Raw genomic sequence first — 118,292 nt, 5'->3', positions numbered from 1 at the left:
TGCTCTATTCCCCTGGTTGGCACAAGTGCTAATCCTGAAGGATTTATGTGATGGAGGTGGGCAAAGGGTACAATGTTAGGATAAGAGCAAGGTGGCTTTATAAACTAGTATGTTTAGCAAGTGTATTAGTATGTTGTGTTTTGTTTGCTGTTTTATTTAAAGACATTGGGACAAATTACATTCTTAACTGAATAGGATTTTGGTACCGGACTGTTGGAGTTCTGACAAAATCTCCAATTGAGCCGTCCCCGCGTCTGGTTAATTGTATGACTTTGGGCAGGTTGCATAACTGCTCTGAGCCTTCATTGTTCCACTGTAAAAAAAAAATTCTCTCGTCTTGAAATTAAATGAATGAATGGCTAAAAACCAACATATATACTTTAATATTGTTAACACAAAATTCCCCAATGACAGCCCCCCCCCCCAATCTTGTTAACTGTGATTTGGGGCAGGTTGCATAATTACCCTGAGCTGTAGTTGTTCCACTATTAAAAAAAAAAATGAATGAATGGATAAAAACGAACATATGCTTTAATATTCTAAGGTATATAAAACACCTGGCACATAGGAGGTGCTCAGTAAATGGATGCCACATGTGCCTACGTGTGTGGGTATCTGTATTCCAACAGAAGAAATTGGGATATTCTCTCTATGTATGTGAATATATCTATGCATAAACACATGTTCACACATATATTTTGTTTTTTACATGATTTGCTCTTATCACAAAGGATGTGAGACCCTTGAGAAACCCTTTGAAGGACATACTGATGCTTCTCTAAGGAAGGAATTGTGAGTAGAGCTGGCACTCAGTGGTTTGACAACTAAATCTTCCTCTTTGAGTATTTAAGTCTTAGACATCTGCACTAGTTCCTGAGATGTCTCTTGTCTGGGATCTAAATCACCTGTTGAGAGAGCTATGCTGCTTTCTTTGTGAATACTATTTGGTAAATTTAGATAACGGGCATTTGAATCAAGTGCCTCTTTGGTTATTAAGTGCCTCTTGGACTATCAGTCAAGGTCTAACTACTAATAGACAACAAACTAAGGTTTGTTTTTCTTTTAATTCTTCCAAATAGAAAATGACATAAACCACTAAAATACCATGAAAGATGAAAACAGTCCCTGAAGAAGAGTTATGGGTCCACTAACATTCAACATATTGTTTGAGTAAAATAAGCAAATACTGAAAAACAACACACAAATCTAGCCGCCTTGAGTTAGTTGCATTTATTTGACTGTCAGTTGTCAAATTTGAAGAGTGGCATTTAGTGAAAAGATAGACAAGTGGGGCCTGGGAAACCTAGGAGAGCAAACAGGACTGGCTGTATGTATGTGTGACCTAGGCAGTCACAGCAGGCTCCAGACTTGGTTTAACATCCTGCTGCTGTCTGGAAATTCTTTATTGCTATGTTTACCTTCTTCCTGTACCCCAAAAATTATTCAGTCAGTGCTGGGAACACAAAGAGAAGCAACATAGAAAATGACACTTAGAAAACACCAGGATGTCAGGCACAGGGCTCAGAGCTTGAAACAGTTCATTTTGTTCGATATAAAAGCCCTAGAGCAGTGTTTTTCAACCTTTTTAATCTCAGCACACTTGAATCTGTAGTTAAACTTTTGCAGCATACTGAAATTATGTTGATCAAAAAAAAAGAATAAAGAAAAGAATATGCTTACTGTACTTTGAACTTCTTTTGAAAATAATTTAATTAATGATTTTTAAGAATTTTCATGGCACACCTAAGATCTTCTCACAGCACACAAGTGCGCTGTGGCACCCCAGTTGAAAATCACTGCTCTAGAGTTTAAGTATCATTATCCTCATTTTACCATAACTGAAGCAGACTAGGAGTGACTGAAGTGCTTACTCCTGGTTGTGAATCTAGTAATGACAGATACACTTTTCAGAGGTTTCCACAGGGAAGACTACGTTAATGACGTTTCCAGAGGAAATAAACTCTCCTCTGGCCATTTTCCTTCGTGCCTCAAACATCAATGACTTAAGTGGGGAGAACAAACATCCCTCAAATATATTAAGAGGTATAAAAATAAAAAAACTAATTTATATGAGCTAACGTGTGACTTTTTTGTGGGGTGTTTAATGAAAAGGTTTTTTTTTTTAAAGTTTATAAATCTGTTCCTCCAGTTTTAATTAATAGGCTCTAATTTAGCGTAATTTCAGGAAATAAAGATCTTGAACTTGGATCATAATCATATATTTAACTGCCAAATGAGAAAAACAATTGCAAGGCAGAACAAGCATCATAAATAAAACTACGGTTGAAACAAAAGTTGTGGAAGAGCATGGGTTTGCAGAGTGTGGCCAGTGGATAAAGAAAACTGAAGGTATTTCTGAGTGTCAGGAGTCAAGACATTATAAACTTAAGTGTGAACTAAGAACTTAAGTGTGCCTCTGAATGGTGGGAACACACACCAGTGGCTATGTCTCTCCTCCTAGGCAAATCGGCCACATATGATTCAGAGGAAGATTCTAGGTAGTGTTCAAGAGTTTTCCCATGAAGAATGTGAGAATGTTTGTGTCTATATTTTTTGGTGGTTGGTAAGGTGGCTACCTGGGTAGAAATTTACCAGGGAGTCAAAGGAGCAATTCGATTGGGAAATAGGACAAAGGCTTCATTTTGTGTGATCCTTTCCCTAGTTCAGTGGTTCTCAACCAAGGATGCTTTTGCTCCCAAGGGGATACTTGGTGATCACCTCTGGGGGATTGGAGCTCTGCTCTACTGGCATCTAGTAGGTAAAGGCCAGGGTTGTTGCAGAACATCCTACAATAAACAGGACACACCTCACAACAAAGGGATTATCCAGCTTAAACTGGCAAGTGGGTCACAGTTGGGACAACCACAGCGTCTACACCTTGTTGCTCCCAACTACTCTCTTCAGATGTTGGTCTCCAGTTGATAAGGAAGAATTGGTCTTCAAACATGTGCTTTTAAATATACATAAAATATTTTTACAGACAGGAGCATGTTAAAGAGGGAAACAAGTATTGTTCAGTTGCTTTTTTACTGGGAGAATTTATTTTCTGGGGCAGGAAAGCAAATGGAATGCATTTCCTAGAAAAGAGGTTTAAAGAAAATATCCATGCTTTAATGGAGCTTGCAAATCGCCCCTAGGATAAAAAGTTAATGAGTCAGAAATAATTCAAAAGGCAAAGAGGCTAAAACCAGAAAACACAAGCTTCAGGTAGTTGAAAGCAAACTATAATTATGTTATGTTGGCTGTTGGAAAGTGTGCATGTCCTGTGGTATTTACTTAATAACTCTCATTCAAGGGTCACAAACACTTTGCATAAAATCTTTAATTGTCATGAGGGACCTTTTTTTATTTCCACTGTTGGATTTTACACCATAGCCCTAGTTTGCAGTATCAAGATTTCTCTGTATCACCTAATAGTGTTTGCTGCACACCATGTAAGAGGCTGGAGTTTTTCTGGCAGTCAGCTTCTGCTCGCTGTGACCTTTCTTTGTAGTTCTGTAGAAGTCTGGTGAAAAGCCTGCCTAGTCATTTCAGTAATAATATTTTAAATGTCACTTGCCAGGGTGTGTTCAATGATCCTCACTTGGTCATTTTCTATAGAGAAAGATAGAGACCAATGTGATCACAATACTTGTTTTGGTCCTAGTTTGCAAATTAAGTCTGCACATTTCAGTCATTGAGAGAAAAATAACTACTTGATGGCATATATTAAGTACAAGCAGATTGACATGGATCAATTTATAAACATTTAATTTTAACATTTTTTAAAAGTACGTCTTTTTCTGATTGTGAAAGTAGTGATTGTTACAGAGAATTTGAAAAATATAGACAGGAGGTAAGAAAAAATAGAAATAATCTGTAATAATCTATAATCTTGTTGATCAGAGATAATCATGCTTTAATAATTTTCTTATAAAGCATGACATAAAAAGAAAGTTTTTATTTTATTTCACAAATAAATTTGTGTATCTAGTTCTTCACCAAGCTGCAAACCCACTGTGGGATGCATTGCCCAAATTATACCAACAGGCTTCTCTCCACTTACTTGTTTTCAATGTCAATTTGAAGAAATTGAACAAAGATGATCTCTGCATCATCTTGGAAATATTAATAATTTCAGCCTGATTAATAATCTCCATTTTTCTAGCTTGAGATTCATATAAACTCTATTAAAAAAAAAACATTTATGGCGGCGCCTGTGGCTCAGTCGGTAGGGCGCCAGCCCCATATGCCGAGGGTGGCAAGTTCAAATCCAGCCCTGGCCAAACTGCAACCAAAAAATAGCCGGGCATTGTGGTGGGCGCCTGTAGTCCCAGCTACTCAGGAGGCGGAGGCAAGAGAATCGCTTAAGCCCAGGAGTTGGAGGTTGCTGTGAGCTGTGTGAGGCCACGGCACTCTACTGAGGACCATAAAGTGAGACTCTGTCTCTACAAAAAAAAGAAAAAAAAAAAAACATTTATATTTATGGGACATTTTCTAAAAGTTGATTCAAAGGCTTCATTTAAAGATCCTTTAATCCTAAAAGTACTGCTTGTGCCTCTGGTTAAACTACTTTTCCTTCTTATCCATTGTTCCAGAAATTCTAGTAAGACAAAAATACAAAGTGAACATCCTCCCTAATCTCCACTCTACCCCGAGGTGACTGCTGTTAACAGAATTTGGTAAATTTTGTCAGACTATTACTTATAATACTTAATATAGGGTAGACACCATGGTACTCATTACTAATTCACAAGAATGGGGTAACACTGTCCATATTATTGTGCATGAGGCTTTTTTACTTCGTATGTCTTGAACATAATGTCTTTTTAGTGTACAAAAGACTACTGCATTCCTCTTAATAACTGCATTGTTTTACCAACTGCATATGGATGGGCACTCATTTCAGCTTTTTGCTATTACCAATAACTTCCAGTGAACATCCTTACTCATCTGTCTTTTTGCCCTTCCTCAGGAGTTTGGTCCCACCATTCCCTACCACAAATCTAACCTAAAATTCTACCACATACAATAACATTATCCTTTTCTTTTTAAATTAATAAAGACCACACGTATGGATAGGATGATACCTGAGGCTTGTCAGTTCTACCTCTGTGTGTTCTCCCAAATCATTCCACTTCTCTGTCCCTGAGCTGACACCTTCCCTGCCCAGACCACAGGTACAGAGTCATGTCTGGCCTGGCCTATTCTGCTGAGCTCCTATTGCCTGTCCCCTAAAATCTGTGGGGCCCAGAGAAACCAGAATGGTCTTTTAATAACATAATATATAAGTTCATTTTCTTGCTAAGAATCCTTCAAAGGGTTCCCACTACCTCTAGAGTAAAATTAAAACCCCCTTCCTCACCATGGTTCTCAAGGTCCTGCTGGGGCAGGCTATCTCTCCCTTCTCTACTTCTCATATAAATTGATCATCTTTTCCTACACTTGGGCTACACCAGCCGCCTTTCTATTCTAGGGACATGTATTAGTCTGCATTTGGCAAGCTGAAGACCCAGGAAAGTTGATGGTCTAGTACTAGTCTGAATTGGAAGATGCAAGAACCAGGAGAGCTGAAGATGTATGTTCCAGACCAAGTCCCAAAAAGGCAGGAGATGACTGACATCCCAGCTGACAGACACAGGAAATGCAGATTCTCCCTTTCTCAGATTCAGGTCTTGGAAGCATTTGGTCATGCGCATCCATGTTGGGAAGGGCAATCTATTCTGCTCATTCTGCTAGCTCCAAGGTTAATCTCATCTATAAGCACCCTCAAAGATATGCCTGGAATCTTTAACCAAATACTTGGGTACCTCATGTCCCAGGCAAGTTGACACATGAATTAACTATCACAGGAAAATTTCCTGCCTCCAGATTATTCTATAGTTCAGTAAGTTTTTCACAGAACTGTCTTGTTCTCTTTTTCAAGTTCTTTGTTCAAAAGTTAAGATCTCTTACTGACCTTTCCAAACCATGCTGTCTCAGGAAGCCTCCCAAAGACTTACCACAGTCTCTCCTATATGAATTTCATTTATAACATTTATCCCAATGTGTAGTGATCTTGTTTATTTACAGTTTACTTGCTTTTATTTTTATTTTTTAAGACAGAGTCTCACTCTGTCACCTTGGGTAGAATATCGTGTTGTCAGCCTAGCTCACAGCAGCCTCAAACTCTTGAGCTCAAGCAATCTTCTTGTCTCAGCATCCTGAATAGCTGGGACTACAGGAGCCACCACAATGCCTGGCTAGTTTTCCTATTTTTAGTAGAGACAGGGTCTTGGTTTGCTCAGGCTGTTCAAACTCCTGAGCTCAAGCAATCTATCCTCCTCAGCCTCCCAGAGTGCTAGGATTATAGGTGTGAGCCACTGTGCTAGCCAGTTTACTTATTTTTAATGTCTCTCTTCTATTATAATGTATACACTTTGTATGTGGGTGGGGAATGTCTATGCCTGTACTTATTGGAACCCACAATAATATGTGCATAATAAATAAATATTATTATTTCAGGATCAGTAGAAGAGTTGAATACCTGGACGAAGTCATATTTTAAAAGTCTGTTAAAAACAAACTTCCTTACAAAAAAATTCTAATAATATATGTAGATAAGTCCTCCCTCCACTATTAGTTGGAGTTTAACAACTCCTCTTTTACTGGTGGGTTCTAGACATAGTGACTTGCTGACAAATAGAGCAGTGGTTCTCAACCTTCCTAATGCTGCATCCCTTTAATACAGTTCCTGTGGGTCGCAACCCACAGGTTGAGAACTGCTGGAAGAGCATAGAAAGGAGACATAGTAAAAATCCAGTGGAGCAACCTGCTGTCACCATCTTAACCACATCAGTGGATACCATGAACCCCTGATAGGGTGTGCTTGTAAGGGCACAGTATCACTTATGCAGAATTCTGGCCCAATTGCATAATCTCAATCAAACCATAAGAAAACATCAACTGAGAGGCATAGTGCAAAGCCAATTATTAACTAATGTTCATCAAAAGCAACAAGGTGGTGAAAGATGAGATGAGATTGAAGAACCAGTTCACACTGAAGAGACTACGGAGACACGATGCCGAGTGCAGACATTTACAGAATTCCTTTCAAAAAATTACAGAAACACATTAATGTTGGTTTCTTAGTTTTGACCAAGGTAGTATGTTAATGTAAGATGCTAACAACGGGGAAAACTGGTAAAGGGACTGTGAGAACTCACTTTATTAAATTTGCAACTTCTCTGTAAACTTAAATTTATTCCCCCAAAAAAGTTTATTCCAGAAAAAGGTAATCACAAACTAGAATCCAAATAAACCATTACATTTCTTTAAATCTTTTACAAATAAAAGACAAAAAGCTAAAATCAAAAAGTTCTCTAGAGAAGTGCTCATATGTTGCTACAAATATTCAGAAGTGGATTAAAAACTCTGACTTTTGATTTTAGTTAACATACATATATTGAAAACGACTATACTTTGAAATATGCTTAAAATTTTTTTAACCTCCTAGGTCTCAGCTATCCTTTTTCATTTCTGTCATCATACTTTCAAATATTTAAGAGATGCTATCATTACAGTTAATGTTAATTTAATGTTTGTAGTTGAAGGATAGTTTTGAACATGCTGGCACCAAATGGATAATTATTGCATTGAAATCATCACTCCTTAAAAGATAGTTTCTGCCAGGCATAGTGGTATGCACCTGCAGTCTCGGCTACTCAGGAGCTTGAGGTGGGATGATCACTTGAGCCCAGCCGGGAGTTTAAGTGTAGCCTGGACAATATAGAAAGATACCATTTCTTAAAGGGGGAGGGGAGCCTCAGCACCCATAGCTCAGTGGTTAGGGGCTGGCGGGTTGGAACCTAGCCCCAGGCCTGCTAAACAACAACTAATAGCTGGGCATTGTGGTGGGCACCTGTAGTCCCAGCTATTGGGAGGCTGAAGCAAGAGAATCACTTGAGCCCAAGAGTTTGAGGTTGCTGTGAGCTGTGATGCCATAGCACTCTACTGAGGGTGATAATAGTAAGACTCTGTCTCAAAAAAAAGGTGGGGGACGAGTTTCTAAGATGATTTTTTTTTTTTTTTTGAGACAGAGTTTCGTTATATCACTCAGGAGGCTGAGGCAGGAGGATCACTTGAATTAGGAGTTTGAGGTTGCTGTGAGCTATGACACTATGGCACTCTAGCCTGGGCAACAGAGTGAGACTCTGTTTTGAAAAAAATAATTAAAAAAGCTATCCGTGTACACAAAATGTTTGTACCCCCTTAACCTTTTCAGATAGGTAAGAGTTAATGGTAACAAATACTTGTAGTCAGAATTGCTGAATCACCTATCCATCTGAGGTGTTAGAAATGGAATGTTACAAATAGATTCTTCTGTCAGTGTCTGAAGTGGGTCCTTCAAAATATAAGGTAGTAGGGCGGCGCCTGTGGCTCAGTGAGTAGGGCGCCAGCACCATATGCAGAGGGTGGCGGGTTCAAACCCAGCCCCGGCCAAACCGCAACAAAGAAATAGCCGGGCGTTGTGGCGGGCGCCTGTAGTCCCAGCTGCTCGGGAGGCTGAGGCAAGAGAATCGCGTAAACCCAAGAGTTAGAGGTTGCTGTGAGCCGTGTGATGTCATGGCACTCTACCCGAGGGTGGTACAGTGAGACTCTATCTCTACAAAAAATAATATATAAGGTAGTAACTATCGAAGAATAAGAGTAGTTCATTCTTTTGATTATTTGGACAGTCACATTCAATTGGATAATGTCATATGCACATCCACTTGTGTCATGACAAATTGACAGATAATCTACCATAAAAATTATCCTGGCTTTATATGTATAAAGAATTACCTGAGATATCAATACTTCAGGCACCTTTTAAAATGCTGACTTACTTTCCTTTACCTTCATGGAACCACAGATCAAAGTCGTGAAAGACAAAGACTGATTTGAGGAGCCGTCACAGATTAGAGAAAACTAAGAAAGAAATAACAAATAAATAAAAGGTGAGATCCTGGAAAAGGTCCTGGGAACATAAAAGGACATTAGTGGAAAAAACCCATGAAACTTGCATAAGGTCTATATTTAGTTAACAGTTTTGTTCCAATGTTTATCTGCTGGTTTGGGTAATTACACATGGTTATGTAAGTTGTTAACATTAGGATAAACTTGGTAAAGAGTAGATGACAACTTTCTGGATGATTTCAGGAATTTGTTTGCAAGTTCTGGAAGTCTGAAATTGTTTAAAAATAAAAAGATTTGTTTTTAATTGCATTGGAAAATTCCTCAGGAAGTTGTTACTTCAGAGAGAGAGAGACATAGTATTTCTCAACTGTTTCAATAGAGCTGGTTTTCCCAGCCAGCTTTGAGACAACATAGTTTCTTTAGTTGAACATCAGATAAAATGCAGCTGTTGGCTTGTCTGTTAGGACTATTTTATACAAACATACATGTTCCATAATGCTGCAATTATGGTCTATACACTAAGATGTTTGTACTTTCAGAGGCCCTTTGAAAGAAAGATTCACATTTCTCATATTTATGCCAGAGTATTTGTTCATTGATTGGAATATTGAGCCAAATTGCCCAGATAGTTTAAAATTCGGCAGGTAATTTAAAATTCTCTTCTTTCTTTTTTTGTCTTGTCAAGCCATACATAGTTGAATTTAAATAGGTTAAATGTAGATTTCATGTGACTTCAGTATAATTCAATAGAGGAGGTAATACTTAGCTTTGCTGAATGGGTCATGGGGGATTCTTCTTTGAGAGTGCCTTACAAGTGACAATTATTATTAGGAAATCCGTTTGGCAGTTGGGTAATTATACCCTGCTTTATACTACTGACTATTCATTAATGAATTCAGTAATTCATTCATTTACTGCCCCATTTCCTTACAGATGAGGACCTGGAAGCTCAGAAAAGATAAGTAACTGGTCTGATCTAGGCTTCAAACACAGATGGGACTGTCTCTAAATGTCTATTGATGTTGTGTGACCTATCCTGCAACAAATTCTACTGTTAGTGATTTGTGTCATAGTAAGAGTTCAGTATATAAGTCTTTTAGCATACTTGAAATATCTTTTTAGTTTTGAAAGGAAATGCAATATTTCATTTGAAGTTATGTACAACCGTATTTTCTTTAAAATATTGAAATAGATATCTAAGAGAATCTAAAATCTCCCAGTTATTAAAGTATTAAGTTCTGCTAGTAACAGAATATATTTAAAATGAATAAATTATGTCAGTAGTTCATGACATCAAAATCCTAGAATTCCTTTTAATAGTGTACACTATTGCAGTAAACTAACCGTGTTTTTATGAAGCCAATAAAAAAATCAGTGATCTAAAAGTAGTAATTCAATGTTTACTTTAAAAAGTCTACTGTGGAGTACGGGCTGTGAGGTGGCAAAGCCCCCACAACCTGGGGAGACTTTCAAGGAACGACCCCCAGCAGCTTCTCCTCCTTGAACAACAACATTCTCTTTTCCTCTGCCAGAAGTCAGGCAGCCCCTACTTACTTTCCCTTTTATCTTTTGCTGGAAAGAACAGATAGCTTTTCCTCTCTAAAGTTAATATTTGCTCCCTGTGCTAGATTCATGCCAATTTCCCTCTAGTAAGCAACTTTGTTAAAATAAGTGACCTCGTTTAGCTAGTATATAATAAAGCTGTTTCCCCTGTTCAGCACTGGCTGCAGTCTTAGCTGCTCCGGTCCTCCGGATCCCATCTTTGTCTCTATGTGTTTTATTTCCTCATTCCCCACCATTCCCACTCTGGCTCATTCCCTCTCACGCTGGTTCGCGAAAGTCTACTTCCTTGGCCCTTTATTTACCACTCAGAACCACCACGAAACATTAATGGGTAATGGCCAAAAGTTACCTGTTCAAAGCTGAGATAAATAATTATTCTTACTCTGATCTCATTCAGAATTCTTAACAAAAAAAATTAGCTATGGACTTTGAATATGAAAGATATTTTCCAGTTGGGCTTTTATTCTATGATAAGAGATGCTCTGTAATTGGATTGGGTGACAAAGATCATTTGCCTGATAAAAAGGGAAAGAAAACTTTGCAGTTATTGTTGCTTTCACCTTATAATTAAGAGACATAATTAGATACTATACTTTAGTACCCTGTTATAAGATACAGGTTTAAACCTATCCCTTACATCGTGAAACCAACAAGTTTCATTCCCTGTCCCTCAGTAGCCTTTCTCAGTGAAGTTCATGTGCGTTAAAGGGGTTCTGAGATCTTCTTTGCCTGAGTTGACAATATTTTTTTCTAAAAGCTTTCTAAAGAAACATAGAAAACCAACATTCTGCACTTGATTTTCCAAAACTCCAGCATGACCCAATAATCATTGCTTCCTCCATGTTCCCGATCACAAGAATCACCTAGGTATCTGTTCTCCTAGGCACCTCTTTTAAAAATTATAGATGGTAGTAAGGTCTGAGGATCTAAATTTGATATAAATGTCACGGGCGATCAGGCATATTTGGGACACCCTGGTCATTTAAAACAAATAAAATAAAATAGAACATCTGTTTTATTAGGGCACTAAAGAGTATGAACTTTGTTATTAGACAAACTTCATTTTTTTCCACGTCAGAATTCTTTAACTTCTCCTTCCATGTCTGTTTCAAAAGACAATGATAATAGTTCTCTCTCAAATTTACTGTAGGTATTAAACATGAAAGACCTGGGTTTTTTGCTACACAGAATGCAATCTGTGGGAACCAGCAGCCATCACTCTCTGAAAACTTGCTAAAAATGCAGACTCTCAGGTCTTTCCGCAGACCTGCTGAATCAGAATATGCCTGCTGAAATGATCCCCTGGATGATTCATAGGCACGCTAACGTTGGAGAAGCATTGCCCTAGTCACTACGTGTTCAGAAAACACTAGTTTCTTTCCTTTCCGATAGGTTTCTTGTATCAGTATTTCAGTTCGTTTGGGGCTCAGTGTCTGTCATCACCACATCCTATTGTTGATTTGAGTCCATCAAGTGTACTGTGAGCTCTTGCACACAAGAAACACATTCAAAAAATAAGCAAATGCATGGCTGGAAATGAGGCTACTGCAAAAAGGAAACTAGGGATTTCACTCTCACACCTTTGCTCCTGCACACCACTGCAGCATGATACTGACAACACACATTTCTCCTTCTTTTCTAAGGATAATTTTGGAGCTTGTTATATTTGCTGCACTGACAGTTTCCTACACAACTTTTACTACCACAGGATTGTTGCTAGCAGGGGAGACTTAACAGCTAATAACGAAACTATTCACAGCTTGAATAAAAATTTGGGGAAGGCTTCGATGGAAGGTTTTGGGCTGTTTTTATTTTCATTTTCAGAGTCTATCATTGAACCCTGTAGAGTCAGAAGAGGAGAATTAGGCAGAACCTGTCCTACTGCATTAAAGACATTTTCAGTAATTGCCCGTAAGATGTATAGTACATGTTAGTACATGACATGAAAATGAGGGTGGTATTTTAGATTTTGGGGCTGCGCTCAGGGAACAATGGGAAAAGGCTAACTGCTACAATTAATATTTTAGTGAGAATTGCCTTTATGAAAACAGCAAATAAGTTGGATATTATGTTTTAAAATAATAATCTAATTCTAGATTAAAAATATTTTAGCTATAGGAAAGGTTTCTTCAATGACTTGTTTTTCTTTTTTATTTTCTTTCTTTCTTTCTTTCTTTTTTTTTTGTCACCCTTGGTAGAGTGCTGTTTTTTATAGCTCATGGCAACCTCCAACTCTTGGGCTCAAGTGATTCTCTTGCCTCAGCCTCCCAAGTAGCTGGGACTACAGGCACCCCCCATAACATCTGGCTATTTTTTTTTAGAGACAGGGTCTCACTCCTGCTCAGGCTGGTATCAAACTCCTGAGTTCAGGCAATCCACCTGCCTCGGCCCTCCAGAGTCCTAGGATTACAGGCGTGAGCCACTGCACTGACCCAATGCCTCGTTTTTCTTAGAGGGTGTGCCACTCCACCAAATTTCTTAAGATCTGGCATTTTAAGTGTGGTATATTCCTTTGCTTTCTTCTTTTGGGGGGAGGAAGAGGTTCAGTTTATGCAACCAAATCACTGATATATTCTTTATAAGAATATTATTTTTTGTTTTCCCATTAATACTAGCAAATATCCTCAGAGGTTTCTGATTACACTATATTCTTTTTTTTTTTTTTTTTTTTTTTTTTGAGACAGAGCCTCAACCTGTCTACCTTGGCAGAGTGCTGTGGCATCACAGCTCATAGCAACCTCCAACTCCCAGGCTTAAGTGATTCTCTTGCCTCAGCCTCCCAAGTTGCTGGGACTACAGGCACCTGCCACAATGCCCAGCTATTTTTTGGCTGTAGTTGTCATTGTTTAGCAGGCCTGGGCTGGATTCGAACCCGCCAGCACCAGCGAATGTGGCTGGCGCCCTAGCCGCTGAGCTACAGGCGCTGAGCCTGATTACACTATATTCTGGCTTCAACCACATCTGTCCCAATTATTACCAGTCTTGAAGAAACTGGTAAAGTATGTTCTCACCTTTGGCTCTTGGGGAAAGGATTGTGGGGAAAGATGCTTATGTTGAAAGACACCAAGTTGGGTATGCCTAGAATTCAACTTGCTGGTCTTTGAATTCGCTGCCCACGTTTTACAATATTGTGAAGGAAGAGCTCATCTTCCTCTTCCCAATTTTAATTATCTAGATTGAGCAGGAGAGATGAGGCATGCCTAGAAATTGAAAAAATAAAGAAGATTCCTTCACTAATATGGATGGATCACTGAAGAAACAGGTCTTCAGTAAAAGGGCTTTGTACCTAAGTTCACAAAATAAATGATTCTTCCTATTATAGGTTGATTGTGCATTATGCGCTCCCAAAAAATATTCATAGGTTAAAGTCCTAATCCTTAGTACCTCAGTTGTGATCTTATTTGAAGGTAGGATTTTTATAGAAGTAATCAAATTAAAATGATGTCTCAATGTGATAGGGTGTATATATATATATTTTTTTTTGAGAGAGAGTCTATATGGAAATGGGGTCTTGCTATGTTGCCCAGGCTGGTCTCTAACTCTTGGCCTTAAGCAATCTTCTCCTCTTGGCTCCCCAAAGTGCTGAGATTATGGGCCTGCACAGAAGTCATTGGGTGTCCTAAAATTTATAATTCATGATGGTTATTGGTTTTAATGGTTATTGTTTATAATATACAGATTGACAAACTTTTAATTTTCTGGCCAGACAGTAAATCTGTAGGCCTTTTAGGGATAAGCTCTCTGCTTTCTGTCACAATTACTCTCTGCTGCTATAAGAAAAAGCAGCCATGGCTTGACGCCTCTGGCTCAAGCGGCTAAGGAGCCAGCCACATCCACCTGAGCTTGTGGGTTCGAATCCAGCCCTGGCCAGCCAAACAACAATGATGGCTGCAACAACAACAAAAAAAAAATAGCCAGGTGTTGTGGCAGGCGTCTGTAGTCTGGAGTTGGAGGCCGGAGGATCGCTTGAGCCCAGGAGTTGGAGGTTGTTGTGAGTTGTGACGCCACGACACTCCACCCAGGGCAACAGCTTGAGGCTCTGTCTTAAAAAAAAAAAGAAAAAGCAGCCATACACACATAACATGGGTGTGGCTCCGTTAAAATCAAACATGGACACTGAAATTTTAATTTCAAATAATTTTTATGAGTCACAAAATATTCTTCATTTCTCCCCTCGTTTAAAATTTTAAAATTTGGGGGAGGGTCCTGCAAATGCTGTTGGCAAGCCAGATTTGAGTATTGCTAAAACACAGTTTCTCTCTAAACAACTGAATCCCATAAATTCATATTTGAAAATCATCCTTAAACAGGGATCTAGTCCAGTGGCTTGGGGAGAAAAAATTTGTTTTGGAGCAATAGGAGCCTTTCTTCGAATAAAAATAAGGTAAGCCCTAAAAAAACAAAACAAAAAAATAGTTGTCCCCCAGCAGCTACCTGGGGACAAAGAGAAAAGGCCGGCCTAGAGCCCTCCTGCTTTGCTATTTGAGATCTAAAACACTTTTCCAGAAGGCTCAGACCAGTTTTAAAATAACTGATCCAGGCCAAAACCACAATTTTTCTATAACTAGTTCAAGATTGCACAGCTGTGTAGAGACAGATGTGAACTAGAATTCAGGTCCACCAATCTGTGTATGAAATCCTTCTCAGCTCTATTAAGAGTCTCATTACATAGTCTCATGGCTCAAGAACTATGATCCTAACAATCCTATTTCCTTTGACATTTAATTTTGGAATAACTGAGACCTGCAGAAAAGGTGCAGTAATTATAGAACTATCATATATCCTTCCCCAGATTCATCACTTTTTAATATTTTGACATTATTTATTTTCTCTGGACTATTTGTGGATAGGTTTAATTCATGTGCCCTTTACTCTTAGTCTCTCTCTCTCTCTCGCTCTCTTTATTTCTTTCTTTCTTTTCAGACACAGTCTTACCCTTAGTATTTCAGTGTGTTTTTCCTATATCCTGTCACACCTTCTGGCATATAATTCTATAGTCACAAACTTATTTTTTATTACCGTCTGGTCATCCAGTTTATATCCTTTCCTAGTCTTAATTTTTTCCAAGTGGCACATCATAAATGCTCTTGCTTGCCTCTTAGTTTTCCCATTAATTTTTACCCAGCAATGAGGGTTCCCTAACTCTTTCTCTTTTATCATAGCTTTGTTCCTCTGCCCCACCCCAACCTCAGCAACATTTCTGATAAGGAAGGACCATACCTGAGTCATAACTTTTCTCAGCATAGTAGTCTCCAATCTACCTAGGCCAGCGGTTCTCAACCTGTGGGTCGCAACCCCTTTGTAACAATGAAAATGCATCCTGTATGTCAGATATTTACAACACAATTCATAACAGTAGCAAAATTACAGTTAAAAAGTAGCAACAAAAATAATTTTATGGTTGGGGGTCACCACAACATAAGGAACTGTTATTAGGAAGGGACACGGCATTAGGAAGGTTGAGAAGCACTCAGTCCTATGCATAGCTCATCTATTACTTGTCAATCTCTTGTAATTATCCTCACACTTACATATAAAGCACTGGTCATTCTGCTACTTCTATTTCTATTTTTGTTTTAGCTTAGTGTGGTCTGAGTAGCTAAAGGAAGTATCACTAGTAGAAGTAATTCATGCATATAATTAATGATTCTAAACAATTTACTTCCTCTTTGTGTTCGGTCTACATAGGAATTCTGCTGGGGTTGGAAAATCTAAGTTCGTTTTCTGTGTCTGCTGTTTATTAGACAGGTAATCTTTGCTAATCATCTAGTTTCCCCTAACATTAATTTACCACATCGAAAATGAGACCCTTTCTATCTACACAAGCTCTAAAGTTCTGCCCTGTCTAGTTTAGGGATTCCTGTAAGGATAAAGTTATAAAGTGTATGTGAAATTTAGAAAGCATTTCTAAAGTATTTAGAAACAATAGATATCCAAGTATTCAGCGAGCAAAAGGGATCATAGAGATGATTCAGTCCATCTGGGTTACTTTTCAGATGAAGAAACTAAAACCCAGAAGGATTAAATAACTTGCTCACCATCACTGCACTATTTGGTAGAAGCAGGTTTTCTGGTCCTAGACCAGTGTTTTTTTAAACTCAGCAAACTATCTTCCTAGACAGAGTCCACTGCTCAAATTGCTCAAGTTTACCCTCACCACATCATGGTTTGATGTTGTGAAGAACACAGCCACGAGTCAAGTATTTTTAAGCATCTACTATACAGAGTTTAAATAATTATACAAGATTAGAAAGAGCTAAAGAGTTTAAAAGAAATGCACAAGCACTGTAGGTGGCTTAGAATTATACTTGACATTATTTGAAATATATCAAAAAATCATTCTTGTCCACTAAGATGCAGGTTTTGTAAAAGTATCAACAACTGGGCTCTATATCAAGATTGCACAGAGTAGCCCTTAGTTCAAAGTCAAGAAATGGCTAATAAAAACTACCAATATGCTATGTACAGTGGCTCATACCTATCATCCCAGCACTTTGGGAGGCTGAGACAAGAGGATTGCTTGAACCCAGGAGTTCAAGACCAACCTGGGAAACATAGTAAGACCCTATCTTTACAAAAGATGTGTGATATGTGCTTTTAGTCCCAGCTACTTAGGAGTCTGAGGTGGGAGGATCACTTGAGCTCAGGAGTTTAAGGTTGTAGTTAGCTACGATCACACCACTGAACTCCAGCCTCAGCAACAGAGTGAGACCCTGTCATTTAAATAGAAAAGAAAGAGGCTTGGCACCTGTAGCACAGTGGTTACGGCGCCAGCCACACACACTGAGGTTGGTGGGTTCCAACCAAGCCTGGGCCTGCTAAAATAACAATGACAACTGCAACAAAAAATAGCCAGGCATTGTGGCGGGTGCTTATAGTCCCAGCTACTTGGGAGGCTGAGGCAACAGAATCGCTGAAACCCAAGAGTTTGATGTTGCTGTGAGCTGTGATGCTATAGCACTCTACTATGAGGGCGACATAGGGAAACTCTCTATCAAAAAAAAAAAAAAAAAAGAAAGGAAGAAAAAGAAAGAAAGGAAGAGAGAAAGAAAACCTAAAATGACCAAACTATTACCAAAAATCTATCATTTTTCAACAGACTTAATTATAAGATGTTAAAACAGTACAACAGGTTAGTGGTAGAATAGTCTCATCTAAAGCCTAATTCAATATTAATCTGAAATTTTAGACTTGCGATTATTGAAGAGGATACTGGCATAACTTATAGATGAAATAGGCAACCAAGTAATTTGACTATAGTGTTGGTGTTGGGAAAATGCAAATCTTCGTTGCGTATCCCTCTGGTCCCCAACCCTTAGCAACCACCACTAGCAACTCCCAGTCTGTGGATTGTTAGGAACCAGGCTGCACAGTGGGAGGTAAGCAGCAGGTGAGCCAGCAAAGCTTCATCTACATTTATGGCCAATTCCCATCACTCGCGTCACTGTCTGAGCTCACCTTGTCTGACATCAGTGGCAGCATTAGATTCTCATAGGAGCGTGAACTCTACTATAAACTGTGCATGCGAGGGATTGAGGTTGTGTGTGCTCCTTATGAGAATCAGCCCTCACCCCTACATCCACGGAAACATTGTCTTCCATGAAACCAGTCCCTGGTGCCAAAAAGGTTGGGGGCTGCTAGTATGGTATACCCTATTTATTCAAACATTTTATTCAAAAGAATTATATGAGGAAGTATTACTGGGTGTGAATTAGAGAAAAGACTGCAATCTACAAAGTTCAGGGCAATTGTCTTAGGATGACAATTAAAAAGGCCTCTAAAATTTTTCAATCCTGAAGCCTTCATAATCTCATACACCAGCGTTATTTTACTGTCCTCAGTGAAGGTTTGAATAGCCAAATCCAAGATTTTATAGATATTTTATAGCCAATACATGTATAATATAATAAAATTACTGAGTTCCCAGATGGTCTAATCAGACTTTGTGCCTATAGCTGGCTATCTAATTATGGAAGTTTAAATATGAGAAGGATAAAGCTAGTTTGGGGTTGTTTGTTTTTTAGATACCTGGGGCTAATCTCAGGACTCATCAATATCATTTGAAAGCTCATGAATTTCAATCATAATATTTAAATGTTTTTATTTAATTATTTTTCTCCCCAATATAAAAGCAGTACGATAATCCTTCACCAATGATGGAGACCATATTCCTGAACAGTACTGTGGGCGGTAAAATTACTATTGTTAAGATCACGATCACAAAGAATATATGAGGTTAGTAGAAATATGCATGCCATAAAAATATTAGATATTTTTTTAACTCAGTAAAATAAAAAAAAGGAAAAGGCATTTGCTTTTCAAACAAACCAGATATGTTGGCATTAAACACCTGTCCTACTAGGTCACCCTTTCCTTAGTCACCTTTACTCCAAGTAATTGGCTCAGGGAAAACTTCCGAGGTAGTTTCTCATGTTACCACACTATAACTTTATTTAATGCTTTGAATCAACCCTTTCGGCCTTGAAATTTAGTGGGTTTCTTTCTTTCTTTCTTTCTTTTTTTGCTTATGCTGTCTTGTTTTTTGCAAGTCTCAACAAATGCCTGTGCCACACCCAGCCTTTTTACAGGTGTCTGGGAGGAGAAAGGAGGGAGTCTGGTTTTGAAGCCATATACAAAGAGGGTGGGGCAAAACCCAGAGCTCTCCATGAACCATGTTTCCTCTGAGCTGAGCAATTCTTCCATGAAGGGAACAGAATGGAACCACAAGTTCACATAAGTCGATCACCACTTTTTTTTAGTCTGACATCGCATAGTTAAAAATCTCCCTCGGATTCTATTAACTCAGAAATAGATCTAAGGAGGTAGAAAATGTTTTGATTCTCAACTTTATAAGTGGTAAATGTAGTTTGGGGGGGAAGAAGATTTATCTGGGTGCCTCTTCCCTAACACTCCCATACCTCTACCCGCTGTGAACTGAAAATGAATAGCCCGATGTGACAAGGAAATCTGAGTTTCCTACCCAGGAGCAGGGTAAGTGGCTGGTTCTGAGAGAACAGAGGCCTGTTGGGGCCTGCAGGAGGCCAAACACACCTGCCAGTTTTCTGATGAGAGCCTGGAAGTGCAGTGAGCCCATGAGGGTTAGAGAGGTGGTGGGAAGGATGGGAAAGGTTGGGCCACAGCACCATTAACCCACACAGCCTTATGATTACCAGGCTGTCCTCCTCTCCCTAATTAAGGAAATATCTGTCTGGCCTTGGGGAAGAACAAAAAGAAGATGGCGGGGAAGAGGAGAGAGAGAGAGAAAGTAAATGCAATGCTTCAGAAAGTAGAGCAAATTTCTCTTCATTATTAAAATATTTAAGAACAAGAGTTTAGTGTGCCACCTGTGGCTCAGTGAGTAGTGTGCCAGCCCCATATACTGAGGGTGGCAGGTTCAAACCCGGCCCCGGCCAAACTGCGACAAAAAAATAGCCGGGCGTTGTGGCGGGCGCCTGTGGTCCCAGCTGCTCGGGAGGCTGAGGCAAGAGAATTGCCTAAGCCCAGGAACTGGAGGTTGCTGTGAGCTGTGTGAGGCCACGGCACTCTACCAAGGGAGATAAAGTGAGACTCTGTCTCTAAAAAAAAAAAAAGAAAAGAAAAGAACAAGAGTTTAAAAATCCCTGGTCTCTCATACCCATAACAGCTGGAAAAAGAGGTAACTACATAGTATTTTGGATGAGAAATCATCTTTTAATCTGTATTTTATTTTATCAAACAGCATTGATTTTTCAAAGTTCAATTGTACTGACAACTCAGCTTGAATATGGCTATTCAAGGATTAGAGTAAGGATTACATGTAAGTCACTGCGTATAGAATACAGTGTCACCCTGACCAGGTGGCTCATGCCTGTAATTCCAGTACTCTGGGAGAGAGTGGTGGGAAGATCCCTTGAGTTCAGGAGTTCGAGACCAGCCTGAAGAAGAGTGAAACCCCTGTCTCTACTAAAAATAGAAAAATTAGCTGGGTAATGTGGTGGGCACCTGTAGTCCCAGTTACTTGGGAGGCTGAGGCAGGAGGATCACTTGAACTCAGGACTGTGAAGTTGTTGTGAGCTAGGCTAACCCATGGCACTCTAGCCTGGGGCAACAGAGTGAGTCTCAGAAAATAACCCCCCCAAAACAAAAAACCAAAGTGTCTATCCTGAAGATGTTGGTGAGCAAGCATTTACTTGTTTTTAAATTAACTTCTCTTGTTTTCAATGTATAATACTGAGTCTAAAGGTGAAGTCCTCACTGTCATAGTTATGTTCTTGGAAACTGCAGCTTTAAGTGAAATGACATAGAATGAAACCAATTTTTACCACGGCTAATTGGTATACACAGGAGTTCAGCGCCTATAGCATATTTCTGATTACAAAAACATTGCCAAACTTACAAAGACCCAAAACATTTATGATATTAAATATTGAGATAAATGTGAGTTATACACATATTTAAGAAAGATTAATAAAAACAAATATGATCACTTATTCCAGTTCAGGGCACAAGACAGGGCCCCACCTGGGCTAGACGCTTTGCCTTGCAGGGCTCACTCACACACATCCCCACACCTACCCACGCTGGGATCTTGTGGACATCCCAAAAAACATACCGTGCACATCTCTGTGATGAGGAGTACTGCCAAAACCTACATAGCCATGGGGAGAAAGCACCATCTCCACATAGAAAATGGTCCCTGCAGGGAATTTATTTTTTTTCTCATCAACATCATAACAAAATGATGTTGAATGAAATGACATTATTTGAGGATCTGCTATTTAAAGTTTTGTTTACTCATATCTTATTTATTGATATGTTAAAGTGTTCCGTTTCAGTTAACATTTTCTCCCTAGAAGGATAACGCATAGAAACAAGGTAAATCACACAAAAAACTTCCATTTTTCGATTCCAATGAGCCTTCCAGTAGCCCCTGCACCAAATCTGTTGCTCATGTGTTTAATAATAATATCTACTACAGGTATTGAATGTAGTAACATCCAACAATAAAGAGGGCACCATAGTGTAACTGAACACATTAACAGGAAGTACCTTCCCTCTCAGAAAAGACACTTAACATGTTAGGTGATAGGAACACGCAGCACAGAACAGATTCTTGTTATACTGAGAGGAAAGGAGCAATCACTCTGATTTGGTAGAGACCAAAGTGATTGGCTATTTAATGAGCCAAAACATGAGGAAGGGGTTTTGGTTTAACATGAAGAAATGGATTTTTTTGAATAACAAATCTTTTCCAGACATATTCATTAAAAAACACATGGGACATGGGCGGTGCCTATGACTCAAAGGAGTAGGGCACTGGTCCCATAAGCCGGAGGTGGCAAGTTCAAACCCAGCCCCGGCCAAAAACAGCAAAAAACAAAAAAACAAATAACACCTGGGACAACCCACCAAAAAAAAAGTGGGGACGGGAGGAGGCCAAAATGTTTGAACAAAAGCAGATCTGCAAATGGCCAATAAGCAGCACTGGGAAAGAAGCTTGACCTTACTAGTCATCAGGGAAATGTAACTTAAAACCACAGAAGATACCACTGCACACCCATTACAAAGTTTAGCCTTTCTGAAAACCTGACTATCCCAAGTGACGATGAGGATGGAGAGGGACTGGAACACCTGCACGCTCTTGGTGGAAATGCAAAATAGTGCGGTGACTTTGGAAAGCAGAAGGCAGAAAATTAGAAAGTTCAACATGCACTCACTCTATGTCACCCTCTCCTGGGTGAGAGATGAAAGCATATGCCCGCATAAAGACTTGCACATAATATTCATGGTAGGCTTATTTGTAACAGTCAAAAACCAATCCTAATGTTCATCTGTAATCTGAACAGGTAAACAAATGTGGCATATTCATATAGTGGAATGCTACTCAGCATAAAAAGGAACAGAGCACTGATGTTTACCATTCACCACAACAGCACCGATCTTAAAATAAGTAAAGTACACCATAACTTGTTGACTATAGTCACTTTGTTCTGCTATCAAATATTGACATATCTAGCTATATTTTTGCACCCATTAATCATCTCTACTTCATCCCCCCTCTCTCTGCTACCCTTCCCATCCTCTGCTAGCCATCATTCTGTTCTCTGTCTCCATGAGATAAATTGTTTTGAATATTTAGCTCCTTCATAGGAGTGAGAACATATGAGATTTGTCTTTCTGTGCTTGGTTTATTTGACTTAACATAATGGTCTTCAGTTCTGTCCACGTTGTTGTAAATGACAGGATTTCATTTTTTTATGGCTCCCTAATATTTCATTGTGTATATGTAATGCTTTTTCTTTATCCATTCTTCTACTGATGGACACAAAGTTGATTCCAAATCTTGGCTATTATGAACAGTGCAGCAACAAACATTGAGTGCAGATATCTTTTCAATACACTGATTGCCCTTCTTTTGGACATATCCCTAACTGGGGTATTGTTGGGCTATATGGTAGTTCTATTTTTAGTATTTCAAGGAGCCTACAGTTCTTTATAGTGGTTGCAGTAATTTACATTTCCATCAACAGTAAATGAGGGCTCCTCTTTCTGCACATCCCTGCCAGCATTTGTTATTTTCTGTCTTTTGGACCAAATCTATTTCAACTGGGGTGATGTGATATCTTATTGTAGTTTTAATTTGCATTTCTTTGACAACTAATGATGCTAAGCATATATTATATACCTGTTGGTCATTTGTATGTCTTCTTTTAAGAAATATCTATTCAGATCTTTTAGTTGGATTATTTGCATTTTTCCTATCAAGTTCTTTAAGTTCCTTACATCTTCTAAATATTAATTCCTTGTCAAATGGATAGTTTACAAATATTTTCGCCCATTCTGTGGGTTGTTTCTTTACGTTGTTGATTGTCTTCCTTGCTGTATAGAAGCTTTTTAGCTTGATGTTATATACTTATTTTACAAGTTTGCTTTTTAATTCTTATAATAGATAAGAAGAATGTAACAAGAGAATAATGACAATGAGATTTACCAAATAATGTTTGTGAATGATAGTTGCTGATATATTAGCTTTAGCATTTGTTTCTGTATCATATTTTACAGAGTTACCAGAAATTTCATATTCACGCAGATAAGTGGTCTCGAATTTTTAGTTTTTAATCAGCTTGCATTGAAAACTGAGTATACTTTTTAATTAAACTATTCCAGAAGCTTGATAGTAACAAGTATTTGCCTCTAAATTGAATCACTCAGAATGTTCAACAATTGATTTCATCTTTTACTAAAAAATCAGGAAAGAAGAACAAAAATTTATAATAAATGTTAAAATGATCTAATGTGAAAGCATGAAAATTCAATATGCTGTACATTTGTTATTGCACAACTTTTACTCCATAATATGCACACATAAATTAGACATACACGTGTTTTGTCTGACATTTCACAATGGTGCACACATGTTGTAACAGCATTTCTACTTGTACAGTTTTATGAGTTCAGACATGCAAAAACCTTAAGTAAAATTGAGAGGGGAAAAAAGAAGGGCTGAGTCAGAACAGTCAATAACCAGTGAAGTAATATAAGAAGTTCAAATATACTAATCCAGATGGCAGAAAAGTTGTGGCAGTCGGGTCTTAAACCTTGAAAAATCCCTCCACTTTGAGTGTGGATAGAACCTTTACATAACTTGTAACCAATAGAACATGGCAAAGGTGATGAGCTACCACTCCTGTGATTATGTTATGTCTGTGGGCAAAGGTAAAGGAATTCTGCGGATATTATTACGGCCTCCCATTGGCTTTATGTCAACCAAAGGGAGATTATCTTCAGTGGCCTGATTCAACCAAGTGCACTCTTTAAAAAAAGGATCTAGAGATAGAAGTCAGAGACTCTCCTGCTGATCTTTTTTTTTTTTTTGTAGAGACAGAGTCTCACTTTATGGCCCTCGGTAGAGTGTCGTGGCCTCACACAGCTCACAGCAACCTCCAACTCCTGGGCTTAAGCGATTCTCTTGGCTCAGCCTCCCGAGTAGCTGGGACTACAGGCGCCCGCCACAATGCCCAGCTATTTTTTGGTTGCAGTTTGGCCGGGGCCGGGTTTGAACCCACCACCCTTGGTATATGGGGCCCGCGCCCTACCGACCCAGCCACAGGCGCCGCCCTCTCCTGCTGATCTTGACGGAACAAGCCACCAGCATTCTACAGCTGCAAGGAATGAACTCTGTTGACAACCACATAAGTTAGAAGAGGACTCAGGGCCTCACATGTGACCCTCATATCAACACATTAAATTTGCCCAAGAGCAGAGGATCCAGAAGTGAGGCTATTAGTAGAAGACCCAGTTAGGCCATACCCATACTCCTGACCCACAGAAACTGGTGTCATAATAAATGTGTGTTGCTTTAAGCTGCTATATTTGTGGTAATTTGTTATCTAGCAATAGAAAACGAACACAGAAGCTTTATTCTGGACAAATTAATATCGTGAACAGTTCAGGGATATTATTCAGTGTTAAAATTTCTTTAAGCTCAGAATTTTAGTCAGGAGCAATCTCTGATACTCCAATCAGCTGGAGAAAAAGAAAACCAATATGAAGAGTCTTCAAAATTATCTACTAAGATCCTAAGGAAAATAGTCATTCAAAGTAGTGCTGCTTATTACCACCTAGATCAGCTCGGGCAGTGTTAAGGTGGCATGACTGAGATTCCTAATGGTTATGAAGACAGTTAATTATATGCTTTTTTTAGAGCTTAAAAAAAAAACATTATTACTGAAGTGAAAAATCCACAATTCACGTTAAAATTGTGTGGTAGAGAACAAGCAAACTAAGTACATCCGTGGATCTTGGTTGTGGAAACACTGATCCAAGTTCTCCTTCCCCATACCTGCGACTCCGCTCAGAGAAGAGGACAGTTGCTATGAAATGATGAAAGTTAAAGAAAATTTATTGAACCATATTCTCTAGAGCTAGAGCTTTTTTTGTACCAAGCAAGGAAATTAGAGCCCAAGAGAGGTGGCTTATTGGAATGCTTTTTTCCTTCCATCATGATGTGAAAAGGAAGACCCGTCCTGTGACTACGATAGCAAAAGCCTTCTAATCACGCTCCTTGTTCTCTCTCTTTCCACTTCTCTCTGGCCTCCTCCTTTACTCGTTGCCGTCTCCTCCACAGGGGTTTCAATGTTGAAAGCTGCCTGCATTCCAGGAAGATTTATAAAAAAATTCATTGAGAGCAGAAATTGCATTTCAGCAAAGAATGTATTCTCTTGCAGTTATCCAAACCCCCAACAGTGGCTTAATCAGAAAATGGTCTAGTTTCTTCTAGAACGAAAAGTTTGAAGATAAATACAGGGCAGTGGCAAGACTTGGTTAAGCAGCTCAATAATGTCATTCAGGCTGGCTGTCTTCTGGCTCTGCTATTCTGCCATTTGCCTCTGGTTCTTTGCTTCAGAATTGCAACATGGCTGTCACAGCTTCCAAAATCATGTCTGTGTTCCAGTAGGAACAAAGGGAATAGAGGAGTGGCAATCGTGTCTTTTTTGATTTTTTTAAATAAAGAAGTAAACCCTTTCCCATAGTGCTCTCACCTCTCTCCTGTTGTCATCTAAACTAGACAGAGAGAGTGAGTATTTATATTTTGTATTCTCTATAGTGTATTTGGGCAAGGGAGACTCACATTAGTAATGGCCGTTGGGTTATGCCAACCAATATGTCTTCCACAAATGGTGACAGAGAACATCTCTGGGTCACTGTTGTTCCCTTCTCCTACCATGCAGAAGAATATGTTACAATAATAACAGATGTCTGCAGATAAACAATTGCCTGCAATTGTGTTCAAATGTACAATTGTGATTAACTTATTGGGAGGTCTTGAAGTAGTTGAAGGGTTGAAATATAAAGTCTGAAAGTGTTTCAGAACGGGATCATGAAGCCACTTCACCAGCTCTCTATTATTTTTTTAAACTACACTAAAAAGTAGCATAGTTTAGGGATAAACGTGAAATTAGCAAAGGCAAAAGGAAAACACTCTAAGAACTTTGTAGGTGACTCCAAAATAAAAAAGAAAACAACTTTGAAATATGTTTACATGTAATTTTAGAGAATATTAGGAGGGATTCACTTATTTGAAGTCAAATGAGCAGAAACATAAATGTAGATAAATGTTTAGATTCAGGAATAGTTGTTTAGAATTAGAGTCTTATTTTATGATTGTCTTTTAAGATATATACCTACAACATATTTAAAGAACTGGTGACAGTTTCAAGTTCAAGTTGATGTATGAAAGACCAAAGACCAACATTCTAACTATCTCATAATCATACATGTTTGTAAAATGAATTTAAGCTTTATTTTTAATTAAGAGTGTGTCAAATTTAATGTTAAATGTCTCTTGGGACATGAAAATATTTTCAAATTTTTTTTTTTTGGTTTGTTTTCAAATTTTCTAAAACTAGAAGTGTTGTTAATATTCCTATGTGATTGTGAACTTAAGAGGAAATTGTGCTGCTCACTATTTTGAGAGTACACACTTTTTACAAAATATATTAATTCAATGTATTTATCAAGTATCTAATGAACCCTTCCCACATGCCAGGCAGATCTGGTAATAGGTAAGGGGTATGCAAAGAAAGCCTTGAGGGTTCATGGGGGACAAAAGACAAATAACTAATTCAATAAAGTCCCATGAAGGGATACACAGGGAAAGTACCTAATGGCAGTGGGCACAGAGCAGACAGCCTTGGGGCCTGGGTTCAGGAGTAAGGGGACTGTGCAGGTTGGAAAAGGCTCCCAAGATGCACAGATGTCTAATATGAAACTTAAGAGGTAAGTAGAATTAGCCAAAGGAAAGATGTTGGGGTGAGAGTGTGGCTGGAAGCAGATGAACTTTTTCTAATCTGAGGTAGCAGCAAGTGTGAAGGTAAAGAAAACACAGAAGATGGGGCAGTCTAGAGCAGGCAAGCAGGCAAAATTCTACACTTGGATTGAGGCGACTTGGGTTCTAATCTTAGCTGTGCCACTTGTGACATATGTGCAAAATCTCTCTTGTTGAGATGTATATTCTGATGTACTTACTCATTTACCACAGACTTTCCACATTTAAACAGCAGTCAAGGTCAGTCCTCTCTTCTGATGGATCACGTGTCCTAACATTCTGTTGTTTTATAGCCAGAATTAAGGTGACGAATCACTGGTTGGCATATTAAGTGTGTTTTAGGCTCCTGAAAACTAAAGATTATTTTCTTTTCATTAGCAGTACTATTTTTTTTTTTTTTACTTTTTAGAGAGTTAAATCAAATAAGCATTCTCCATTCTTTAATTCTAAATACTTTCTTATGACTAATGTAATAACTAACAGAAAATTTTAAAATACCCTACGCTTCTTATATTAATTTCCCTTGTTTCAAAACTTATCTCATCTTGTTTTCAGGTAATTAATTCTTCTCTTTTTAGTTTGAACCATGCAGTACAAGATTCCTCTGTAGTCATTCCAAGTGGAAGGTTATAAAAGAACATCTTTACATTGCATGTACTTGAAAGTGTCATTTGGCCTCCTGACGGATGCGCTGTGCCAGCAGCGTTTCAGTTTAGTTGGGAATTAGGTGAACAGTAGTAGGGCCAACTCAGTGAATCATAAAACCTGCTAATTAGAGCTGGAAAATGATTTTTGGCTGTGCCCTCACTCCTATTTAATGACTTGATAAATTTTGACCTTGCTGTTTTGACTATAAGAGCGGGAAACTAAAGCCGCTATTATTGCTTGACACAAATGCTCCCTGAAAAAAGTAAGGGTTTCCACTTTTCCTTAGGATTTTCCACTAAATCCTTCTTTTTATGAGTATTTTATCATACTGGAAGATTTAAATGCAGTTTATGTACTTGTCAATAAACTATGCACATTTCACAGTCATGTGATCACAAACTATCTTGGGTTTGTGATCTAATAGTTCTTTTGTTTCATTACCTGAATTTTTTCTATTTTTCATAATAAATCCAAATTAACACTATTTTTCTCATAAACTGCTTTTTATTTAATGGTTGACCTTCAGCTTTACCTAGTAAACAATAAAGGGAAACATATTTGAAAGAATGGACAGTCTTCCAGGGTGACAGTTGGTGTTTTGGCACCTGTCTTTACACCTGGGAGACAGAAATCAGGGGTGATTAAATCTGTATTGTTCCTTTGGTGGATCAGATTTCATACATAATCCTCTCTTGTTTTCGTCTTTCACTTTTTCCATAAGAAAGGCTAATAAGACCTTTTCCACTGTAAGTAAGATAAAATTGAAAAAATTTGGTTACAACTTTACTGCTAAAGGGGGGAAAGTGTTGCTATGTGTCTTTAAGGAGTAATATAAAAGGCATTTGCTTAGAATTACAATTTTTTCCACCTGTATTTTAATGGAAACAAAAAGGCCTGTCTCTTAGGCCTCTATTTTGCATCTCAATAATTAGGGTCTCAGTCTAGTCCCTGTGGGAATTTATTGTTTCCTTAATTGGAATATTTTCTTCTTTTAGTGGGAGAATAAATAAGTGCTTTTTTTTTTTTTGTATTTCGTTCTACAGTATCACAGAAGAAACAAACCACACATAACTAGAAAATTTAGAAGTTCCTAAATGAGATTTTTCTTAACAGAGGGAACATTAAACAATACTGGGATTTAGTAAATAGAATCTGGTAGTAAAAGTCAAAACAATGACCTTAAAATTGTGTAATCTATTCTGTTAAACATGCTTTTAAATCCATTATGTCTTTTGGCCTATGGTTTTGTTAGACACAACATGCAAAGGTAAAATTTTCCAAATCTACATCTTCTCCCATCTGTTGTCTCAACTACAGTTTCTGCTGAGATTTTTGCTCATGTTGACCCTTTAAGTGTGACAGTCAGGAGGTGCACTCCCTCCTATAGAGTGTTTGTTATTGAAACTTTGTGATCTCATTTTTCTCTTAGTTTCATTCTTCCACGGGAGCCTTAAGTGTTGGTGTTCCTTAAGATTCAGTTCTTGATCCTCGTGGTTATTATTAACCACTCCTCGTGGGAAGAGTTATACCCATGCATACTCTTCCTTGGAGGTCTCCTTCAGTCCTCCCTTTCACAAATGACTGGTAAGTGCAAATCTCCAATACTGACCCCTCTCCTGAGAACTCATTTCTAGATAGATGCATTTTTCTAGATAGATTCTCTGTAGGAAGCCATAACTTAGTGTATTTCAAATCAAGGACATTAAAAGAAGACCAAAGTCAGGCTCATGTGTAGTTAATATGTCTGCATATACTGTAAAGGCAAATTGAATAAAATCTTAATCTTTCGTTACTTTATATTCATCAATTTTTTTCTATACATTAAACTTGGTCCTCAACTTTTAGGTCCTATGAGTATAAAAACCCAAGATAGCTTGTGATCAATCTGATAAAAAGTGCTTTACATTTTTCAGTCTTCCAAACATTTCATAATACACAATAGTATCTTGAATTTCAATAATACAGTTCTATAAATGTTAAACAACTTTTAGATAATATGCTTCTGTAAAATTCAGACCCTTTCTTTAACCAATTTGCTATTATTCTTTAAAATCACTTTTGAATGAGTTGGCAGACCCAAATGAATTGCCCACAGATTCCTAAAAGGCTTCCCAACAGTGAGTTAAGTTGGTCTTGCAACATAATGGAATATTTACCAAATCAAAGGCCATTGATCTTTGTATTATAAAAGGAAGTCCAAATTAAGATATCAAGTAATTTGGATTTTTGGTCATTCTAAGGAGAATCTGGAGGTAAATCCCATATAACTGGAGGGACTATTTCAAGTTATTTCCTTTCCTGAGCTCCCTGTCGGGCCTTGGTGTATAAAGGCAGGAGGCAGTTATCTATTATAGCCAAGTTAGTGAATATAATATTTGAGATCTATTCTGTTGTTTATTAGTTGGGAAGCACATATGAGTGAAATCGTATAATTAGTGAGCTTAACCCTATTTGGAACAAAGCCACCGCACGCGCTCCGTCGTTCACTTGTGGCAGGAGCCCGACTACCCTTCCGGCCTCTGCGCGCCCCGTGGGGGGCAGGGGCCGGAAGGGCGCGGCAGGGGGCGTGTCCCCCGAGGAGGCGGAGCAAGATGGCCGCCCAGAGCGCTTGGAGGACCTAAGAGGCGGTGGCCGGGGCCACGCCCCGGGCAGAAGGGCCGCTCTGTGCGCGCCCGCTCTATGATGCTTGCGCGCGTCCCCCGCGCGCCGCGCTGCGGGCGGGGCGGGTCTCCGGGATTCCAAGGGCTCGGTTACGGAAGAAGCGCAGCGCCGGCTGGGGAGGGGGCTGGATGCGCGCGCACCCGGGGGGAGGCCGCTGCTGCCCGGAGCAGGAGGAGGGGGAGAGCGCGGCGGGCGGCAGCGGCGCTGGCGGCGACTCCGCCATAGAGCAGGGGGGCCAGGGCAGCGCGCTCGCCCCGTCCCCGGTGAGCGGCGTGCGCGGGGAAGGCGCTCGGGGCGGCGGCCGTGGCCGGGGGCGGTGGAAGCAGGCGGGCCGGGGCGGCGGCGTCTGTGGCCGTGGCCGGGGCCGGGGCCGTGGCCGGGGACGGGGACGGGGCCGGGGCCGGGGCCGCGGCCGTCCCCCGAGTGGCGGCGGCGGCCTTGGCGGCGACGGCGGCGGCTGCGGCGGCGGCAGCGGTGGCGGCGGCGCCCCCCGGCGGGAGCCGGTCCCTTTCCCGTCGGGGAGCGCGGGGCCGGGGCCCAGGGGACCCCGGGCCACGGAGAGCGGGAAGAGGATGGACTGCCCTGCCCTCCCCCCCGGATGGAAGAAGGAGGAAGTGATCCGAAAATCTGGGCTCAGTGCCGGCAAGAGCGATGTCTACTACTTCAGGTACCTCCCTGGGGGCGGGGTGGGGGTGGCACTGTCAGGTCGGGGTCAAGGGTCAAGAGCTGGCCCGGGCTAGGGATGCCGAGATGAAGCAGGGGCCTGGAGAGTACGTGGGGAGACCTGACTGGCCTGGGAGTGCAAGGTGTAAGGACTCTTGGGGGAGAGTTAATCCCAGTGCAGTGAGAGTCAGTGTCTGAAAACTGAAGGCCCCCAGCAGGGCATCTTATGTCAAAGGGAAAATGATTTGCCAGCAAAGGATTACTGTGGCAGAGATGATTAGTCCACTGAAGGGTTAAAAGAAGGTGTAATTCATCGAAACTGTAAAACCCCAGTCACTGTTGGCTCCTGTCCCAGCCTGTCCCAAATTCATCATCACAAGAGTGTGTAATTGTGCACATGTAGGAGAATTAGCTATCTACAGTAACAAGGCTTCGGTTACTTTGTGGGATCCATGAAAGTTTCTTATAAAGTAGCCATTCAGAATGCCTGAAGTTTCTTGGAACTCCCTTGGTGTTGCAGAAGATATTCTCTTTTAGAGCAGAAACACAGTACTAAGTTTTTAGACTCCTAGACCAAAATTTGCTCCCCAGGGAACGTTTGCCACGTCTGGAGACATTTTTGGTTCTCACACCTGCAGAGGGGTGGCTGCTGGCATCTAGTGAGCAAAGGCCGAGATGCTGCTGAATATCCAGTAACACATAGGGCAGCCCTCACAACGGAGAATTACCTGGCCCAAAATGCCACCTGTGCTGAGGTTGGGACATCCCGGTTTAAGCGATTAAAAGCTTTTAACCTTAATGTGAACTTGAAATCCTGTAGTCATCTTTTTCATATTTTTAGTTTGTATGTCCAAATAAACTCAGGAAAGTGTCAGTGGCTGTTGATTATCAGTAGAATTTTATGAATAAACAAATATACTAAATTTTCTTACAAACTATCCCATTTATAGAAGAGAATATAATCATGTTTATATTCAGTGGTTTGGAGGGCTGTGTTTGTAGTCTGATTGAAGATTTTTCAGATATAGGTGTTGGAACCAATTATTTTGGAACCAATTATTAGCCATTTAGCCATTAGAATAAAGTTCTGAAGGGTTTCCTTCCTTCAGTCATCAAGTAGATTAATACATTACCCCAGAGAAAACGTGTCTACACATAGACAAGACAATGTTTATAAATTAAGAGCACTCTATCAGGGGTCCTCAAACTTTTTAAACAGGGGGCCAGTTCACTGTCCCTCAGACTGTTGGAGGGCCAGACTATAGTTTAAAAAAAAAAACAAAAAAAACTATGAACAAATTCCTATGCACACTGCACATATCTTATTTTGAAGTAAAAGAACAAAATGGGAACAAATACAATCACACCGCCTCATGGGGCCTGCGGGCTGCAGTTTGAGGACCCCTGGCTAAGTAGACTTGAAAGGTTAAATATATACACTTATGTATATGCATATAAAAATATGATCACGACTGACATAGTATGTAGATATGAGCATATTCCTGATGGTTGTTCACATATATGGATGAGTAGCTTCGGTAAATGAACTTTACTTCTTCAAGTAAAAATAAATGAAAGTGGTGGTGCATTAGAACTGATTTTTTTCGCTTGATCTGAGATCACTCACCTTGAAATCTCAAATGATAAAATGGAAAACTTATTTTAAACATATGAAGGGAGGATCTCATTTTCTGTTTCCCTGTTATTAAATATTTGATGTAATGCCAAGAGAGTTGTGGGAAAAAATGGTTATTCCTCTCAATTTCATTAGTTTTACTTAGTGCCATTCATGATTGTTTATTTTCAACTATTCTTTCATCAACATCTGATTCTGTTTTTGTAAGCAGGCAGTCTGCATGACCTGGACTCTGTGCTGATGTCTTATAGACAATTATATTTGACAAGAATATTGTGTGTCTGGGATTGAAGTCCTTGAGGAATAGAGAATTATCTATTCTCACTAGAGCATCTTACAGTTTGAATTTCATTCTGTGACTGTTCTCCTGGGAGATGGTTTGTTTGGTTTGGGATGACATGTTTGTTCAAAATAACTGGGTTTTCGCAAAGCTTTTTATTTTCTTTGTAGTAGCTGGAAAAGTTGTTTCAAAAGTCAGATTGCTAGAGTGTTCATTTCAGTTTGTGGCCACTTATCTCGAATGTGTTGTACATTTTTTTCTTTTGAGACAGAGTCTCACTGTGTCACCTTGGGTAGAGTACTGTGATGTCACAGCTCACAGCAACCTCCAACTCTTGGGCTTAAGCAGTTCTCTTGCCTCAGCCTCCCAAGTAGCTCAGACTACAGGCACCTGCCATAGTGCCTGGGTATTGTTTGTTGGAGTTGTCGTTGTTTAGCTGGCCCGGGCTGGGTTTGAACCCGCCACCCTCAGCGTATGTGGCTGGCTCCATAACCACCGTGCTACAGGCACTGAGCCTTGTTGTACATTTTTTGATGTTAAAATTTTTATACAACCTCAAATATTTTATGGTGAAAAATGATATTATCAATTTAAAACAAACTTTGTAAACAAGTAAATCCTAAGGCAGGACACAAACTAACATGGTGATAATTACTCTCTAAAATGAAAGTCTTTTTCTTCGACACTGCAGCATGATTGCCATTTACTTTTTATGTAAAATGGAAAGGACACATTGCCCAGATTTGTGCCACACATGTTTAGTTCAGGGCTGGAAGGAGTGTTGTCTGTTGTTTTTTGGCTACATACATGTGTTAGTTACCCAGTCTCGATTTCCTTCAGAGAGGTTGTTATATTTCGAGGCAATTGAATTCATGTCGCATGCACATCAAAGCATATATTTGTCATACTGCAGTTACTTTGACTTGTGACCTTAGCTTTCTGTGGTGAGTGACAGTGGTCACCTACTTACTGTAAAGAAGGACAAATTACTTTCCGACGTACATTGTCACTGCTTTACATATTCACCCACACTTAAAAAAAGCCAGTAGTTCACAAAACACCTGTGTATCTGCTAATAGGTGGGTTAAGAGTTAATCCTTCTGTTGGCAATGTGAACACCTGCACCCAGTTGTTCACACAGATTCTAATAATGCTAACTCCTGAATTAGCTTGCCCCTGGGGAGATTAATTTAAATAAATCCGTGACTGTTAACGTAGGGTGTGGCTAACACTTATTAATTGAACTAAAATTAAGCTCATCAAGAAAGCCTTGAATTTTGGTAAAATGTTTTTTGGCTGCTTCTTGGATCTGCCAAGTTTTAATAGGAAGGCGTGCCTCTGGTTTCCAGTTAAGCAATGTAATTATGCCTTCTGTCAGGATTACTGATAGTATGGTGGCAGTTCACATATTATCATCCAAAGTGTGTTTTTAAAAAGGGTGAGGTGTGACAAAGTATTGGATCTCCTGGTATAGTTTCTGAAAAAGTTCATTACCACCATTTGAACAATAATTTTCTAACTGGTCTACTTTGTCATTTCTAGTTTTGGGTTCCCTGCATAATACTTGCCATTTGTTATTTTTGAGATCTTATTTTCTTCATAGGATCCTTTAGTAGCTTTCTCTTGCCTTTTTTAAAAAATGTCAAGTCTAAACTTGTTAGGATCTAGACTCTTGGTTAACAACTTGGGTTAAAGACGTCGGAGTCATGTAAACTGTTATAGCTGCTGCCATGAAATATCATCTGGCTGAATATTGGAAACAGTGAACATTTTTTACTCTTTATCAAAATTATGATGTATGTGGTATTTGTACTTGATCACTTCTCTAGGAAGAAAAAGCACAGTGGACCAACCAGGGCATTAAAATAATCACAGGGAGGGATGTATGAAGAGAGTATAAAAAGATTTCACCTTCTTGATCTGAAAAGGGCAGGACTTGGCTTAATTGGGGTCTATAAAATCATGAGTGATATTGATGCAAGTGGAAGTTTCTGGGGAAGGCAGTAGAGAATAGGTGTGAAATGGTATCCTAACTCCGCTCTTACCAGTGGTGCAGCTTTGAGCATGTCGCTTAACTTCCCTGTGCTGTTTTCCCCATTTGTAAAATTTTTTTTTTTTTTTTTTAGAGACAGAGTCTCACTTTATGGCCCTCGGTAGAGTGCCGTGGCCTCACACAGCTCACAGCAACCTCCAACTCCTGGGCTTAAGTGATTCTCTTGCCTCAGCCTCCCGAGTAGCTGGGACCACAGGTGCCCGCCACAACACCCGGCTATTTTTTGGTTGCAATTTGGCCGGGCCGGGTTTGAACCCGCCACCCTCAGTATATGGGGCCGGCGCCTTACCGACTGAGCCACAGGCGCCGCCCTGTAAAATGGTTTTGACTGTACCTGTACCTCATAGTGTTGTAAGGATTCAGTTCCAGAAATATGTACGTCTTTTGAAGCTTTAGGTATGTTTAAGGACTAATTAAGGGAAACAGTTCATTAAGTAATTGCATTTGTATTGGCTGAACTTAAAATAGGTTTAAAAAACATTTAGGTGTGGGTGGTGCCTGTTGCTCAGTGGGTAGGGTACTGGCCCCATATTCTGAGGGTGGCAGGTTCAAACCCGAACTGCTACAAAAAAATAGCCGGGCGTTGTGGTGGGCGCCTGTAGTCCCAGCTACTCGGGAGGCTGAGGCAAGAGAATAACCTAAGCCCAGGAGTTGGAGGTTGCTGTGAGCTGTGACGGCACAGCACTCTACCGAGGGTGATAGAGTGAGACTCTGTCTCTACAAAAAAAACCCCAAAAAACATTTAGGTGCATATCATTTGTTACTAAACACTGATCTGTGCTTTGAGGGCATGAATTCTGACTCACTGAGGATGTCAAAGTGAGTCTACCCCCCATGATGCCTTTAAAAAAGAAAGACTTTTCCAAATAGTCTTTGGTGAAAAGTGGTTGAGTGGACCAGGGGAGGGAATGTGATCATTGTCAATTCTTATATATTCATGTTAAAGTCTTCTTGGCTTTCAGTAGGAAGTTCTTCCCTATCTTCTCTTCTTTATCCTATGCAGTTAAACCTGGTGTCCTTTATACTCTCATATTTGTTTCCTTAGAGCCCGTGGCTTTCTTACATTAGCTGTCTTCCTTCCTCCTAGACACAATGCTAAATACACAGATGTTCATTAAGTTATTTACCAATGGACGTTACACTTAAAATTTTGTAAAATAGCTTTGAATGAGTTCTTAGCTATTTGCTTTATTTATATTGCGTAGTACCTGTGGTATTGTGTTGGGCTGAAATTGGTTGGGGTATTTTATTATTAAGGCTAAACATTTTTAAGTTTCTCATTTTTATCATTAATGTAAAGGTAGAAAGTCTTTTTTGGGAATTTTGAATCTTAGAGATTAAATGAAAATAGTAAATAAGATGCTCACCGTGCACAGGCACAAGTAAGAAATCAATATTTGAATTTCATCGACTGTAGAATAGCTTAGAGTGCCTTAGTTCTACATGTATTTCATGACGTAGCTCTTAGAATTTTGGCAGCTATTAGCATTATTTTGCTAAATGCTTCACATAGATTATCATGTTGGATCCTTATAACCCTGTGAGGCATAAGTACAGTTATCTTCATTTTACAGATGGGGAGTTAGCACAGGGAAAAGTTAATATGCTAGAGGTTGTGCTGCTGGTAAGGGAAGAGTTAGAATCCTGCAGCAAACAGATGGTTTAACTGTTTTTTTTTTGAGACAGAGTCTCACTTTGTTGCCTGGGCTAATGTGCAGTAACATCAGCCTAGCTCACAGCACCCTTAAACTCCTGGGTTGAAGCAATCCTCCTCACTCAGCCTCCTAAGTAGCTGGCTGGGACTGCAGGTACCCACCACAACACCTGGCTAGTTTTTCTATTTTTAGCAGAGACGGCGTCTTGATCTTGCTCAGGCTGACCTTGAACTCTTAGCCTCCCAGAGTGCTAGGATTACAGGCGTGAGCCACTGTGTCTGGCTCAGAAATCCAGTATTAAGAGCCTTTTCTTATTCTCTCTTGCCATTGCCTAATTGAAGCCTGGATCCAGAAATGAAGGACAGAAAGGTGTGGTGGAAATTGTGCCCTGATACATCTTCAGCCATATCATCACATCTTTCAGTGACGTGGAATTTTTTTATTAGGATGCAACATTGCCGTCTGTTCTATATCTGATTTTTAGAATCATGCGAAGTCTTACCTGCCACAACACCCACAATACCTGTACTAGAGGAAATATGCACCGACCTAAAGGAACTGATGCGTACATCTACATTCTAAAAATAATCTGTAACAGAAATTGACATGATTTTTTCAAATTGCTTTTAAAAATGTCTTTGGTGAACTATATAGTCATAAACTTTTCATATTTAGATTTAATGGGTCAGAAGCAGATGATATATGGAGGCAGTGATGCTTTTTTTTTAAATTTTGTAGTGGGACTAATAAAAATTCATAACCTTTTGTCTCATATTGAGATCTTCTCAAGACTTGCATGATGAATTAGAAATAAATCATCAGCTCATATTTTGTGGATTTAGTGTTTGATTTGGTATATTAAAATAGGAAAATTATTAATTTCATCAGAACTTCTAAAAGCTAAAAATTCCCAAGGAAGGGTAATAAAAGTATGTAATGAAATGAAATTTGAGTATCTTGTAGATGCTATGATTTTGCCCTGTCTGCTTTCTCATTATATTATAAATTCCGACTCATTTGTTTGGGAGCTCAATGTACATTAGCGCTATATGAATATAAAATTGTTTTTTTTAATATTAAGTCATAGTTGTGTACATTAATGTGATCATGGGGCACCATATACTGGTTTTATAAACAGTTTGACACATTTTCATCACACTGGTTAACAGCCATCCTGGCATTTTCTTAGTTATTGTATTAAGACAATTATGTTCTACATTTACTAAGTTTCACATGTACCCTTGTAAGATGCACCACAGGTGTAATCCCACCAATCACCCTCCCTCTGCCCATCCTCCCCACTCCCTCCTGACTCCCTCTTCCTCTTCTCCCTATTCTTAGGTGATAACTGGATTATAGCTTTCATATGAAAGCCATAAATTAGTTTCATAGTAGGGCTGAGTACATTGGATACTTTTTCATGAGAGAGGTAAAGTCTCCATCTTTCTTTAAGGCTGCATAATATTCCATGGTGTACATATACCACAATTTATTAATCCATTCGTGGATCGATGGGCACTTGGGCTTTTTCCATGACTTAGCAATTGTGAATTGGGCTGCATAAAATTGTTAATAAAATTGAAAACTGGATTTTAAAATTGAACGCTTAGCATTTGCTTTTGACAAGAATATCATTTAAAAGATTTTCTTTGAATACTTTATCTTAGTATTTTTTTCCTTTGTTCTTTTTACACTAGAAGAATCCATAGGTAAAGCAAGGAATAATGTCCTTAAAATTCTTATTTTTTTTTGACACAGAGTCTCAAGCTGTCACCCTGGGTAGAGTACTGTGGTGTCACAGCTCACGGCAAGCTCCAACTCTTGGGCTCAAGAGATTCTCTTGCTTCAGCCTCCCAAGTAGCTGGGACTACAAGCTCCCGCCACAATGCCCTGCTATTTTTTGGCTATAGTAGTCATTGTTGTTTGGCAGGCCCAGTCTGGATTCGAACCTGCCAGCTCTGATGTATGTGGCTGGTGCCCTAGCCGCTTGAGCTACAGGCGCCAAGCCTTAAAATCCTTTTTAACAGGTGTTCATCTCTTTCACAAAGCCTTTTCCAGAGGCCCATAGCAGAAATAGGGAACTCTTTTGGCATTTTGAGTATAATTTTGTTTATGCTTACCACATTTACCTTAATAAATAAATAGTTGGCAAGTCTTTGTTGCCCACTGGATTCTGGACCTCCTCAAAGTCAGAGTCTGAGTCTGTTTCAGTTTTGAATCTTAATAAACTCTTGCTGAATGAAGCAAATAGTTAGTATATTTCTCTATTAAAAAAAAAAACAACTTGAGGGTGGCGCCTCTGGCTCAGTGAGCAGGGCGCCGGCCCCATATGCCGAGGGTGGCGGGTTCAAACCCTGCCCTGGCCAACCTGCAACAAAAAAATAGCCGGGCGTTGTGGCGGATGCCTGTAGTCCCAGCTACTCGGGTGGCTGAGGCAGGAGAATCACCTAGGCCCAGGAGTTGGAGGTTGCTGTGAGCTGTGTGATGCCACGGCACTCTACCGAGGGCCATAAAGTGAAACTCTGTCTCTACAAAAAAGAAAAAACAAAACAACTTGTGATTAATGCTTGCTGTAGATAGTCCTTATAGAGGCTGTCTTGTGTCCCCTGTGTACCCAGCATCTTGCATTATTATGTTATAAATCAGGTGTGCAAATACTGAATGGCGATGTAAATGTTCTTATTTCTTCTTGAACTTACTTGTGTGTATACATCACATGTTGACTTTTAGTCCTGGAAGGATTTTAATTTAAAAAAAAAAAAAAAAAGAACTTTATCTTTTGCTTAAAGAAATCCACCACCAAAAATTGCTTTTGTTTGATCTTGGGAGGATAATATTTCTACCTGATTTTACTAACTTAGTCTTTCTTTTGCTATAACTGTGAAGCTTTTGTTCTACTACCTTGGAAGTAGAGTGGTCTGCAATTAAAAAATAATAGAAAAATGAAGTAAAAGTGAACATACAAAAATGCACATTGTGAATTTTTATTACTATTTTTCACGGTCATAAACTTAACCCTGTCAAGTTACCACAGCAGTTTCTAAGTGCGTCCTCTGTGCTTGTGTACTTATTTGAGGACCAGTAACCTTGTCCACAGACCACACTTGGGATCCCCGGTTTAAAATAAAGAATGGAGACATTTGATCAGAAGATTAAGGCTTGAATCTTGCTTTACTGTCTTTTAACTAGAACAGATAACATTTCAGTAAGCCTCTCATTCCTTAACTGTAAAATGAGGGTAAGCATTCTGCCTCATGGAGTTTTTTTTTTTTTTTTTTTGAGATTAAATCCATCTAGTATGTAGAAGATGGTCAGGAGATCACTAAAACGTCCATTTCTCATCACTTTATTAGCCAATATAAATAGAAGCATGTGCTTGGTAATTATGAGAAGATTTATAGTATTTTGAAATGAGACTAGGGCAAATCTTAGTTTATGAAGGTTCATTTATCAGGATTTTTAAAAGGTATCTATTTTCTTCTTGATTATAAAAGCAACCCATGTTGGGCGGCTTCTGTGGCTCAAAGGACTAGGGTGCTGGCCCTATATGCTGGAGGTGGTGGGTTCAAACCCAGCCCCGGCCAAAAACTGCAAAAAAAAAAAAAAAAAAAAAAGCAACCCATGTTAAAAATTAGGAATATAATGTCAATCATTATTATAGTCCCAAAGAAAAACACTATTAATATTTTGACATAATATCTTCCAGTCTGTTTTTTGGGTATATTTTTCTGTGCATGTGTGCGTACACACACACACCTCTCCATACACATATACTTTTTATTATGGAAAATCTCAAACATATTCATAAGTAGATAGAAAGTGGATCTTTGTGTACTCATCATTCAGTTCTAACAGTTACCAGCCCCTGCCCGGTCTTATCTCACTGTATCCACCCCTTTCCCCTCAATTACGTTTTTCAGTAATTCTTAGACATATTTAATTTCTGATAGTGTCCAGTCCCTAATTCAGCTAAGTATTTTTCTTTTCTACTTTCTCAGAAAGCAAATGCTTTAAGGCAGTGAGATGAAATTATAGGGAGGATTTTGCTTTCCTTCATTTTTCATATCCTAGTCTAGTTGATCACGTTGGCTTTTTATTTTTTAATAAACCATGATCTGAAGCCATCATTAGCTTCAGTTATGTACTGTTTGCATGCAATTTTTATTACATATATGCTAGTTTTAGGAATGAAAATGATTGGCACAGAATTTGGTTTATACCTGTGAGTCCTATTTATCATACAAAATATTGTGGTGATTCCTTAAACATATGAGGGAAAAGGAGAAATGCCATCATATTTTATCAGTAATCTAATTGTAAGTAAATTTTTCTTTATTCATATTTTAAAATAATTCACTACCTCCTATCCTTATTACCAAGAAAATTCTTTAATGCTCAAATTTACTTGTCCAGAGTTTTGATAATTTTTACAAATGGCTTTCCTACTTTCAGGGGAAATATTAATCTTGTGTGTTTTAATGTTTACATTTAAACATTTTATTATAGAAATTTTCAAAGTAAGAATTGTGTGAAAAACTACCCAGCTTAAACAATTGTCAACATGTGGTCTGCCCTTGACCCAACCGTTGTTGCTTGTAGCAGATCTGACATCATGTAATTTCATTCATAAATAAGTACTTCAGTATGCTATTTCCTAAGATAAGCTTGAAACTTGTGGGAATTTTGTAACCATATAGAACTCAATATTTCAAAATTAGACGAGAGGCCAATAGGCAGTTCATGATTATTTTCCTAATACAGGCAGTAATTGCTGTACTGGTTCAGAGGAAGGAAACGTTGCTATTACTGGGTTCTGTGAAGGCTTTGCAGAAGATGTAGGATATAAGATATTGGTATTCTGGGTTCTTGTAGAGTGGGGGTAGAGTCCGATATTACGGACCTGGTATGGTGTTTGTTTGCAAAGGACTGTGGTAGAAATCACTTAGCCTATTCAGAATATAGTGAATAAACCAGTATGGTTAGAGCAAAGGTTACTAGGTAAGAGGAATAGAAAGTAGAGATAAAAGGTTACCAGGAGACCAGACTAAAAAGGGTCTAAAATGCAGGGCTGAGATGTTCGGCTCCATTTTGCTAATGGGATAAAGTACATTGAAGGCTTTTAAATAGGATCTGTGGCTAAGGTGGTGTTTTAGGAAGAGTACTGTGGCTAGTTAAGAATGCAAAGAGACTACTAGCAGGTATCAGTTAGCCTGTAATGGTGAGTAAGACTCAAGCGATAGATAGAAACTTGATTTGGACAGTGGCAATGGAAAGGAAGAATGGTTTCAAAAGTTTATGTAGTAACTGATCAGGGATTAAAATACGAGAAGATAAAATCTGAGACAAGCTATATATAAAAGGAGGCTTAGGATGGTCCCTTGTAGGAAAAGCCTGCATTTGAAGATTGATGGGGAAGAAGTAAAGAATGATGTGTGGCAGAACTTTTGTACACGTTTTTCTGTGTGTGTGTGTTGAAGCAGTGGTACACATGCTTTAATTGGTTTGGCAGGTTTCTGATTACATTTTGTACCTATGTACAAGATAATTCTGATTTCAGATTTTTAGTCTTAGCCACAATTTGATTTCTAGAAACCATTGTTATTTAAAGTTAGGAAAATATTTTTTTTCTTTGAATACTTTTGTTAAGCAGCAGGTAAGCTTTAACATTTTTAAAGGGATTAAAAAAATAGAAAGTTGATGTTTCTTTAGTCTTAAATTATCTAATGCTGTACCTTATTGAATTTTTAGTGTGGAGATTTCTCTTTTTCCCATAGAGTATTTCCTGATACTGATGGAGAATGATGTACCTCTGAACAATGCTGTTTAGCTGTGTAGCCGGCCATCTGTGATACTTCTTGTCACTCACAGGCTGTTTCATCTTATTTCACTCTTGTGACTGCCACCCTCCACAGTTCATCATGTTAGAAATTGGTTAAAGATATTCTTGTGGTTGTTCAGACCTCTGGTCTCATAATGGATTTGACTAAATATCGTGATTGTCCATGCTACCAAAATAACTTGAAAAAATATGTTCTGCTGTATTAGAGAGTTGGTTTCAGAGTATAGTTTCACATGCAAGCCAGCAGGTATTCATAAACTGGTGGGACACATTGTAGTTGTCTAGCTCAGGTAATGGTGATTATAGGTGAGTTGGCAGTGTGACGAAATGTGAATACCACTAAATTAAGGTAAGCATAATCTGAGTTTTTCTGGTATCTCAATTATATATATTCCTTAAGATTTGAGAGTCAAATAGCAGACAGTTTCTTTCTGATAATCTGTACTTAAAAACGTCTAAGGTAGAATAAGGTTTAAGAATGTCTTTAAACAGTTTAATCAAAATGAAAAGAGGAAAAGATAGCCTAAGTGATGAAAGGTTCTTATGTGAACTGGAAAAATAACAATTCATGGTTTTGATTTCCATTTAATTACTACTTCAGGGTATTTAAATAGTGAGTAGAAAAAGTTAAAGGTGTGATCACAAGTTAGTTGAGGAATGGCATGTCTAGGGGACATTTGGTAGGGATTTTTTTTTGTGTGTGTGTGTGTGGTTGAAAGCGAAATAGTATTTCATTACTAGGATTAGAAATCACTTTGGGTAGAGAAAACTGAAAATGACTAATATCCTTCTCCAGTCTACTAGAGTTAAAAGTAATTTCCCTAAGTTATGAATTGATTCTTTTAAAAGATAAATAAAAATAAAAAATAAAAGCTTAGTTACGTTATGTCCTGGTGTTTCTGAGACAGCCAACATAGAGGGTGGATAGTTGAGAACTTAATCACTGTGGGTAAAATCAGAATTTAAGTGATAGTCTTTTTGTTCATCTGACATTTGCTTCCTCAAGTTTGCCTCTTCTAGGATCAGTTCCTCCCTCTGCAGATGGGCAGAATTCCTTCCTGACCATTCCCTTGGGCCTTGCCTTCCTCTGCGTTCATCTTAATGTGCAGAGAAAGATCTCTGGTCTTAAAATTCCCTCCGACAGCTGGCTTAATTTACCCTGGAGCACCATGCATAAGATGTTGCAGTGACAGGGAAGAGAATGGATTGTCGTGTTTTTGCAAGTGCGCAGTATATATGACGAGTACTTTTAGCCTTCCAGTACAGGCATTTCACAGAATTCCATCTTTATGACAGGAAGTAGTAGTGATTCACTGTGAATAAGGATTTCCTGGTTACTAGTTATTCCAACTTTTAGGTGTGCAAATTGTTAAAACTTGACTTCTACATTTTTCCCTTTATTGCTAATTTAGTTTATTATTAGAGTATGTCAGGCCTTTTTATAGTATGTAAGGTATTTCCTAATAAATACCTTCCATTTGATTTTTAAAATCAGGAAACATGGGAACAGTTTTAAGCCATGTTTAACTGCTAATCCAAATTACAAACATATGCAGTCACATTGGAGTATAACCTATTTAATTGAGTGCTTAGGTATTTAAATTTTCTTCATTTGGGGGAAGAAGTGTCAGAATGAATTGATCTCTAAACAGTTTTGTTCTATAGAGCAGGCGTCCTCAAACTTTTTAAACAGGGGGCCAATTTACTATCCCTCAGACCGTTGGAGGGCTGGACTATAGTTTAAAAAAAAAACTAGGAATGAACAAATTCCTATGCACACTGCACATATCTTATTTTGAAGTAAAAAAACAAAACAGGAACAAATACAATCACACCGCCTCATGTGGCCCGCGGGCCGCAGTTTGAGGACCCCTGCTATAGAGGAATGTCGTAGTAAGGCTGTAGTGCGTTTTCAACTGCAGGAGGTAACTGACATTTGACTATTACATAGAGACTATTCATTGTAGGTCTAATTTGTGAAGTTTGTCAGTTGATTCCTTCAAAAAAGGCTTTACAGTTTTCCCTAAACCATACGCTAAAGACATTAGTTCTTATCTTTTTGTTGAAAGTTACTACCTACATATTTTCATCTTCTGGAAAATTAACCTATTAAAACAAGGTCCATTATTGTGCTCAGCTTTTTGTTGCATTAAAGAGATCTATTTGAGGAAAATCTGATTGAGAGTTGTCATTTTATTCTGTGGATTGATTTTTTTTTTCATTTTTGAGGTACATCAAATAGTTTAGCAGAGTCTTGCTTACCAGTAACTGGACTATCTGGCTATTGTAACTTAATTAAAATTAATTATAATTACCTAAGTGACATAATAGCAGAGTAATCTTTTCTAGTTTTTCAAATTAATTTGAGTCATTTAGGAATACTTCATTTCTTATGTGGTATTACAGATTAACCATGAACTTTTTTTTTTTTTTTTTTTTGAGACAGTCTCACTTCGTCACCCTCAGTAGAATGCTATGGCATCACAGCTCACAGCAGCCTCAGACTCTTGGGCTCAAGCCATTCACTTGCTTCAGCCTCCTGAGTAGCTGGGACTAAAGGTGCCTACCACAATGCCCAGCTATTGTTAGAGACAGGGTCTTGCTCAGGCTGGTCTCCCAACTCCTGAGCTCAAGCAATCCACCGTTGGCCACTCAGAGTGTTAGGATTTCAGGAATGAGCCACCGCGCCGGGCTTTAACCATGTAAATTAAAAGAAAAAAATTTTTATGCAAATGCAGTGTAACTGTTTATTATTTTAACATTTTTTGGTTTGTTTTTTTGCGACAGGATCTCTCTCTGTGGCCTAGGCTAGGGTGCTGTGGTATAGTCATAGCTCACTGTAGCCTCATGTGCAGTCATAGCTCACTGCAGCCTCATACTCCTGAGCTCAACCGATTCTCCTGCCTCAGTCTCCTGAGTATCTGGGACTACAGTTGTATGCAACCACATCCAGATGATTTTTAAATATTTTGTAGAGATGGGGTCTCATTGTGTTTCCAGGCTATCTTGAACTCCTGGCCTCAAGGGATCCTCCTGTCTCAGCTTTCCGAAGTGCTGGGATTACAGGCCTGAGCCTTGTATTTATTCCATTGTGTCTGCAAATGAAAACTACATCCTTTAATATTGAAATAAGGTTTTTTGCTCTCAAAAAGTTAACTTGGTATTTGACAGTGTTAAAATGTAGCGTTAGGTTGGCGCCTGTGGCCTAAAGGAGTGGGGCGCCGGCCCCATATACCAGAGGTGGCGGGTTCAAACCTGGCCCCGGCCAAAAAAACAAAACAAAACATGGCATTAAAATTTTTGGTTGTTTGATTTAATTAAGGAAATGTATAGGAATTGTAATGAATAGATAGTAGAGTTATTTCTAACTTGAACTGAAGAATCTCAGAAGGTCGTCTAGGGACGGTAACATTTTAGCTGGACTTGAAGGATTTAATAGCTCCTTGACAGGCAGGATATTGTCTATGCTTATCCTTCCATCTGGAAAGTCGTGACTAGAGGAGTCAAAAGTATGGAGCATATTTTTGGCAACTTTAAATGTAGCATGTAGGGTACCAAGGCTGGTGGGAAAAGAATACGGAAAAATTTGTATGTGTATAACAGGTAAAAAGTTTTCGCTGTGAGGTTGTGAAGCTCTTTTGTGAGCATTGAGGAGTCTTTGACATTTAGAACTTAATACTCGGATATGCAGCAGGTGGATGGGGGCACTAAAGGATTGCAGTGTATCTCTCTAGTCTGGAGGACTAAGTACTGCTTGGATAGTGATACAGCCAACAGATGTCAGGAATTATAGATTGAGTTTAGGGGTGGACGTGTGGTGGGCAGAGAGATTCAAATTTTAGACTGAGAATGACTTGCTGTTTTACTTTGGGACACTGAGCATATTCGGAACTCTGCATACGGATTGGAGTTGAGGTTTGCTCATCCTGTGTCCGTTCCCCTGATTCATTCTGACTGTCTGCCTTGTTCTGTTCTGTCCTTGTTACTGGTTACTGTCTTCATCTGTTAGCTGAATTCTACGCCTTGAATTGTGTTTGAGGAATACCTAAGTTATGAGATTGTGGAAAAAGAATGTTGGTGTGTCCTTCAGTTGTCTTGACATCTGTGGGGCAGAATGCCTGAGATAAATGTGGTTTAGACTTGACCCAGAGAGTTGTTTTGTGTTCCAGGGGACTATTTCATTGCTTGATTTCCCAACCTTTTTCCTTTTGTCTTCTTGTTACTTTCCTTTTATTATGGTCAGTTGGTATAAGGTTAAGTTCTAAAAGTTCCAGAAGTTGGCTTCTGTGAGAGGTATTCTAGAATTCTCACTTTTTTTTTTTTTTTGTAACATGTCACACTGACTTTAACAGTTTGTTGTAGCACATTTAGCCGGAAAGTTAATTAGATAAGACTTTGGGACATTCTTCCTATAAGAAATTTCTTACAGATTAGTGCCACGTAGGAAAAATTCCTTAAAAACGACTAGTTTAGCCCTTTGTATACTTTTCTAGCTTTGGCAATATTTGTTACAAGAAATAAATTATTCTCTAATGTAGGAGTTCGGCTAACAAAGTTCATGTCAGTATTGTACAGGCACATATTTACCTTATTTTTCTCATTTCAGTAGTTATATTAGGGAGCATTTAAATATTGTCAAGATTCAAGATTTTTTTTCTGTTGTGTTATGAGCTCAATTGGTAGCTCAAAAAGTACATAGATTGCAAGTGTGTGTGTGTATTTAACAAGGGTTATTGATTTCAAAAGAGCTTGTTCTGAAGTTTTGTCTGATTTTTGCTGACATTTTGTATATGTAATACCTAGAAAAAAATAGCATTTCAAAAGTCAATTAGAAGGAAAGTTGTTAGTTGAAGAAATTTACAGTGTGCGTGTGGTGCTGTGTGTGCAGTTTGTGTTTGGATTCTGTTGGTGGTTGCTGGGTGAGTGACCAGTGGATAAGCTGTAGCGACATCTGTTATGTGCTCAGGTAGATTACCTAGCGGAGTGTTTTAGTAGATGACATTATCTCTCCTTATAGGGAAGTTAGGAAGTTCCTTGAAACCTTTAACATTCCTTTTAAAAAATCATACGTATAGGGCGGTGCCTGTGGCTCAGTGAGTAGGGCGCCGGCCCCATATGCCGAGGGTGGCAGGTTCAAACCCAGCCCTGGCCAAACTGCAACAAAAAAATAGCCGGGCGTTGTGGCGGGCGCCTGTAGTCCCAGCTGCTCTGGAGGCTGAGGCAAGAGACTCGCGTAAGCCCAAGAGTTAGAGGTTGCTGTGAGCCGTGTGATGTCATGGCACTCTACCTGAGGGCGGTACAGTGAGACTCTGTCTCTACAAAAAAAAGAAAATCATACGTGTGATTATAATTTAGTGTGGTAATGATTGGAGGCAGAGGAAGGCATAAACAAAAGGTTTATGGAGAGATCTGGGGTAAATATTGTTGGCTTTTGTTCAGTTAACCTTGTCTTTCTTCCAGTCCAAGTGGTAAGAAGTTCAGAAGCAAACCTCAGTTGGCAAGGTACCTGGGAAATACTGTTGACCTCAGCAGTTTTGACTTCAGAACTGGAAAGATGATGCCTAGTAAATTACAGAAGAACAAACAGAGACTGCGGAACGATCCTCTCAATCAAAATAAGGTTAGTGAATTTACTTATTTGTAAATACGTGCTACTTCAAAAGCTGTCTAAAAAGTACCTTATGTTGGAATTTGCTTGTCTGAATGTCCCATCTGCTGTCCCCCGACTTTGCCCTGTGAAACTTTTTAACTTGTAAACCTGATTTATTTTCTGGTATTTGACAGTAGTACTTACATGGAGAAAGCATAAGTAAATTGTGTGCAGTAGAAAACAGCATTTCAGAATATCTCTAGGCCAACATTCATCACACTTTTTGGCCCATTGGGACTATTTATAAAATATTTTTTCGTTGATTTTAATCATCTGCCTTCCCACCCTCCAAAAAAATGGTTCCTGTTGCCCAAAAGAAGACAAAATTTTCATGTGGCAAGTATCCTTACTACATAGTTTATAATTGCCTGTTAATTTTTAGGTTCAGGATTTGAGAAAGGCAGTTTTTATTTTGCCTTTAGATGATGCTGAGCATAATGATTCTTAGGAATAATATCCTAATATTGGGATTGGAGATTTTTCCATTAGTTCTTAACATTTATTTATACCTGATACTAAAATTGGAAAAAATATATTATTATAAAGGGAAATTACAAACATATTTCACTTATAAATGAGGATGCAATATCCTAAACAACATATTAACAAGTTGAATTAAAAATTATTGTTCAAGTAATATACTTTGGTCAAAATTAAATCCAATTTATGTGAGAATTAGTCACTATTCTTTTTCTTTTTTTCTTTTCCTCTCCCTTACCCCCCTCTGTCCTCCTCTGTCTGCTATCCCCTTCCCCCACCCCTGACTGTGTCATTAATCGTCCTCATATCAAAGTTGAGTACATAGGATTCCTGCTTCCCATTCCTGTGATGCTTCACTAAGAATAATGTGCTCCACGTTAGTACAAATGCTGCAAAATCTCTATTTTTTTTAATGGCTGAATAGTATTCCATGGTATACGTAAATCCACAGCTTGCCAATCCATTCCTGGGTTGAGGGGCATATTCATTAGTTCTTATTTTTATTGAACTGTTTGGTTGATAGTTTATGAATTATGATGTAGGTTGAGCATTCCAAATTGTAAAAAAATCTAAAATCTTAAACACTTGTAAACATTTTGGATAAAGGATACTCAACCTGTACTAGTACCCTGTATCTTTACAAAGAAAACTTATTTTCCCTCAAGGGCAAGTAAACATATAAGTATTTTTCCCCTCAATTTTTCTTCCCCTGAGTTTCAGGGATCTGTGTGTCACACTGATTATGTGACAGTAGTGGAGGGACCAGTGGGGGCTTTTCTGAGATATGACCCATGTAACCCTGCATGCATCTTGGGAATGCTGCGTTAGTTTTAGGAACCCAAGACAGTGTAGGAGAGTGGGAAGGGCTTTGGACCCGGGAAGGCGTGGTTTGGTGAGCTGCGGCTGCTGCTTATTAGCTGATGCAGTCCTGGGAAACTCTGTTAACCTCCCATCACTTCAGGCTTCTTATTTATAAAATTAAGGTAATAGATTTTTTTCCCTAAGCAGTTGTGAGGAGTATGTGGGAATTTACATAACAACATCCAGCAGAGTATTTGACCCTTGTTACTTCCCTTGCTTTCCCTACGGCCTTGGCTAAGCTGCCACCCTCCTGAGCACCAGGCAGCCTCCGGGAGCAGCGTTGCCTGGTAGCCAGTGTTGGAAACTTTCACCCCAGCTGTCTTCCTTCTTGTCTTTTTTACTTTTTCTGTCTAATGGGGTCTTTGCTTTATACCTCTTTATTCAGAATTCAGATAAACAGTTTTGTTTACTGTCCATTGGCATGGAGGTCAGAATGTATCGTTGTTTACATCATAATATAGTACCTTATAGTGGTCTCCAGCGGGTGTTGGCAGGTACCTTGTTCAGAGAGGCAGAATGAGAAGGGAAGCTAAATTGCCTTCGTAGCTGTGGGGTTAGTTTGGATTGATAGCTATGGAAGTATTAAAGATAAGAGTGAACCAAGTGTATGGTGCCCCACGATCATACTAATGTACACAGCTATGGTTTAATAAAAATAAAAAAAAAAAACAAATCAATCAATCTTGATTCTACTGGAAAAAAAAAAAAGAGTAGGAGTAGAGGGGCCTCAAGTTAGCCAAAGTAAGGACCTTGCGTGGTATAAGTGAATCACTGTGATTTTAGCTTAAGGAAACCTTTATTCTGGGGTTTAGTTTGCTTCTTAAATGTACAGAAGAAAATTAAGATTTATGTTTTCATGACTTCTTTTTCAAACTCTGATCACAGTGCTGACAACCTACAGATGGGGCTTTGGCTCAAGTATTTATGAAATGAATTGAAGAAGGCTTTCAAATTACTCCATTGTTACCAGAATCACAGTTTAGCTACATTAAGTGTAGCATAAAGATGTATTTTCTGATACTATGGTTTATTAAAAACCAAAAACTAATTCATCTCTTTAGCTTGTGTGCACCTTTCTGCTCTAGCTGCGCTGGAACACTCATCGTACTGCACCCTGGCATGCGCTTTCAAGATTCTGCTTGCTCACACGCTGTTTCCTCTGCTTGGAGTGCGCTTCCCCCCTTCCCCTCCATCTGGCGAACTCTTCCTCATCCAAGGCCCAGCTCCATTGTCTGCATCTCTGGGAAGCCTGCCCTGCATGCCCAAGGCAGAACCAGTCCCCCCACCCATGCTGCTTGCCTGGTGCTTTGCCATTGTACTTGTGACTGTCCGTCTGCTTCAGCTAGACTGTGAGCTCTATGAGGGCAGGGACCATGTCTTTTTTATTTTTGTATGTATAGTCCAAAGCACACGGTAGGTACTTAATAAATCTTGCTTTACATTGATTTAATATCTCCCTCATTCTAGAATTTTAGAGTGGTAATAAATATTAACTAAATAAATTAATATACCATACCTTATTTTGGAAATGTCTTTTATTTTCATTGTTTTATGAAGATTTCTAACTGAATTTGGCGGGCGGGGCATGGTTTTGTTTTTGTATCTGATTTTAGTTTTGTAGTCAGAAAGTGGAGTTTTGCATTTTTAAAAATAAGTTCTCCTGGAGTAACACCAAAAATATATATTTTTACTATGTATAAAGCAGAAAATAAATTTGTAGCTAATTAATAACTATTATCTTTTTATGATAATACAGCGTAAAGGAAACTGGGAGCTTTAAAGTGGTTAATAGGAATCTGAGGTAGTGTTTTGCTTTGTATTTATAAAGCTGTGTTGTTTTTGACATTAAAAAATTCTTATCTCTAAAGAATTAGAAATATAATTAATAAAGTAAACTTAGAAACAGGCTAAATTATCATTTGTATTGACTATAAGTTATGATGTTAATGTATCTTCCATATCAAAGGTGAATTCCTGGTGATGAATATCTTTAGGTGTGATTGGAAAGATAATCTTTTGAAAATCTTTGCAAAGTGGTTTTTAATTATTTTAGGACGGTTGGGTAGGGTAGAGTGGGCATTGTCTTGGTTAATATCTGCTATCATACTATATATTTTAGTTATCTCAAACTCAACCTTAACCTTTCCCTGAAGATCTTGATTCTTGATTATACCTTATTGATTTGCTAGCTACCACCAAAATTATTTCTAACCACCACCCCCATGTCCCAGCTGACAAATGAAATATCAAGGAGGTTACTGAAGATACTCCATTAGGTTAATGGGAAAAGTCTAAAGAATGATTGGAAAGTCATCAGTACAGAGCTGGTGTTTGAAGTCATGAGTAGCTTTCTCAGAGGGAGAAGTTACAGAATAACCTATCCAGTGGAACTTTACTGATGATGGAAATCTTTCAACCACAGTTACATGTGGCTGTTGAGGACTTGAAGTGTAGCAAGTCTGACTAAATAATTCAGTTTATAGTTTTACATAATTTAAGTAGCTTGGCTACTATATTGGACAGTTCAGTTCTGGAGCTGTGCCTGTTTTTATTCTGCATGATCTAAGCGAAAAAAGAAAGAAGTAGAGCTGTTGTCTCTTAATATGTAAATAAAATAATAAAACCTTTGCTTCCAGTGGTAAATGTAGTTTAAGCATTTATGTAGACTTTGAGTTTTTTAAAGATGAGATGTTTCAAGTTTCAAAGATATGACCTTCAGCGTTTTGAGGGGCCAAGATGATAATTTCTAAAAAAAAATTTAATTTGGAGATATCTAGACTTGGATAAGGAACAGTGCAGTGGTTCTGATTGCAAGGTGTGGTTAGGAGACTTCAAGTAGCTTGTTTTTGGTACTAGAAATTCCTTTTAATGTTTCAGATGTGTAAACATTAAATTGAATTCCTTGTATTTCTTGGTCTTAACATCAAAATGTTTGTAGTTATATCTACACAACTAATAAAATTCAATTTTTCTGACACTAATGTGACATGGTATATTTTACATATTGCTTATAAGATGAATATGCTGTAGAGTAAGTTTTTTGTTTTTTGTTTCTTTTTTTAGTTTGGCTTGATAATACTACTGATACCTTAAAGACTTAGTTCTTTCATTACATTTGTCTGTTTACCCAAATTTGATACATTTGGAAATAAAAGAGCATCATACTCTCTTGAGTGGACTCAGCTGTTGTTAAATCTGCCATTGTTTATTTCTCATGAATTATCTTAGTTTAACATAATGACTGCCATACTAGAAAAAATATTTTTTCCTTGGGGCCGTGGTGTTTTCCTAGGTTAAGATAGGTCAAGAGTTACATATGCTTCATGAGGCACTGGGCTCAAAACTAGCATAATTTAAATACAGCTCACATTTAAGGTGGGTAGCACAGCAGTGGCTCCTATATGGCTGTAACCTAGGTTTTTAACCAGATGATCTAGGAAGTGCTTGTTTTATTGTCATCAACAAACAATAGGACACTTTTGTAGAGAGCTTATGTATCTTGGAGGCAATTTCCGTGCAATTTAAGAAACTCTTGAATGGGTGGTGATGGTGAGAATCAGATTTGGGTATTGGAATAGAATGAGGTATAGTATGGAGACGACTTGGAAAGGGGTGAAACTGGAAGTAGAGAGAGTAGTTGGGCTGTTGTAGTCTAGAAAAGTTAATAATGGCCTGAATTAATGCTGTGCCAAGAGGTACGGAAAGGTCAGAATCAAGAGAAATTAGTAGATCTAAGTTTCTGATGTTAATAGAGATAAAACTTCTTATGCCTGCAACACTTCTGGCTTTTGTCACCAGGGGCAGGAGAGTTAAGGAATAAGGGAAGAAGGGCAAATTTTGGGACAGAATTAAGAAGATTGAGTTAAAATAATTTTGTTTCTTGGTATAGTGGCTCATGCCTGTAATCCCAGCACTTTGGGAGGCCACTCCTGACTCAAGTCAGGAGTTTGAGACCAGTCTGAGAAATATAGTAATGCCGTATCTTTACTAAACACAAAAAATAGTAGTGAATTAGCCAGGTCCAGTGACATGCACTAGCAGTTCCCGCTACTTGCTAGGCTGAGGCAGGAGGGTTGCACGAGCCTAGGAGTTTGAAATCTCAGTAAGCTATGATAACACCAGTGTATGCTAGCCTGGGTGACAGTATAAATAAACAAAAAAGAAAAATAGTTTTGGTTTTTGAACTTCCAAAAGTCTCTGTGCACTCCCAGGGATTCTCTGGTCACACCTTGAGAACTACTAATTTGTCATAGGGATGGCCTAACACAGTGGTTCTCAACCTTCCTAATGCTGCGACCCTTTAGTACAGTTCCTCATGTTGTGATCCCCAACCATAAAATTTTCATTGCTACTTCATAACTATAATTTCGCTACTGTTATGAATCATAATGTAAATACCTGATATGCAGGATGTATTTTCATTGTTAAAAAGTGGTCGCGACCCATAGGTTGAGAACCGCTGGTCTAACATAAGGAAAAACAGAAGAAAAATATCTTGCACACCCTAGGCCTATGGATTAAATGAATGAATAAATCTCAAGAGTGAGAAGATTGTCCAGAAAGGGAATAGGAGAATCAAGAGAATGTAGTCTTATAAAAAGCCTACAAAATACCATGTCATGAAATGCCATGGAGAGATCAAGGAGGATAAAGTCTTTGTATACCATTGGAATTCCAAATTAGAAGGCATCTGGTCATCTTTACATGACCAGCTTCAAGGGGTGGGAACATCGGAAGTTGTATTTATAATGCCAGAGAACTTCTGGGAAATGAGAAATCAGAAACAAAATTTGCCCGTTCTTTTAAAAGTGTTAAAATTTGGATTCATTTGCTTAAGTAATTTGTGCATGTAGTGAAAAGGATATTAAGCGAAAAATGTTTCCTTCCCTCTCCTGACTCTTAGCCCCAGTTCTTGTCCAGAAAATACTTTACCTGTTAATGAGTTTTTTTGGTATGCAAATCCTTCTAGAGTTTCTGTGCATTTACAAAATGTACGCGTAGGTGCATTTTTATCCTTCTCACAAAAATGACTGGACTACTCTTACCGAAGCTTGAACGAAATGTAGAAGAGAAAAGTTATTTTTCCTTTAAAGGTTGAAAGAGACCAGCTTTGAAGGAACTAGTACTGAGGCAGGGGGCCTTCGAGCTCAACATTTTATACCACAGGAAGACCTCTGGGAACCTTTGAATTGTGTACAGTATAATGTGTGCATTTTATTGAGAGTCTCCTTCAAATTCTCAAAGGTTTTATATGGCTGGATAAAATCAATTTTGAGTATGCCAAGTTTGAGGTGCGTAGCAAACATCCAAAAGGCAAAGTCATGCATGCAGTTGGGTATACTAGAATTGAGAGTTCTGACCTGGAAAATTACTAGGCTATGGGCAGTGTTCCAATTAAGGGAATGAAAAAGAGTACCCAGATATGCAAGACCAAGTTCTGGGAAAGTCCAATAACTAGAATTTGGTTAAAATAGAAGGAATCATCAAAGTGAATTGAGAAAGAATGGCTAGTAAGATAGGAGAAACTTGGGAACAGACAGTGTTTCAAAAAAGACCTGGTCTCTCACATAGTGGCTGAAAGGCTCACTAGAAGAAGACTGGAATTTCCATGGAGTTGGGCAACATGAAGGCTAACCTTAATAACAGCTTTGGTGAATATGATGTGTATATTGTAGACTGTTGAATAATAGATTACATTGGGTTGAAAAGTGAATGAGAGATAAAGTCAGTATGTACAATTCTCTGAAAAATTTATTTTGGTTTTGGGTAAAATCATTAGATGGTAGATGAGAGCAATGTTGGTTTGGCTAACCTGTTCTGTTTTAAAGAGAAGAATGGTTTAAAGAGAATAGGAGTGTGTGTTTGGCAGGGGAACCAGAGGTCCGTAAAGTTAGGCACATTTACAGTGTAATGAAGGTGAACCACGGGACCTATACCCGTTAGGGAAGAGTGTGGAAAGAGTCGAGGAACATTGAGAAAATAGGACCGAAAATAGATAGGATATCTTGATGGGCTTAAAAAATGAAGAAGGCAATCCCAAGTAAGTGAACTGCAGGGATTGGGAGTGGAAATGGGAGAGTTGGATGCTCGTTTGGGACACTGGAAGTGGAATAGTTACTAGTGTTGACAAGCCTGTGACCATCATGAGTAGGTAGAGGAACAGGCCAAAGAACTGAGGGTGTTGGGTGAGTTCTCCCTACGGGCATGGAGGTCTCCAAGGATGAGGACAAACTGGGATGGAGAGGAAGACTGATGGAAGGACTACGGTTTAATGAAAGAACACAGGAGGGGGAGAGGGTATTGCAGCCACATTCCATGGGCGTCAAAGTAGCTAGTGTTTTTCAGGGAGCAAAATTGGAAAAATGATTTGAAAGTAGTAACAGGGAGAAAGGAAATATACTCCACCTTCTGGCCCTTAGTAGGTATGTGACTGTGAGAGAGAAACTTCATGTGAGAGAACTTTAGGGAAGGTGGTATCTTCAAGGGACAGCCAGGAACATATTTTTCCTGAAACTTAGCTCTGTAAGGGAAACGTGGTATTCTTCCTGCCATGAATACAGCTTGTTTTGATGTTTTTCCATATTGACAGTCTGCTAAGCTTTACATTCTTTGTTCCCTTTATTTCCCATCATTTCATGATATAACAGTATTGTGATTGATACTGATTTTGTCAAAAACACCATCCGTGGCCCAGATTATTTTCCCACGGGAGACTTGCATTGGGCTGTGTGACTCAGACGAAGAGGCTGTCCTGTTTTACAAGCACAACTTAATGTTTAATAGTAATAGACATAAATAAGTGTAGGGATTCTTTTTTTTTTTTGCAGTTTTGGCTGGGGCCAGGTTTGAACCTACCACCCCCGGTATACGGGGAGGGTGCCCTACTCCTTGAGCCAGGGATTATTTCTTTTACATTAATCTCAAGGCTGATAATACACATTTCTATTTTTGGCTTAATAAATGTAAGATGTATATTGTAGATTACATTGAATTATATAATATCTTCTACTTAGCATGCATTTAATACTGAAATGTCAGACTGCATAAGGGTAGGGCTTCATAGCACACACCTATATGTATTAGACATTTTCTGTGTATTCCACCAATTTTTGAGCACATTCTAAATGCTCAGGAATTATTTTAAATTCTAGGAATACAGTAGAAGGAATTTTTTTGTGTGTTTGTGGAGCTTATATTCTCATGGAATGATGAACTAATACTTTAAAATATGAAATGCTGTGCAGTGAATTAAATGAGAATGATGTAGGTGACCAAGTGGTTATTTTAGGTTGAGTGATCAGGAAAGGTTTCTATAAAGGGGATTTTTTAGCTGAATTCTGAATGACAAGGAGTCTCAATTTACAAAAACTGGAGGGAAAAGCATTCCATGTAGAGGGTATAGCCAGTGCCAATTCCCTAAGGCAGGGTCCAGTAAGCTTCTATTCACACAGATAAAGACTGAAATATTTGCAAAATGACACCAAAAAATGTAGAAGGTACAGTAACTCCACCAAATACATACTTGTTGTGTACCACCTGCCATGCTCTGTTCTCAGTGCCGTGTGTCACTGTCCCAGGCTCTGTTCTCGGTGCCGCATGTCACTGTCCCAGGCTCTGTTCTCGGTGCCGCGTGTCACTGTCCCAGGATCTGTTCTCAGTGCCGCGTGTCACGTCCAGGCTCTGTTCTCGGTGCCGTGTGTCACTGGAGGTGCTTATGTATTTATGTTTGTCTGCTTTCAGCAGTTATCTTATTTGGTGCGTAAGAGTTGACAGCAGAAGCTGACATAGGAAATTGAAAACAAATTATGTCTTGCTTAGAGCTTCTCTTTACTGTATGGAAAAAAACACAAATCAGACCCTTTAGTATTCCATCATAAGAATGAAAAACGACAAAAGGGAAATAAATATAAGTATTGTGCTTCCATTTACAATACCCATACAAATTAGTTTGTACATGAAAGTGGAGAGGGTAATTAATTAAAATTTAAGATGCATGTGGATTAAATTGCATGTATGAGTTATAGAATACTTAACACCACGCTTTGCAAACAGATACTAATTCAGAGAATTTGAAAATTGATTTGACTGAAAGCTGTCAGTCAGGCACACCTTGATTTGAACCAGGGGATGGATGGCTTTCCTTTCTGGGAAAGCTTAATAGATAGAGTTTCTAATTTTCAAGAGCATGTTCAATAACATTGTAATGCTAAAGAAATAGCTGCTATTCATTCAAAATGTGCCAGTCTGACTAAATATAAACTATAAATCTATTTTGCTAATTGTTGTCTTCTCCCTACCCCCAGAATGTAACTCTGAGGTAGAAATTTTTTCATGACAATATATTTGTTGTCCACTCAATGCCTGGCAAGTGGATGACGTTCATGGTTTGTTCACTGATGGGCTGAGTGAAGGTTGATTAGCAGCAGCATGGTTCTCTTGGATCTCTGAAAGAACCTTATGCAGTAGCTATTGTTATCACCCTCACTTAGAGATGAGGAAAGTGACCTCAGAGAGACCAGAGTCTCTCCTCCCCAAACTGGGCGTGAGTATCTCCTAGGTGTGTGGTGTGTGCAGTTCCACAGAATTAAAATGATACTGGAAGGATACTGGGAAATGTCAGCTTATTTGAACATTTTGGATAAGTACAGCAATATTCTTAAACTTGGCTAATTTTAAAGATAAAGTGTAAAAATTTCATGAATTTTATAGATCAAATGAGTCCTCAAGGCTTGGCTTCTAGAATGTGTACAATTGGAGCTGTCATACAACTTTCTTTCAAAGCCAGGTTGAGAAAAGTGGGTATTTAGACTATACCCTGGTATTCAAACTGTGCTATAGGAAGGCTTTACAATGGTATACATAGACATGGAGCATTCTCAAGAAATCCAGTTTAGTTTCTTTAAATTCCTGGACTGGCAAGGTGGCTCACGCCTGTAATCCCAGCACTCTGGGAGGCTGAGGCAGGTGGATTGCCTGAGCTCACAGGTTCAAGACTAGCTTGAGCAAGAGTGAGACCGCATCCCTAAAAATAGCCGGTAGTCCCAGCTACCTGCTATTGTGGTGGGCGCCTGTAGTCCCAGCTACTCCGGAGGCTGAGGCAAGAGGGTTGCTTTTGTTCCGGAATTTGAGGTTGCTGTGAGCTCTGACGCCATGGGACTCTACTGAGGGTGAAGTGAGATTCTGTCTCAAAAAACAAAAACATTTCGTGACATATAAATGGTAAATCATCAGTGAAAGATTTTCATGATTAAAACAAGACATAACTGTTTGGAAATGGAATTAGTAATTCAAAGAGAAAAGGGAGTGAAATTAAATTTGTAATCATTGAAGAGTCTGTTCATACATAAATTGGTGATTGTGGAAATATTTAGATTCTGTTAGATACATTTTAAAGTGATGTTAATAGTTTATTATTAAAGTTTCAGTATTTAAAATACTTACAAGTGCATAGTTTCCAACTAATTACATTAAATAGAAAATATTCCTAATGTTGACATTAAAATGCAGGTTGAGTATATGTATTTTCAGAATTTTCTCAGTGGGAAGAAATACAAGTCAGGCTCGGCGCCTATAGCTCAAGCGGCTAAGGTGCTAGCCACATACACCAGAGCTGGCAAGTTCGCATCCATCCCGAGCCTGCCAAACAACAATGACAACTATAACCCCTCAAAAATAGCCAGGCGTTGTGGCGGGCACCTGTAGTCCCAGCTACTTGGGAGGCTGAAGCAAGAGAATTGCTTAAGCTCATGAGTTGGAGATTGCTGTGAGCTGTGATGTTACGGCACTCTACCCAGGGTGAAAGCTTGAGGCTCTGTCTCAAAACAACAACAACAAAAAATATTTGACAGTCATTATTATGATACATGCTCTTCATCTGCCTCTTTAGATATTCTCTTTTGAGTCCTTTATTAAGTTAGATCACTGAAAAGTTATATAATAATTAGACCACACTGGTTTAGGCCCTATGAGACTCAGGCCCTTCACTGAGTTGTCCTTTAAAGCTAATGTTCTTGGCTTTTATGGAAGGCCACTGAAAAAAGAAAAAAGCATTTGAAATTTGTTTAATACTTGTGATATTAAGTTTATTAAGTTTCTTCCGGATTTAGTAATAGATATTTTTTTCCCTCCTTGATATGCTTTCTCCTTTCTGACTGGGGTAGCTATATAATTTAATGTTTCTCTTTGTGCCCAGACTGCTAGAAAATTTAGATCCACTTTTGATGCTCAGCTCTAGTATTGCTATTGACCTTTTCAAAAAATTTTTTTTCTCTTTGACTTTGATTTCCTATTTAAAAAAATTAAGTTTTGGGCTGGGCATAATGGCTCACACCTGTGAGCCTAGCACTCTGGGAGGTCAAGGCAGGTGGATCGCCTGAGCTCAGGAGTTCAAGAGCAGCCTGAGCAAGAGTGAGGCCCTGTCTCTACTAAAAATAGAAAAATTAGTCAGGCATTGTGGCACAAGCCTGTAGTCCCTGCTACTCGGGAAGCTGAGGCAAGAGGATCACTTTTGTTCAGGAGTTTGATGTTGCTGTGAGCTATGATGTGACAGCACTCTAGCCTGGTGAAACAGAGTGAGACTCTGTCTCAAAAAAAAAAAAAAAACAAAAATTAATTTTTATTGCATATTTGTCCCTCATGAGTATATGAAGATATACCCAATATTTCCTGGAAAGAGGTGAAGTAAAATTTTTGATGTAAAAGATTTATTTTTATATTCCAACAATGAAGGGGAAAATGAAGTAATTTCAGCCTAATATATACATTATCAAATTTATTAAATTTTGATTTGGGAGCTAGCCTGTACACTTAGGAAATATGTCAGAGGTTGGAAACTTTAGTTCTAATATTAGAATGTGTGTGTTTGTCAGTTTGGTTTTATAATCTAAAGAACTGCTTTATTTTTTCTTACACTAAAAGGGAAGATTTCAAATACATAAACAGCTCTGATACTCTCCCATTAAAAAGTGTTGGCTTTTTAACTGCTAAGTTTATGGCAGATTGATTGTTTAGAAAAACTGAAACAGACATGCCCATGAATTAGCAGTGGCTCTTTGGGAATCCTCAGGGGAGAGTGGTAATAAAATTTACTATTTTTGTAGCAGTTTCTGGGAAAACCAGTCGGTCCAGCTTTATAGATTACTCAGCTTTACATGACACTGTGTTAGAATATTAATTAGTAAAAAATGTTTTCTGTTGTTAGAGCTTCTAGGCCAGTTATAAGAAGAAAAATACTAAACACCAAAATAAGATGGAGAGAAGAAGAAGGCAGCACACTCTTGAATAATGTCTTCCGTTCTGTGCCCTGGAGAATGAACTGTCTCATTAGGCAGTGGAAGTTAACTGTATCTTGAATATTTTAGCCAGCTTTTTTCCTCCTAATTTTTCTTTGTTGTACAAAAACTTAAGTTCGTGCAGAAACATCAGTCTTACCAGTGCAACATCGGTAGTTTTCAATGTTCCTCCAGTCTTTGCAGATTTGGTTTTCATAATTAAGAATAGCTCCCCCTGCCTCCGGGGATCCTTTGTAACAAGGAGACTCTCACAGGCTTGAGTATGTTAGCTCCTGCAAACACTTGGGGTAAATTTCTGTGTCTCCTGATGCCTCCTTTGTTCTAATACTAGCAGAATATCCTTATTAAAGAACAAAAACATTAAAAACCAAACAAGGTATTGTTCAGTTATTGATTATACTTACCTAGTGACAGGAAGTATTCTCCATAAACATTTGTGTTTAGCTTCTATAGGGCCGAATATTGACTACTGTATTTTATAGGTTATGCGATTTCATTTAGGGCAGCAGTTCTCAACCTGTGGGTTGCGACCCCTTTGTAACAATGAAGATACATTGTGGCATTAGGAAGGTTGAGAACACTGATTTAGGGCCTCAGAATGCTCTGGATGTCATAAATCAGAGGTATCCATACCTTCTTTGCACCACGGAGTTAGCAGGAGAGCTTTTAAAATGCTCACTCCTGGCCTCACACTTCATACAGGTGGCATCCTAAGTGGTTTACTTGCAGCCTGTCAGGCAAACTTGCAGTATTATTATTATTATTATTATTTTGCAAAACCATAATGATAAAGCTAAAGATCTGAGAAATAATACTGTTAGAATCCCTGGAGGTGAATATATCTTTTAAAGGTAAGCACATACAATGGGAGAAAATTGAGATAAAGGAATAACAAGAATTCATAGAACATACAGAGGAGACGTGTGTTGTGTTGGGAGGGGAAAGGGTGAGGGCATGTTTAATAGTAGATCCAAATATTGCTGTCGTTGTAGTAATTGTCGGATTAATTTATTGTCATGCCTTCCATTCTAGGCATGCTAATATTCTTTAGGCGGAGTCCACAAGCACAATCCCTGTAGGGCCCAGACAGGTAATGCACATGTGAGTTGTTGAATGTTGCAAAGTGAACCTGAGGCCTCTAGTGGGCAGCGGTTGCTAATCATGTCTTGTGGTTGCCAAACCAAATCCAATATCACCAAATCTTTTGGTATTTAAGAGAAGCTAGTGTCCTGGGTTTTATATGAGGACTCCGCAGATTTTTAGATGTTGGCTTAATTTGTTAGGGGCACTAAAAACTGAACACTCCTCTGTGGGTTGGGCTTGGCCCACCTGCCACCAATTTGCAATCTTTGTTTTAGAGCTGTACTTCTCCAAGTGTGGTCCCTGGATTGTCAGCGTCAGCATCACCTGAAACCTTAATAGACATGCACATTCCCAGGGCTCAGCTCAGATCTACTGAACCAAAGTCTCTGGGGGGTTAGGCCCAGTAATCTGTGTTTTAAATCACCTCTGGGTGATTCTAATACATTCTCAGGTTTGATAACCCCTGTTTTAAAGCATGGAAGTTGATGTTACAATTTCTATCTGGAGATAGTAAAGATAAAAGTTCAGCAAAAATCCTATAAATCTAGCAAGTGCTTTTCTATATCAAAAACATTGATGCTGTAGCATGCGTCCTTAGCCCCAGCTGCTTGTGAGGTTGAGGCAGGAAGATTGAGCCTAAGAGTTCAAGGCTGTGGTGAGCTCTGATGACGCCACTGCACTGCAGTCTCACCAATAGAGGAACACTGCATCTCTGAAAAAAAGAAACAAATATATCAGCTGTGTATTGTTTTTAGATATATACGACCTTTTATAAGTTTTGCCAGAATCAGAGCACACAATGATTAAATTGTGTTTTCTCCCTTTTTCTTTTTTATTAGAATATTGCAAGAACTTAATAGCAATTCTGTGTGACATTTGACCTCACTAAACACACCTTACATTGTATTTACTGATTGATTAAAACTAGGTCAATATATTACATAGTTTTTCTGGAGCTTCAATTTTAAGTCTCTTCTTTAATAGTATTAAGTGTGGTAGACAGCAAGTCCTCACTTCATGGCCTTCACAGGTTCTCAGAAACTGAATTAAGCAAAACAACATATAATGAAACAATTTTACTATAGCTAATTGTTAATAAATAAGAGTTCATTTCCTATGGCATATTTCCAATCACAAAAATATCACCAAACCTCTAAATACAGACCAAAACACTTCTAATGTCCAACGTTGAAACAAATGTGAGCTCACATGCATTTGAGATAGAGTTATAAAAACAAATAAGATCATTATTTACCCACTTCTTTCAGTTCAGGGCCAAAGGTTGCCAGAATCGGCTCGGCGCCTGTGGCTCAAGGATCTAAGGCGTCAGCCACATACACCTGAGCTGGCGGGTTTGAATCCAGCCCTGGCCCACCAAACAACGATGATGGCTGCAACCAAAAAATAGCCGGGCGTTGTGGTGGGCGCCTGTAATCCCAGCTGCTTAGGAGGCGGAGGCAGGAGACTCGCTTGAGCCCAGGAGTTGGAGGTTGCTGTGAGCTCTGATGCCACAGCACTCTACCCAGGGCGACAGCTTGAGGCTCTGTCTGGAAAAAAAAAAAAAAAAAAAGGTTGCCAGAATCTCTCCCTGTAGCTCAGCGCGCAAGGTGGGGGCCCACTGTGGACAGGCTGCCTCGTCACGGGAGGGCACACTCACGTACACACCAAATAGACACACCAATGAATGTCTTATGTGCATATCTTTGGGAGGTGGGAGAAAACCGGAGGACTCGGAGAAAACCCATGCAGACATGGAGAGAATGTGCAAAAAGAGAATGTTCACATAGGGCCACGGGTGGGAATTGGTTATTTTTTTCTCATCATTGTAGCATAAGGACATTGAACCGAATGATTTTATCCACAGAACTGTTGTATATTAAAAATAAGGAGCACTTCTTTGATTACCTTTCTCTCAATTGAATTCTGTCTGCTGAAATTAGAACTTCTCTTTCTAATTGTGCAGGGTGTACGTAAAGATCATCATATACTTTAAGTTTCGCCCAAACTTTATACACAGCCTGTATAAAAGAAAGGGCTAATTTATGGTTTTATGTAAGCCTGGCCTCCTAACTCCTGATCAGGTTGTTTATATTTTAATGTCCAAGTATTGCCAACATTTTCTTCCATTCTTAGGGTGTAGAAATTGCTCTCCTGTTATTCTTAAAGTTCTCCTTCCTTTTGTATAAACCAACATCTTTGTTTATTTGGAAGTCGTTAGTATCATGTTAATCAAATTAATTATGAATTTTATTTAGAGAATTTTCTTACATTTCAAAGTCTATAAAAAGCTTGTCATTTATGGTGAGAAAACTTTCTGTGTGTCTTACACGATAAAGTGCTTAAAAATGTACTTTAGAGGATTTAAAATGCTGAGATAGAAGTCTGTAATAATCTGATTTATAGGAATAATGCTGAATTTTAAGAATCATCAAATTGTGATTACATATAATTCTTATTAGTAAATCCTTATTAATAAATAAATAAAAGTTTCCTTTCACTTACATTCGCAGGGTAAACCAGACTTGAACACAACATTGCCAATTAGACAAACAGCATCAATTTTCAAACAACCGGTAACCAAAGTCACAAATCATCCTAATAATAAAGTGAAATCAGACCCACAACGAATGAATGAGCAGCCACGCCAGGTAAGGATCTCATTGTTCTCCAATCTTATTTTTCAGATAATTCTGGTATTTTTACCAGACACAGTTTAAGTAAATTCTGGTGAAAATGGAATGTATTTGGAAAGAAAATTGTTTTATGTCCGAGACTATTACATGAATGCCGGAGAATAACTATAATCCTACAAAATTTGGTTAAATGTTTTAAGAAAAATTTTTAAGAAGTTAATTAAAAGTGAATCTCATACTATGAACTACCTTTTTGTGCCTTTTGTGTGGTAACTTACATCAGACTTGGTTCTGCTGATCTCAGTTTTTTAAAGATTATCTTTCCGAGGAAAACATTTCATAGAAGGATGAAGCATGTAGTTTGCGCTGCTTAGTTTAAAAATATTTTCTATTATTTGGAAACTAAATCCACTTTTTATTCTGATTTCTTATTTCATGAAATCTGTTCCACCCCTTTTGAAAAACAGAATTGAGATAAACTTTGTCAATATGGTATATTGTCCTGTGATTTCCATTTTTGTATAAATTCAGTTTATTTTTCTCTTTCTTTATTACTTCAAGCTGTAGCTGTATTCCACCAGAATCTTTCCTTAGGAAAAAAGTATTACCTGCAAGGCCTCCCTGCTGGTTAATAATGCCGCACTGCCAGGGGAGGGAGACACGGCCTTCCAAGTAATCTTGCTTATTCACTCTCTAGTGGTGGTCAGAAAGTTTAGGTAGTTTGTGAATTTTTAGAAGCAACTGGGGTGAGGGAGTGGAGGGAGAAACATGGGTGCATTTTTTTTCTCTCCTTTCTCTGCCTCCTCCCACCTAAAGATTAGAAACACTGATTTACCTACAACGATTATCTTTTGCTCTCATATTCCCCTTTTAGATGTCTCACTCCACCTTTTCATTTGAGTTTTGTTTTTCACTAGTCCTCCAAGTGTCTCATCTCCAGACTCCATAAAGGATTGGGCCAAACTTTCAGACAGTTGCTCTAGAAGAAACTACATTTAAAAAAAAAAATCAGTTCCCACATCCTCTGTAGTGTTTTTTCCTCTTCAGGTGAGCCAGGAAAACAGAAGATATTTGGAGCCACATTGGATCAGCATCTTGCTTAGATGTCTCAAGATTTGACGTTCTAGACTTGCTTTACTGTTGGTCCCCAAGAGATTCAACAGGGGCCGTGTAAGTGTATCACATCCAATATAAAAGATGCGTACCTGCATGTGCCTTTAGGCTCTTGTCCCCACTTAGGTTTTGGGCCATTCAGCTTTCTGTGTGAGGCTGTTGCCTTCAGTTTTACTACCACACCCAGTGATAGCCACCAAACCCCGGAAGTTGTAGTATATTCATGACAACAGGGAAGGAATCCTGCCATTCTGAACTTAGGCCACCTGGATAAAGCCCTTCCCTGGTTCTGTTCTTTCTCAGATACTAAATCTTGAACATCTTGTCCTTTGGCTTTTTAGTGATGGTTTTTTAATGATTTTTAATGAAAAATCATTTCCTCAACAAAGATATTTATTAATTTAATTTTGAAAGCACATAATTGGGTAAAACAGTTTCCTTCAAAAATTCTGAAAGATAAAGAAGATGGAATGTAACCTTTAACTGGCAATACTGTTCCACATTGGAAATTTGGGTTGTCTTATTTGAATGGATCGCACTTGATAGATTTTATCCTCATCTTTTCTTTGCCAAATCATTCTCAATTAGTCTGTAAACCCAAATGTTTTGTTTAATGATTAATTGATTAGCAAATTCTGGTCATTTTAACAGTAATATTTTCTGCACCTAAATTCAGTCACAGAGTTTTAAAAGACTGCAATAGTCATTTACTGGGTGTTTGCCTGATTGTAGAGTTTTTGCTAACCTAGAATTTTAAAGACCAGTTGCTCCTTCTTCTTTGGAATGTTGGGTAGTTTTGGTATTTCCTTCTTTGATTATGGTTGATGAGATTATTTTTAAATGAAAAGTAAGTGTCCAAAAAGCTAAGTTCCATTCCCTTCCTCCCCTCCTAAAAAAAAGTGTCATTTTAACCCACATGTTTTGAGGGTTTATTCTTCCTTTTTGCTTGCAAAAACAGGAAGTGTTTAAAATTATTTAGCAGCCCACCTCTCTAAAAGCAGGGGCTGTTTTTCACTTTACCCTTATGTTACCTGAGGGTTACCATTTTGCTGGATTCTTTTGATTTTACTAAGACATTAGTTTTCTTTCCCACTTCCTTACCTTCAGTTTAAGAATTTGGGTAGTATGTGACTACCAGTAGGATTCCAAAATATAAAACTGTACATTGAGCAAAATATAGGAAAATAGTAAAAAAGACAGTTTTTATATTCCTGCTTTGAAAACCATGATCTGTCATCCTGAGACTATTTCACTTTAGATTTAGGTATGTTGATAAAGTAAGGTGTTGGTTTTAATTACATTTGAATATATATGGCAGATGACTGCTAATCAACTATTATCATTGAAGAGATAGTTGGCAAAATATTCATAAGCAAAAATGATTATTCTAATTTTGCAACCCATTACTTAAATTCATTGAACAAGGTTGGTAACTTAAATTGCCAAATATTCCATATGGAGAAGCTATTTTTATTATGGAGTAAATAAATGAATTAGATAATGAAGTTTCTGTTTTTGAGGTTCTTGTAGATATGTTTTTTATCTTTAAACATATCACATTTTAAAAAATAAGATATTCAATGTAGCGCTCTAATAATTCCTCTTAGAGCGTTGAATTTCAAGGCCCAGAACTAGGATTAGGTTTCGGAACTGTAACCTAGGCTCTACCTTGAATAAGCTTGAAGTGGTTTATTTATATGAGAAGGAATCATTAACAATAATAATTCTGTCTTTTATAGCAAACATCCTGTGTCCACCTCATTATATGGCAGTCTAATTTGAATTTCTAGAAAATATTTGAATTTCTAATGTAGTGACTCCTTGAAAATGCCTTGATTTTTAAAAGTACAAATTAGAGCATATAAAAGAAAGGGCATTAAATAGAATTCAGCAATGATTTCTGCCTATAATTAAAGTAATAAGTTGTGATAGTGAGTAGCCAGACATTTTTACATACAGCATCAGCATATTTTATGATTGCTTGTGTTTTCATTAGATAAAAAAGACTTCTACAGTGGGGAGGAGGGAATCTCCCAACTAGCAGACTATTATCCCAAACAGTAAGATCATGAAATGTCCTTATTCAGCCAGATAAACCTCAAGATTCTCTTTAGTCTAACTGGATTATGATTTCACTGGTAAGGGTGTCTTTCCTTGCTTACCTCTTCCAGTGTATGAAGAAGTCCCATTTCTGTTTCTTTCTTATTCTTTGACCCTGCCATCTTTTACACTGTCTGGCATCTTGATAGCTTCTTTCTCTCTTTTATCCTCAAATCAAAGAAACTTCATCTTTGACATGTAACTTCTTTTTAATTATTAGATTATAGGGGGCTGTGATAGGCTTTTGGTGTTTTTGATAGCCTTTGAATATTAATTATATTTCTTATAGAATATTCACTTTTTTGTAGAACTAAATTTTTAAAGCCAGTGAAGAAGTAGATTTGAATCTTTCACTTGATCTTAGTTATTTTTTCTTTTGTTTTGCTAATTGTTTTTTCGAAGGATATGGAACTTTCTTTTATTCTTTTCCAGAGGCCAGCCTTTTTTTTATTTTTTAGAGTGAATGTTTTAAAATGTATTAGAAGAAAAATTTCAGATGAAAGATAAATACAAAAAATGTGCATTTAAAAGACATAGTGTATGAAAAGTTTATAAGCACTTTTCAGTTATTAAAACCCAGAAAATCACTATTTATTACAGGCCTTCTAGCAACATTTACTTCTTCCTAACCTCTGACAGTTTTTCTAAGATAGTCTCATAATTTTTTTTTTTTTTTTTTTTTTTTATGATTGAGAAATAGAAAATCTAAAGCCCAGTGTCCCACAGAGGATGTTATATTCTTTTTCTCTGGACAGAGAAATTGGTTTCCTGGGCAGGGAAAATAGATGGTGTGTCCTGTGCTACTTTAAAGTGTCATTCTGGGTAATGCTGGGAAGATGCCCTGCACAACGCACCAAATAAATAGTACAGACACGTGCTACAGGTATTCAGGGAAGGTGAGGCTGCTATGGGCAGGACTTGAGATCTTTAGAAAAGGAATGAGTCATCTGCTTACTTTTTTTTTCTCTACAATGTAAAAAAATTTTTTTACTACTCTTTCCTTGGGCTAGATTCCCAGAAATATAATTATTGTGGATATTAATGTTTTTTGATACATAATAGCAAATTGATTTCCAAAGAGTTAAATCAAATTAAAAGACTATCAACAAGTTATGTGCATGGGGGCAGGGGGGTAATGCAATAGTTTAAAAAGGTATTTCGTCTGAACTATATATATTTGAGTATTTGTGATGTTGAACAGACTGAGGGATTTGTGTTAAATTCTACAATGAGAAATGTTTAGAGCATTTTGAATTAGGGAATAGTTTTTTTTTTTTTTTGTAGAGACAGAGTCTCACTGTACCGCCCTTGGTAGAGTGCTGTGGCGTCACATGGCTCACAGCAACCTCTAACTCTTGGGCTTACGCGATTCTCTTGCCTCAGCCTCCCGAGCAGCTGGGACTACAGGTGCCCGCCACAATGCCCGGCTATTTTTTTGTTGCAGTTTGGCCGGGGCTGGGTTTGAACCCGCCACCATCAGCATATGGGGCCAGCGCCCTACTCACTGAACCACAGGCGCCGCCCAGGGAATAGTTTTTGTATTACTCCAGTGAACTGAACTTGAAGATGCCTCCTGGTGGCCTCCAGCTACTTCCCGCCTCTGTCCTGCCCAGGTGTATTCCCACTCCCTTCTCAGAGACCTCACCTGATGGAGTGTGCCAATTACCTTTTATTTTCAACTTCTCTCTAAACTGGCTTCTTCCCCCAAAGCACTTAAGGTATTCAAATCTTTCCCCATCTTAAAACAATTATTTATTTTATTTCATATCATCTAGCATTTGTTCTTTTTCTTTTTCCTGCTATAGTCAAACTTGGTGGTGTATATATTTGCTATCCACCTTACCTACTTCAGTTTGTCTCTCTCTGAAATAGAGCTTTTGTTCTCACTATGCCACTGAAACGCTTCTCATCAAGGTTGCTGATAGGCCTTGTTAAGGTGTTGGAGGCGCTAAGTGATTTTATATTACAAGCAGCTGAGGAATGGCGGAGACTAAAATAGTCTGAATTTGGGACAACTGGGAATTGAGACTGGGAGAAATAAATCAGGGAACAGCTGCTATGTTAAGCTGAATGGGTGTCTCAGTCTTTAAATTACTTGGTTTGGTTTGGCAACGGGCATCATGACTGCCTCTGCCTTCTGAGACACTCTGTTTTCTGGCACTGCCCTTTTTGGTTTTCCTCCATACTTGTTTTTCCCAGGGAAAATAGACATTCTTCTTTGTATGTGACCCTTCCAGGATGATTTCATTCAGTCCCATGGTTTCATCTATATGTTAATGAGCCCAAATCGGTATCTTTATCTTGAGCTTCAGTTGTTTGTATCAATTCACCTATTAACATCGTCCATTTCGAGGTCTCACCAGTACCTCTGATTGATCTTACTAAACTCCTTCAATGCCCTATCAGACTTGCCCTTTCTCCTATGTGCTTTTTCTCAGGACCAAAGGACCACTGTCTACTTGGCTGCCTACACCAGAAACCAGAGCCTTTTCCTTGACTCTTCCCATCTTTCACCCCGCACTTCTAGTTAGCAAGTCCTGCTGACCTTACTTCTGAATGTTCACTTGCTCCATCCCTATACCAGCTCTCATTTCATCTCACGGCTCTGCTTCTTGTGCTGTTCCCTTCAATTTTACAGCCTAAAGCTCTTTGGGATGAAGAGCTGGGAAGATATTATGGATACATAGTGTTATTCTGCTTAAAACCTAGTGCTTCCTGTTAGTTTTCAGGGTAAAGTCTAAACACCTTAACATGAGTATAAGTCCTTCATGATACGGCTTTTACTTACCTCTCGGGCCTCACTTTCTTCCCCTGTGTTGTACTCGAATCGTATGGAACCTTTTCAGCTTTTCGAATGTGCTATTTATCTGACACCCTTGCCCTTGTGTACCCTGATCATATTTCATGTGGTTCTCTTTTTTACCTCCAGTTGACTATTTCCTCTCATCTCTCAAGTCTGAACTTAGATGTCACTTCATTTGTTCAGAAAACCTCTGATTCTTAAAGTCTGGTTTCCTTCTTTCTTCTTTCTCTGTTTCTGATTATAACTATATTACAGTTATCATTGGGCTTTATCCAGTTTCTCCATTATGTCAGAGCTTAGTATGTAAATTTGTTGAATTAATAAGTTAATTTATTCATTATTCAAAAATTATTTATTGAACCTTCAATCTGTACTAGGCACTTTTCTAAGCAGTAAGGATATTGCAATGAACAGAGCGAAGTCCTTGCTGTCATGGAACTCACCAGCTCTTGTGATGGGGGAGAGTCAGACATGTCAAGATGTGTATTGTGTATCATTGTGACAAGTGCAATGACAGAAACCCGTAGGAGTGAAAGAATAAGTGGTCTTCAAGAGCAGACTGTGGGGAGAAAATTCTAGACTAAGGTTTTGATCTGGCTATTGTATGTTGTATGAGGACTGACTCAAGGCTAGCAGATCATTGAAGAAACTTTTACAGGAAGTTAGGGCATAAGTGATGAGGCTTGTTTTATTCTGGTCATAAAATAATTGACAGATTTTATTGACTGATCAGCTGTGGATATAGGAAGAGTCTTAGAATTAGGTGATTAAGGAAATTACAGGAATATGTAAAGGAGAGTTCAGTATTTTTTTTTTTTTTTTTTGTAGAGACAGAGTCTCACTTTACTGCCCTTGGTAGAGTGCCGTGGTGTCATACGGCTCACAGCAACTTCCAGCTCTTGGGCTTACGTGATTCTCTTGCCTCAGCCTCCCGAGCAGCTGGGACTACAGGCGCCCGCCACAACACCCGGCTATTTTTTTGTTGCAGTTTGGCCGGGGCTGGGTTTGAACCCGCCACCATCGGTATATGGGGCCGGCGCCCTACTCACTGAGCCACAGGTGCCGCCCGAGAGTTCAGTATTTTAAAGAATAAGAAAATATGAACTTGAGCATTAGAAAATTTATGCCCTTAAAATAGCCATTGGATATGCAGGTAGTAAAAGATCATGGGTTAGAGCCCAAGGGAGAAAAACCAGTTTGGAGTTATGGACTGTTCTTTCTTTATGGAAGTAAAAATTGCAGCTGGAACTTTACATGTGAATTTCTTTAAAAACTAAGAAATCCAACTAGCCTAAGCAAGAGTAAGACCCCATCTCTACCAAAAATAGAAAAATTAGCTAGGTGTTGTGACCAGTGCCTGTAGTCTCAGCTACTCAGGAGGCTGAGGCAGGAGGATCACTTGAACCCAGGAGTCTGAGGTCATTGTGAACTAGGCTGACACCATGGCAACAGAGCTAGACTTTGCAACAGAGCTAGACTTTGTTTCAAAAGAAATTCATAGCTTATTCATTCATAATCACCTCAAATTATCACGTATTTTTCTAGTTCATTTTAAAATATGAAAACTATCATGTGAAGGGATTCATGAAAATTTTTTTGATATTTGTTTATTTCTGTGAGTAACAGGAATATAAATGAAAAAAGTCAAATAGTGTTAAAATCCTTATTTTTCAAAACAGTAATTTACAACTTTTTCTTTCTTCGTTTTAAGTCTTTTAGTCTCACTACCAGAAGAATTAATTCTTAATTTTTGTCATTTTCCTTTATAATTTTCTTCATATTTCTAATTAATATACTTATTAGGCCAAGTCTTTGTTAATTTTATGTATTTTTTATGTAGAAACTCAGTAGGTGATATAGATGACCCCTGTCCTTTGTTTAGGAAGTTCTTCGTGTCCTTTCTTTTTATACTCCCTTTCCCCTGAGCTCCATCCAACTTGCATTCTTTCTTTGTTGGTTATTAGTCATCTTAGAATTTTCCTCTAATTTTATTAACTCTGCTTTTGTATTTTCCATATTATTGATGTTGTTTACTTTCTGATTTTTTGCTTGATTTTTAAATTCTGGTCCTTTCTTCAAATTTTTTATTTTGGTGATCATAATTCTAATTTCCAACAGTTCTTTCTTGGCCTTTGCATATAAAGTTATGCTGTTTTTGTTTCAGCCTCTACTCTTAACTCTGAGCATATTAATTTTGGAGACATTTTTTATTTGTTGAATGTCAGAGTTTTTCTTGCTCTCTGCACTGACTATTTTTTCGCATGTTTCTTTGAGTTCTGTCTTTCTCGTTGGCTACTAAATTATTGCTTCAGTGAACATTCTAGCACGTGTTTTTAGTTGTGGACTTACACCTACAAGTAGAATTGCTGAGTCCTAGAGTGTGCATATGTCTAGCTTTATTGGATGCTGCCAAATAGTTTTCTAAAGTGGTTACAAAATTACACTTCTGCTAACAGTATGCTGTTGCTTCAAATCCTTGTCAGTACTCAGTATTGTCAGAATGTTAAACATTGTGATATGTGTTTAGGGGTATTTTTTATGGTTTTAAATTGCCTTTCCTTGATAGCTACTGCTACTGAGCACTGCTTATGTGTTTGTTGGCCGTATAAATGTCCTTTTCTATGAAGTGCCGTGGAAGTCTTCTATGTATTGTTCTATTACTTGTTTAGTTTGTCTTTTTTCTCAACTAGCAGAAGTTCTTTATATATTTTTGATATGAGTCCTAATATTTTCTCCAGATTTATGAATTACCTTTTTATTATTTGCCTTTAATGCTGTCTTTTGAGAAATGTAATTTTAAGAAAGTCAAGAGGTGGGTAGATACTGGGAGGGTGTGAGTAATTGTGGGGAGCTGGCGATATTCTGTTTCTTGATCTGGGAGCTAGTTCCATGGGTGTGCTTACTTTGTGAAACTTCAGTGGGATGTATACTTACGTTTTCTATACTTTCCTGCAATAAAACTTCAACAAGAATACTTCATCAATATCTTCCTTTATTTTTCTGTGGCATGTTTAAGAGAGTTTTTCCAAAGTTATCAATATATTCGCTTATGTTATCTTTTAAAAGCTCTGTTTTACATTTAGATCTACAGTCCTGAAATGACTTTTGTGTATGATGTGAGGTGCATTTATTTTTTTTCCTGTATGGATATGTGCCTGACCCAGCACCTGTGATTTAAAAAGACCCTTCTTAAGCCATTGGTCTGCTTTGTCACCTAAGTCATAAATGAAATGCTCACATATGTCAACATGTGGGGTCCCTATTCTTCTATTCCTTTGATCAGTTTGTACATTTGAATCTGTTTCTGCACTATCTACTCTATTCTATTGGTCTGTTTGCTTATTCTTTTCTAATACCACACTCGTAATTACTATAGCTTTATAATAAGTCTTGATATCTGGTAGTATAAGTTTTGAAGGTTTGTTATTCTGATTTAAGATTATTTTCTTGTTTTTGGCTGTGTGCATCTCCATATATACTTCAGCTTGTCTGTTTTTCTCCCCAACTTGCTAAGATTTAAATCTATCAATCAATTGAGGAAAATTGATATTTTTATGATATTAAGTCTTATAATCCCCAAATCTTTTTTTTTTTTTTTTTGTAGAGACAGAGTTTCACTTTATGGCCCTTGGTAGAGTGCCGTGGCCTCACACAGCTCACAGCAACCTCCAACTCCTGGGCTTAAGCGATTCTCTTGCCTCAGCCTCCCGAGTAGCTGGGACTACAGGCGCCCACCACAACGCCCGGCTATTTTTTGGTTGCAGTTTGGCCGGGGCCGGGTTTGAACCCACCACCCTCAGTATATGGGGCCGGCGCCCTACCGACTGAGCCACAGGCGCCGCCCAATCCCCAAATCTTGTATAACCATCTGTCCATTAAGGTTTTACAGTTTTCAGTCTAGTGATCTTACATATCTTTAATTGATCCTGAGATAGTTGTTTTTTGATGCTACTGCAAATAGTATCATTTGTAACATTTTTATTTTCTAATTATCTGTTGCCAATATTAGACATAAATTGATTTTGTATATTGACTCTATATTCAGTCATCTTTCTACATTTATTATTAAATATCTGTGATTCTGTTAGGCTTTGTACATGAACAAATATGTCATCTGCCAATGAGAGTGTCTTCTCTTCCTACGGATCCTTAGAACTTTGATCTTATTTTGCTAGCTAGGACTTCCAGTGCAATCTTGAATAGAATTGATGACAACAAATGTTCCAGTTTCATTCATGGCACCAGGGAACATTTTCAATGTCTCTCTATTAAAGGTGATGCTTGCTGCAAGTTTTTTGTAAATATGCTTTGTTGGATTAAGGAATTTAATTTCTCTTCCTATTTCACTATGAGTATTTTTCATGAGAGAGTATTGAGTTCTATCAAATTCTTTGTTTCTACCTAGTTAAAGGATCAAATAATTTTTATTGTTTATTCTATTAATATAATGAATTACAACAATTGGTTTATGTGATGAATTTCACTGCTTGATTTTTTTTTTAATATTAAACAACCCTGAATTCCTGTATCAAGCCCATTGTGGTCATGATATATTATACATTTTATCATTGTTTAGATTTACTGATTTGTTTTCAGATATTTGGCATTTGTATTCATGACCGAGATTAATTGGGATTTTTCTATTCTTGTAATTTTCTTCTTAAGCTTTAGTATCAAGGTATCGCTAGCCTTGTAAAATGAGCTGGGTGGTGATCATGCTTTCTATATTCCTTAGATGAGCTTGTTAAAATTGTTTTAAACATGTTTGGAATAATTAATTGGGAAGTCATCTCAGCTTCATTTTTTTGTTTTATGGGAAAATGTTAGTTTACAGATTCAGTTTTGTGAATAGGTACATGTATGAATAGTCATACTTTCTGTTTCTTCTCATACCTGTTTTTTACAATGTGTTCTCTAGAAGTTTATACCTTTTGTAATCTTCACATTTAGTGATACAAAGTTTATATATATATATATCTTAACAATATTGTTAATGTTTATAGTATTTGTTGGGATATTCTCTTTCCTCTCGTATTGGTAGTATCTAAATGAAAGATGGAACAAAGTTGCAGGGAGCACTTTCCTAAAAGTTTTGAATTCAGTCTATACATGAGCTTTTCCTGATTGAAAGCCAAACTCCAACTCTGTTAAATTTATTAACGAAAACCTTTACTTTGTAGAAGATACTGCATTATAATGGGTTATGCTTTTGTTTTATCTGACACTTCTTGCCTTGAAGTAACTTCATAATAATATTGTAATGTTCATTTTTTTTAATGCCTATATTTGCTTGCTCTTTCTTTGCATTTTCTTTTTAGTTTCACCTTCTGAGTCTTTTTATTTTAGTTGTTTTTCTTGTATAAAATGTATAGTTGAGTTTTTAAAAAATTTTATCTAAAGGTCATTTTTTAATTGGTGAGTGTACCATTATATTTATTGCCATTACAGATATCTTTGGTCTTAAGTCTATCATCATGTTTGTTCTTCTTTTTTTTTTTTTTTTTTTGCAGTTTTTGGCCGAGGCTAGGTTTGAACCTGCCACCTCCGGCATATGGGGCCGGCGCCCTACCCCTTGAGCACAGGCGCTGCCCATCATGTTTATTCTTAACATATAATGTTTTTAATATTTATTGTAGTTTTCTGGTATTTCTATTCTTAGTCTGTAGTCTAGGTTTTCCACTTAAGTTCATACTTCTGGTAATTTTGAGGATTTATAACTTGATTTAATAACTTCATTCTTAATATTACATTTTAAATAGTGCATATTTACTTCTACTTCTTGATTTACTGGCATTAAGAAAGGAAATAGTGTCTGTTAATATCTGACTATAAAAAATTAGGAATAAATTTATACTATGGAAATTAGTTTCTTTTTTTTTCACATTTTTAGTACAAATTTTTATTGACATATAACAGAAATACAGAAAAGTATTCTACTCACAAATGTACAGTTCATTGAATTTGCAAAGTTAACATATTCATATAACCAGTGCCAAAAACACTAGCATCCCCACAAAAGCTTTCGTGTCTCCTTCCAGTCACTGACTTTTTATACCAGATACACATTTAACTGATATTTTCTTTTTTTAATTAATTAATTAATTTTTTATTATTAAATCATAGCGGTGTACATTTGTGCAATCTAGGGGTACAATGTGCTGGTTTCATATACAATCTGAAATATTCTCATCAAACTGTTCAACGTAGCCTTCATGGCATTTTCTTAGTTATTGTATGTGGACATTTGTATTCTGCATTTAGTAGGTTTCGCCTGTACCCATTCTAAGATGCACTGTAGGTGTGGCCCCAATGAAATTAGTTTCAAGAAAGATTTCCCTCAGGGCATCATTTCTGATAAACAACTAATGACAGTTTAGAGAGACCAAAGCTCCTGCAGTTGAGTGGGTTTTGAAATAATTAGTTCATTTATTCAACAGCACATATTGCTGATTATATTGCAGATGCAGTATAAAAAAAAGACATGCATGTTGTCTTCATAAAACTTTCAGTCTAATAAGGAAAACCAACACTGAACAACTAATTCCAAGTGTGTTGACAAACATGTGAAAAGCAGTGAAGGAGCATACCTAAGTTGCTCTCTAAACTGAAGTATCAATAAGAAAATTATGATTGTAACTTTTTCTGTGGGAGCAACACATGAAAACTTTAGGTACCAAGAATGATACTTTTGTGCCATGGTCATCTTAGGATAATTGTATCTTTTCAGGGATTTGGTAAGTATTATATGTCCACTGTGTATTTGTCAGGGAGTGTTCATGGCAAAATTTTGACCAACAACTACAGCAGATGATTACTGCAGCTCCATCTTCATCAACCCTAATGTTTGCATTGTTGCCTTAGCCCAAATTGTTATCAGTTGCCTTAGTAGGAGATCACCTTGTACTTTGCACAGCTATGTGAATCAGTGAATCGAGCTTCAGCCTGGTTTATGTAATAATATTCACATTATCATCTAGCCCTTTCTTTCTAGGCCACCCTGACAGAATGAGGGATAGCTCATGCTTGGCCTTTGCTTGGCCTTTGATGTTTGCAGGCCAAGGTATTTAAGTTAAATTGTTCTGGCTGATAAACCACTCAGATATTATATGGTGTTGATTTGAAATAGAGCAGTACATAAACTAGACAGTGTGAATTTCTTCCGGGTAGGAAACACCGTTCATCTCCATAGTCCTAACCCTGTGTCTTATATATTTAGCTTTTCAAGAGTCAGTGAATATAAAATGCACATTTTCTGGGTTTTGCTGTAATCTACAATTATGTAACAGGATTCTTTATTCTTTGATTAGATTTTGTAAATGCATTATTATGAAAGTGAATAAGATGTTCATTGAATTTATGGATTCCTAACATTAGAAAAAATTCTGAGCAATTTGATAAAAAATTTGTATTTTTAAAGAACTTCCTTACATTTTATTAGCATCTTGTTAACCTGAGATAGATATGACTATTATTAGTATTTCTGGTTTATTAATGAAAATACACCCAAGAGATTAAGTGATTCGTCTAAGTTGAACATCTATTTAGTGATTGAGTCAAACCAAGGCCCTGTCATCCTCTACTCCCCTAGTTAGTGGTAAGTTCATCCCACAGACAATTTAGTACCAAATATGTGTCTAGCATCATGCTCTTAACAGATTAAAACTCTAAAAATGCTGAGAGTTTTTTTAATAGCTGTGAAAATGTAAGATATTTATGGCCACTTTCGCTTCTATTTAACAAGTATTAATACTTTAAAAAGTATATCACAGCTTATGTGTTTTAAATATATTCAACAAGAAAAAAGAAAAAAATGCTTATTATAGTGTCAGTTTTTTGACAATTAATGTTAGACATTTAAATTTGTTGCCTAATAGCAGTAAAGAATACAGAACTTAGAACTTACAGAGAACTATCATAAAAGGCAGACTTCCTAAGTCTTCTGATAGCAGGCGAATGCAACAGTGAAGTGAAGCCAAAGGGGCTTGAGTTAGGAGTTTGATCATTAAGTTACTGTGACCTTGGGCAAGGTCCGTGTTAGTATAATAATAGGGGCAGAGCCTGGATGAGGAGAAGACTGAATGGAAAACGAGGAAATTAGATTTCCTTACTAGCAGAAGGAGGAAGATGGAGATGGGTTGGAGAGGAAGCAGCATGAATGTGGACATTATGTTACCTGTGTTTACATGTACTTGTCACTTCAAGGGGAACAGCCCCAGGAGATAAGGGAAAATGGGAAATGTGAGGAGTCGGGCAGATTGTTGGGCAGGATCAGGAAGGGGCGGGAGGAAATGTGATCTGGAGCACAGGCCGGCTGGGTGCGGACTTCTCTGACACAGGAGGAAGTCTGGGCAGGAGAGGAAGGTATTTGTAGGGGCTCAGGATCTCTGTCTGGGCTTGGGCTCTGGCTTCTCTAGGTTGCTGTAGAGTTGTTTCTGACATGCTTCCTGGCTCGGGGACTGATATTCAGCTTATACATTTTAAAATAAACAATAAGAAATTGGAGTTTGGATGTATAGGAGCTTTAGATGAGCTTTAGTTTTATTGAAATTTAGCATGTTTCTGCATGTTAGTTTAGTTTTGCTGGAGTGGAGATTATCCTTTTAAGGGGACAATGCATTTCTAGATAATATGTAAGAGCTAGAATGTGTTTTAAGTTTTCCTGTGTTTCAGTTTGGGGAGGTGCTTTTTCTCTGATTTTTGTGTTAGAGTTAGCCAGGCCTACTGATTGATACGTGCTGAGAATTTATGGAGATTAATGTGTTCAACATCAACCTATTTTGTTTTGCTCTTGTACCTAGAAGTGAACACCTAAAGTCAAGTCATTCTAAATGAAGCCGTGACTTTCTCAGGAGTCAGGGACAGGTCGTGTGATCCCTGTTCCTGTGGTAAACAAAGGTCTCCATACATAAGCATTCTTCCTGTTTTATGGGTTGTGATAGAAAATTTAATACTTTGGTGATTTGGAATGCTACATCTTTCAACAGAAATGATACTAGCATCCCAGATCCACCTGTAAAAGACCACTTGTTTTGAAGTGTCTCTGAATTATTAAAAGTAATTACTGTTTAGAATTATGTTTCTATCAGCTAGTACATGGCTTTTAATTCCGAGGTTAAGAAGTATTTCTCCCGCTTGTGCTGTATGGTATTTACCGGTGTGACAGTGTTCCTCACCACTGCCTTGGTGTCTAGCAGTGAAACAGGCAGGCAGCCCCCAGCCATTTAGAGGGTTTCTTCTAAAGCGCAGGAATGAGGAGCTGAAAAAGCGGAGCTGGTTTTCACAGTACCAGCAGACATGGGGGGAAGGCTCTCTTTCCTGCCCCTGCTGGGATGAACTCCTACCTTTCCATCCCCTTTCTCTTTCTCTAGACCAGCCGTTCTCAACTAGACTCAATTTTCCTTCCCCTCTACCTCCTTCCCCAACCCTGGAATATTTGGCAATGTTCAGAGTCATTTTTTTGGTTGTCACAACTGGGGTGGCTCTCCTGACATGTAGTGGGTGTAGACCAAGCATGCTGCTAAGCCTCTCATCCCAATGTCAGGAAGGCTAGGACCGAGGTCCTCTGCTCCAGACCATTGCTGCTGGTTAGAGGTGTTTTCTTCCTCGATTCACGGCAGCACAGAAATGTAGTCTGTGTTCCCCGATTCTCTCCTACCTTCTGTTCTTGAAACAAGTTCAGAGCCCTTTTGAAGTTTTTCTAAGGGCATTACTATCATCACAACATGAAACTAGACAGACTAAAAATAACAAGAAAATTACAGTTTCAAGAAATCTGAATTAAAAGCTCTCTGTGTTATCCAGTGGAGTTTGAATAGAAGAAAATTCTGATCCTTTCTGGGCTTCAGCCCTTTCCTCCCGTGGTGATCTCCTCACTTCCTGGACGTCCCTCCCCCTCCTTCCCTCCAGAGTGGAGGCCTTGGCCTTGATCCTGTTCCTCCTTATGAGGAAGGACAGGGATGACAAGGCCCTGAGTATTTTAATGAGGAGTTAAGAGAGGGGGTTCCTCTCTACCGCATGGATCCAGCCAGAACTATTTTCTCGTGTTCTCGTTTTTTTAAGAAATTCACAGGATGAGATCACATCACAGCATTTGCCTAAGTACTGCCACACAACGTAGGGGTCTCCTTCTCTGGTCTTCTTCCCCTTTCTACCTCTGTATTATACGTGGCACCAACGCCAGCTTGTGGACACACCACCTGTGCAGTGGCAGACAGCCTGACGCTCAGCAGAGCTCCTCACTGTGGAGGAAAGTTCCCACGCCTGGCTTCATGCTCTGCTGCTGTTTCCTTGAAATTCTTAATATTTTTTGAACAAGGAACCTCACATTTTAGTTTTCTTCTGGGCCCTGAAAATTATGCAGCCAGTACTGCTTACCAGTGCCCAGGTGATCTGGGTTTGATTGGATAAGTGGGGAAGAGGAAGAATCACAGATGATTGCAGTAGGGAGAATCCGCAGCAGAACATCTGCGGAGGAAGGGCAGTTCACATGCAGGTGTGCAGACTCTTCCTTCGCTAATCCTGACCTTTCAGAGTTGATTGTTTGTACTTACTAATTTTAATAAAACGACCAACTGCGTATTAAATGGTACTGTGTGATCAACAGTGTACCGTAAGCCATAGGTGCAACACAGGAGTAAAATGATAGTTGCTGTGTGGGAGGCATATTCACTTGAATGTCTATTCAGTGTTCATTTAGTTTCCACAACTCTTTGAGACTGTTTTATTGTCCCATTACCTTGGGTAGGAAACTGTTATTTAGAGAGGTTCACTTAGCTATCTAAATTTATAAAGCTAGTGACAAAGCAAGGGCTCGAACATGGGTCAGCCAGATTTGAAAGCCCAGTCCCATTTTCTTTTGTACTCAGAAATTAGATCATCTTGTCCTGGGAGTGGACTGTCAAGTGGAGGTCATGAGTGTACGTGGAAGATCAGTTTTTTTCAATCCAGTGACTTTCTTTTACTGCTTTACAGACATGTTAGTGCTGTTCAAATTGAATATAATGGTGGATGAAAGTAATGCTGGTTGGTATGTTTGACGTAGCTGCTTTTCAGTGTGGTCCTGAGAAGTAGCTGTTACTATAATCAATCTAAAAGGTATTCTTAACAGAAAAAATTCAGAGCCTTCAGTTATACATGCTTACTAAGTTACTCCCACTCTTGTGTTTTTGAAATACTTGCCTTCCTGCCATTTTTAGTGTCACTTATCTGAAGTGTTTCTTAGAGGTCTCAGTCTTTCATTTCCATCTACCAAACAAAAATTTGGTGTTCTGTATGGTTGATATTTGTAACTGCGGTCCAAAAAAGCTAATTTCAAACAATATGTATTACATCAATTCTTTGGTTTTTATTATACAGGCTACTCCAAATTACAGTTTTTTATCAGCTTAAACTCCTTGCCAGTCTTAGCATCAAAAATAAGCCCGGCCTTCTTACTTCTGCATAGGAGGAAGCAGGCAGCAGGCATAGATGGCCCACAGTTAACAATTTGCTCAGTATTTATTGCATAGTAGTTAGACAGATTACTAGTAATTTGATAGTTTTCTTAGCATTTATTCGTCTATCAGCAGCTTTTGACATCATGAATAGAAAGGTGTGAGGCCAGTACTGTAAGATCTAACACAGAGCCAACCATTTAAATATTCTTTCACAGCTTTTGCTGTTCAGAGCAGGGCTGTTTAATCACAATGACCCAAGTTTTAATTCCAGCTGTGCCACTGATTAGTTGAGTAACCTTTGGTAAGTTAATCTTTCCATGCTCCAGTTTCCTTATGTGTACATCAGAGTAACAATACCTTCTCCCAAATGCTGTAGGAAGTTTAACTAAATTCTTACACATAAAGCAGCCGTCAGCACAGTGCCAGGTCTGTGGGAAGAGCTCACTGGCTAAGTGCCATTTGCCACCCTCTTCTGCTTCCTCCTCTTCCTCCCCCTCCCCCTGAGTGACCCTTTTTCTATTTAGATCTAAACAATTTGGTACCTTTTAAATAAAATAAATCTCAGTGTGTCTTCTTGCAATGAAATAAAAGGGAGATAAGTTATCTTCTTCTTCTTGTCCTCTGTGAGGAAGAAGATGGAGTAATGAATCTTTTATCATCTGGCATAATTAGGAATAAAATTTGTTCTCTGCACGGTCGTTCAGAAGCGCTGGTCTGCACTCTCGGGCACCTACTCCAGTGGGAGCAACTTGCCCTCACCTGTGTGCCTGTAGGATCCTCATTCCTCAGTCAAGAGGTGCCTCTTCCTAGAAGCCCTCCTTCATTTTTCCCCAATTGGAGAATTAGTTTTGTATCTTCACTGTTACAGTTCTTGCAGTCTGCCTTGTAGAGTTTTGCTTGTTTTCCACCAAACAGTAAGTGCCTAGAGGGCAGTGCTCACCAAGCACCCTGTGAACCATCCCCAGTGCCCAGCAAAATGTCATGGGCGCTCAAAGAATATTTGTTGAATATTGTTGATCCTCTAATTACTGTTTCCTGATGAGCCCTTCTCTTGATTTCCCCCCAGCAGTATAAACCTCATGTTAATGTGCTTAGGGTGATGAAAGCCAGCGATAATAAGCATGGCCAGCCTCAGTTCCCAGGGGTATGCTTGTGTGTGGTTGGAGTTGTGTGTGATCTTTACATCTCTCTTGCTCTCTCTGGATGTTCCTCATAAGGCAAGTTGAATAAATCCTCCAAAGCCCAAGTTAAATCCACAGCAATTAAGAAAGTGCTACACTGGTGTTCTGGGTTAATTTTACTTTCTTTTTTTTTTATTTTTTATTTTTATAGATCATAGCTGTGTACATTAATGCGATCATGGGGCACCATGCACTAGTTTTATAAACAGTTCGACACATTTTCATTACACTGGTTAACATAGCCTTCCTGGCATTTTCTTAGTTACTGTGTTAAGACAATCATATTCTGCATTCACTAAGTTTCACATGTACCCTTGTAAGATGCACCGCAGGTGTAATCCCACCAATCACCCTCCCTCTGCCCAACCTCCCCCCTCCCTCCCCTCCCTCTCCCCCTTCCCCATATTCTTAGGTTATAACTGGGTATAGCTTTCCTATGAAAGCCATAAATTAGTTTCATAGTAGGGCTGAGTACATTGGATACCTTTTCTTCCATTCTTGAGATACTTTACTAAGAAAATATGTTCCAGCTCCATCCATGTAAACATGAAAGAGGTAAAGTCTCCATCTTTCTTTAAAGCTGCGTAATATTCCATGGTGTACATATACCACAATTTATTGATCCATTTGTGGGGAAATTTTACTTTCAATAAACAGGTTTGATCGTTGATCTTGCTAAAGAAGCAGCTGCTGTCGCATACCGTTGTGTTTGTCCTCTGGGAACTTAGGAATAGAGAAAGTACTTGCAGCTGTGCCTCCAGCCGTACCCGGATGCACTTGCTCCGCGCAGACGCCCGAGGAGGCGAGTGTAGGACTGGAGATGAGCTCCAAAGGGGCACCGCCCCATTGCTGGGACCTTTGGCACTGTGGAGGTTTAGATGATGTTGAATCCCAGCCCACGCTTCTCCCTTAGTCATCTGGTTGTCTGCATGGAGTATTGCTCAGGCTGTTGGCTTTCTAAGCTTATGCACAATTTCCTAATGTTCCAGAAGGTGACAAAAAGAACAGGAATTAAAATGACAATCTAAAAGAATTATCTTTTAATATCTGCAATTAGAATTTTTTGATGTAAAACAGTGAATGTATATGTCCATAATTCCCATGCTTTTATTTTTTGGTTGTGTTTGGTTTATTTTTACAAATCAGTAAGTATGAGGTGAGTGAGTACATTTGTAATTCAATATAATTATGTATAAATGTATGTATAATTTAATTATAAAAGCACTTGCTCATCTCATACTCACTGATTTCCTTACATGATTTTTCATTAGAAATTTAATTGGATTTGGTATTATTTTTTTCTATAGCTCTGACATTCAAAACACAAATGATATTATTCTACCATAGAGTAGGTAGAAAACAGGCAGCGTTTCTTGGGACATTGACCTCATTTATCAGTTATTACCTTCATCTAACTACTTTTCATCCATGGCGATTAATGTATTCATATCCTCTTGTTGTTGACCTCATATTTTACTAATAATGTGATTTGTAGGGAGATGGAAGGAGATGTGACCATATACCAGAGGTATTCAGAGGAGAGCAGAGCATCCTGTTACAGGTTACTCCAGTGCTAGGTCGAGGTTATTATAAATCTAACATATTACTACTCTATCATAAATAGTATCTTCTCATTTGTATCCTCTCATTTGGAGGGCAATTATCTGATACTTTACATGTATCTAGAAATCAGAATAAAAGCTCTCACAACCCTCAGAGTGGCCAATGTTTGCTTAAAGTCCATACAGTAACCTTCCACCCACCGTATAATGGGTGTATTATATTGCCTTATTAATCCCCGTGCTAATCTTGTGTGATAGCCATTACTGGCTCATTTACAGAAGAGGAAACTGAATTTTCACAAGAGGTTCTATGGCTCTTCCAAGGCCCTACATCTAAAGGCGTTAGAGCTGGGGTTTCCATGTGTCCCCCAGATCCTCCTGCGTGACGATCCCCAGAAATCCAGGAGTAAAGACAGATACAAAGTCCTATAGAATTCTTTTCTGTGTTTCTGGCTGCAGTAAAACGAAGCAGAGTAGAGAAGACATGAGATTTGAGGACAGGGACAGTGTCTTTCTCCCCAGTTGTCACATCTGCAGGGTGAGCACAGCACCCAGCAGGAGCTCTGCAAACACGGTGAATGGACGGAATGGCTGATGAGAGAGAGTGAGGTGTATAGAGGATGGAAAATATAGAAGCTCAACTGCCCTGGACCACTTAGTGTTTGAATGAGCAGTCATGTGTCTAAGTCACCCTCAGGGTAGGAGAGACTCATTGTGCTCACCAAAGGCTGTAATGACGACCTGGGGCCACTGAGTGGACACAGGGACATAGGCCCTGTACAGCGGGGTGAAAGTCACTCTTGAATGTGACATCAGTTTAAAAAATCAAGGACATATCTAAGACATTTTAGAAGAGTTTCCATAAAAAATGGTCTTTTTCCCCTTTAAAGTGTGCTAAAGGGCTAAACTTAAGTGTCTTGGAAAAATCCCATATGTGGAATAGCTATTTCCCGAATGGTATTGAATAAAGGGGCAATACATACTATAATTTGTTTTCTTTTCCCTGATAAATTGTAACATTAAAATTTCATGCCAGATGAATCGCTCAGAAATTCAAATGGTATTCTTCGGAAGATGCCTTATAAAAAACCATGTATAGCATATAACAATCTATAGTGCTGTAACAAGTGAATAGGTTGCATAAAACATTTTTTGAGTAATGTCAACCGAGAGAAGTTTGACGTGTTGGAATAATTCATGCCTGGAGTATCATTTAGCCTTTCATAAGGAAAAAAATGAGGAAATTATAGGAAACTACTGAAATGATTTAAATTTCATTATCCAACAGCATCGATGCGCTACTTTCTTGTTTCAAGAGTGTATCTATTAACAGTGATATTTTGCCTTACAGCTTTTCTGGGAGAAGAGGCTACAAGGACTTAGTGCATCAGATGTAACAGAACAAATTATAAAAACCATGGAACTACCTAAAGGTCTTCAAGGTATTATGCAAGTTCAGTTGAGCAGATGTGTGTTCCGTGTCTGCTGTGTCGGGCACCGTGTTAGCGGCTGGGGAGCCAGCAATGACCAGCACTAGGCCTTTACTTTGGGGATCGTCTGCCTCACAGGACAGCCGACCTCTTGTGTTTTTAGTAAACCCAGGCAAATATACACGAGAAACTTGTATGTTGCAGGAATGCTACAGTGTAGGATATTATCTTAGTGTTTTCCTGTGTAAACATTTTGGCTGTAGGTCAGGTTCATCGTGTGAATTCATCCATGAGCTGCTTTTATTAGCTAGCACTGAACTGAGGTGAGCGACAGCTTTCCCCAACCTTCCTGCTGACAGCAGCATCTGGCCCTGGCACTGCTCTTTCTCATCCTCTTACCAAAGGAATAACTCACAGCTCTCCTTCTGCCCCTCCCTCCACATACTGCTGCTTTGAGTAGCCGTGGGGACAGAGGCACTTTGGTCCAGTCACAGCAGCAGGTGGGATCTGGGGCTGAGAACCTGGTCCCTGTCTGTACCTGTCTGTTTATATGGTAACTCTAAATTCTGGAGAAGCATTGTTTTTCAAGCATTCAAACTTAAGCTTCTAAATCTTGATACATTGCAGATTGCTCAAAAAGCCTCATAATTCATAGTAGTTAGACAATTGTCTCATCCCTTTATGTTCTTAGAAATTATTGCTTTAACTAGTTAAAGAAGTTTAGGACTTTAAGTAATGCCATGAAATGTGGCCAGGGTGTCATTCTCCTATAATCATCAAGGTGTGTAGTCATTAGTTCTCTGAATTTAGATTTTTTTTCATTAGGAATCTGAGCAAGCTGTTGGAGCTGCAGGTACTGTATGCGTGCATCAACTTTTCTTTTGAAGTCTTGAAACAAAGAAGATAAATACTGAGATATTGCTGGAAATTAATACTAAAAGCTATAAGGAGAAACTACGCCAAGGTGCTAAGGATACCTTAATAGGGATACCTGAGTACAGTGGCTTCGCAAGGGTCTTATATCATTAAAATAATTGACCTTGCTTGAAGAAATATAGACAACTTTTTAAAAGTTTACTACCTAGGGAAATGTATTTTAAAGTTGTGTTACAGTGTTAATAACATGCTTAGCTATTTTTGTTACTATTCTTTCATGTGAATTCTTTGGTGTATAGTATCTATTAAGTTGGTATGATATCCTTAACTGCTTCAGCTTGTGTCAGTTTTAAATATATAATCCCAAGTAGATATAAAATTATCAGTTGGGTTAAGTCACAGTGAGGTTTGCTTACCATGTCGAGAGGTTTTCTTTAAGTAGTTCTTATTTCTAATTGCAGGAGTTGGTCCAGGTAGCAACGATGAGACCCTTTTATCTGCTGTTGCCAGTGCTTTGCACACAAGCTCTGCACCAATCACAGGGCAAGTCTCCGCTGCTGTGGAAAAGAACCCCGCTGTTTGGCTTAACACCTCTCAACCCCTCTGCAAAGCTTTCATTGTCACAGATGAAGACATCAGGTAAGTCAGTTTAACCAGAAAAATGTTTTTTACATTCAGGTAAAATTTATGCTGTGCATTAGTTTCAGTGGCACATCTGGTAAGTTACGAATCAACCAGAAAGTTATAAATATTTTTGTTTACAGAGCTTTTAAGAAACCGTTGGAAGTTGATAAAAGACCTTTATATTATAACAAATACATGCTCGAAAGAGGTGTAAATGCTGTGTATCGGGGGTCCCATTTTGGCCACCTCCAGAGGACAGCCACCACGTCAGTTCTGCTCTCAACACATCATTTTCGCAGTGTCTTTGCAATTTGGGTGTCTGACTTTCCGCTTTCATTCAGTTGTACCTTCTACAATTTCTTCCTGCATTGGTTTGGAACATATCTCTTTAAAGCAGATGACAGCCATGCTGCTTTACCTCGCTTGTATTTTTAAAGTTCAATTGGTTATTTTGATTGCTTACCTCACTTAAGCTCAATTTAGAGATTTACCTTTCTCTGCTTCACCTTGTTTCAAGTAAAGATATAAATTGGCTTCAAAGACACACGCCCAGTAGAACCAGATGAGAACAAATGAGAGTGATGAAGCTCAGGGCAAAACAACAAGAAACAGAGCCAGAAGTGAGAAAGAACAGAAACTGCGTCTGTTTTTGGGTTTTTAGTAGCAAATGGTGGGAGGCAAACATCCACCGAGGGTTGATAGTATCCAGAAGAAGCTCCTCAAACTGCAGGCCACATGAGGCGGTGGGATTGTGTTTGTTCCCGTTTTGTTTCTTGACTTCAAAATAAGATATGTGCAGTGTGCATAGAAATTTGTTGATAGTTTTTTTTTTTAAACTATAGTCTGGCCCTCCAGCGGTCTGAGGGACAGTGAATTGGCCCCCTGTTTAAAAAGTTTGAGGACGCCTGACCCAGAAAGGAGGAGCAAACCGGTGCTTGGGAGGAGCAAAGCTGTTCCTGTTAGAAGGACCACAAAGAGAGACTGAGCTGGGGTCTGTGAGCTCAGCAGCATCATCTCACAGTGCTGCTGTGGCATACTGTATCTTCTTGAAAAACGTGACAGTGTGCATATCCTCTGACTGTACATCAGAGTTTTCCTGGAGAATTTATTCCTAGACAAAACCAGCAGATGGCACTTGTGAATCATACATAATTTTAAAATATGTTTTATATTTGTATTTTATTTTTTCTAAATTCATAAAAAATTGACATAAAATGTTTTTAAATGCATGAGTCAGGTTTATAACTTGAAAGCCTTTTTGTTTTTTTTCCACTAATTTATTTTTATTTATTTATTTATTTTTTATTGTTAGGGATTCAGTGAGGGTACAATAAGCCAGGTTACACTGATTGCATTTGTTAGGTAAAGTCCCTCTTGCAATCATGTCTTGCCCCCAGAAGGTGTTTGCAAGGACATACAGTGGTTCGAAGTTGAATTCACATGTCTAAATTGCATGGGATTTAGGATCAACGTTATTCTTTAAGACAAGCAAAATGAAATGTAAAATCAAGGAAAAGAATCAACTTCCTCTTTGGATTGTTCTTACCTTTGAGGAAGACAGTTATTCGGAAGATACATGTTCTTTTCCACCTTAGAGTGAATAATGAGGTGATCAGCAGACATTCTGATTATGGGGCATTAGGGGTGTTAATGGAGGTGCTCTGAGTTATGCCATGGGAATGTCGATGGCTTCAAAGCCAGATCCTTTGGCAGTAAAGGAAACGATCTTGAAGCCAATTCTGGATGATTTCCTTTTAAGGTGAATTTGTCTGACAAATTGGTCATTTAACTTTAATTGTCATAACAAATTTTTAAGCAAACATTTCTTGTAGAATTAGGGCAGGTTCAAAATAAATCATTGCAAATGGAATTGTTATCCTTTCTCTAACTGTGTGGCTAATAATTCTGTTTATATTAAACCTCCGCCTGAAGATCTCAACGAGATCTCTTTCAAGTATGTATCTTTTCAGGATATTTAATTATATTTTCATCAATGGGTATATTTGTTTTCTAACACTTCATAATGAATTCTCACAATCCTTGCAGCTTAAACCAACTCTCATTTACTATCTCACAGTTCATGGGTCAGGAGTCTGAGCCAGGTGTGACTGGATTCTCTGGGTCTTGCAAGGCTGAACTCCATCTATTGTCTTGACTGCATTCCTGTGTGGAGCTTGGGCTTCTCTTTCAAGTTATCTGGTTGCTGCAGAAGTCATTCCTCGTGGCAGCAGGGCTGAGGCCTCTCTTCTCCTACCGGCTGTGGGCTGGGATAGCTATCAGCTCCCAGAGGCTGCCTGCAGTTCCTTGCCACATGGCTCCTTCCATATGTGTTTCCCTGCTTCTTCCAGGAAGGTTCCTGCCCCATGAGGGGCTCTTCTTAGGCCCATTCCAGTAATCTCTCTTCTGATTAACTCAGGGTCAATTGATTAGTAAGCTGCTCATGGTGTGGTATCCCATCATAGTCACAAGTTCTACCCACCCTTAACGGAAGGGAATATAAAATAACTATGTATTATATTATGTGGAGACTCTTGGGGACTATCTCAGAATTCTGCATACTACAATAGGAAAATGCTTTCATACTGATTTTCATACATGTGAAGAGTAATGCTCGAGTTAGAATAAAATCAATGGCAAATGTTAGTAAAATACACTTCTCCAGCCAAAATCACTGCTTGCTCCACTGTCCCAGTGATGGAGGTACTCTGGGGCAGCTGTGCAGAGTCCCGTGACCCGCTGTCAGGAATGAGAGACCCTGTCACACTGATTTGCCATTGGTCATCCACTAGGAGTCACTGAGACGGAGCTGACACCAACTACACACAAAATACACAAATGTTTTCTTTTTGACCCTCTGACGAGACCATCTGCTGAGCTCCAGTTTCTTTTAATATGAAAGAGGCTGTAGAGCTCAGAATGACTCAGCGCCAGCCTCACTCTTTTTAAAAATTTATTTAAAACATACAAGTTCATACCTTTTAACCCTTTGTGCTGTTTTTAGCATTTAACCGATACCTAAGTTTTATGGCTATACAGGATCTATATTTTACCTTCATTGCCTTGCACATAGTCTCATTTGGTCAACAGCAGTGTGGCTGTGCAGCTAGCTGAGCCCCCAGCAGGGAAAGGGCACTCAGCGACCCTCAGTGGACCATCCAGGCCTTCATTCCTCTATCTTTCTGCTGTCCCAGCGTTCTTGGTCTGCACACCTTTCTTCAAATAAAACACATTCATTCCCACCATCAGTGCAGAAGTGTTCCCTTTTCTCCACACCAACATCTCTGGTCTTGGGATTTTGTGATATGGGCTAATCTTACTGGAGTTAGATGATACGTCAAAGTAGTTTTGATTTGCATCTCTGATGATTAAGGATGATGAGCATTTTTTCATATGTCTGTAGGCCGTGCGCCTGTCTTCTTCAGAGAAGTTATCTTTTCAAGTCCCTTGCCCAGCCTGAGATGGGATCACTTGTTCTTTTCTTGCTAATACGTTTGAGTTCTCTGTGGATTCTGGTTATTAAACCTTTGTCAGAGACATTACCTTCAAATATCTTTCCCATTCTGAGGGCTGTCTGCTTGCTTTATGTACAGTGTTCTTGGCTGTGCAGAAGCCTTTTAGTTTGATCAGATCCCAGTAATGTATTTTGGTGTTGCTTCAATTGCCCGGGGGATCCTCCTCATAAAATGTTCTCCCAGGCCAATTTCTTCAAATGTTTTCCCTGCACTTTCCTTTTGGAAAGAAGTTTGGAGATCACTTAAGGACGGGGCAGTGCTGTAATCCATGTTCCTCAACTATCCGTAGAAAAGAAATCACTTCTTTTCCCAGTCAAGCCTTCCATAGTCCCTTTTGCATCTCTTGTCACTGGGCAGCTCCATCTCCCACTCTGCAGCCATCCTGACCACCTGGCTCTGGCCTCAGGAGATGAGGGACCCGTTTGCTGTTCTGGGCTGACCGACCCTCCTCTGCCTTCCCTCCCTTCAGTCTCTGTTTTCACAGGACTTTTACTTACCAGTCTTCTCTCCTGTCTTTCTTCAACCTTTGCCTCTCTGCTTGGTTCTGGATGTAAATTTTTCTTTATCATGCTTTGCTTGCTAGATATATTGTAGGAACGTTTCTTTTGTCCTCCCAGGAAACTACTCTCATTTTTTCCCTGCTTTTTAAAGAGAAAGTGCATACTAATAGCTTCCTGCTCCATACAAGGGTTCAGAGCATCTCTTATGACTTGGAGTTGCTAACTCTTTCTTTTGAGATCCCTTTGCCATCACCAGACCCAAAGAACTCCCGGCATGCCCTTTGGCTGCTTGCTCCCTCAGTTGAACAGCTGCTTTCTTTCAGCTGCTGCCCTTTGTGTGCAGAGTAATGTGGCCGTGGCTCCTTCCCTGACCGGTTACCTGCAGCCCTGGGACCCCAGGAGCTAGCCCTCTGCTAACCTCGCCAGATCCCGGCTGTGTGTCTCTGCCTCCTCCATCCTTCTCAGTGCTTCCCAGAACAAGTAGCTTTTCCTTCATTTTTTGTGTTATTTCTAATTGTCCTTATTATAAGAATAAGCCCAAATCTTCAGACACACTCAAAGTTTTTGAAGTTGAGAGAAAGGTCACAGAAGTCAGTCTGTTCCCTCTAGAACTCTCTGTGAGGTGAGGGATCACTACTTATGTGAACATCCCTGTCTTTGACAAGACTTAGTGTGATTTGGTTGGAGTATAGCAGCAACTTTTGCAGAGTGCATTTCCTTAGGAATTCATGAATTTTGGAGTAAGGATGAGCTTCACATGTCCGTGACTTAACAAATTTTCGGTGTCCTTTTATTCTGATTTTCAAAAGGAAACAGGAAGAGCGAGTACAGCAAGTGCGGAAGAAGCTGGAAGAAGCTCTGATGGCTGACATCCTGTCAAGGGCTGCTGACACGCAAGAGATGGACTTAGAGATGGACAGTGGAGATGAAGCCTAAGAATATGATCAGGTGAACCTCACCAGAGCCACAGACTCGCCACTGCCGAGTTTTTGTTCTCTTGTTATTTTCCCTTTGTAGCCTTCTCAGCAGTGAATAAAGAAGCTTCCCCTCTGCGGAGGTTATGTGGGTGCTGTTGTTAGGCCCCGTCTGAATCGAAGGGTCAGAGATAGAAGTTATTACATCCTTTGTTCTCATTCTGTGAGGACATTGACGCCCTGCAGCCACTTGTAGGGGACCTATACTCCTTTATTAGAAGCAGGTGGAAAACCTCCAAGGGGTCATAAGAGAGAAGCAAAAGAGAAAGACTCTGTCAGGTAGGGATGAATGGCCACAGAAGGGAAGGTGGCTGTCAGCGCCACCACACTAGCCTTCTGAAGCACATTGTACTGTCTCTAAAATTATCACAGCAAAGTAGGCAGATCTCTTCCTCTTCCTAGGATCTCCCTAGCATGGATTTGATGCAGAGAAAAAGGAACATTGAAAAATATAATAAATAATTTACCTTAAAAATACAAATTTTGATTTTATCCTAAACAAGGTTCATGGGCTCTGTTCCCATGGGTGATAATTTCACTAAAATCTCCAAGGCAAGTTGGCATCCTGCTTCCCAATGTCTATCCTGCTTTGTTTTGGCAGCCCTCGCTTTCTTTCTGTCACCCATGATTGAATATGTATTTTTTTCCTTTGAAGCCAAAACTGAGAGGGAGGGACAGGGGAGATAGTGTGATGTCAAGAGGCAGCAAAGCCTCCCTGAGAAAGTGACATTTGTGTTGAGCCTGAAAGATGCATAGGACTGAGCCTGGGGGGGCCCTTTGGGGACAGAGTGTTCTCTTTAGAAGGACCAGCAAGGAGAAACTTGGTTTCTTTAAGGCGCTCAGATCTGTGTGGTTGCAATGTTGGGACCCTGCAGAAGGGTGGGGGACAGGTGGATGGGGCGCCATCATGTAGCACCTGTGGGTTGTTGAGGACTCTGACCTTCAAACCAGTGGAAATTCACTGCAGGTTAGCAGCCTGATGAGATTTGCTTGTTTATGATTTCCTTATGGCTGTAGCATGAAAAAAGGATTAGCACTGGGAAGGCTTGGAGGTATGGAGACCAGTTGGAGTGCTCTGGTGGTCCAGAGAGATAATGGTGACTTCAAAAGGGTGGTGACATGATGATGGGTGGGGACTCAAAGAGGCAAAGAGTAGTCTGAGATATGTCTGGAGATAGAATCAACTTGACCAGGTGATTGATTGGAGAGGATGGTGAGAGAGTGGTGGGGACACCTCCAGTTTCTCAGTTGAACTATCACTTGATCTGGGTGGGTGGGAGTTCTGCTTGGGAGAAGAACAGGCTGAAGGTAGGAAGTGTGGGGAGGGTGAATTTAAGTTTTAGCATAATAGTCTCGTGCCATGAGTGACTTTTTCTTAATTCAGGAAAGCTCATTCCACAGGGATACCAAAATCAAGTCATAGATGCTAATATAATGTCCACCCATAGCAGGGTGTTCGGCCACATAGTTCCCTGACCATACAGAACCATTTGAATCCAGTTCAGTTTAGTACTATTCTAACTCTTTCATTTTCTCACTAAAGGCAGGAAGATGCTGTGTTGACACTTTGAATTTTATTTTTCAAGCCGGCAAAGATGTATTTTACGGGCTTTGATGAGTGTACTTTGTGTGAAGTCTTTCAGAGAGAAGTTGGAGTGTGTTTCTTTTGACTAAGGTGTTAGCTCTCTGGAGCATGTGAAATCACTTTTGGATAATTGAGGGTCACACACTTGAGGCTTCCTTTGTATGTTACTCTTCAAGGCAGCACCCTGATTTATGTGAGCAAGCATGTGTTTTAGGCACTAGACACTCTATGTGTATAGAAGTTGGTATCTGTTCATTGCCTTACACAAATGTGGATAGTGGCCACAAACTAATCAGTGTTAGAGTTTTAATGATTAGAATCTTAATCAGTTCTTAAAAAGCAGCAGTTATTCTCACATGTTAGAAAGGGAGAGATTTAAATTATGTAGGACGTATTCTAAACTTGAGAATGGCATTATATAAACCAGGCCATTAGATTTGTAGATTGGGGAAGATTTACAAGTACTTCTTAGGAAAATTACATTCACCCAACTTACTTAGCCACTTGTATACCTGAAATGTTTAATAAAGCAAAGCATGGCCTCATGACTTAATTAGATGTTCATAATAACCTACAAAATAGGTAGCGCTTAGCTTGGCAAAGGGTAGACATGGCAAGTAGATGTGGCTTGTAAGAGTTGCAACCACATTTCCTTGGAGTTTGTCAACCTCATCATGCTGCAGCTCTTTCTAATCTTTCTTACTAGAAAACTGGATATTTATTTAGTTTTTTAGTTAAGTAATAGGTTGAGATTTACTGTGTTACTTAGATTTTACCATTATAGAGAAATACCCAGGTTCTCAGACAGACATTTTAGGAATGATTGAGAGAAAAAGACAACTGCAAAAACAAAGGTGTTAAAATAGGTAGCCAGGTGAAGTGGCTCATGCCTGTTATCCTAGCACTCTGGGAGGCCAAAAGGTGGGTGAATCCCTTGCACTCAGGAGTTGGAGGCCAGCCTGAGCAAGAGTAAAACCCCATCTCTACTAAAATAGAAAAAAAAAACAACAAACAACTTCAAGGCTTTGTGGTGGGTACCTGGAGTACCCCCTACTTAAGAGGAACTCTTGGGCCCACGAATTTGAGGTTGCTGTGAGCTATGACACCACAGCACTCTACCCAGGAGAACAGTGTGAGACTCTGTTAAAAAAAAAAAAAAGGTAGCTATAAATGAGATATTACATCAAATACATGACCAGTCTAGTTTGCAATTACACAGTATCATTCACCCAGATTAGCCAACAGAAGGCTCAGTGACATCTATCATTTATAGATGTTCTAAAGTAAAATAAATTACCATGAGTAGAAATTTTCCTAAATTGTCTCAAAGTATGTTTGAATTTGGCTGTATTTATTGTTGTGTTTTTTCACTTGTATACCCTTTGGAATTCATTTTTAATGCTGATTATATTATTTAATTATAGATAGAAAATATTTGTATTCACATGTAAAAGGATATATATGATCTCTTTGGAAAATGAAATGGGTATTTGCTATCATCAAAATAAAACCCTCAAAACAATGAGGGGATAATGTTGAGCACTTTCAATTTTTGAAGTGCTGTAACTAATGCTAATCAAGGCTATAAAAACATGGTTCTAAGTGAATTTCAGCTGCTAATTACTTTTTTGGGTTTTGCTGAGAAATCATTCAGTTACTAAAGTTTTTCCTTTTTTCCTTATAGGTAACTTTTGACGACTTTCCCCAAGAGAAAATTCCTAGAAATTGAACAAAAACGTTTCCACTGGTTTTTGCCTGTAAGAAAAAAAAAAAAATGTACCCGAGCACATGGAGCTTTTTAACAGCACTAACCAATGCCTTTTTAGATGTATTTTTGATGTATATATCTATTATTCAAAAAAAATGATGTTTATTTTGAGTCCTAGGACTTAAAATTAGTCTTTTGTAATACCACGCTGGACCCTTAAGTTAAAGCCAAGCTTTTGATGCCAGGTGCAATTTACTGGAAATGTAGCACTTACAGGAGATATTTGTTTCCCCCACCATTTTAATATGACAGATCAGGAGTACCAAATAAATTTCCCAATTAAAGATTATTGTGACTTCACTGTATATAAAGAGATTTTTATACTTTATTGAAAGAGGACACCTGTACATTCTTCCATCATCACTGTAAAGACAAATAAATGATTATATTCCCAGACGGATTGGAATTCTTTCTGTTAAAGAACACACACAATAAAGAGCCCTTCGTTAGCATTCCTGATACGCACTCAACTTTGATCCCTGGCCTTAGGTTGGAAATGGAGATGGTGGAAAATAGTTCATACATAAGCAAGTATAAACTGTTGCCTCTGGACATGCTGAGAATTGTGCTTTGACCAGAATTTCTAAGTTGTCATCTAGCATGTGTAATTTTTTTCCCCTTGCTTGTGTGACTAATACTTTTGATAGTTCTATAAGAATAAAGCTTTTCCTCCCCTTGGGTATGAATTAGGTACATGAGTACCCCTCAGTTATTACCAGGGGTCCTTTTTTCCCTTTTTCTTTTTTGAGATTGTCTGGTACGTTCCAGTATCCACCAGCTTGTGAAGCTAATAGGTTCAGGCCAGCCTCTTGGCCACAGTGGTACGCATCTTTTAGGGAGAGGTACTTAATGAACCTGCTTGTAATCGTTTCCTAATCAGTACCTGGCCTCCAACGTATTGACATTTTTTTTTTTTCTGTTCAAACTCATGAACATAACTTTCATTACCATTTACATTTCTTGATATTTAATGACTAAAACTGGAATTACATTATTAAGTAAATGTTAAATACTTAAATTACTCTGATTCCAAGAAAGGCAGGGAGTGGTTATAAACAAATCAAAGCAAATTCTGAAATACTGCAAAAATAAGTCATTCTAGAGGCAGGATTTATTTACTTCGTAACTCTTGAGTTCTTTTAAAATTAGACCTGATCAATCCCACATCAGCGTCACTTCTATATTTTATTACCACTACCTCCAATTCCCTGTCAACTCCCAAGGAAGAGAAAAAAGAGGGGATAGTCACAGCACTGGCTCCGTCTGGGCTGCTGTGTTTTCTGGACCTTTAGGCCAAACTACATGAATGCTTTTTGAAATTCCTGATTTACATTCAACTTTGATTCCTGGGCCCAGGGCCACCAATTTCCCTGAGTAACCCTGCTGGTTGAGCAGTGAAACTTGGAGACTCTGGGTGAGTGACTAGAAGAAGGTGCCTGCTCTGGGCCCATCAGACTGGGAGTTCACATTGATTTATTTTTAAGAGCTAGTATGGCTATTAGAATGGATGTCCAAAGGCTTTTCTTCTCCTTTCCTGAGTCCCTGCTTCTTCATTGCTATCAGGATTAGGGTAACTTTACCTCGGTTATCATATCTTTTTTTTACAGAGCAATCCAACTACGCTATATGTACTTTTATAAACAGCTTCGTAAAAGCAAAAAGAATGTGCACAAAACTTGGATTTTTTTTCTTAGATACTTTGCTCAGGTGGAAACCCAGGTATGAAAGCCATTACATGTGTCCACTGGGGACCAGCCTGTAAGTCCAGGGTGTTCCCAGTATACCCACAGGACATGTCCAAAATTCTTGTCTTATCCCCCCCAAACCTACCACCGTCCTGCAATCCCTAATGCTGGTAAAGGCAAACCATCTTCCCCAGTCGCCCAAGGGGGGAGCACTGGAGTGATCCCAAAGCTATATGTTCTTTCCCCCCTTGCTTCCGACTCCCCACCAGTCCTGACAGAATGATTACCCCCCACTTCTACAAGTACATCTCTGTCCATCCCGGTGACCCTACCTCTGTGCAGCCCTCCTTTCCTCACCCCTGTGCGCTCATGGCTTTCTCTGTGGTTCATCTGCCCGCTGTTCTCTCCCTTGCCCATCCCTCTCTCTCTCCTTCCCTCTTTATTCCCCCACATACAGTCATCAGAAAAATGTGACCGTGTAATTCCCCCATTCAGAATCCCTCACTTATCTTTGTATACAATTGAGAGTAATTTTTAAGAGCAAGTACTTTGAAGTTAGGAGAACCTATGTCTGAATCCCGCTTTTGCCATTTGTGTGACTTGTCAGGTTACGTATTCTCTTTAAGCCTGTCCCTCCTCAGTGAAATAGAAATCATAATACCTACCTCATAGAGCTGTTGTGAGAATCCGTGAGATACCCTGTCTGACCTTCGTAGCACAGTGCCTATGTGCAGTGGGTGCTCCCGTGAGAGCACACTGGTGTCACTGTCCCTGCAGGTGCCAGCTTCCTGTCACTTCTGACAGCCCTAACTCCTCCTTACCTCCGTAACACTTTATTTTTTCTCCTCGGCATCCTGTTCATTTCCTTTGTAGATATTTTCTAAATCTGTATTTTATTTATTTGTTGACTTTTGGTCTATCTCTCTGCTAGAATGTAAGCTCCATGAGAGCCAGGATGGGTCTGTCTCATTCCCTGTTACAGCTCCAGCACTGATCTGGTGCCTGGCGAAGTACACACTCAGTCATATGTTTGAGTAAATAGAAGGATAGTCAAAGGCTCTTCCTGACCTGACGGCTGTTCATTTGTGTAGCTTCATCCTGCCGCTACCCTCATGGCACCTTCGGCTCAAGAAAATCGCATTACTTGCTCCTTTGCAGCAGCCCTGAGGCCTCCATTGTCTTTGTACCTGATTGTCCCTTTGCCTGAAACAAGCTTGGCCTGCCTGTCTCCGGGCAAATTCCTAATCACTGGTGAAGTCTCAGCTCAATGGCTACCTCCTCTGTGAAGCCGTCTTTGATTCGTCCAGGCAGATGATCTTTGTCCCCTTCCAGTTCCCACTGCACTTTGTAAATACCTCCGTGGAAGCACTTTATCGTATTGTATTGTGAATTGTTTTGCATGTCCATTTTCTATTAGACTGTAAGCACCGTGAAAGCAGAGATTGTGTCTTTTCATCCTAATGTTCCCAGAGCCTAGCACAGTGCCTAGCACATAATAGCTTGTCATTAAATATTTGTCAAATGAATTTGTGAGTGAACAAAAAGTCATGCAGTTGGAAACGTGTTGGAAGCTGTATGTATTATCAAGGAAGGGAATGCCCCTGGTGGGTTCCAGGGTGTTTTTGTTGTTGTTTTTGTTCTAGAGAAGTGATCTAGACAGCATTGTATAATCTCTTTGCATAAAAGATTACTTGTTTGAGTTTTTAAAATAAGTTGAATAATATAGATCTTCATAAATTATTGCAAAAGGTATCAAAAGCTTTGTGATCTCTCAAATGCTATGAAGTCCCAAAATAAATATTTGCACTATTAGTATTTCCATAGTAAATTCTATGAGGAAATGTACAGCAATAAATTTTGAAGCTTTAAACATGTTTGTGTAAGTCATCTTCAATGACTTAATCCATGAAGGACTTTTCTGGCCTAAGTTTTCTGGACACAAGGGACGTTAGCCTGGAGTGCAGGGCCCCAAAGCTTATCTGGTGAACTACCTTCATCACCACCATTTGCTCAGTTCTGTCAGCATGTGTAAGGGGACAGAAAGGGCTGGAAGGGTTTGCCACAGAGTCCGGGGCACACTGCCCGAGGCCTCCTGAGGCCGCAGCCTCCTGCTCTCCACCTGGGCTGCCATGGCTCCCTCTCCCTAAACACCTTCACTTCTGGGATGCAGAGCTGACCCTCATACAAAATATACTTCACTCGCCTTTGCAAAGTCCACAGACCAGTGAGGCAGAGCTCATCAGTCAGTCATAGCACAATTAGCTAGGAGCACTGTAGGGTTGGGACTTGGGGCAGTAGGCTGTCAATCTGCAGGTCTCCACAGAGCTCAGTAGAATTCACAATTTTAATTAGCATGCTGACTTCCTTTATAAGGTCACATGCAAATTTTACATAATAATGGTTACTTTTTCTATTATTTGCCTTTTTTTCCCCCTTGGCAGGACAAAAAGGTTTTCTTTCCTCTCATTTATAAAGCATTTTATAATTTACAGAGCACTTTCACCTCCATTAATGTCATCTTTGAACTTTATATATAAGCCTTAATATGTAGATATCCTTCTGCTTATCCTCCTTTGAGAGTGAAGGACTCTAAGACCCAGACAGCTTCAGTGACTTACCCAAGCTACTAAGGTGCAGAGAGGGGAACTTGAGGGTAGGGATTTGCTTCTAGAATGCCATACCGTCTTCTGATGCTATTTTCCATTTAGGTCTTAAGCTTCCTTTCTGTGACAAAAAACCAGCAAAGTACAGTATGCCTGTGGGATGCAAGCTTCACAGATAAGGCAGGCGAGTCTTCATAGGAAACCCAGTCTTTTTGTGTAAACTCTTCTGAGAATTCTTCATGAGGGGTCTTTAATTTTTTAATGTGTACAGTTTCTTTTTTCTTTTTAGACAGAGTCTTGCTTTGTCGCCTTTGGTAGACTACCGTGGTGTCACAGCTCACAGCAGCCTCCAACTCTTGGGACTTAAGTGATTCTCTTGCCTCAGCCTCCCCAGTAGCTGGGACTACAGACGCCTGCCACAACACCCAGCTATTTTTTGTTGCAATTCTCATTGTCGTTTTAGCTAGCTGGGGCTAGGTTCAAACCCACCACCCTTGGTATATGGGGCTGGCGCCCTGCCCACAGGTGCCACCCTGTGTACAGTTTCTTAATCACAGACTGTAGGGAATTATTTTTATCTGAGGGTTAGCATTTTTTTGTTTTTTTCTGTTGTAGTACTTTCAGCTTTTTGCCTTTGAATTTGGTGCACTGGGAAGACTGACCATGGAGGAAGAGTATTCCAAGTGGGGTGCATGCATGTGTAAAGTCCCTCACCAGGGTGGGGAGATATTTCGACCTTTCAATATTAGTCCTTATCTCCTTCATGGCTTTAATTTTTTAATATTTCCTTAAACAACTAATGTATTCGTAGAGTAGTACATGTGTATAATTTGTATATAAATATCCATCAGTTTGGGATATGTGTTTTTGTTTTTGAAAGGGTTTATTATTAAAAGAATTTCGAGACCACTGCTCCAGTACAAGACTCCTCATCTGGGGTCCATACACTCCTAGAGTGAAATCAAAATTTTGTAGGCAAAATTTTGTGGCTATATGACTTTCTCCTGGGATAGTATTCATAGCTTCTATAAAATTTTCAATATGATGTATATACGAGAGAAGAATGAGCCATCGAGGGCCAGTCTAGTGATTTCACTCCACTTACAAGGCTGGCTGGCTGGCACATGTGTCATCTATAACTTGATTTTTCCTTTTTTTCTTTTTTTGGGGGAGAGATACTTGGGTAGACTCAAACTGATTTTCCGTGATGATTTAATGAATTAATGCTAACAAAGTACCTAACATTGTGCCCTGCGTATGGTAATATATTTCACAAATGGTAGTAACCTCTTCCCTTAAAAAGAAAAAAAAAGAAAGAAAATCTTGGTATGTTTTTAGGGATTGGAATATGCCTTTTGAGGAGTTGACTCAATTTTTTATTGGATACTCCAATCAATGATGTTATTAAATTCTTGGACTAATTGCAAAAATACTTCCTTCTGGGCTGTTTGTTAAATAAACAATATTTGAACATGTCCTTGGCCCGAGAGAGAACCAAAGTGAGTCGTTAATTGTGTGTGTATGTTGAGGGCGGTTATCATAAGCAAGAATATGCTTGTTGGACACAGCATGATTTCTACAAAGACCTTAGACTTAACAGTAACAAGTTGTGTGAAAAAGAAACGTAGAAATTGGGAGGGAAAGATACAAACAGCAAAATGGGAGAATGTGCTATTTATGATGGGAATGAATGCCTTGTTTTAAATATTTTTCTTCCTCTCCTTTGTCTCTCCCCAAATGCAGAGTCACTTAGTTTAATGAAATGCTACAAATGAGAAAACTATAACCTTCCAGCTATGACTGTTATTTTAAAAACTGTTGTGGCTTTTGTCAGAAGCTGCTGTGAGAAGGGGATGAATTAGTCACTTAACACTGAAAACACTTAGCCCTGGGGTTGGGGGTGAGGATGTGTTATTACTCAGTGGGTCAAAAACACATTCAACTTTCCTGGAACCTTAAATTCATTCAGGGAATTGTCACAATGTTTGTCCTGAATTTTTTCTTTTAAATGAAATCCCATAGGCCCTAATGCCATATTCTTAAAGTTTGGTAGATAGGCAAGAGGAAATTTGAGTGAGAGATAAAGAATGGAGAAAATCCACACTCCTGGGGGAAATTTCTCGCTGATAAGCTCTCTCAGACGAGATTTAGGGAAGAAATAAATGAAAATATGAAGGAATTTATACTCTCACAAACATATCTACTTAGTACTTTCTTGTTTATTGAAATATCCCAAACTCAAAAAAAAAAAAAAAAGAAATATCCCAAACTCAACCTCTTATATTGTCCTTTTTTTTTTTTTTTTTTTTTAATTTAACCATCTGACATGTGGCAGACACAGAAAGCTGGCAAACTCAATAGCCACTCACAGACGTACTCCAGTCAGCCTTATGCCCCCAGTGAAGACCTGATGCTTGGGTCTGTAGCAGCTGTTGTGTGACCTTGAACCTGAGGACAGAAAGCTAATTCCATAAGGATGGTGAATTGGCGGGCCAGCAGGAGCTCCTGTTCTCAGTGATGTTGTTAAAATTTTGGACTCATTTCCAAAATACTTCTTCCATGTTAAATAAACAGTACATGAACACCTGTTCTTTTTTTTAATTATTAAATCATAGCTGTGTACATTAATGCGATCATGGGGCACCATACACTGATTTTATAGACCATTTGACATATTTTGATTACACTGGTTAACATAGCCTTCCTGGCATTTTCTTAGTTATTGTGTTAAGACATTTATATTCTACATTTACTAAGTTTCACATAACACCTGTTCTTAATTTAAAAGAAAAAACATTTTTTAAGCTAATGCTAACTGATACATACCCAAACTTCAGGCTCAACTTCGAATATTAATACTCAATTAGTCACTGGAAGCCCTGTCCAGTTCCTTTCTCATTGTCATGGTTTCTTGTATTACTACTCACGTGCAGACTTTTGCCACCCTGTGCCTGGGTTTTTACAGTGATTTCTAGCTGTTCTCCCTATTTCTGGTTTTCCAGCCTCCATGCATTTTGCATATTGCCACCAGATCTTTCTCATATGCTCTTTAGACCATCTGATGTTCTAGGTCACATTTCCAGTGGACTTTCATCCTTTTGGACCAGCTCTGAAGTCCTTGAGTGACATTCTGGTCCTGGTCTACAGGGTACCATAGAATTCAGATATATGAAGTTGTGGGACGGAGGTCCATGTTTTCTTGCTGGCTGATGGCTGGGATTTGCTCATTCTAAACTTCTAGAAGCTGCCCACATCCCCCAGCTCATTGTCCCCTTCATCATACTTCTTGTCAGTCTGACCTCCCCTTCTTGCCTTCTGGCTGATGTCTTTGACTCCAGTCAGAGAAAGTTCTCTGCTCTGTTTTCATTTTTTTGAGACAGTGTCTTACTCTGTTGTCCAGGCTAGAGTGCTGTGGTATCAGCCTAGCTCACAGTAACCTCAAACTCCTGGGCTCAAAGGATCCTCCTGCCTCAGCCTCCTGAGTAGCTGGGACTCAGGCACCCACCACAACATCCAACCAATTTTTCTATTTTTAATAGAGATGGGGAGGGTGATCTCAATCTTGCTCAGGTTGGTTTTGAACTGTCATGGCCTCCCTGATTCCTACGTTTATAAGCATGGGCACCAGGCCCAGCTGAAAGTTCTCTGCTGTTAAGAGCTCATTTGATTAGATTGAACTCACCTACGTGATCCACGTTACTCTTTCTATTTTCAGGTCCAGAGCCTTAACTGCGTATGTAAAGTCACTTTTGGCCACATAACCTCCATAATTATAGTTTCTAGGAATTGGGGTATGGATATTCTGCCTGCCAACACTGTTACTATAAGTAACTAAAAATCAGACTCAAATGATTTAAGCAATAGAGAAATGTATATTAAATGCATCTAAATGCAGTCCTAGGCTAAGACAGACCCTTAGTACACACCTCCTGGGGGCTCTAGCTTTGCCTCTGTGCAGCCTCCAGCCAGGTCCTCTCCTGCACAGATTGGCTTCATCCTAAGTAGCAGGATGGATGGAGGGGACGCTTCCAGAGTGTTACAACAATGGCCAGAGGGAGAAGATAGATTTTATTTTTCCTATGCCTGCTTTTTAGAAGGCCCCAAACAGTTTCTCTTGTACCTCATTGGCTAGAATTGGTTAGCATGCCTGTCCCTAAACCAGCCTCTGAGAAATGGGGCTGGAATTACCCCAGATGGCTCAGCGTGCTCACAGGGGGTGATGTGGCTGTTGGGGTGGATCAACCACAATCCCCGCTTCAACCTCCTGTTTCTAACTGCCTACTATTCTTTTGTGTCAGCTTTCCCCTACCTTTGTGCTTTCATTTTTACTGCTTCCTTTGTAGAATTAGTTTCTTTTTCTCACAGTCAGTCCAGATCCTGTGTTTCCTTTAAGCCAAGAGCCTCATGTTTCTTCCCTAACATCTCGTTGAAGGCATTTCTCCCTCTAGTCTGCCCTTTCTTGGCAGCAGGACTCTGCTCAAGGCGTTCTATATGACTATGCATTGCTTATTCTTCAAAAGTCTCTCATCTTAATTAGGGTTTAAGGATGTGAATGACTTTTAAAGAGAATGAATTTGGGGATGAGTTCATCAATTTATTACCTGGCGTTAGCTAACTGCAAAGTTTGAGAGCACAGTCCTCTTCTGTGTCTGACCTCCAACCACCCTCATGTATGACACTGACTTCCAGTTTAGGGGCAAGATTAGCCTTGTCCAAAGAGAGCGCTGGCTCCCTCGGATTTGATAATGTCCTAGAAGGACTTACAGAACTCACTAAAAATTATTATATTCATAGTTCATTACAGAGAAAAAGAATATAAGTTCATGTGAGCTAAATAGGCACACAGGGTATCTAGAAGGGTTCCAATCTTGAAGGCACCACACTCCTCTTCCTGTGGAATAAGGACATACTAACCTCCCAGCACTTATGTGTAATATGCCTGGGATATCGCCAACCAGGACAGCTCATCTGAGCTTTGATGACCAGAGACTTTTACTGGGACTTCCCTTGTAGGCACAGTCAATTGGTCGATTTCTCATGTGATTGAACTCAGTCTGCTGGTTGACTGAGCCCATTGCTCAAAACTCCCATGGTAAGATCATGGTTTCTGTAGCGGCCATGCCTGATGCTCCTACACACTTTTGGATGTGATTGACCCCACCCAAAAATTCAGTGTGACCATGTTTCTCCTCCCCCAAAAGACATTCTTATCAGATATGACCTGGAATATCCCTCAGAAGCTTAGGGCAAGGGCAAGTACTCTCTGTGGGCAAGGCTAAATTCTTTACTCCACACGCTTTGTGATAAGAATTTTTATAGCAGATACTTAACTTGGTGACTACTAGGGCCCTCAGCAAAGATCCTTTAATAATCAAATTAATATTTAGATATTCTGGAGTGAGCATACTTTAAGAGCAATTAGCATTTAGTGACATTCCACTAAAGCTCTATTTTTCAACTTTTCTTTTCCTGTGCAGGGATACTGCAGGCATCCTATAAAATAAGCAGGAGCATCTCTCCATTGCTCTTGCTCCACGAATTATATGAGGTAATTAAGACATAATTGGTTTCTTTTTTCTTAATCTGGAGCAAATAAATGGTTTAAGAATAACAACAAGAACATAGACTGAGTAATCTTGCACACACTTTACCTCCTGGAAAGAAGCAGCAATAATCTCCATTAAACTTCAGCAATAATACTTAATTATCACAGCAATTATAAAGCCATACATCTTTCCTATCTTGAATTTAGCATTTTTAGACCTTGTTATCCATCCTTTTACCTGTATCATATTCGAACTATCTGGGTTCTAATCCTATGACTCTAATAAAAAGGATAAACCAATTCAGTGAAGCTACAGGGTAGAAAAAAAAGCCTTGACATATATTATTTCTACAATAGAATCATATGTACAGAGTCCTGAGGTTGTAAAGTCAGCACAGAAAGTGAAAAAAAAAAAATCTCCGGCTCTCTCTTTTTCTTAGTCTCCATCCATCCAAATTACCCTAGAAAACCTTCTGAACTCTCCCTAAAAGTACACCCTATAAAATAATTTTAAAAGTTAGTCTAAAGCAGTGATTTTCAATCTAGGGCAATTTTTACATCCCCCTTATCATATGGCAATGGTAAAACATTTTTGGTTCACAAAATAGGCAGATAAAAATGTAGTTTGCTACTGACCTTCGGGGAATAGAGGCTAGGGCGGCTGCAGAGAAGCCTCCAGTGCACAGGACAACCCTTATAAATGTCAACAGTGCCAAAACCCTGGCTTGAAGGAAAAAAAAAATTTAAGGCTATATGAAGATGTTTGAGCATTTTGTTTTGTCTTTCAAGTAAATGTCAATCTCCAGATATGAAGGGGGAGGGCGGAGGTAGAGAATTTTAAAGTGCTCCTGGATGCCTGCAGGGCTACTAACCACTCTATTAAAAAAAAAAAAAATTACCAATTTATTTTTTAATTATATATATTCAAATTTAGTCTTTTTTTGAGGTGCAATTCTTTGAGTGTTGATGAATGACAAGAGTCATATTCTACCATGATTATTGTACAGACCTGTTTTTCATCTCCAAAAATTCTCTCCTGAAATACTCCTTTGTAGTAAACCTCTTCCTTTTTTTTTTTTTTTCCCCAAGACAGACTCTCACCCCCTGGTCTGGGTGCCATGGCATTAGTCTAGCTCACAGCAGCCTCAAACTCCTGGACTCAAGTGATCCTCTTGCCTTAGCCTCCTGAGTAGCTGGGGCTACAGGCACCCACCATAACAGCTGGATAATTTTCCTATTTTTTTAGTAGGGACAGGGTGTTGATCTTGCTCAGGCTGGTCTTGAACTCCTGGGCTCAATCAATCCCCCTACCTCACCCTCCAGAGTGCTAAGGCTATAGGTGTGAGCCACTTTACCTGGCCTACACCAACTTCTTCCTTATCCTTACCTGTTGTCAACCAGGAATCTGTTCTCTGTTCCTATAGTTTTATCTTTTCCAGAATGTTATATAAAGGATCAAGCAGTATGTAGCATTATGGGCTTGGCTCCTTTACTAACCATAATGCATGGAGAACAATTCATGTATCATAAACAAATTTTTTTTATTGCTGCGGATTTTTTTTATCCATTTTTTTTTAACCAGTTGAAGGACATTACTCATTCTGCTTTAAAATCAAAACTTGGGCTGGGCGTGGTGGCTCACACCTGTAATCTTAGCACTTCAGGAAGCTGAGGTGGCAGGCTTGCTTGAGGCTAGGAGATGGAGTCTACAGTGAGCTATGACTACACTACTTGCACTCCAGCCTGGGCCCCGCAAATCAAATCAAAACAAAACAAAACCCCTCAATAGCATATCTTAAAAGATCGGTTTATTGTTGAGAGGATCAAATAAAAGAGTAACTTCATATCTTATATATAATGAAGTTCCAAATTCAGTATAACTCAAATACACATATGAGGCAATTGCTCTTTTTAACCATTCTGTATTTTGCTTTAGAGAGCTGCATTCATTTACCAAAATATATGCTCAGGATTCTGCCAGATACAATCATGACAATACAAAATACTCTCCAAACACAACACACATCCTAGCATAGTTGTCAGGGTCTGGCAGGAGGTTGATGCCATCCTCAAAGGGATTAACTAAAAGTTACCCAATGATGGGACTCAGTGAAGAGACTGTTCGCAGAGGTGTGGGCAGTGTTCCAACCAAATGCTGGTCAAACACCCAGAGATCGGTTGCTGTAGGAACCCAATAGAATGCAAAAAGGTGAGTGTGGTGCCATTTGCAGAGACCAGTAATCCCACTACTGGATATTTATCCAAAGGAAGAGAAATCTGTGTATCAAAGGGATACTTTCACATTTATTGCATCACTATTCATAATAGCAAAGATATGGAACCTCACAAAACTGAATTCAAAATGGATAAAATACTTAAACATAAGCCATGAGATCATAAGAATTCTAGAGGAAAATGTACAAAAAACTCTTCCAGATAGAGGCCTAGGCAAATAATTTAAGACTCCAATGGCAATCAGAACAACAAAAATAAATAAATGGGATTGGATTAAACTAAAAAGATTTTGCTGTACAGCCAAGGAAACAATCAACAGAGCAAATAGACAATGTACAGAATGGGAGAAAATATTCTCTAGCTATATATCTTTTTTTTTTAATTTTGTCTATCCTTTAATTTCGAAAGCACACTCATTCACATATTGACTGACTGAAATTCTTTTATGATAGATCAGAACATGGTATCCCAACCACACAAAAGGAAAACAGATAAAGCAAAATAGCAGTAAGGGACTTCCTTTTTTAAAATTACAAGACTGTGTGTGTGTATGTGTAATTAAATCCCTTTATTCCAATTTCATCCTTTTGGCTGAACTTTATTTATATATCTGCCCTAATTCTTATACTCTTCTCTCATATGAAAGGCAGCACGATCCAGTCCTTCAAGCCAAACCTCCTTCTCCTTCACCAGCCCCTACCCCTCGTCATCAACCCTTAAAGACATCTTCCTAAGTTTTTCTGGAATTGATCTCTTCTCTATTAGAGTTCCCTTTTGGAAGTCCATTTCTTCCTAAGTCTGGCATGTGAGATTTTAATTGCTCTGCTGCATTTTTCTCTTGCTCAGTCAGTGGCGACAGCTGCAGGTCTGTTTGCTTTTGTAGTCGTATCATGTTCAGAGTCTTACTCACAGTAGCACAAATGCGGCTCTTAGTCTCTTTCTGCTCAACAGCAACTGGTTTGAAGTGTGCGTACAAATTTTGATAACAAGACTTTATCGCTAACATTTCCTTTGACGTGTAACTGGACTTTTCTCGCCTGCTGAATCAGGATGATTAGTCTTTTTTTTTTTTTATTGTTGGGGATTCATTGAGGGTACAATAAGCCAGGTTACATTGATTGCATTTGTTAGGTAAAGTCCCTCTTGCAATCATGTCTTGCCTCCAGAAGGTGTGGCACACACCAAGGCCCCACCCCTCTGAAAGGAAGTATGGAGAAACCTCAAAGCACTCAAGCTAGACCTCCCATTTGATCCTGCAATCCCATTACTGGGCATCTACCCAGAAGGAAAAAAATCCTTTTAACGTAAGGACACATGTACTAGACTGTTTATTGCAGCTCAATTTACAATCACCAAAATGTGGAAACAGCCTAAATGCCCACCAACCCAGGAATGGATTAACAAGCTGTGGTATATGTATACCATGGAATACTATTCAGGATGATTAGTTTTGATTTCATATTCCAGCCTGTACTGAATGTAATCCAGATCAGAGTCAGTTTTCTGGAACATCAGTTCCAGCTTATCGATCTTAGCCTCCATGTTGAATACTTGACATTCTTTAGACCGTGGTGCCGCTTAAGCCACTAGCTGTACTAGCACTGAGGGTCTCTATTGGACAGTTGTCACTCTCCAGCTATGTATCTTATAAAGGGCTAATATCCAGAATCTACAAAGGACTCAAGCAAATCAGCAAGAAAAAAAAAAAAAAACATTAAAAAGTGAGCAAAGGATATGAACAGAAACTTTTCAAAAGTGGCAAAAGATAGACAAAAGGTCAATGAACATATGAAAAAAGGCTCAGCATTACTAATCATCAAGAAAATGCAAATTAAAACCACAATGAGAGGCTTGGCGCCTGTAGTACAGTGGTTACGGTAGCAGCCGCATACACTGAGGCTGGCAGGTTCGAACCCAGCCTGGGCCTGCTCAAAAAACAACAATGACACATTTTCATGAAAATGTGTCAAACGGTCTATGAACCAAGTGTATGGTGCCCCGTGATCATACTAATGTACACAGCTATGATTTAATAAAAAAATAAATAAAAAAAAACAACAATGATAACTGCAATAAAAAATAGCTGGGCATTGTGGTGGGCGCCTGTAGACCCAGCTACTTGGGAGGCTAAAGGCAAGAGAATTGCTTAAGCCCAAGAGTTGGAGGTTGCTGTGAGCTGTGACGCCACAGCACTCTACTGTGAGGGCAACCTACAGAGACTCTGTCTCAAAAAAAAAAACCAAACCAAAACAAACAAACAATCCCACAATGAAATATTACCTTACTTCTGTTAGAAGGCCTTTTATTAAAACGTTCAAAACCAACAGACGTTGATGTGGATGTAGAGAAAAAAGGAACACTTTACACTGTTAGGACTGCAAATTAGTACTATCACTATGGAAAAGAATACGAAGATCCCTCAAAGAACCAAAAGTGCCCCTACCATCTGATTCAGCAATTGGACATCTACCCAAGGGAAAGAAGTTATTTTATCAAATACACATAATAAGGCAATTGCTCTTTTTAACCATTAAACAAAATTGCAGCACAATTCACAATTCCAAAGATGTAGAATCAACATAAGTGCCTATCAATTCACGAGTGGGTTAACAAAATGTGCTGTATTGTATACCACAGAGTACTATTTGGCTGTAAAAAGGATGAATTAATGCCTTTTGCGACAATCTGAATGGAACTGGAGGCCATTATGCTGAGTGAAAGTATCACAAGAATGGAAAAACAAGCACCCACTTGTACTTGACATTAAATAGGAACTAACTGGTGAGCACTTACATGCACCAAAGAATGTAAAACTTAGCAGAAATCAAGCTGAGGTGTGGGGAGAAGTGTAGAGTCAAAAACCTATTCGGTGGGTGCAGTAAACACTATTTGGGTGATGGGCACACTTACAGCCCTGCCTTAAGCATTACAAAAGTCGTCCATCAACCAATAACTGTTGTACCCCTTAGTACTTTAAAATTAAGAAAAAACTAGAATCAACCTGTCTATTGGCAGATTTGTGGATAAATAAATGTGGTACCTATACACAAGGAAACACTATTTGGCCATAAAAAAGAATGAAATCAGTTAACTGATGACTCCCTGCTGAACCTCAGAGTCAAAGCATTCTATGATAGATATACTTTTATCTGACAATGTGAATGTTACTTTTTTTGCATTATTATTATTATTGCTCAATATTTCGTTCTGGCAATCATCTGATTTCTTTTCCAAATGTATTTATCTTCGTTCGTTCTTTACAAGATTTTAGTTTCTAGTCCTTATCTTGAACATTGTTATTGTTATTAAATTTTAAGCCTTTTTAATTTTGTGAAGGCAAAAAGTGGAAACCAAATAAACACATGTATATGTTATAGAGAAAATAAAAAAAAATCCTCCTGGGGGAGGAGGAGGGAATGAAATCATGTCATTTGCAGCAACACGAATGGAACTAAAGGGGATTATGTTAAGTGAGACAAGCCAGGCGCAGGAATACACATGTAGCATATTATCCCTCCGACGTGGCAGCTAAACAGCTGATCTCATGGAGATAGAGAATAATAGAGACAAGAAGCTGGGAAGGGTGTGTGGGTGGGACAGAGGGTAGGGATAGAGAGAGGTTGGTTAGTGGGTACAAACGTACAGTTGGATAGAACAAGTAAGCCACGATACTTGATAAGAGTAAGATAACTACAGTTAGCTTATAGTAATTTAACTTAAAGTAGTTTATACTTTAAGGTAGCTAGAAGACTCGAGATGTTCCCAACACAGAGAAATGATAAATACTCAAGAGGATCAGTACCTCAAATACCCAGACTTGATCAATACACATTGCATGCATATGAAAAATGCTCATATGTACCCTGTAAGTATGTATTTTGTATCAGATAAAAAAAAAAAACTAAAAGGAAAGGAAAAAGGAAAAAGAGGGTACATTCTAGTGAAATTTACTAAATGTAGAATACAAATGTCTTAACACAATAACTAAGAAAATGCCGTGAAAGCTCTGTTAACCTGTTTGATGAAAATATTTCAAACTGTATATAAAACCAGCACATTGTACCCCACGATTGCATTAATGTACACAGCTATGATTTAATAAAAAAAAAAAAAAGAAAAAGAAAAAAGAAGGGCAGAGAGAGATGGGGTTGTAGCAGGAGATACGCCCATTAGTGTTCTTTCCTTTCCAGCTGGCCTTTCCATTTGTGTTAGTTTTATTCTTGTCCTTGTATCTGATTCTTTCCCCTTTGGTGTCCCTGAAAGTTAATCAATTGTGTAAGGCCCCCTCTCAAGAGTCACTTCACTCTTAGTTCGGTCAACTCTGATCTTTCCTCCCCTCCACTGCCCATGACCTCAGCTGTCTCTGTCTAGTCCACATTCTGGCAGTTTGTTACAATTTATCTGGGGCTGCTGTTCTATGTGGTCTTGTTTTAATCAACTCCTATCTCTTTGTGTCATCTTCATAACCAGATCGTAGTGACAAGGAATGTGCTTTATTCCCTACAGTTCTCGGCACAGAGGAAACCAGGTATTTTTGAGTGAATGACAAGCATGCCTGACCAGAGAGCATTTATTGCAAACTTTTAAGTGGTACTTTTACAGTGGTGTTAGATGAAATAAAGCCAGTCGTGAAAGGACACGTACTGTACAATTGCACTTTACTGAGATATCGTAAACAAATTCTTAGAGACAGAAAGTACTATGGTGATTTCCAGAGGCTTGGGGGATGTTGGGGGTAGCGTTTAATGAGGACAAAGTTTCGGGGGGAAAGAGAAAAATACCTAGATGAACAGGGGTGACTGTAGCACAATAATGTGAATGTACTTAATGCCTCTGTGCTGTATGTGTGAAGTGATTAAAACAGTGAATTTTATATTATGTATATTTTACTATAATTGTAAAAAAGAGAGTTGTGTTGGAAAATGAGCTAACCTCATCTTTGTCCTCTGGCTTGTAACCCAACATGATCTGAGAAGACTGATGGCTGCGTAATCACAATCTGTGTGGGGATAAAGAGGAGAAGGATGCAGTACAATCTTAACAATATTCTTATGGAACTGCATCTTAATTCTCGTCTGCATTTTTACATTTCCCTACTGTTTTTGACTGATCTTTTTCTGGTCATAGTGACTTTCATCTTTCAGGGCTCCTTTTGGCTATCCTGGTATTAAACAACTATGGATAGGGAAACGTTCCAGCAGCAACATCTGCCACGTCACTGATCCACAGGATAGATCCAGCGGATTTGGTCAAAACAAAGGGTGCATTGACTTTCCCACTTACCAACCTGTGACCCTCCTGAAGTCAAATGTGGAACTTACAAGTCTTCCTTACTCCAATCATTTCAGTTTTTATTTCTTTCCTTTCTTGAGGGAAGACTAGTTTCTTTTCCATCTTGGATGTTTTGAGGGACAAATTTTGGTTAATTCCCAAAGGAAAAAAATGTTGAAATCTGATTTCGTCCCCTGTGGTGATCCGAAATTATGGAAAGTTGGCAGGTTGGATTAGTGAACACAGCACGTAACTCTCAATTTGACCTGGCGATGTGTTCTCAAAAGATACAACTACTTTTATTTATTTATTTTTGGGGGACAGAGTCTCACTTTTTCACCCTTGGTAGAGTACTGTGGCATCATAGCTCACAGCAACCTCAAACTCCTGGGCTCGAGAGATCCTCTAGCTTCAGCCTCCTGCGTAGCAGGTTCTCACCACAATGTAGGCTATTTTTTTAGAGACAGAGTCTCACTCTTGCTCACGCTGGTCTGAAACTCCTGAGCTCAGGTGATCCATCCACCTCCCAGAATGCTAGGATTACAGGAGCGAGCCACGGCGCCTGGCCTAAGATACAACTACTTGTAGAAATCTGTGTGATGACACACAGGAGAAGGGGAAGGATGCACAGGGTGTGAGCCCAGGGTCACCCTCCTGATCACATTAAGGTGCTACACTGGAAAAGGGCGGTGATGTCCTGCAAGGACGTCCCATCCAGGATAAACGTCACTTTCTTGTTTCTTGCTACAATCCATTTGTGTTTCCATAGAGAAGGCTTCTCAGTTCTTTCTGAGTTGGAAAACTCTCAGAGGTTATAATAACACCAGACATATCCATATCTTAATTTAAACTGGTAATAACCTTACAAGTGAGATACTAATTTTCCTATTTTGCAGATGAGGAGACTGAGTACTAGGGGACCTCAGCAGGTGGGCAGCCAATCTGGGGCTTGAACCCAAGCCGTCCAGAGCTGGGGTTCATGCACACCTCATCTTCTCCTCTCTATTCCCTCTGCATGGGCTAGGTTAGTATACTCAGAAAAATGGCAGCACAGGAAACCACCACAATGCTCCAGAGGGATGGGAACTCTTTTTTTTTTTTTTTTTTGTAGAGACAGAGTCTCACTTTATGGCCCTTGGTAGAGTGCCGTGGCCTCACACAGCTCACAGCAACCTCCAACTCCTGGGCTTAAGCAATTCTCTTGCCTCAGCCTCCCAAGTAGCTGGGACTACAGGCGCTCGCCACAACGCCCAGCTATTTTTTGGTTGCAGTTTGGCCGGGGCCGGGTTTGAACCCACCACCCTCGGTATATGGGGCCGGCACCTTACTGACTGAGCCACAGGCACCACCCGGGATGGGAACTCTTAATGGGAGAGAGCAATCTTTTTGGTAATATTCTTATGAAAACCCCAAACTGAGAGAAATAACATTGCCTCTAACAAGTGGAAAATAATAGGAGAGGACCAGGAGAACTGGGAATGAGAAAAGGAGGAGAAAGATGAGACAGTGTGGCTTGGGATACATAGACATATCACACACACATACTTAGAATAACAGACGAAAATGTAAAGACTAATCTTGTATTAAGGGCTGAACAAAACAGGGGCAATAGTTTCATGTTGGAAAAAAATATGTAGATACCTTAGAAATATTGCTTCTTCAGCATTTTACATCTTTGCTTAAATGGCCTGCTTTATTTCTTTAAGGCTTCACTTTTTCTAGCCTTGGGTTGAAGAGGCAGCCTCATTACCTTCATTTTTCCCCAGCTGTCAAGATAGCTCAGGTTCCAATGGGGCAAGATGAGGTAATGACCCAGGGAGGGTAAATGAGAAACTTTCTGTACTCTGAGGAAGAAGTCATCAATTTAATCTCTTTCCTGAATGCTACATTCCTTCTAAAAATAATATGAATAACCTATGCAAGCCAGCTTCTGAATTGTTTTGATTCAAGAAATTTAAAATGAGAATTGCAAGCTCATTCATCAATGTCCCTGAAATACTTAAAATGAACTGTGTTCCATGAAGCTGGTGTTAAAAAGTCACCGCTAAATTTCTAAAATAACGGAGGGGAGACAAGATGGCGGACTGAAGCCAGCTTTCCACAGAGGCTCCTGTCCAGAAGGAGAGTTAAGGGACAGGAATTTAGTAAGTATCCTGGTGGATTTGAACCGCACCAAGAGAGAAGGTTGAAGAACGCACATCAACACTGCTGAGGCAAGCTGTGATCATAAGGACGCAAACAAAAGCAAAACGGCTCACTTCTGGATATTCTGAAGCCACACCCCCTGTCTCCCTGGGCAACCAGAGGAGGCCACCAGTGAGCAAAGGATTTGCCTGATGCTGCTCACAAACCTGGGAAGCTTCCAGGGCAGGGACGACTCAGAGAGGTAATCGGACACAAACCTCTAGCAGCAAAGATGTTTGAACTCAGAACAGCCCGTCTTCTGTAGGTGATTTTAGCAGAAACAGAGACAGAACCCCGCAAAGTTGTCTGTTCTGTTCTGTTCTGTTAGCAACATCAATCAGGGACGGGGCTAAGCCTGAGTGAACACCTCCCTCCCACCACCTGCATCAAGCACTCAAAGATGTCAGGCCCCATCTCCTCCTGCTAGATAGCAGCAGACTGCAGGGGCCTGGCAGACTTCCTTGCAATTCAGGCAGGTGCAAACCCCTGGAGTATCTGTTCACTACAGGCAACTGGGTTAGCCATCTGCAGAGATACCAGTGACTGGGTCCAATGGAGGGGCAAAGTGGGGAAGGAGACATCAACCTTCCCAGACTGCTCTGTTTGCTGGGTGGCTCCTCCTGACTCCACGTAGCACTAGAGTAAGCCATATCAGAGGAGTCACCAGACCCCTGTGATCCAGTTCCCAGAGACCTCTTGAACTCTCCCACCCAAGACAGGTGCCGATTGAGACAATTGATTTGGACCTTTTGAACTGAACTAATAGACTGAGGACTTTTCAGACGGTGCCCTGGGCATGCGGTTGTAGGAAGGTTTGATTTGCCTTTTCCTTTTCAAATTGGTGCCAGAGGTGGGCGGGCGGGGTGACTTAATTGCTGGTTTTTCCACACAGCTGAGACTTCAAGCCAGAGTAAATGTTACAATAGGATCGAACAGAAACCAGCTGAAAACAAGACAGAACCACTTCGCCCCACCACACAAGACAGGGCCCCAGTTTCTCAGGCCACAACACTGTACAGGCCCTCGATAAAGCCCCAGGGGAAAAATCAAAGGGAGTAAAATAACCATGGGGCGGAATCAACGGAAAAACTCCGGTAACATGAATAACCAGAATAGATCAACCCCCCCAAGAAAAGATACGGCAGATGTAATTGAAGATCCCATTCATAAACAACTGGCTAAGATGTCAGAAATCGAATTCAGAATTTGGATTGCAGTCAAGATTAATAAAATGGAATTAGGAATTTGAGTAGAAATTCAAAAGTTGTCTCAAGAATTTAACAAATTTAAAGACAAAACCACCAAAGACTTAGACACACTGAAGCAAGAATTTACAACCCTCAAAGATATGAAAAATACAGTAGAATCCCTTAGCAACAGAATGGAGCAAGCAGAAGAAAGGGTTTCTGACATTGAAGATAAAGTCTTCGAATGTTCCCAATCTCTCAAAGAGGAAGAGAAATGGAGAGCAAAAATGGATCATTCACTCAGAGAACTCTGGGATAATTCAAAGAAAAGCAATATATGAATAATTGGGATTCTGAGAATGATGAAGTGGCCTCCATGGACACAGAGGCCCTTCTGCATGAAATTATGAAAGAAAATTTTCCAGACATACCTAGAGAATCTGAAATTCAGATAGCAGACAGCTTCAGAACCCCAGCACGATTCAACCCCAACAAGTCATCCCCCATGCATATCATAATAAGCTTCACTAAAGTTAATATGAGAGAGAAGATTTTCAAAGCAGCCCGGTGAAAGAAAACCATTACGTACAAAGGAAAGAATATTAGAATAACTGCAGATCTCTCTGCTGAAACTTTTCAGCCAGAAGAGGGTGGTCATCGACTTTTAATCTCCTAAAGCAAAATAACTTTCAACCCAGGATCTTGTATCCAGCTAAACTGAGTTTCGTTTATGATGGAGAAATTAAATACTTCAATGACATTCATATGTTGAAAAAATTTGCCATAAGTAAACCAGCTCTTCAGGATATTCTCAGACCTATTCTCCACAATGACCAACCCAATCCTACACCACAAAAGTAAACTCACTCAGAAACGTCGGATCAAACTCCAACTTCCACACTGGCGAAAGGATTAAAAATGTCCACTGGACCCTTGAAAAACTCCATACCCAAAATTCCACCAGACTTATCAATACTCTCCATTAATGTGAATGGCTTAAACTGTCCTCTAAAGAGGCATAGGTTAGCTGACTGGATACAAAAACCCAAGCCAGATATTTGTTGCATACAAGAGTCACATCTCAACTTAAAAGACAAATACAGACTCAGGGTGAAAGGATGGTCATCCATATTTCAGGCAAATGGTAATCAGAAAAAAGCAGGTGTTGCAATTTTATTTGCAGATACAGTAGGCTTTAAACCATCAAAAGTAAGGAAGGACAAGAATGGTCACTTCATATTTGTTAAGGGTTAATACTCAATATGATGAGATCTCAATTATTAATATCTATGCACCCAACCAGAATGCACCTCAATTTATAAGAGAAACTCTAACAGACATGAGTAACTTGATTTCCTCCAGCTCCATAATCGTTGAAGATTTCAACACTCCTTTGGCAG

At 39.1% G+C, this 118,292-nt stretch overlaps 2 protein-coding genes across 2 annotated transcripts; one reads left to right on the top strand and one right to left on the bottom strand.

The window, feature by feature from the left end:
• Window positions 1-30,499: 30,499 nt before the first annotated feature.
• Window positions 30,500-96,573, top strand: MBD2 (methyl-CpG binding domain protein 2). Its single transcript, XM_053571495.1, has 7 exons — window positions 30,500-31,262; window positions 48,182-48,341; window positions 64,597-64,734; window positions 86,265-86,355; window positions 87,681-87,858; window positions 92,665-92,803; window positions 96,099-96,573. The coding sequence occupies exons 1-6, from the start codon at window positions 30,724-30,726 to the stop codon at window positions 92,789-92,791; spliced, it is 1,233 nt and encodes a 410-aa protein (XP_053427470.1). The 5' UTR covers window positions 30,500-30,723; the 3' UTR covers window positions 92,792-92,803; window positions 96,099-96,573.
• Window positions 96,574-108,980: 12,407 nt separating this feature from the next.
• Window positions 108,981-109,792, bottom strand: LOC128571714 (spindle and kinetochore-associated protein 2-like). Its single transcript, XM_053571349.1, has 2 exons — window positions 109,683-109,792; window positions 108,981-109,290 (listed from the first exon to the last, which is right to left on the bottom strand). The coding sequence occupies exons 1-2, from the start codon at window positions 109,790-109,792 to the stop codon at window positions 108,981-108,983; spliced, it is 420 nt and encodes a 139-aa protein (XP_053427324.1).
• Between the last annotated feature and the right edge of the window lie 8,500 nt (window positions 109,793-118,292).

The sequence above is a fragment of the Nycticebus coucang genome, chromosome 19 (genome assembly GCF_027406575.1).
Source record: "Nycticebus coucang isolate mNycCou1 chromosome 19, mNycCou1.pri, whole genome shotgun sequence".
Lineage (NCBI taxonomy): Eukaryota > Metazoa > Chordata > Mammalia > Primates > Lorisidae > Nycticebus > Nycticebus coucang.
The sequence above is the reverse complement of the archived record's forward strand: the minus strand, read 5'-3'. Positions and strand labels throughout refer to the sequence as shown.

Bases quoted from the DNA above. Each gene is read 5' to 3' on its own strand.
- LOC128571714 (XM_053571349.1), bottom strand. From the start codon at position 109,792: ATGGAGGCTAAGATCGATAAGCTGGAACTGATGTTCCAGAAAACTGAC. The intron at 109,291-109,682 runs GTATTCCATGGT...ATCCTGATTCAG, and splicing joins AAAACTAATCATCCTGAATA to CAGGCGAGAAAAGTCCAGTT.
- MBD2 (XM_053571495.1), top strand. From the start codon at position 30,724: ATGCGCGCGCACCCGGGGGGAGGCCGCTGCTGCCCGGAGCAGGAGGAG. The intron at 48,342-64,596 runs GTTAGTGAATTT...TTACATTCGCAG, and splicing joins ATCCTCTCAATCAAAATAAG to GGTAAACCAGACTTGAACAC. The intron at 64,735-86,264 runs GTAAGGATCTCA...TTTGCCTTACAG, and splicing joins TGAATGAGCAGCCACGCCAG to CTTTTCTGGGAGAAGAGGCT.